At 38.6% G+C, this 118,204-nt stretch overlaps 6 protein-coding genes across 13 annotated transcripts; all 6 read left to right on the top strand.

The window, feature by feature from the left end:
- Positions 1–13,029: 13,029 nt before the first annotated feature.
- On the top strand, positions 13,030–50,264 carry LOC108696890 (IgGFc-binding protein). The gene is made up of 23 exons (XM_041569098.1): positions 13,030–13,096; positions 20,376–20,516; positions 23,566–23,619; positions 24,212–24,546; positions 27,631–28,519; positions 29,625–29,965; positions 31,474–32,047; positions 32,885–33,483; positions 34,510–35,074; positions 35,885–36,483; positions 36,617–37,172; positions 37,310–37,509; positions 38,730–38,871; positions 39,584–39,912; positions 40,291–40,864; positions 41,832–42,430; positions 44,243–44,804; positions 44,919–45,514; positions 46,037–46,607; positions 46,795–46,994; positions 47,642–48,022; positions 48,291–48,577; positions 49,938–50,264. Exons 1-23 carry the CDS (start codon positions 13,030–13,032, stop codon positions 49,945–49,947), a joined length of 9,171 nt encoding a protein of 3,056 aa, XP_041425032.1. The 3' UTR covers positions 49,948–50,264.
- A 1,102-nt stretch (positions 50,265–51,366) lies between these two features.
- On the top strand, positions 51,367–67,733 carry LOC108718503 (protein spinster homolog 1-like). Of its 3 annotated transcripts, none has more exons than XM_041569791.1 (13): positions 51,367–51,621; positions 53,040–53,224; positions 53,327–53,392; positions 53,523–53,659; positions 53,778–53,929; positions 54,027–54,096; positions 54,299–54,474; positions 54,561–54,713; positions 55,304–55,493; positions 55,808–55,873; positions 56,083–56,181; positions 56,357–56,541; positions 56,973–57,621. In XM_041569791.1, exons 1-13 carry the CDS (start codon positions 51,593–51,595, stop codon positions 57,082–57,084), a joined length of 1,620 nt encoding a protein of 539 aa, XP_041425725.1. In that variant the 5' UTR covers positions 51,367–51,592; the 3' UTR covers positions 57,085–57,621. The 3 variants fall into 3 exon arrangements, 2 of the variants coding, with proteins under 2 accessions (XP_041425725.1, XP_041425724.1); XR_005962618.1 differs by lacking the exon at positions 51,367–51,621 and adding an exon at positions 67,675–67,733 and having other exon boundaries at positions 52,687–53,224; positions 56,973–57,266; XM_041569790.1 differs by lacking the exon at positions 51,367–51,621 and having other exon boundaries at positions 52,687–53,224.
- Positions 62,022–67,711, top strand: LOC121395677 (protein spinster homolog 1-like). Of its 3 annotated transcripts, none has more exons than XM_041569789.1 (13): positions 62,022–62,110; positions 63,447–63,631; positions 63,735–63,800; positions 63,931–64,067; positions 64,186–64,337; positions 64,435–64,504; positions 64,707–64,882; positions 64,969–65,121; positions 65,712–65,901; positions 66,216–66,281; positions 66,491–66,589; positions 66,765–66,949; positions 67,381–67,711. In XM_041569789.1, the coding sequence occupies exons 1-13, from the start codon at positions 62,082–62,084 to the stop codon at positions 67,709–67,711; spliced, it is 1,839 nt and encodes a 612-aa protein (XP_041425723.1). In that variant the 5' UTR covers positions 62,022–62,081. The 3 variants fall into 3 exon arrangements, with proteins under 3 accessions (XP_041425723.1, XP_041425722.1, XP_041425721.1); XM_041569788.1 differs by lacking the exon at positions 62,022–62,110 and adding an exon at positions 62,895–62,938; XM_041569787.1 differs by lacking the exon at positions 62,022–62,110 and having other exon boundaries at positions 63,092–63,631.
- Positions 67,734–73,326: 5,593 nt separating the features above from the next.
- LOC121395676 (protein spinster homolog 1-like) lies at positions 73,327–78,485 on the top strand. 2 transcript variants are annotated; one of them, XM_041569786.1, is made up of 13 exons: positions 73,327–73,370; positions 73,879–74,063; positions 74,167–74,232; positions 74,363–74,499; positions 74,618–74,769; positions 74,867–74,936; positions 75,139–75,314; positions 75,401–75,553; positions 76,144–76,333; positions 76,648–76,713; positions 76,923–77,021; positions 77,197–77,381; positions 77,813–78,485. In XM_041569786.1, exons 1-13 carry the CDS (start codon positions 73,342–73,344, stop codon positions 78,141–78,143), a joined length of 1,839 nt encoding a protein of 612 aa, XP_041425720.1. In that variant the 5' UTR covers positions 73,327–73,341; the 3' UTR covers positions 78,144–78,485. The 2 variants fall into 2 exon arrangements, with proteins under 2 accessions (XP_041425720.1, XP_041425719.1); XM_041569785.1 differs by lacking the exon at positions 73,327–73,370 and having other exon boundaries at positions 73,524–74,063.
- Positions 78,486–83,760: 5,275 nt separating this feature from the next.
- LOC121395675 (protein spinster homolog 1-like) lies at positions 83,761–88,919 on the top strand. 2 transcript variants are annotated; one of them, XM_041569784.1, is made up of 13 exons: positions 83,761–83,804; positions 84,313–84,497; positions 84,601–84,666; positions 84,797–84,933; positions 85,052–85,203; positions 85,301–85,370; positions 85,573–85,748; positions 85,835–85,987; positions 86,578–86,767; positions 87,082–87,147; positions 87,357–87,455; positions 87,631–87,815; positions 88,247–88,919. In XM_041569784.1, exons 1-13 carry the CDS (start codon positions 83,776–83,778, stop codon positions 88,575–88,577), a joined length of 1,839 nt encoding a protein of 612 aa, XP_041425718.1. In that variant the 5' UTR covers positions 83,761–83,775; the 3' UTR covers positions 88,578–88,919. The 2 variants fall into 2 exon arrangements, with proteins under 2 accessions (XP_041425718.1, XP_041425717.1); XM_041569783.1 differs by lacking the exon at positions 83,761–83,804 and having other exon boundaries at positions 83,958–84,497.
- A 5,273-nt stretch (positions 88,920–94,192) lies between these two features.
- Positions 94,193–99,351, top strand: LOC121395674 (protein spinster homolog 1-like). Of its 2 annotated transcripts, XM_041569782.1 has the most exons (13): positions 94,193–94,236; positions 94,745–94,929; positions 95,033–95,098; positions 95,229–95,365; positions 95,484–95,635; positions 95,733–95,802; positions 96,005–96,180; positions 96,267–96,419; positions 97,010–97,199; positions 97,514–97,579; positions 97,789–97,887; positions 98,063–98,247; positions 98,679–99,351. In XM_041569782.1, exons 1-13 carry the CDS (start codon positions 94,208–94,210, stop codon positions 99,007–99,009), a joined length of 1,839 nt encoding a protein of 612 aa, XP_041425716.1. In that variant the 5' UTR covers positions 94,193–94,207; the 3' UTR covers positions 99,010–99,351. The 2 variants fall into 2 exon arrangements, with proteins under 2 accessions (XP_041425716.1, XP_041425715.1); XM_041569781.1 differs by lacking the exon at positions 94,193–94,236 and having other exon boundaries at positions 94,390–94,929.
- Positions 99,352–118,204: the final 18,853 nt, after the last annotated feature.

The following is a 118,204-nucleotide window of genomic DNA, read 5'->3' as shown; positions in this document are numbered from 1 at the left end:
ACCAATCAGCAATTATATTTATCTCCAATGTTAGTAAACACGCTCCTTAGTATGGACGAATGGTCAAAAATACTGAAATCCAGAATCCAGACACTCATCAAAGGCTATAGTAGAGGCTCAGTTTGTCTTTTTTTTTTTGACCTGGTTACCAGTGAAACACAAAATTCTATTTTTGTGTCCAATGATTTCACCAACCAACCATTCAGCCTTTCTCTCCTAAGCTATAATTATATTTTTTTAAGAGTCAGACTCCTGAGCTGAAGATTCCACTTGTGCTTCACCAGAATTGCAAATTAAACATTTGGCATTGATGATTTTCTTGGCTTGACTCTAGATTTGGCATTGATGATTTTATTGGCTTGGCTCTAGGTTGGGCATTTGGCATTAATGATTTTATTGACTTGGTTCTAGTTTGGGCATTTGACATTAAGGATTTTATTGACTTGGCTCTAGTTTGGGCATTGGACATTAAGGATTTTATTGGCTCAGATCTAGGTTGGACATTTGGCATTAATTGTTTTATTGGCTTGGCTCTAGGTTGGCCATTTGTATTGATGATTTTATTGGCTTGGGTATTGGTTCTTCATGAATGGGGATTTGTGCAACATTTATCATTTATGGACATATGGAATAGAGATCCTGCAGTATTCCTGCCATATTCTGAGTATTACAACCCCCAGCTCAACTGCCCTGATAAGAAATTATCACCATGTGTCAGTTTGCATTTAGGGTTTTTTCAGCATAAATAAGCTCAAGGAATCTGCCAGCTATAGGGAAGCATTTATTTGACCTGTGTGAGTTGGAGTATTCCAGTTTGTAGTAATTTCAACCCTGTTTTCCCAGGTCAAAGGGCTCATACCAATATACAACCCTCAAGGGAAAAAGTGAATTCCATTAACCAAGAACTATTTTAGTGATGTTGTTATGACGCCTGCCTTATATTTTAAGTCCCTGACCTTCTCAGTCTTATATTCTTAAGTAAAACCTGTTTGCCGTTTATTTTATCTCTGTATTTCTATGTGCTAAATTGTTATGCAAGGAGGCCTCATGTTATGGGTATTTTTTTGGGTGGGAGATGCCACATTTGCTCTGCTGAGCTAATCTTATCCATACATTCTAATGAAACGCTGCCACCCAGTGATCAAAATCTATGTGTACCATATTAGGGATTCTGCCATAAGAGCAATGTCCAGGGCAATAGTCAGACAAAATTTGTGGTTTTTTTACCCACAATATAGTGTTTCTGCAACAATTCCATCATCATTGCAACCAAGTGGTGAGTTAAAACTGCCATAATTGTCCCTGTTGTGTGAGAATGAAAACAAGGCGTTTCCCTTGGGTTAAGCCTGGTGTGCCTTTTAGTGAATGGCATTAATTGCTGATAGAGCCTCTAGCATTAGTCAGTGGTGTCAGTGACAAGGCATGTTGATATTGAGTACACATGGTCATATTAACTGTTATGGGATCCGGAAACCCTTTATCTAGATGGCTTGGAGTTGCGGGAAGGCCATCTGCCATAGACTCCATTTTAATCAAATAATTCAAATTTTTAAAGATTGTTTTTTTTCTGTGTAATAATACATTACCAATGAACATTATCAATGGGTAACCCCAACTTTCCAAAATCACTCCAAAACCATTACAATATAATAAGTGGTTGGTATGAAAAAATTCAAATTCGAGTTTTTGCAGCGATTCACAAAAATAATGCATTCAAATATATTTCAGTTTTAGGGGGTTATTTACTAAATTCCGATCAGGCTTTTAGGGGCAAAACTCAAATTTTTTAGGTTGTTTTTTAAAACTCAATTTTTAGAGATTTTTTTAAAGCCTGTTGCAGCAAAAAGCTAGAATCCGAAAATCCGCCATCTCAGACCTGCCAAAGTTTTGTATAAGTCACTGGCCAAGGCAGGGCCACTAACGGGCTGTACATTTGTACCGGGCCTAAAGGGGGGGGGGTCTGGCTGTGCTGCCCTTTTCGAATTAGCCAGTCCCCTCTTGACAGCACCAAACCACTGAAGTCCCGAAGCCGCGAAAGGAGCTGAAGCTGCAAAAGACCTGAAGTGCCGAAGACACAAAGCTGCAAACTAAGCTGAAGTCACAAAAAGACCCAAAGCCACAAAAAGACCAAAAATTTAAGTTGTGAAGCCGCAAAAAGACCTGAAGCCATGAAAGGAGCCTAAGGCAATTTCCACTGAACACCAATGTTTTTTTTTAATTTAAACCACTGGCCACCAATGTAATATTTTCATACTCCTATATAGGACCTTGGCCACCAATGTTTTTGTAAAATATTCTATGGCACCCCTGGCCGCCAATGTTTTTTTTTTAAACTTTTATGTGGGACCCTGGCTGCCAATGTTTTTTTTTTTTTTTTACTTATAATGGGGTCCTGCACACCAGTGGCCACAAAGAAAAAAAAAGTTAAAAGGTTGAACTTGATGGATGTGTCTTTGTTAAACCTAACTTAGTTTTTACTGTGCTGTGGGGTGGGCAGCATCTGGGGTGGGGTATGGGGACTGGGAGGGGACCAGGAGGCCCACAAAATTTTGTTGTATGGGGCCCCATGATTTCTTATGGTAGCCCTGGGCAGAGGTCCTTATCCTATTTTGATGTTTCTGTGATCTGCGCTGGAATTAGCACAAAAATCATTTCTGTTTTTACGGGCAAAAATCTGAAAAATTCTGGCTTTTTGGGAAAAGGCCTGAAAAAAACCAAACAATTCGGGGGAAAACCCATGAAAAATTGTATGATTCAGGTTTTCTTGTGTCTCATGATTTTATCGTGTTTTTAACCGAACCAATTAAATCAAGCTTTTTAATAATAAATAAGGTCAAATAAAAATAAAAGGTCAAATCAGGTATGCGAGTTTGGTCATGGGTTTTTTATTTAAAAATTAGATAAATTCAGATATTAGTAATTAGTATTCAGCGTTTTTGAAACTCAGATCTATGAAATGCAAAAAGCATTGACATTTAGAATTAAAAACCTTGACTGCGAACCATTTCAAATTCAATTGCAATCAGATTTTTCCAACATCTTGATGTAGATGAACACATTAAAGTATTCTTTTAAATATGCAATGCTTGAGTTTTATGCATTGTATTTGAATTACATTTTTAAAAAACCTGACCTGTGACAGTTATTCCTGTGATTTCAGGGAATCAAAACAAATCATGCAGCACCAGTGATTTTCTTCCGCATTCTGTTCCAATATCTCTGCCGCTTGCTAGAAACACATTCATAAAATATTCCCTTTCCTTCTGTAACAAGATCAGCTCTTTGGGTATCTTTGCCTGAAATGATAGAATGTTTAGCTGAATATAAGTAAAAGCTCATGTTCCTGCGTGCCACCGACATGACAGAGAACCTGAATGCCATTTGAATGGAACAAGAACCTGTTTCAAGATAATTCCAGTTTATTGAATGTTTGTGGCATTTTTTTCATCTGTATTAAATTTTATAATATCCTATTCAAAAAAGGGAGAAATTATAGATGAAGAAAGAGAAAACAAAAAAAGGAAAAGAAACAATAGAAGAGAGGGATAGGAACATTAGTCAGCTAAATATTTTTGGTACATATTGGGGCAGATTCACTAAGCTCGAGTGAAGGATTCGAATGAAAAATACTTCGAATTTCGAAGTATTTTTTTGGTACTTCGACCATCGAATTGGTTAAATTCGTTCGAATTCGAACGAAATCGAACGAATCGAACGAAAAATCGTTCGACTATTCGACCATTCGACCATTCGATAGTCGAAGTACTTGCCCTTTAAAAAAAACTTCGACCCCATACTTCGGCAGGTAAAAGCTACCGAAGTCAATGTTAGCCTATGGGGAAGGTCCCCATAGGCTTGCTAACCTTTTTTTGATCGAAGGATTTTCCTTCGATCGTTGGATTCAAATCCTTCGAATCGTTCGATTCGAAGGATTTAATCGTTCGATCGAACGAAAAATCCTTCGATCGATCGATCGATCGCAGGATTTGCGCAAAATCGTTCGACTTCGATATTCGAAGTCGAACGATTTTAGTTCGAGGGTCGAATTTCGAAGTATTTTTTACTTAGTGAATCTGCCCCATTGTGTATGAATTGTGAAATACAAACACATGGGGAATGAGTATAACCTGGATTGGAGATATTATAGTAGACTCACCACATTGAACGTTGGGCTCAGTTGCGATTACCCCAGACCTTTAGCTAGATGTGAAGTTCCTTAAAATGATTTATTGTACAAATATTATATCTGCCAAAAAAAAACCTACTCATTTTGTGCCATTCTGGGGCACATATTCATAGATCAGAGTTCAATTCCATCCAAAGCACTATCTGAAAAGCGTTTGAATAGAAATGTTTTACATACCAGTAAATAAAACAAATAAAAACATTTATATTGTGGAAATTCCATTTCATTTTTTTGTACCAAAAATCACGAAACTTGAATTACATTTTCCAGAAACTTGACCAACAAAAACACAAGCATGTAAAAGCTGGCAAATTCATGTAGAAGTCAACGAGAGGTTTTTTTCAAAAAACAAGCTATTTTTCCAATTTCGTTTTGGAGAATAATTTGAAATTTGACTGGAAATTTCATTGTGATCAAGTTGCTTTTTCACAGTTTTTCAGTGATAATGTTCATGTGTTTTGGAGCAATAAGAGAATCATAGATAAAAGTTTTAAGATGATGGGGCAGATTTACATATGGTCGAATATCGAGGGTTAATTAACCCTCGATATTCGACTTCCGAATGTAAATCCTTCGAATATCGAAGTCGAAGGATTTAACGCAAATAGTTAGATCAAACGATCGTTAAAAAAATCGTTAGATCGAACGATTAAATCCTTCGATTCGAAGGATTTTAATCCATTGATCGAACGATTTTTCTTCGACCAAAAATTGTTAGAAAGCCTATGGGGACTTTCACCATAGGCTTACATTGCACCTCGGTAGGTTTTAGGTGGCGAAGAATTTTTTTTTAAAGAGACAGTACTTCGACTATCGAATGGTCAAATATTCGAATGATTTTTAGTTCAAATCGTTTGATTCGAAGGTCGAAGTAGCCAATTCAATGGTCGAAGTAGCCAAAAAAAACATTAGAAATTCGAAGTTTTTTTTATTCTATTCCTTCACTCGAGCAAAGTAAATGGGCCCTGATATGTCTTACATAATATAAGTTTTCGAGAATAATTTTAAATCTTTTTACTGATTGGAAATGAAGGGTAGAATCTGATTTCTTGGTGTTCAAGTTGTTTTTTCAGATTTATAAGTGATAATGTTCATGGGTTTTGGAGCAATAAGAGAATCATAGATAAACATTTTGAGATGGTAGGACTTATGTAAACCCATAGTAAATGCCAGAGCTAAAAAGTTACCCTTGCAGCCCAAATTATTCTTTGTGCGTGTTTCCATCATATGCGGCACCAGTTTAGCTTTTTTTTTAGTGTTTCTTTAGTGATCTTATGCCAAGCTTTCTTGTCTGTAGTGGTCTTGTGTTTGCAGGACTCAGTAATGCCGTGGATTCTAACATTGTTTCTGCAGCTCTGTCTTCTAAGTTCATGATATTTTGTATATCATATATTATTGTATACATTACCAAGGTTATTATGTGCACTACTTTATATATGCTATAATGCATTATTAAAGGTTGGGCCATGCCGTGACCTGTAGCCCAGCATCATCACAAAAGCACAAGAGGGTTGTTATGTTGCCAACATGGAATTTTACAACTTAGTAACCAAGAAGTACAAGGTATTGATATGCGGGGCGACCCAATACCTGCAGGACTCGCAGGTTAGGCAGGTCCGGTCTGACCTCAGCACACACTTTGCAGGGCGGTTTCTTCTTGTTTTCCCCACCTGCGACCATTCATTGCTGGCTCCCTTCTTTCTGCACTCTTTTTTTATACCCTCGAGCTTGGCCCGCCCTATTTATAGAGAAGGTTCAGGTCAGATGCGGGTCGAGAAAATAGTATAAACCAGACTAAATGTAAAACGGAATTTCTGTGGTACAAATCTGCATAATGGGTTTACAGACAGTAGACCCCATAAATGTGTAGCTTAAAATACATACCATACTTTTAGGGGCACATTTATCAAGGGTCGAATTTCGAAGTTCAAAAAAACTTTGTTTTTTCAACAAATTTGGCAATCCTGCGGTCGAATAAAAATCATTCGATTCGAGCGATTTTAGCGATCGATGGAAGGATTTTTATTGGATGTGTAAAGACTTGTTGTAGAAGGTCCCCATAGGCTAACATAGCACTTCGGCAGGTTTAAGTTGGCGAAGTATTGAAATTGAAGTTTTTTTTAAAGAGACAGTACTTCGATTATCAAATGGTCGGATATTCTAACGATTTTTACTTAGAATCAAAGTCAATTCGAAGTCGTAGTATTCTATTCGATGGTCGAAGTATCCAAAAAAAATACTTTGAATTTCGAATTTTTTTACTTTGAAAATTCCCTCGAATTCACTTCGACCCTTAGTAAATCTGCCCCTTAAAGTGGACCGGTCACCCAGACACAAAAATCTGTATAATAAAAGTCCTTTTCAAACTAAACATGAAATCCAATTTCTATTTTTTATTAAAGCATTCATAGCTGTTGTAAGCTCATTTAAAAATCTCAGCTGTCAATCAAATATTGTCTGCCCCTCCTCTATGCCAGTGGCATAGAGGTGGGGCAGACAATTACTTTCACTTTCCATTCAGTACTTCCTACATGTCACTGCTCTCCCCACATTCCCCCGTTCTCTTCACCATTTAATTGTGTAGCCAGGACATGGGGATGGACATCGGGTCCCCTATTCTGGTGCACAAATAAGATTCTGAGATGATACAAGTCTTGTCTTAATAACAGTGTCCACAAAATGGCTGCTGCCTGCTTGTTATAATTATGAATTCCCAGACTGAAGGAAGCAAGATTCAAATAATTTATACAGTGTAATTAAAGTTCATTTTGCTTGACTAATGTGATAAAATAGGATTTTGAATAATTTTTTTGGGTGACAGGTCCCCTTTAATCTCAAAAATACCCTGGCAGACAACATGGGTAGGAACATAGAATCTTTAACTAAAGCAGTTGACTGGACTAGAACATTCCGATGGTAACTTATAGGAGGAATGTCAGGGATTTCTTTAATTAATGAAGGAAAGCTGAAGTCATTCCCTAACTCAGGAAATTCCCATGTAGAGTGAATTGTAGCTATTGCCTGGGCCTGTTAGGGAATCTGGAGGTGAGGGCATGCCCCATGTACTGGTCAGGCATGTCTAGGGGGTAAGCTGGGAATTTTGTATTGGTCAGCAGTACTAGGTAGATTTCTTTATTTATACAAGGGAGAGGATCCTAGGCGTTAACTGCTTTGGACTCCAAAGGACGAGGTCTAGAACCCCAACCAAACAGCAAGTAGCATTTACTGGTCAGCAGTTTGAAAACAAACATCTGTTGGGTTGCTATTGGTTATTAGTTGTGGGCAAACTAAGAGCTCTTTATTACATTACCCCATTTTATTTTTATTCCACACCTGTAAGGTTGCAGGGGTCAGGGGGTGTAGCCATATAGATTGCTTAATGTTTTCTTTTCCATGTTTTCTGACCATAGTAGATTTCCTAGTGGTATAGAAGTGGCGATTTGTTCTAATTCTCACCATGTTTTCCTTACTCCCCTAGAGAACCAGGAGAGAATATGGAGCGAGCCAATTGAGACATGGTATAGGTAAATATCCAGCCAGAAGAGCAACGTCTTCCCATATAGATCTCTTAAGGATTGATTTAAAAGGTATAAACTTTAGTTATGAACATCATTTTATAGCTTGTAGCTTGCCAAACCATGATACATGTAGTTTGCCCCAAATTGCATTAAGTAGAGGAACGTAGTTGTCATTTCTTGAGGTCAGTTATGATTTTTACACCTAGATACTGTACTTTATATATGTGGTTGCCCACTTAAAGGGGATTCTGTCCTCTAATTAAGTTTTTGTTCTCTGGGGTTTGTTATATTTAATATTCAGACTTGCTGTAGTTCACTTTGTGCCAGCATGGTTTTTTTATGCGTAATAGATCTTGCCAGACTAACTTAATTTCTTTTTATGAGAATGTAAGTAGAGACCTCGATTCTGGGATGGCAGTGGATGTGATTTACTTAGACTTTGCTAAAGCATTTGATACAGTGCCACACAAAAGGTTACTGGTTAAATGAAGGAATGTTGGCCTGGAACATAGTATTTGTACCTGGATAGAGAACTGGCTAAAAGATAGACTACAAAGAGTGCTGGTAAATGGAACATTTTCTAATTGGACCAGTGTTGTTAGTGGAGTACCGCAGGGCTTTGTACTAGGTCCCTTGCTTTTCAACTTGTTTATTAATGACCTGGAGGTGGCCATTGAAAGTAATGTTTCTATTTGTGCAGATGATACTAAATTGTGCAGAACTATAGGTTTCATGCAGGATGCTGCCACTTTGCACAGTGATTTGTCTTAACTGGAAAACTGGGCAGCAAACTGGAAAATGAGGTTCAATGTTGATAAATGCACTTTTGCAAAAAATAATATAAATGCAAGTTATACACTAAATGGCAGTGTGTTGGGAGTTTCCTTAAATGAAAAGGATCTTGGGGTCTTTGTAGATAACACGTTGTCTAATTCTGGGCAGTGTCATTCTGTGGCTACTAAAGCAAATAAAGTTCTGTCTTGTATAAAAAAGGGCATTAACTCAAGGGATGAAACATAATTCTGCCTCTTTATAGGTCCCTGGTGAGGCCTCATCTGGAGTATGGGGGCAGTTTTGGACTCCAGTCCTTAAGAGGGATATAAATGAGCTGGAGAGAGTGCAGAGACTAAGTGCAACTAAACTGGTTAGAGGGAGGGAAGACTTAAATTATGAGGGTAGACTGTCAAGGTTGGGGTTGTTTTCTCTGGAAAAAGGCGCTTGCGAGGGGACACTTTACAAGTACATTAGAGGACATTATAGACAAATGGCAGGGGACCTTTTTACCCATAAAGTGGATCACCGTACCAGAGGCCTCCCCTTTAGACTAGAAGAAAAGAACTTTCATTTGAAGCAACGTAGGGGGTTCTTCACAGTCAGGACAGTGAGGTTGTGGAATGCACTGCGGGTGATGTTGTGATGCTGACTCAGTTAATGCCTTTAAGAATGGCTTGGATGATTTTTTGGACAGACATAATATCAAAGGCTATTGTGATACTAAACTCTATACTTGGTATAGATATGGGTATATAGAATTTAATTAAAAGTAGGGAGGGGTGTGTATGGGGCTGGGTTTTCATTTGGAGGCGTTGAACTTGATGGACTTTGTCTTTTTTCAACCCAATTTAACTATGTAACTAACTATGTAACTATGTAACTTTGAAGATGGATAATTATCAAAAAGTATTCAGGAGAGACAGGTCCACCATTAGAAATCAAGGGGCCCTTGCACAACAAATTTATCTGGGCCCTACCCCAGATCCCGCCCTCCCTATCCCACAGTTAAAAGACCACACAGACATCTGCGCTTAAACTGTAACACCCCCCAACACACAAGTTATTAAAAGACATTGATGGTCAGACCCCCCCATAAGTTGAAAAAAATAAGTTGGCGCCAGGGCCCTCCATAAAAGTTTTTTTTAAAAATCTATTGGCGCCAGGGCCTCCCCTTAGCCCCAGAGAATATATATATTTTTTTTTAAAAAATGGTGGCAGGGGTCTTTACAGTATTAAAATAATACATTGGTGCTTAGGGGTTTAATAAAATAAAAAAACAACACATTAGTGTTTAGTAGAACTGAACTCGTGGCTTTAGGACTTCAACTTTGGCTCCTTTTGCGGTTTCAGGACTTCAAATCTGGCTCCTTTTGTGGCTTCGGGTCTTTTCATGGCTTCGGGACTTCAACTTCGGGTCACTTCTGCTCTTCTGGACTTCTGCTACTCAGAACTTCGGCATTTCGGGACTTCAGCTATAAACAACAAATTGTCCATAATTGAGGCATTTTATGTTCTTTAGCTATGATACCCAAAATATTCTGATTGTGTATGTGGGTAAGTAAGGTTTACATTACCATTATGAACAAATGTGGAGAAAAGGGAAAACCTTGATGGGTGCCGTTAAATATCTAAAAGTGGACCTGTCACCCAGACACAAAAATCTGTATAATAAAAGTCCTTTTCAAATTAAACATGAAATCCAATTTCTGTTTTTTATTAAAGCATTCATAGCTGTTGTAAACTCATTTAAAAATCTCAGCTGTCAATCAAATATTGTCTGCCCCTCCTCTATGCCTAGGCAATTACTTTCACTTTCCATTCAGCACTTCCTACATGTCACTGTGTAGCCAGTACATGGGGATAGACATGATTCCCCCATTCTTGTGCACAAACAAGATTCTGATATGATACAAGACTTGATTCAAATAATTTATATAGTGTAATTAAATTCATTTTGCTTGGCTAATGTGATAAAATAGGATTTTGAAAAAACGGTAAAGTCCCAAGAGATGGTATTACACGCCTATTCAGCACGAGTGCTGGTATTTGTTTTGATTTAGCCTAATATATTGTGGAAATAACATTGTGATGGGTCATTAGGTCTATATTTATTAAATAAATGTTGTCTGTAGTTTTTTTGTGTGTGTGCTGCTAAGCACTAGTGATGGGCGAATTTATTCGCCAGGCGCGAATTCGCGGCGAATTTGCGCGTTTCGCCGCCAGCGAATAAATTCGCGAAGCGCCCGCGAAAATTCGCGGCAAAAACGGGCGCCGGCGTCAAAAACGAGACGCTGGCGCCGTTTCGCGAATTTTTCGCGAATTTTGCGCATTTTTCGGCGAAGCGAAACGGCGCAAATTCGCCCATCACTACTAAGCACCATCAATACAAATTGAAACATCAATTGAAACAAATACTTCTGTGCTTCTAATAATGTAGCACAAACTATTTCTGGAATGGTTTAATCATCTCCCTAACTTGTTCTTTTGTTTTTGTTTTGTGAAATAACAGCTCATTTAACTTACCTTGACCTAGGGAACCTCGAAGCAGCTCATACTGATGTTTGGTCTGACAGGACAATAAGTCTGATTTTTGCCTGTACAAATAGTTTTAACCAGAACTGTGAAACAAATGCTGTCCTGGAAAAACGTGTGTAGTTTCTTGTCTTTGGGTTTTAGGATTTCTACATTTCTACTAAATCCATATCAGAAAGTATTTTCTAATAGATTTAAGTCCCTTATCAAAAACTATCTGAAGAATTTCACTTAGCTTTGATTAGGAGTAAATATTGGTAATCGTACATGTAAGATGAGCAATTTTAATTAACAAATCTTTATTTCATATCAGAAAACTTAAATGACAGCTCTTTATGGATTATGGTAAGAAGACTTAAAGTAAATGTTCCAAGTTGACCAATAGGTCTCTTTAAAATGCGATTCCTGAATCAATACTATTTTTGCTTTAGCCTTCTTGCACTCATTGAAGACTTTAGCTCTCTTTACTGGCTCATTCAAACCATTGACTTTATAGCTAAATACGGCACAATCTCGCAGAGGCTTATCAGCCATTGTAATGAAACAAAGAGGCCTACTTATCAAAATTCTAATTTGTGTAATTTTTTTTGACTTCAAAGAAAATAACATCTCTTTCATCGTCTGCTTCCTTTCTGTGTCCGAGTTATCTCTCTATGATTCAGTGTTGTCATCTTTCATCGTGGATTTAGCTTGATGAGATAAAGGCAGTTGCATAATTAAGTGCAATACAGGTATGGGACCTGCTATCAAGAATGCTAGGGAGCTGGGGCTTTACATTTAACAAATATTTCTCTAATTTGGATCTTCATACCTTAAGTCTACTATAAAATCATATAAACATTAATAAACCCAATAGGCTGGTTTTGCTTCCAATAAGGATTCATTATATCTCAGTTGGGATCAAGTACAAGCGACTGTTTTATTATTACACAGAAAAAGGAAATCATTTTTAAAAGTTTGGATTATGTGGACAAAATGGAGTCTATGGGAGACGGCCTTTCCATATTCAAGCAAACCGAAGTTACGCTAGCGATGCCTAATTTGCATACGGCGCCAAGTTAAAGTACAATGGACGTATATGTAGCAGCAAATACATTACAATACACAAGCCTGGGAAAGCTTCATAAAATAAAATAGAGTTGTTATTTCGTCCTATACACGTGCCCACTGTATAGTTTAGGTGCCATATGTTAGGAAATGTAGGGGGGAAAGAGGGTACCCCCAAAAAAATTACCAATCTTTTTCAGCCTATCACCCTTAAAAAAGGAAAAGACGCCAGCGTTTTTTGGGACTTAGAAAAAATCTCGAATTTTTTTGAAGCAAGCGATATCTACTCTATTGCACTTCGCCTGGTCTGAGGTGGCGAAGGCAAGTCTGGCGCAGGAGGTAACATTCAGTAAAATGCGCAAGTTAGTGAATTAGCGTAGTTACGTCCCATTGGCCATAGCGCAACTTCGCCTGGCGTAAGGGTGCGAAGTAGCGCTAGAGTAGGTCCACTTTGCTAGCGAATTTACGCCACGTGAGTGAATTGGCAAAGTTACGAAATGACGTCACGCTGGTGAATTTGCGCCAGCGTTAGTCACTTCGCCCTTTAGTGAATCTGCCCCTTTGCCTTTCAGTCAAAAAATAACAAGTTATGGTTCAGTTTTCCATTGAATTCTCCTTCCTTGTGTGTATAGTTAATGGTTCTCTTGTAGACAATAACAAATCCCACTCATGTTATTGCAGTTGTTTATTCTTTCATTGTGTTCCTTTATAAAGACATTTGTCAGAAAGAATGGAGTTGACCTTTTTTTTATTTCCTGGATTTGAATTGTTTCCTGGTGGAACCAGATCATTGGCAAGAAGGATTGTATTGTGTTTTCTTAGTGAGCCAGCCACAGGTACCACATTGCACAAGTCTTAGAAGAAAGAGATTTACAGAAGCAAGAGAAGAACGTTTACAAACGGCCTATTTTTGTCAGATTTTAATAGAATTGATAAAAGTTAATACTCGGTAATTCTCTGTACTTTACATGAATGGTTTCAATATGTCCAACAGTTGCCACACCCAAAGAGTCTCAAGGGTGGTCATTGGTTCTTAAAGGTAAGCAAGCTTGGTTTTATACAGCAGGCCAAGAGCTGCTCATTGGCTGTTGTGCTACAGTTTACATCAAACTTTGCACTAGTGATTGGGTCAGGCGGGTTCGGGCTGACTCCTACACAAAATCTTCGGGTCAAGGGCAAGTCCAGATCCAGCTCTTCTCCTGCTCTCCACATCCATGACCTAGCACTTCCGGTGCCGAAATTTATAGACTTGCGCCCGCCCCTGCCCCATTTGTGACGTCACTGTGGGGCAGGTCGGGAGCGGGTCTATAAATAGAGGGGCAGGGCCTGGTGTGGATCGGGAGGGACGAGCTAATCAGCCAATCAGTAATACTGGCCACAAGATTCCAACACTGTTATTTGTAGCAATAAATTCATGTCTGTTTTCCTTTGAGAGAACTTATTTTCTGAGTCAGTTTCAGAATTCCATTGGAGTTGGTTTATAGATGAAACAATGACTTGTGGTGCCTAGATGAGGGAGAACCGTGGTCAGAAAGACCTGCAGTCCCTTCCCAGTCAGTTGTATGTGAAAAATTGTGGTGGGGGATGGTGACGGTGTTAACCAAAATTGGGAAATGCAAAGACAGCATAAGAATGGCCTTCGGTTTTAATTCAGATTTGTATGCAACTACTGAGCCAAACAGTAGGCAAAGACAATTTCAATGGTTCCCCAGGGATCCAACACTCACAAAGGCTTTTTCTAACCTTTAACCTGCCCAATAGGTCCAAGACTTGTATCCTGGCTGGTGGCTTCTCTGATAAACTCCCACCCATTTAAAAAAAGATAAGCCAGAGAGACAAGGCCATATTTACCATGTAAATATGTCGGCTGGTGACCAGATTGGAGACATCAGAGGGGGAAACCTGCAAACACTCACCTCTCTCTGCTGCTGGAGACTTAAAGTGAGTGCCTTGTGATTAGTGATGGGCAAATAAATTCCTGCGTCAATTTCCATTTTCAAGATTTTTTCGTGAAAATGTTCGAATTGCTCAATTTTTTCGTGAACACGTTCAAATTGCTTGATTTTTTTGTGAAAACGTTCAAATTGCTAGATTGTTTTGTGAAAAAATTATTGAAGACGTTCAAATTGCTCCATTTTTTCGTGAAAACTTTCAAATTGCTCCATTTTTTTCGTGAAAACGTTCAAATTGCTCAATTTTTTTGTGAAAATGTTCGAATTGCTCGATTTTTTTTGTGAAAACGTTCAAATTGCTAGATTGTTTTGTGAAAAAATTATTGAAGACGTTCAAATTGCTCCATTTTTTCGTGAAAACTTTCAAATTGCTCCATTTTTTTCGTGAAAACGTTCAAATTGCTCCATTTTTTTGTGAAAATGTTCGAATTGCTAGATTTTTTTTTAGTGAAAACGTTCAAATTTCACAATTTTTTCGTGAAAACGTTTGAATTTCCGGATTTTTGCATGAACTCTGCGATTTCGCGATTTTCCACTGTTTCGCGAATTTTGTGGGAAATTCGAAAAATTTTCGGCGAAACAGGAGAAATTTGATGTGTGGGTTGACCCGAAACCCGCTGTAACCCAAAGGTTGAGTAGTTTTGGGTTGAAATTCGGCCAACCATTGCTGGTTAGGGTTGGGTTCAGGTGAGACTGGGGACATATTATCTTCCACTGCTCCTAAAAATTCCCTGTCTTGGAACTAGATGTGAGTACAGAAGTATGGTACAGAGCAAGAAGACGTGGGTACAGGTAGGTGCAGGTCCTACATTGGCAACAGTTTGTGGGTTACGGTTGGGGGCAGGTTAGGGTTGGGGTTGGTTGACGGTTGAGTTTTTCCTGACCCCCACATGACTAATTGTAACATTTCTCCCACTGGCTTGGCATGTGCAGCAGTGAAGTAGTAGAAGTGAAAAGGTCTCCTTCCTAGGGTGGTGCCACATTTCTGCAAATACAGTATCTATGTTTAGGCACACACAGTACCAGAAGCAGCCCCACCAGCTGGATTTCATTGCTAAGGATTATCGTCATTCAACATTACAGATGATAAATGCACCGTAGCCACCAATCCTCATTCATCGTTTACAGAGCTCAGAACTCTTACTACACCCAACCCAACCCAACCCAACACACAATAGTCATAAGTGACATATTACATATGAACCCTAACCCATGTTACATGTGACCACAGGTACATTGATGATTCATATATTATAGAGCAGAACAGCAAATCCAAACTACAGTTATGGGATCTATTATCCGAAATGCTTGGGACCTGGGGTTTTCTGTTTAAGGGATCTTTCTGTAAAGGCTGCTAACAATCATTGGACCCAGTAAAACCAATTGAATTATTTTGCCCCAATATGGATTCATGCAGCTTAGTCACCATCAAGTACAAGCTACTGTTTTATTATTACAGAGAAAAAGAAAATCATTTTTAAAATTGTGAATTATTTGATTAAAATGGAGTCTATGGGAGACTGCCTTCCCGTAATTCAGAACTTTCTGGATAATGGGTTTCCAGATAACAGATCCCATACCTGTTCAAATGTATCTGTATCAACCAGTGTTATGTGCCAGATCACATTATACAGGTATGGGACCTGTTATCCAAAAAGCTCGGGACCTGAGGTTTTCCAGATTTGGATCTACTAAAAAATAATTTAAACATGAAATACACCCAATAGTCTGGTTTTGCTTCCAATAAGGATTAATTATATCTTAGTTGGGATCAATTACAAGCTACTGTTTTATTATTACAGAATAAAAGGAAATCGTTTTTAAAAATTTGGATTATTTGGATAAAATGGAGTCTATGGGAGACGGCCTTCCTGTAATTCAGAGCTTTCTGGATAATGGGTCGCTAGATATCAGATCCCATACCTGTAATAAATAAGAATACAAGACAACAAATACAGTTTAACAAAAAATATTTTATGAATACTCTGAATACCACACTTTACCTGTAGGTCCCTATCTACTGCTACCAATCCCTATTTCTGTAGAGAAATGAGAGCAGAGCAGACAGTAACCCTTCCAACAGTTTCCTCGTCTACTGTGTTTGAGGCCAACACAGCAGTAATTAACACCCTGTAGCCACCTAATGCCCTCCAAGGTGAGACTTTGAGCCAACCAAATTATGCTTTTACATATCTGCTCTCAGGGTCAATAACATGTCAGTCAGTGTTTCAAGTCAGTTGAACTACTTTTCATTTGAAAAAATTTGAACCATTTAGTTTCCCCATGCCCAGTGACTGTTAATAAGTGTTATAGTTTAAGCTCTATGGGGCTTTTTTTTTTACAAGAGGTCCCCTAAATTTGCTCATAGTCTGTACAGAGAGATCCCATAAAACTATGGCAGCATAGGTATTCCCTGTACTAAGCACAATTCAGCAGGAACAGTCCCTAAATTTGCTCATAGTCTGTACAGAGAGATCCCAAAAACTATGGCAGCATAGGTATTCCCTGTACTGAGCACAATTCAGCAGGAACAGTCCCTAAGTTTGGTCATAGTCTGTACAGAGAGATCCCATAAAACTATGGCAGCATAGGTATTCCCTGTACTAAGCACAATTCAGCAGGAACAGTCCACTAAGTTTGCTCATAGTCTGTACAGAGAGATCCCATTAAACTATGGCAGCATAGGTATTCCCTGTACTAAGCACAATTCAGCAGGAACAGTCCCTAAGTTTGCTCATAGTCTGTACAGAGAGATCCCATAAAACTATGGCAGCATAGGTATTCCCCTGTACTAAGCACAATTCAGCAGGAACAGTCCCCTAAATTTGCTCATAGTCTGTACAGAGAGATCCCATAAAAGTATGACAGCATAGGTATTCCCTGTACTAAGCACAATTCAGCAGGAACAGTCCCTAAGTTTGCTCATAGACTGTACAGAGAGATCCCATAAAACTATGGCAGCATAGGTATTCCCCTGTACTAAGCACAATTCAGCAGGAACAGTCCCCTAAATTTGCTCATAGTCTGTACAGAGAGATCCCATAAAAGTATGACAGCATAGGTATTCCCTGTACTAAGCACAATTCAGCAGGAACAGCCCCTAAGTTTGCTCATAGTCTGTACAGAGAGATCCCATTAAACTATGGCAGCATAGGTATTCCCTGTACTAAGCACAATTCAGCAGGAACAGTCCCTAAGTTTGCTCATAGTCTGTACAGAGAGATCCCATAAAACTATGGCAGCATAGGTATCCCCTGTACTAAGCACAATTCAGCAGGAACAGTCCCCTAAATTTGCTCATAGTCTGCACAGAGAGATCCCATAAAAGTATGACAGCATAGGTATTCCTCTGTACTAAGCACAATTCAGCAGGAACAGTTCCTAAGTTTGCTTATAGTCTGTACAGAGAGATCCCATAAAACTATGGCAGCATAGGTATTCCCCTGTACTAAGCACAATTGAATGTATCTTTTATATTTAAATATATATACAATAAATGCAGTTGTACAGCAATGATAATAATCAGTAGCCCGGAGTAGCAGGTTTCAGCGAGAAGCACCTGACAAACGGGTCGCCTGGGAGCCGGTTGGGTGAGGATTATAGTTACTTCAGAACTACAAAAGCAGAAGTGTGGAATGTGGCATTTCAGGATTACAGAATGTCATGCTGAGATTGTTGTGTGTTTGGGTTGTGCACTAAGCCTCCCAGAACAAAAGGATTAATTTGCAATATAATCTTAATAGCCTGAGGGTCTCCGGCCCCTTCTCATGTACATGCGCAGTTATTTTCTGTACAGAGATCAGCAAGATTTCCCTTTCTCTCATTTAACATTACAAACTTACACTGTCCATCAAATGCAACCCTATAGCCCCCCCTCCCCCCCGAAAAAAAAAAATTACTGGTCCATAGTAGATAATGGACACCAGACCCTCAGCTAGGTGGGCACTCAAGGAATCCTAAAAGGCCACTTTCAATAAATTTTATAAGGAATTATCATTAAAAGAGCATCCTTAAATCTTACGCATTTTGTGCGACTGGGCAATTATTCATAGTCAATTGCAAACGAGGGGGAAAAACACAATGGTGAAAAAGAAGTTGATCGCTTTCTTGTACCCCATTCTCTACATCATTCATTAATAAAATAGCCATAAAGTATTTTCATTTGAAGTGGTTTCCACTATCTTGTGCCTTAATACTCCTTGCAAAAATTTGGATATGACAGATGTCAGGCTAACAGGCCTGTGACTGTCAGGCTGAGAGCGGGATCGATTTTTAAATGAGGGCAGTTCACAAATCTCTCTGCATTGCGCTTTTAATGTCCTGGGGCGTAAAATTCCATCAGATCCTGGGTCCTTTGTTTGCTAAAGTGTCCAGGTGTCTATTGAATATGCAAAAATGATTTATTAAACCACTACTAAACATGTATGATCTGAGTACATTTGCTTAGGAAATACCATGAATAGTCAAGAAGGTACCTGCGTGTAGGGTTTTGGTAGAATAAACTCAGAAAAATGCGCCACCTTGATTTTATATGAGAATTGTGAATAGTAAAAATAATCCCCAATTGCATATTCTGCCCTTCTTTTTACTATTATCATTAGAAGTGTTGGTGTTGAAGTACATTCTAGTTTATACACGCTGGGCTTCAGCCTTTTCTGTTAATATAGAATTATATGTTTATCCCCAAATATTACTAATACTATTAATCATCACTGTTACAACTACAGGTATTATATTACTACTAATATCACTATTACTTTCTGTTGCTAAGTCCACTAGTATTACCACAGCTACTGCTTCTACTGCTGCAATGATTAGAGCTCCTGTTATCACTTTTACCTCTACTGCTATTATTACTGCTACTATTAGTTTTTCTGCTATTAATGTTGGTTCATCTTCTACCCCTGTCAATACCTCTTCTATTATTATTACTACTACTACTAATATCAGAAATAGCAAATGGTTGGAACACTGTGCAGTTAAGCCCATTTAACATAGGCCACTGGTACTACTACTTCTTGTATTCTTTATATGACTAATACCACTACTACTTCTACTCCTATCACTATTACTTCTATTACTACTACTACTAATATTCCTACTACCACTGTTACTTCTATTACTACTAACCTTACTATTAAGACTACTTCCAGTGCTACTACCGCCACTATACTGTAACTTCAAACCATTACTTCTGCTACTACTACGAGTACTTCTATTATTTTTACTGTTACCATTACTTCTGCTGCTACTACTTCCACCAGTATTTCTAATACTATTGTTGCGATTATTACTTAGGGGGCTATTTACTAAAATATGAATTTATCTCATATTTTATAAAAAAAAAAACGCCGGCGTCTCATTTTTGAGAATATGCGAATTCGCGCCTGGCGAATAAATTCGCCCATCACTAATGATATATAAATAGACAGACGATTGATTGATTGATCAATAGATAGATGATAAATACATAGAGATAGATAGATAGATAGAGATAGATAGATAGATAGATAGATAGATAGATGATAGATAGATAGATAGATGATAGATAGATAGATAGATAGATAGATAGTGAGATAGATAGATGATAGATAGATAGATAGATAGATAGATAGATAGATAGATAGATAGATAGATAGATAGATAGATAGATAGATAGAGAGAGAGAGAGAGAGATAGATGATAGATAGATAGATAGATAGATAGATAGATAGATAGATAGATAGAGAGATAGATAGATAGATGATAGATAGATAGATAGATAGATAGATAGATGATAGATAGATAGATAGATAGATAGAGAGAGAGAGAGAGAGAGAGAGAGATAGATGATAGATAGATAGATAGATAGATAGATAGATAGATAGATAGATGATAGATAGATAGATAGATAGATAGATAGATAGATAGATAGATAGAGAGAGATAGATGATAAATACATAGAGATAGATAGATAGATAGATAATAGATAGATAGATGATAGTAATGCCAATTTCTGCATCTCTGGGCTCACAATGGGTTGCCATCTGATGTTCACTCAACTGATACTGGAACATCCCTTTAGTTGTATTTCTCTGTACGACTTTTTTAAGTGTAAATATTTCCCTCAGTTATTTGTGTTTGTGATTATTTCTATGATAGTCCTGCCGCTCATCTCAGACATTGGGGCAACCGATTGCAGTTTGGGGCCATTTGCACTTGGGAGTAACAATATGAGCAGTTCCTTGGGCAGAAAAACAAAAAGTTGCGCCCACGATAGTCATTTATTGATTTTGTAATGACCTCCCCCCCATCTTGTAGCAGCGACTGGAGGGCAGCCATGAGATACTTGTATAACTGGATATTAGATTGCCCACACATTCCCAGACCCTCCTTACTCTGATCTTACTTATTTCTTGCTGGACAGACTGGTGGTGCAGGTTTCATGTGTCGTGCAACCAAGCTTTGTGCTTACAAAACCGTATGGAACTCAGGTGAGAGAAGCAGAGCAGGAGAAGTCACCAGCAGGTAAGGAGTCTCCTACTCTCCTCCCTGGGAATGAAGGGGTTGCACTGGTTACACTCATTCCACTGGGATCAATTCTATTTAATAACGACCTATTTATTCCTATTATTCATTGTATTTGGGGCAGATTCTTCTTATTCCTGTACAGAACAGAGATTTTATTTGGGCTCTCTATTATTTTACTTCTGTATGAATTAGTCATAGGTACAGTTATGGGATCCGTTATCCAGAAAGCATCAAATCACAGGATGGCCGTCTCCCATAGATTCCATTTTATCCAAATATTTATCAATATTTAAAATTGATCATTTAAAACAGTAACTTGTACAGGTATGGGATCCGTTATCCGGAAACCCATTATCCAGAACACTCCAAATTACGGAAAGGCTGTCTCCCATATGCTCCATTATTATCAAATAATCCACATTTATGAAAATGATTTCATTTTTCTGTGTAAAAATAAAACAGTCGCTTGTACTTGATCCCAACTAAGATATAATTAATCCTTATTGGAAACAAAATCAGCCTATTGGGTTAATTTAATGTTTATATGATTTTCTAATAGAGTTAAGGTATCAAGATCCAAATTACAGAAAGATCCCTGATCCGGCATTCTGGATATTCGGTCTCACACCGGTATATATTTTTTTTTATAGAAATTCTTGTGCGAAGGTTACAACAAAAGGTGACAACACAAATAGGTTACCAGTAATACTTAGGTTTATTTATAGATTTTTATTGCTCTTGCTTTTATTATTATTATTATCAGTGACGTAACTAGATATTACTGGGCCCCATAGCAAAATTATTTTTCATGCCCCCAAAATGTCAAGAAGTTGACCTGTTTTACTAATACAGGTATGGGATCTGTTATCCGGAAACCCATTATCCAGAAAGTTCCCAATTACGGAAAGGCCGTCTCCCATAAACTCCATTTTATCCAAATAATCCTAATTTGTAAAAATGATTTCCTTTTTCTGTGTAATAATAAAACAGTAGCTTGTACTTAATCCCAAATAAGATATAATTAATCCTTATTGGAGGCAAAACCAGCCTATTGGGTAAACATTAAATAAAGCCAATAGGCTGGTTTTGCCTCCAATAAGGATTAATTATATCTTATTTGGGATCAAGTACAAGCTGCTGTTTTATTATTACAGAGAAAAAGGAAATCATTCTTAAATGGGAACTATCGCAAAATTCTTAAGCTTCAACATACTGAAATAAGACGTTTTTTAAATATAATCTATTAAATATTCTGCATCCTTTCGGAAATAATCAAGTTTATCTTCACTATCCCTCTCTCAGCATCTGTTGCTCTTCATTCTGTCTTCATGCAGCAGTTGGGTGTCAGATATTCACTGACAGTTAGATCCAATATATCTTATAGGGGGGCTCCTTTTGCCTAGAAGATGTATTAGAGCTCACTCTATTAAATCACCAGACATCATGTCTCTCTACATGCAGAATTTGTGCAAAAGGCAGTTATTTTGTTAGATTATGTTTGTACTGGAATCAGTTATTTGAGTGTATAGTATAAATTGTATAGTATAAATTGTATAGTATAAATTGTAAAGTATAAATTGTATAGTATAAATTATATAGTATAAATTGTATAGTATAAAGTATAAATTGACTTTCCTTCTCCTTTAAGAATATATCTGTATTTACTGATATATGTAGATGCATACATAAAGATTAGGTGACTTTCTAGCAAAAAAGGCTATTCCTGAAGTTAAATATTGTTACAATGATTCATCAAAGGAACAAAGGATTGTTAGCTTTTGGTCTCAATGTTGTTTTTTTCATACAAAGTTAAACTATCCTGTGAGGGTGGAGTTTATTTGCGTTTCTCCTGTTCTATGAAAGCGCAGTTTGATGGATTCTGTGGGTTTTATATTAGCAATATTATTATTAAGTTAGTTGTGTTGGTGTGAATAGAGCTCTCACCTCTTCTTCCTTCAAAAGAAAGTTTATTATAAGAAATGTGGGGAGTTTGGCAGGATTTTCTGGCAGAAATAACACATAAAGTAGAACCCCCATCTTACGTTTTTCAAGGGACCAGAAAAAAATGGTGTATATTCCAAGAAAATATAAAATCAGGGAAATGTATTAATAATATTTAATAATATAATTTAAATTCAAAAAGACCAACCAAAATTTATTTAAAATTTTTTGTCCAAATAGGTTAGTTATGTATGCATCTAAATATATATGTAAATACAGAAATATTCTTAAAGGAGAAGGAAAGTCAATTTATACTTTATAATTTATACTATACAATTTATACTATACAATTTATACTATACAATTTATACTATACACTCAAATAACTGATTCCAGTACAGGGGCAGCTGGGAAATTGACAAAATGTCTAGCCCAATGTCAGATTTCAAAATTGAATATAAAAAAATCTGTTTGCTCTTTTGAGAAATGGATTTCAGTGCAGAATTCTGCTGGAGCAGCACTATTAACTGATTCATTTTGAAAAAAAATGTTTTCCCATGACAGTATCCCTTTAATATTTGTTTCTTACCATGACCAAGTAGTATGGCAGTACATACTAATATCCTTATAATAATATTCTTGTACTTTACAGTAGTATCATAATGCATTAGTGAAACTCAGATTTCCCTGTATAACTCAGTCTGCAGCCTTGTGTCTTTATATAGTCACAGAACAACCCCTCAGTGACTTCTAATATCCTTATCATTTACAGTAGAGTGTACATTATCCCTTATAATACATGAGTGATACTCAGAGTTCCCTGTATAACTCAGCCTGTAGCCTTGTGCCTTTATATGGTCACAGAACAACCCCTCAGTGACTTCTAATATCGTTATCATTTACAGTAGGGGGTACATTATCCCTTATAATACATGAGTAATACTCAGAGTTCCCTGTATAACTCAGCCTGCAGACTTGTGCCTTTATATGGTCACAGAACAAACCCCTCAGTGACTTCTAATATCCTTATCATTTACAGTAGGGGGTACATTATACCTTATAATACATGAGTATTATAATAACTTTTGTTTTCTGTTTATTTCAGCAATGGGGGTGAAGACCTGTCTCCGCTCCTTCTTCCTGCTGAGCCTCGGATACAGTAAGTATCAGATATGTTCTGTATAAACCTGCTATGTTAGGATCAACGTATATGATCATTAATTTACTGAACAATCTGTGGGTTAACCGGTTTCACGATAGCGATTTGGGTTTTCATGACGACACTTGCTCTCACAAATACCAGTACAGGTATGGGATCTGTTATCCAGAAAGCCCCAAATTACGGGCAGGCCATCTCCCATAGATTCCTTTTTGATCAAATAATTAAAAATTTTAAAAATGATTTATTTTTTCTCTGTAATAATAAAACAGTAACTTGTACTTGATCCCAACTAAGATATAATTAATCCTTATTGGAAGCAAAACGCTGAGTTTTGCGATTTTAAAGTTTCATTTGTCCAACAAATTTTTTACATTTTTATTTTATGTTACTGGTCCTTTAAGGTATGAAGATCCAAATTACAGAAAGACTCCTTATCTAGAAAATCCCAGGTCCCAAGCATTCTGGATACCAGGTCCCATAGCTGTACCAGAGTATAGGGGATATTGATGACATCACAATGGGCACAATACTTTACTGTCATATTTTTTGTACCTTTTGTTTGTTGAATGGCTACTGTTCTCTGTTACAGGCCTTTGCATGGCTGGTGTCCCAGGAACAGAATTTGTCACTGTCTTTATCCAGAACACCAACTACCAGACTGGGTACCCAGATCTCCAGCTGATTATCACTGCCCATTCCCCCTCTACCACTGTTACTGTTAGAGTCAATAAATACAACTTTAAAAAAGTAGTCAAGCTGGATAAAGGGGAAGAGACCACAGTGGCACTGCCAAACAAAATACAGGCGCAACCAGGCATCTCTTTTCCCTATTCCGTTATTGTGATGTCAGACAATCCCGTATCCGTCGTCTCTCGGAACACGAAGAGAGGAACCTCCGACACGGCATCTCTCTATCCAGTTGAGGTAATGGTCTTGGGTTTTTTTTTTTTTGCTTTCTAATGATATCCAGTTTCTTTTCCAGAAACTGTTGGTTCCCACTAATATTTCAGGATTATTTTTGTGGCATCAAGGCCTAGAAAAAATCAATTGCAAAAGGAATTCCGTGTGCTTTTTGCAAAGTATAATGGGAAGTTTTGGGCACTTAAACAGTAGAAACTTAAAGGAGAACTAAAACCCACCAATTAGAAATGCCTCTACCTACTACCCAAGATAGTCTGCTTACTCTGCATAGTTAATTACCCCTGTGTTCTGTATACATTGCTTACATATCGATGCAGAGTAAGTGCAGAAGAGCTCATGGGCACCATCTTCCGGATCTTCAGTCTTCATCTGTATGGGATTGCCGTATTGGTGCATGCGTAGTTGGAGCAGCCTTCCAGTTCAAGCAACTACGCATGAGCCGTGAATTACTGAAAGGAAGATTACCCGGAAAAGATCCGGAACATGGCGCCCAAGAACTTCTATGCGTTTACTCTGCAACGATACACAAGCAATGTATTTGGGAAACTTTCAGGGGTAATGAACTATAGGGGAAACAGTGAGGGGGACTATCTAGGATTGTAGGTGGGGCTTTTCTTACTGAGGGGTTAAGTTCTCCTTTAATAATTTGATCTTTCTCAGGCAGTTAGAGCATGGACTTCCATATGAGCCTGCAACCATAGATATATAAAAACAGGAAAAGGTCCTGATACAAATGCGGCTCAAGCATTATATAATAATTGCCTGGGCCATTGTGTCAATTCATTAAATTTCTAATTAATACTCAATTAATCAGTGCCTTTGACTAATTCTGTTGTCAAATTAATTGGTAGCTATGTAAAGTGCTAATATGAATTAATTTAGTTTATTCATCTATTGATATATTTTAAAGTAAAATATTTTAAAGTGCAGTGCCAATAAATAGACTCATACCTATTCTTTCTTCCAATTATTTAGTAACTATATAAAGTGCTTGTATGTATTGATTTCAATTAATCCAATGTTTTTTGGGATTTTTTTTTTTTTACCAAAAAGGCATTGGATCAATTGAAATCAATACATACAAGCACTTTATATAGTTACTAATTAATTGGGAGATTCAATTTAACTCTATTTATTGTCACTGCACTTTAAAAATATATCAATTGATTATTAAAAAGTCATTGGATTAATTGAAATGAATTGATATTGGCACTTTACATATCTACCAAGTAATTTGTCTACAGAATTATTCGAAGGCACCAATTAATTGAGTTTTAATTAGAAATGTAATGAATTGGCACAATGACACAGGCACTTGGAATTAGGAATTGTGTAATTAATTGAAGGTTGATTGCAGATTGGTGTTATTTCATAGTTGGTAATTTATTGATTTTTTAACTACGGGGGTTGTAGGTTTTGTAATTATACAGAGAATTGATTTTGTGAGACCATCTTTAGTAGAGGTATAGGATCCCTTATCCGGACACCCGATATCCAGAAAGCTCCGAATTACGTAATGGCTGTCTCCCATTGACTCCATTTTATCCAAATAATCCACATTTTTAAAAATGATTTCCTTTTTCTATGTACAATAAAACAGTAGCTTGTACTTGATCCCAACTAAGATATAATTAATCCTTATTGGAAGCAAAACCAGCCTATTGGATTTATTTAATGTTTAATGAATTTCTAGTAGACTTAAGGCATGAAGACCCAAATTACGGAAAGATCCGTTATCCGGAAAACCCCAGGTCCCGAGCATTCTGGATAACAGGTCCCATACGTTACTTGATAGAAGAGGGGTTCTTTTCTTTCTCTTATTAAAGTCATTTATTAAGCTATACTGATCAAATCGGACCTCAGCTCTAATCAAGTGGATACATTGGAAGTTAATAATCAAGGGTATCATCGATTACCTTAAATATATTATATAATACTGGGAATAATCCTGAATATTTTTATGGGAGTTAGGAAATGGGCTACTGAGTTGAGGCAGTGACCATTGAAACACATAGGCTACTGTAAAAGTCTTGATAAAGTTTTCACCAGGTCTAGTAACCCATAGCAACCAATCATCATGCAGCATGTACCGCCCACCCGTTGAAAGCCGTCTAATGGATTGCTACAGATTCCCAGACCTAGTCCCAGACTCTAAGCTAGAGTCAGGGTTCCGAGTAGCATCAGGAAAGATGTGGGGTAATAGTATAACATTTCTCAGGCAGTTATAGAATGGGCATACAATGGAAGGCAATAACCTAGTAGTGAAGAAAGCCTGGAATAGACATAAGACTATCTTAAAGGAGAAGGAATAGCATTTTACACTTGGGGGTTCCAAAATTTAGGCACCCCCAAGTGACTACTTTTACTTACCTGACAGCTTGGGCCTGTGTTCCTATCAACAGAAAAGCGCACAGGCTAGGGGGTTCTTCTAGCGACCGCCATGGAGAGATCCTCTTCCTGCTTCTTCGGGTCTTCTCGCAGTTGCACGAAAAGCCGGCTATGTTGCTCTACTGCGCATGCGTCTGCCCCATTTAATTTTAAAACCAATGAAGCAGGAAGAGGATATCTCCGTGGTGCTCGCTAGAAATACCCTGGGACGTTGCGGTTTTCTGCTGATAGGAGCGCCAGCCCGGGGTGTCAGGTAAGTAAAAATAGTCACTTGGGGGTGCTTAACTTTTGGCACCCCAATTGTAAAATGACATTCCTTCTCCTTTAAACATGAAGTAAGATATATCATCATTGGTCTGGTCTCAGGCAGTTAGGGTATAGGCAGAGCAGTTGAGCTAGTAACCAAAGAAACCTAGGACCCAGTAAGGGAAAATGGAGCATTACTAATCTAATCTATCTCATCTCATGAGTGTAAAGTAAGGCGAGAAATTAAAATGTATATCTCAGGCAGTATAACAATAGGGAACCCAATTTGGATATTAAATATACATAACAGAAACCAGTAGAAGAATGCTTAGGATAGGCCCAGAGCCCCCCAGCACTGGAGTGCTTAAATAGCAATGCAAAATAATGCCTGTGATACCCCAACCTCTCTGTTAATTTCATTATTTTGAATTATCTTTCTTTTTCTAATCCTAGGAACTTGGTACTGAGTATTATGTATTTACGCCACCAAGAGGTCCAACGGGTTCCTACAAAGAGTTTGCTGTAGTAACAAAAGAGCCAACCACCGTAACTATATCCCTTACTGGATCGGTTACCTTCCAAAATCGACGTTATAGTAAAGGGAGCAAACTTACCCTGACCCTTGAACCTTTTGAATCTGTGGCACTTCAGAGTGAAGATGACCTAACTGGCACCAAAGTTGTCTCAATTAAGCCAGTGGCTGTCCTCAGTGGTCACTCGTGTGCCACCCTGCAGACTAGGTGCAGCCACGTCTACGAGCAACTCCAGCCTGTGCCTATGTGGGGAAGCACTTACCTTATTGCACCTATTGCTTTTAAGACCTCATATGATCTGGTTTATGTGACGGCTGCAGAAAAAACACATTTGACATATCAGATTGAGGATGAGAAGGAAACCTATAAACTGCTTGAAGGAGAGTCCCTTGAAATTGAGCTCAAGCCAAATGCACCAATTTTTTTAAGCTCATCAGAGGGCATTCAGGTCTTTTTATTCTCAGCAGGGGGTAGACAAGACACAAGAGTATTCGACACCTTTCTACTGGGTGTCCCAGATGTATCATCATTTTGTACTTCCTACCAAGCTGTAGGCAAAGACACACCCAACAATCTAGCCTTCGCTGTAGCAAAAACATCATCGTTGCAAGGAATAACTGTGGATAAACAACCTCTGAAGGAACCCAATTGGCAGAAAATCGATGGAACTGAGTACTCATGGGGAAGTCTCCAGTTGGACTCCAATGATAGAAATTATATGGTTGAAAGCAAAAACAACACCTTTGGACTCATCGTGGTTGGCGTTTCTCAAACAAATGTCTATGGAGAGGTTGCTACATGTGTTGGTGGTAAGTGTAGTTGTTCTACAAAAGAACAATTTGCAGTAAATATTAACAACTCCAGCCATGACTATATTTTTCGTCCTTTTGTGCTCTTGCACCCAGGGTATCAGTAAATAACGTGATGGCCAGAATTTAAGGAAACTGAGACCCAGGCAATGCAGCAATAATGGGACCTCCAGCTTAGATAGATGTGAAGGCCTCCTGCTGTTGTTAATAGGGATGCACCGGATTTGGCCAGGATTAGGCCTTTTTCAGCATGATTCGGATTCAGATTCAATTTAGGGCCCCAAAATATTTATAAGTTGGCCTATTTTACCAAGATATATTAAAATTGCTAATTAATTAGGGTCTCACTGGGCCCCCTACACTCCTGGGCCCCCCTGCAACCGCAGGGTCTGCTTCCTCTATAGTTACGCCCCTGCCCAAGGCCCAACCCTTCCCCATATGCTTGGTTTGCAAGCCACTTGCCACACTACCATACACCCCCCCATAGCTTTTGATGCCCCTTACACCTTCCTGGCGATCAGTTCCCTCAGATCTCCTCCCCAAACTTTATAAAATAGAAAGTGACAAATATATGTATCTTTGAATGAGATTAAACTCATTGGAGCTGACTGAAACTGTCCTTTCTCCAGTATCTCCATTTCAAGGAGCCAAAAAGTGGCTTCAATGTCACACCCAGAAATCAAATAAAACCACAACATATCAAGCTGTATAAATAAGGGTTGGTGGTTTTTTACATATTATATAATGTAAACTCTATTTAAAATTATATAATACAGCGTAACTATCATAGATCAGTCTGGGAAAGTTGTATCAGTTTACATGGAAACTGCACTTACTTCACCCCAGGTCTGAGACTTTATTTTGATGGATGTAATTCCCTTAGAGAAGTTTTTCAAGTCTGACTAGTAGCATAGTTCACCTTGTAGTAAATCAACTGTAGATGTTATCGAGGGCAAACGTGCAACGTGAATGATGCACATTTAAAAGAACCTACAAACGGATCGTTCCTTCTAAATTGCGCTCTTATGACATTAGCTCCGCAGTATATGGGGTGCTCTTCCCATTTTCATTGAATTTATTTTGCCTCTATTATTGTTTTTTATAGGATCCACCAGGCAATCGTGCAGTCTCCTTAAATGTAGAAAATTCGAGACCTGCAAAATCGTTCATGGCCGAGCCTTATGTATTGCAAATGGTGAAGCTGTGTGTTGGGCATGGGGCGACCCACATTACCACACTTTCGATTCAAAAAACTACGACTTTCAAGGAACGTGTTCCTACACAATGGCCACAACCTGCGGAACAGACCCAGACTTAGCTCCTTTCAACATAGAGACGACCAATGAGAACAGAGGCTCTTCTCTTGTGTCCTACATTAGCAATGCTCTTATCCAGGTCTATGGATACAATATTTCCAGCTACAGGTCAGAAATTGGCGTAGTAAGGGTGAGTATGATCAAAGTAAATATGTAAATGTTGTATAGATCAAAAAAACTAGAAAGATGTGATGAAATCCATATGAGGGAACTGCATGTTGTAGGTTATGTACATATATAAAAGCTGAAAATATGCTTGATAAATGTGCACACACAATACACTAATGTCTACTTTTGTCAGTATGCAAACATTAAGCCCAAAATAGTTTCAGGACCTGTAACAGGTTCATTCATATCTAGTTATTTTATACAGGTCAATTCAAGTACAGGTATGCAATCTGTTATCCGGAAACCCATTATCCAGAAAGTTCCGAATTACAGAACGGTTGACTCCATTATAGTCAAATCAATACTTATTTGAAACAAAACCAGCCTAGTGGCCTTATTTAATTCTTACATGATTTTCTAGTAGACGTAAGACATGAAGATCCAAATTACAGAAAGATCCATCATCTGGAAACCCCCAGATCCCGAGCATTCTGGATAACGGATCTCATACCTGTACACAAATTGGGCAGTAGGGAACTAGGAACATTCCACAGAGAGACATTATTGCTAATAGAGAGTATGGAAGATCCCACTTAATCTTGACCTATGGTCATTTGGAGAGGTTGCCAAATGAGCGGATGTTTGCACGATCTGGCCCACCATCATGCTTAGCCAAATGAGGATAATGTGTTCATTTGGCCCCAAAGTTTATAGAAGGTCTCGGCTAAGCTGACAGATATTTAAAGATCTACTTATTTGGAGAGACCACCAAAGGACTGGATATATGCCTAATTTGTCCCCAGCTCTTCCTCAGATAGGACTGCTCTCCTGATGGATGTCCCAATAAATAGCTATTGACATTTGGAGAGGTTGCTAAATGAGTGGATGTTTGCTCAATCTGGCCATCAACATGCTTAGCCAAATGAGAATAGGGTGATCATTTGACCCACAAAATTTATAGAAGGTCTATACATATCTATACATATATGTAAAGATCTGCTCATTTGGAGAGACCACCTAAAGAGCACACCAAAAGAGTGGATTTATGCTTAGTTCTCCTGATTGATGTCCCAATAGATATCTAGCCAGTTCTTATCTTTACTAGGCTGGTCCATACATGGCCTAATACGATGCAAATGTCTGAATTTTATATCACCATGTGTACTGTCAAGAAAAAGGTGATTATAAGTTTAAGAATTTTGTCACCATAGGATACATGAAACCTTAACAGTAAACTATTTGGTTCAAGCACATGTTTCCAGTGGGTTTAAGAGCATCTCAAGGCTAGTAAAAAATGTGGTTTAGTGTGAGGACTGTGAATTTATGGAAGTAGAAGTAGCTGTACTGGTAGATACAGTGACTAATTTTGAAAATAGCAATAGAGCAAACTTGCTTACTGATAGTAATACATGCAGAACAGCACCGATCCAGGTTTCGATTAGAGGTCATAACATTTTTTCCCAGTCCAAGTCTCTACTAAACTGATTATACAGGGGCATTACACAGTCTGATACTCCTCATCTATTGTAGGTGAATAACCAAAGGTTCCAGCTTCCAGTCACACTGCAGGATGGAAATCTGATGATGTTCCAGAGCGGATCCTTACTTGTTCTTGTTACTGATTTTGGACTAAGAGTATTCTACGACTGGAACATGCTCTTCAAAATTTACCTCCCAAGCAGCTACTCTGAGAAAGTGTGTGGCTTATGTGGCAATTTCAATGATATCCCTGGAGATGACCTCTTCTCCCAAGACCATGTCTCTCTAGATCCTATTGAGTATGGGAAACTGTGGAAGGTGCAAAGCAGCAGTCCCAGTACATGCTGGGATGACTGTCATGGGCCATGCAAAAAATGTTCTCCTTCAGAAAAGCAGAAATATGGTGACGTGTCCTTATGTGGTATAATTGTTTTAAGGGAAAATGGGCCCTTTAGATTATGCCATGAAACTATTGACCCAAAAATTTACTTGGACAACTGTATCTATGACCTCTGCCTAAATGACGGCTTCCAACAGATCTTGTGTCAAACCCTAAAGACTTACAGTGATTCCTGCCGAAGGGAGAATGTCCCAGTGTTTGAATGGAGAAATGCTACAGGATGCAGTAAGTAAATAAACAAAACTTCCCACCTCCCATGTCATATTCTTGGACATTAATAGAGATGTAAGGTCCTCATCCCAAGACATGTCAATGATTAATTACAATAAACCCTTTTTGCTCAGTCTCTGATCCTAGCCCTCAACTTAACTTTATGGGGTTCCTTCTGTACCCACAGGATATTAACCAGGACAGCTTTATTTGAGAATTACATTATAGGTGAACATACAAAGACTCCTTTAATTTATTTGCACTTTTCTCTTGCACCCTTTAGAGCTCTTGCATATGCACCCCTTGGATTTTACATGACCCCTAACGTGTTTTACACATACATTTAATTAATGCTAGTGAAAAGGTATTTATGGGCGCACAGAATAGACAATTTCACTCTGGTGTCACTAACTTAACACACATGAGCACAAGTAACACTGTTTTCTTCAGTATTGGCAACATGGTGGTATCCACTGAATTATCTTCCCCTCTAGTAAGGACTTTTGCTGCCTTTCCAAGAGTTTGGTTCCTTGGAGCTTGCAGACTAATTAGTAATCCATAAGATAAAAATTGTTCTAGATCTACATTCAGAACATGGAGTTGGGGGTTATAACCTAGAACAACCAATCAGAAAGCAAACATAAGTTGGTATAGGTTATTAGCCAAACATCACTCTTTATGCCCCCTATAATTCTCTTACAATCTATTAACACATATAAAGGATTAGCAATATATAACTAATGGAATATTTATCTGCAGAGTGTGTAGACACTAGTCTAACAGAAAGCCATCCCTGAAAATGTTGTCAGCTGTTGATTTCAATGATACATATCCATTTTTGAATGTTTTTAGATTTGGAATGCCAGCCCAACAGTGTTTATAAGTTCTGTGGGAGCGCATGCCCGGCCACCTGTGAGGATCCAGATGCCCCATCAAAATGCACTGAGCCCTGTATCGAGACTTGCGAGTGTGATGCAGGGTTTGTTATGATTGAAGGAAAGTGCACGCCGAAAGAAAATTGCGGCTGCTTTTATCAAGGACATTTCGTTGCCCCTAACCAGACGTTCTGGGCTGATACTGGATGCAAGCAGCGCTGTACCTGTGATGCAAAGAGCCGCACTGTGACCTGTAAAAAGAATGGATGTAGAAGTGGAGAGGAGTGCACGGTAAAAAATGGCATTCAAGACTGCTACGCAATCACTTACGGCCAGTGCTCTGCATCCGGTGACCCTCACTATATCACATATGATGGCCTGCACTATAACTTCCAGGGGACCTGCCAGTACAAGCTTTCAGGACTTTGTAACAAGAACAAGGGGCTGACTGATTTCCAGGTTAACGTGCGCAACCAAAATCGGGGAAGCCGGGCTGTCTCCTACATCACAGCTGTTAATCTGACCATTTATTCCATGGAAATCCAAATGCGCAGGGACTTTCCTGATCAAGTACTGGTAAGGTCAAAGTCATCTAGTGTAACAAAATACAAAATATACCACCTTCCTGACCCGTATCATCAATACTCAATACTGTATATATTGCACCTGACCTGCCCATCTCTGACATCACCAGGAACAGGTGGGACAGTTGAAGGTACATAAATAAATGGACTTGAAACAAGCAGACGGCACTTCTGGAATAGGATTTATTGGGGTTACTGCTGTAGAACCTTACGCGTTTCGGGAATGAATCCCTTAATCGTAGGTAACAATACATTCTCAACAGCTGAGTTTTATACAAAGTAGAACAGTGCCCCCTAGTGGGGTCTCGTTAAAACGGGGGCACTGTTCCACTTGGTATAAAACTCAGCTGTTGAGAATGTATTGTTACCTATGATTAAGGGATTCATTCCCGAAACGCGTAAGGTTCTACAGCAGTAACCCCAATAAATCCTATTCCAGAAGTGCCGTCTGCTTGTTTCAAGTTCACTGGATGTATGCAGTTGGGACACTGTTCGACAGAGCACCTGGCTAGGAGCAGCGGTGAGCAGTTGCGGTCCCTTTCTTTGCTTTCTATCTACATAAATAAATGACCACCTGCGTGAAACCTGCTTAAAAAGCATATTACTGTCCAAAACCTGTTTTTACCTTTTCAGCAGAAAAGATCCATTTTCTTATTGGCTTTTATATTAGGCTATCTTAATTTCACTGGTGAGCTTGACTTTTTGTAGGGTGTGAATGAGCAAACAACCCCCCGATATCTGCTGCTATGTAAGTGCTAATGGAAATCTTATTAAATAAGGAAATCTCGATAAATACCTTCTCCACCTTCCACCATTACTGCAGAACCTCAGGGATGTTCCAGGGCCATGGTCAACAGTATTAGGCTCAACCCATATGCCTCTTATTGGTCCTGTTCCATGAGCACTATTATCCTGTTCTCAATCGATTACCAAAAACTGATCTTTCAATCTATTCTCTTGGTTTATTAGACATTGCAAACTACCAATTGACATAGTCAACTTTTTACTTTTTTTGCAGGTCGATGGTATATTGTCAAATCTTCCTCTGACTCTGAGCTCTGGCCGTATCACTGTGTTCCGTTCTGGACAACACTGTATCATTCAGTCACAGCTTGGACTTCGTGTTGCTTTTGACTGGGATGCACGTGTTGCCGTCACGGTTCCATCATCTTACGCTGGGTCTGTTTGTGGCCTTTGCGGAAATTACAACAACCAGCCTGATGATGACTTGATGACCCAGGGTGGAACAATTACAACTGACTCAATTGAATTTGGAAATAGCTGGAAAGTAGCTGACTTACCAGGTTGTTCTGGAGGTGCCCCTGAAAACTGTAACCTAACTGCTCTGGTAAAAGAACAAAGGAAAACCAAAAAAGATTGTGGAATGATTTTGGATAAGAATGGCCCTTTCAGAGATTGTCATGCAGTCATCCCACCTGAAGATTATTTCCTGGACTGTGTCTTTGATATGTGTTCTTATGGAAAACGAGAAGATATCAGCTGTCGCCTTATCACTGGATACACCTCTGTATGTCAAGAAGCTGGAGCCACAGTCTATCCATGGAGATCGGAAGAGTTCTGCAGTGAGTATCAATTAGTACTTCTAAAGATGTATTATTCCTGATTTTACAGGGGTAGCTCTCTTTCACTTTTATGAAATGATGCAATAAATTGCCTTATAGTTTTTGGTTTCACTGACCTGAAAGGGCAGAGGGACCCTTTGGTAAGGGTAACATAGATACAGATATAGTATAAAGGACATATATTCTGTAGCAAATGTTGCACATTTTCATCAGGTCCAACTTGAAGACCTTCAGCGGCAGTTTTTATCATTACTTCCAGAATTCTATCTGTGCCCCTCAGGCAGTGGTTTGAGGACAGACAGAAACATGGACAGGAAAGGATATTCATGGAATGATTTGGAAGAAAATAAATCATCAAGAGATAATATTATTATTACCATTATGATAGCTATAAAGATCATCAACTCAATAATCTACCCTTAAATCATTTTAATGTTCCTGGTAACATAACTGAAAATTCCAGTTTAGAATGCGTCAGAACTTCAGTCTTCAGCATAATAAATTAATTTGTAGTTAAACTTGAATTATCTATCTAGTCTGAGCATTAATTGGTTGGTGGTTTCTGATTTACTTTGTGGTTTCTGATTTATTTGGTTTAAGTCCCAAAATTCCACCGAAATGATGAACAAGCTAAGCACCTACCAGCAGCTGTTGGGTAGCTAAACACTATAATTTGGGAACCACTACTTTAGGGTGTCAAAAATAAAGAGCAAAATCAGTGATGTCCACATTGATTACTTTGCCCTCCCCAAGTTCTTCTTTTGTGGGCTTTAACATTGATGCAAGATATGAAATTTGTTTATATTGCAGAGCTTCCATGTAACGACAACAGTCACTACAACGTTTGCACAAATGGGTGTCCATCCACCTGTCTTTCTCTGATGTCATCTACAAACTGCGACATTAAGTGCCAGGAAGGCTGCGCCTGTAATGTTGGTTATGTGCTGAGCGGTGGCTATTGTGTTCCTTTGTCTGACTGCGGCTGTACTTATAGTGGAAAGTACTATAAACCTGACGAGGTCTTCTTCCCAGAAGACAATTGTGACAAAAAGTGCACTTGCGCATTTGGCGGCGTAGTGACTTGTTCATCCTTTTCTTGTGATCCATATGAAGAGTGCCGTGTAGAAAAAGGAGTTCAAAGCTGTCAACCAATTGGATCATCCACGTGCTCTGTTGTAGGGGAAGGCAGCTACTGGACTTTTGATAATCAGAAATTTGAGTTCTACGGAAATTGTTCCTATATTTTATCAAAGTCCTGTCTACCTGATGGATCTAAGCTTACTCCATATGTCATCCATTTGCAAAATCAAGAACTGGTTACCGGTGGTGTGAGCAAGAGACAGGTCCTAACGTTGGAGGCCTATGGGTATAACGTCACTATTTATGTTAAGTCTGAAATCAAAATGCTGGTAGGTACATCAATAAACATTTCATAAATTGCAATTATTAAAGGGGTGTTTCACCTTTGAATTAACTTTTAGTATTATATACTGTAGAATGAGCAATTCTTAGCAACTATTTAATTGGTCTCTATTTTTTTAGGTAAATGGGATTCTTCAAAATCTTCCCTTTGATCTTGACTCTGGGAAGCTGAAAGGAGACCATCAAGGCTTAGGGGTAGTCCTTCGTGCTGACTTTGGCTTGGTGATAACTTCTGACTTCTCAATTCATGTAACAGTGCCTGGAAACTATCATAACTATACGTGCGGTCTATGTGGTGATTACAATGAGAACCCTCAAGATGATATCAGCCCAGCTGATGATGTTGTCACTTTTGCTGATTCTTGGAAGGACTCAGATTCCGACAATTTCTGCGGTACCAGTGAGTTATGTACTGGAGAGAATCAAACCTGCCCTATTTGCCCCTCGAAAAAAGCAAAGATCTTGAAAGGAGAAAACTACTGTGGTATTCTTGTGAAATCGGATGGCCCATTTGCAGCCTGCCATGGAACAATCGATCCTAAGATGTATCGTGCCAGCTGTGTGAATTCCCTTTGTGATGGAACTGGAGACCTTTGCTTGATCCTTCAGAACTATGTAGCATTGTGTCAGGCCTCTGGGGTTCAAATCAATTCATGGAGAACTCCAAGTTTTTGTCGTGAGTATCTTTTGCAGAAGATATGCAAGTAGAGTGTCCAGTAGTTCTCCTCCTACTAATTTCTGAGGAAACCATTTGCTTTCACATTACTTCCAATATACTTTGTCACTAATATGTTTCCCCTTATGTTTTTATAGCACTCACCTGCCCAGTGAACAGCCATTTTGAATCCTGCGTTGATCTCTGTACAACCAGTTGCTCGTCGCTCTACGACACCTCAATCTGCCCAACATCCTGCTCAGAGGGTTGTGAATGTGATGATGGATATTTATTCCAGGGTGGACAGTGTGTACCCCCAAAACAATGCGGCTGCTACATGAGTAATTCTTACTACAAGGTAAAAGATGATTGACACATTCTTTTTGTGCTGAAGATGCAGCCATGAATCAGCTGCACTTGCATTTCATGTGTACTAATGGTGTCACAAAAGAGAGGATCGTCATCCTAATATTAGTGTAATGAATGGTGATCTATAGCAACATGCTGTAGCCCCAAATCTTGGAGTATATAAACAGTTCTGCACTGTGGAGTTGGAGCAGCTAAGATTTGTACACTACTAGAACTAACATCTCCTGTGCATGCTGCTTAAGCCAAATACACAAATTACAGATGTTTTCATATTGAAACTGCTCATCAGGCCATGGCTTGGTACTTCTCATTGCCCCCCAATAGCACTTGATGTACTGTATTTATCATTTCACTCCTCCTTTAGAAAGAATGGGAAGGTTGTGTTTGGAAAGATCCTTTAAAGAGCTCATAGGACCTTATAAAGTGAGTCAGACTAATAACTACTAGCTCCTGGAGAGTTCTTCCTAGCTGACGCAATTCTGCACTCCAATTTGAAATGAAATGATAATCCCTTATATATCGTATTATATATTCTCCCTTCGTTCTAGCATCTACCTCATTAAAACTGATTATATTTTTACCACACTCTAAAGCACAAGGAATTGTGTATGAATGAACAAAACAAGGTTTTGTTTTTTTAAAGGGCAACTTTACCTTTCTTTACACCTCTTGTGGGTCACTAACCTTAATAATGACAGATCAGAAATAGCAATGATTAAAAAACATGCAAAAAAATCCTTTTTCTATTTAGCAGTCCCCTTTACTCATAATAATCATGTAGTCCCTGAATGCTCAGGACCTGGGGTTTTGTGGGTAAGGGGTGTTTCCATAATTTGGATCTCCATCCCTGAAGTCTACTAAAAGATCATTCAAACATTAAATAAGCCCAATGTGATTGTTCCTTAATAAGGATCAATTCTATCTTAGTTGGGATCAAGTACAAGCTACTGTTTTATTATTGCAGAGAAAAAAAGTATATGTTTAAATTCGGAATTACAGTACTTAAAATGGGAGCCGTAATTCTGAGCTTTCTGGATAACGTGTTTCCAGATAACGGATTCCATCCCCGTATATCTTCATTACTGAGATCACTCTAATTAAAATCTACTGGAAATGCATGGAAATATTTGATGATGGGAAATGTGTGACTTTCCAATGGTTTCATTGCCCAAAATATTCCAAAATAATTTGAATTTATTTGTGTTTCAGGCAAATCAAACTATTATTTCACAAGACTGCACTCAGACGTGCACTTGCTATTCCAACAGAGGCATGATCTGTGACCCCTACAGCTGTGGCCCCAAGGAAGTATGCACCATCATAGATGGAGTTGTTGGATGCATTAATGTGGGTACGTGTGCACTTTGCTCTGAAGATGATTTTGAGGAGTGTTCTTTGGGTACACTGAACTCTCTACATGGGGGGCAGATTTGTTCATTTTGTTTAAAAAAAATTCAATTTGATTGTAAAAAAACAAACTTGACACGGACATGGTATTGAAAAATCTTAAATGGTAAAAATTCAGTTGTTAGTTTGTGGGACAAAATTTTATTGCATTATTCCATTCAAATGACAAAACAGTAAAAAAGTATGACTAATAAAATAGCTTGAGTTTTGGAAGTTGTACCAAATTTGTCATTCAAATTTTCAGATTTTTTTTTTGATTGATGATCAAATCGAGTTTGGAAAACTTGACAAAGAAAGGCAGTTGGTTGAAATAATGAACTGAGAAATGTTGGTTAGATATACACACAAATGAGTAGAATTTGTATAGACATTGCTGTTATCCTGTAAGTGTATCCTGTAGGAGAGGGGAAGAGGCAACAAGTACAAATGTTTATTAAAGGACTTAATGCAGCCTTCGAGCTCCCTAATAGGCAACATTTTTCAAAAACATACTCTCAAATTTGAAATGATTAATGGGGTCCCTTTATATTCAATTAATGGGATTCACAATAATTTAATAAAATTGAAATATATACTGTAATTTAAATATACAATGGGTTTTTTTTACATAGAAAAATTCCCTTCCTTAAATAACCTGATTGCATCTCTAATTCCAGATCCATGCAAGTCTGTTACATGCAGAACTAAAGAAACATGCAAAGTTCAAGATGGAAATCCAGTGTGTGTCCCTGATTATAAAGGTGTGTGCTTGGCTTGGGGTGCACCACACTATCAAACCTATGACAACTTCAACTTTCAGTTTGAGGGTACCTGCACATATGTCCTGACCGAGTACATTGGTGAAGATGCAACCTTAGTCCCTTTCCGGATAGAGGAACAGAAGGAGAACCGGGGGAGTCCAATAATCTCCTTTATCAGGCAGATTGATGTCTTTGTGTATGACTACAAGATTTCTATTGTGAAAGGCGAATTTGGCAAAGTCAGGGTAAGTCATTGAGAAACTTTGGTGGACTGTTGGTTATTTCTGGCCACATTTGGCAAATGCCCTCATTCTTTATTCGCATTGCTGATTGATTCTTTTAAGATTTCTTTGAAGTTTTAATTAATTAAAGTGATTCATTTTTAGAAGATAAAATGAAGGGGAAATGCAGTCTAAACAGTAATATGTAGAATAAGGTTTTATCATTGTAGAGCAAGGTTGGTATTAGGGTTAAACACAGAGGACATCTGCTTTGGACACACAGTCAAACCTTATGGGGAGAAGAACATAAATAGAGGTACAAAGGACATACCATGTTGTGTCACAACTGCTGTTCTTGGCAACTGACAGCCAAATTCTACCTTTTCTTATCTCTAACTCTAGGTAAATAATGAAATTGCCAACACCCCAGTGACTTTGCTGGATGGAAAGGTTTCAATAACATTCAGTGGATCTGACGCTATATTGAACACAGATTTTAGCCTTCAGATGACCTATGATTATAACACCAAAGTGGTGGTCTCAATCCCCAGCAGTTACCATGCAAGCACTGGAGGTCTCTGTGGAAACTTCAACCAAGACCCTGATGATGAAAAAATCACCTCAGATAATGAACCAGTAGTATCTGTAACAGAGTGGGCCAAGAGCTGGAAAGTGAATAAAAATGATTCATTCTGTTGGGACACCTGTGAAGGGAACTGCACCACCTGTGATGACAATATGATTAGTCGGTATTCACAGGAAGACTCATGTGGTCTCCTCAACAATACTATCAATGGGCCTTTCAGAGAATGCCACTCCATAATTAACCCAGAGAAGTTCTTCAGTAACTGCTTATATGATCTTTGCAATAATGGTCAAGCTCTGAACCTTCACTGTACCACCATTCAGTCCTATGCTGACGTGTGTAGATGGCAAGGAGTCACCATTTATGATTGGAGAACTTCCTCTGGATGCCGTAAGTAAAGGCTTGGCTTTTTAGATCTGTGAATGCCTATATGTTAGATAAGCAAACATAGAATTGAGACATTACGATTGATATATGTAATTCAAGTATGTGGAGCAGGAGAAGTGATATTGTGTGCTCATGATCTTCTTATGAACCCTCTCCCTGCCAGTGGTCTGCATGGCCATTTTTGAGCTGTACATTGCTAGGCAGAGGAACGTTCCATTTGATGTAAAAGAACCCATAAATGTAGAATCTACTCTGCAACTTCCCTGCTAGTAACATATGTTTTTTTTAATTGATGAAAGCTTAATTGTTGGCCTTACCCCAGCAGCAGTGATAGCCTAAAGTATATGCAGATAAAGCCCCTCTACTCCATCTATAGTACTTTTCTCTGCAGGCAACTGCTGATCTACTAATAGAGACTATGGGGTATATTTATCAAAGAGTGAAGTTAATAGTGAAATTCCGCCACTAGAGTGAAATTCCACCACTCTCCATTCATTTCTATGGGATTTTTATAGGCGTATTTATCAAAGGGTGAACGTTCACTTTCACCCATTGATAAATACGCCTTTCAAAATCCCATAGAAATTAATGGAGAGTGGCAGAATTTCACTCTAGTGGTGGAACTTCACTCTTTGATAAATTTACCCCTTAGATCAATATAATAACATGGATTTTTTACTTTGGCATAAAAGTGGGTGCATATATATATATATATATATATATATATATATATATATATATATATATATATATATATATATATATATATATATACTAAGAAATGCATATTTTTGTCCTTTTCACTAAATTGTTTTTATTTATTATACTTTTTATACTTTTTCCAACATTTTCCACCTAATTTTATTATATAGTCAGAAGTGTAATTTAAACAAGATTTTTAAAATATTTAACACTATATTATGGTAAAGCATTATGGCTTGCATTTATTTTTTATTTGATTTTTGTTCAGTCTTCCCATGTCCTGAGAACAGTCACTATGAAGTCTGTGGCACTGCTTGTCCAGCCAGTTGCTTTGACAGAAATGCTCCAGACAGATGTACAGAAGCTTGCGCGGAGACCTGCCAGTGCAATGACGGATTCATCCTCAGCGCTGGCAAATGTGTGCCCTTAACAAGCTGTGGGTGCAGCCAAAATGGATTTTATTACCAACCCAACCAGGAGTTTTGGAATGATGACAAATGTAGTGTTCACTGTAAATGTAACTCTCTTCTGGGATTGGTGGACTGCAAAGAGTCCAGCTGCAAATCTGGTGAAAGATGTATGCTGGTTGATGGTGTCCAAGGATGTTATCCTGAAAACTACACAACCTGTGTATCATCTGGTGACCCCCATTACACAACGTTTGATGGAAGGAAATATGACTTCATGGGAACCTGCATATACCAGCTTGCCGGAGTCTGCTCCAATGACCCAACTCTCACACCGTTCCAGGTTAATGTTCAGAATGAGGCAAGAGGCAGGAAAAGTGTGTCCTACACAAAAGCCCTGACTCTGCAGGTTTACGGCCAGAACATCACTTTAACTAGAAATTATCCTCTTCAGATCCAGGTACGAATTCTCTTTTTATTACTGCAGAAAAAAAAAATATAGGTCCAAATATACTCAAATTGCCATATTTATAAAGCATCAAAATATAATTGAATTATATTATTTTATACATAAAGGAATTATTTATCAAAGGTTGAATTTTATGTGAATTTTTTTTAACTCTAATAAATTTGAATGTACTTGCAACACGAATGGGAGGTAATTTATGAAAAAACTTAAACAATATTTGATCCAAAAATTTGAATTTGAATCGAGTTTTCCTCCGAATAAAAGCTGGAATGTCAGAAGGCAATTAACATCTTCAAATGGTTCAACAGACCTCTGCCATTGACTTGTAAATGAACTCAGCAGGTTTTAGGTGGTGAATATTCGAATTAGAACTGTTTCCATGGTCGAGGTGTGATAAATCTCACATTCAAATTCAAGTTGGTGATTTAAAATTAGAATTTTTGATTTTTGACGAAAGTTTTGTTTTTTTTTTTTTTTAGAAAATTCGAATTCCAATTTCAAACCTTAATAAATCTGCCCCTTAATTTTTTTTTAAGAAACAGAACTTTTATAAAGCATCAAAATGTATTAATACCAGTAGAAATATCACCAGAATTTATGCTATTCATAGAATATAACATAGAAACTGCATTCATAATTTGTTAAATCTTATTACTTATTATAACATTTCAATTTTTACCAAAATAAATTGTTTAATACCCTATGGGAAATTGGAGAATAAAAACCTAAAATTTTTATTTTTACAGTTTGCTAAAATTATTTTTAAATGTATTTGTTTAAAAATTATGCATTTTCAGCCCAATTAATATTTATAAATAGGCATAATAAAGCTATGGGACCTATTAGCTAAAAAAACCATCAAGGCAGAAAGCTTAAAAACCCAGAAAGGCCTTTTTCCATAGGGTTTTTTTTAAAGCAAACAATTCTTCATTTTTTAATTCATTTTCTATTTTTGTAACAAGAAGACAGTACCCTTTACTTGATGGTAAATAACACCTTACCTGTAATTTAATAACTCTGGTCCATCTATACCCTCACTGTATATCGATTAATTGAACAAAGATAAATGTTATTGTCATTTTGGCATAACACAGTAAGGGGCCGATTCACAAAGGGTCAAATATCGAGGGTTAATTAACCCTCGATATTCTACTGGGAATTAAAATCCTTCCACTTCGAATATCGAAGTCGAAGGATTTTAGCGCAAATAGTTCGATCGAAGGATTATTCCTTCGATCGAACGATTAAATCCTTCGAATTGAAGGATTTAAATCCAAAGATCGAAGGAATATCCTTCGATCCAAAAAACTTAGGAAAGCCTATGGGGACCTTCCCCATAGGCTAACATTGAGTTCGGTAGCTTGTAGATGGCGAACTAGGGGGTCGAAGTTTTTTCTTAAAGAGACAGTACTTCGACTATCGAATAGTCGAATGATTTTTAGTTCGAATCCTTTGATTGGAAGTCGAAGGTCGAAGTAGCCCATTCGATGGTCGAAGTAGCCAAAAAAACACTTCAAAATTCGAAGTTTTTTTTACTTCGAATCCTTCACTCAAAGTTAGTGAATCGGCCCCAAAATGTAAGAAAATTGTGGTGTGAAATATCTCCAAGCATTTCTCTTTTTTTTAAAAAAAAATTTTTGAATTACTACAGGGATGCACTAAGCATTTTGTTTAAAAAAAAAAAACATATTTTTTTTCTAAACGAACATGCAGTTCTTAACATAGTTCTTTGTTTAATATTGTTCACACAAGCCTTATGGGAAGAGGATCGTTATCTTATTTTTTAAATTTATTTTCTTTTAGGTCAATGGTGTTGTCAAGTCTTTGCCTTTTGCCTACAAAACAAATAAAATTAAGGCATTTATGAGGGGTGAGCATTGTTTTGTCAGAACTGATTTTGATGTCACTGTCAATTTCAACTGGGATAATTATGCTCGAGTCATGCTGCCCAGTCGCTATATTGGCGCTGTGTGTGGTTTGTGTGGGAACAACAATAATGATCCAAAGGATGATATCCCTGTGACCGATGATGATCAGGTACCTGACAGTTTTGGAAATATGTGGAAAGTGGGAGAAGTTCCAGAATGCACCTCTGGGTGCCATGAGAAGTGCCCTAAGTGTAGTGAAAAAGATGCCATTAAGTACAAGGATGAAAAGTATTGTGGGATCCTCAACAAAGTCGATGGACCTTTCAAGGAATGCTATGAGGTCATTGATCCAACATCCTACCTAACTGAATGTGTGTATGACAGCTGTCAGTACAAAGGTTTTTATTCAGCCGTGTGTAATGCCATTGCTCTCTATGCCTCTCACTGTCAAGAAAAAGGAGTCAAGATTGAACAATGGAGAACACCTACATTTTGCAGTAAGTGACTATAACAGTTACCCTTCCAATTTTTTACTTAATTCTAGACAGAATTCTAAAACAGCCTATAGAATCATCTCAAATATCTTAAAATTCTATCCACCTTTGCCCTAGGTCCCACCTGTCCTCCAAACAGCCACTATGAGATGTGTGGCAGTGGATGCCAGGCTACATGCGCTAGTCTTTTTACTTCTGAGGACTGTGAAAAATCCTGCACTGAAGGATGTTATTGTGACAGTGGTTTCATAATGAGCGGAGGTCAGTGTGTTCCCTTTAGCGAATGTGGCTGCGTTTTCAGAGAAGTTTATTATAAGAAAGGGGAAGAATTTTACCCTGATGGAGATTGCAAACAGTACTGCCGCTGTTTGGAGAATGGAGAAGTCCAATGCCAGGAGAAAAAGTGTGGCGCCAATGAAGAATGCACAGTGGTCAATGGAGTCCAAGCTTGCTATTCCACCTTCAAAGGAACCTGTGTAGTGTCGGGCAGCACTCACTACAGCTCTTTTGATGGTCTTTCTTACAACTTCCAAGGGTCATGTTCCTACACCCTTACTGAGGTCTGCAGAGGTGACTTGGCCCTAGCGAACTTTTCCATTACTGTAGAGAATGAAAAAAACAAGCAAAGTAACCAAGCTGTTATAAGGTCTGTTAGTGTCAACATTTATGGAACTGAGATCGTCTTAATGAAGGACACACCATGGACAGTACAGGTAAGTCATGTTACTGACACAAGATTCTATAGAAAAAAAATCTAAAAATGGTCAAATTTGGAAGAGGTCTTGCATAAGAAATACAGTGCAGAGGTTGTTTGTCTGCTAGTGTCCCTCATTGATGTTTCTGAAGAGTAAGTAGACACTGTGCAACTTGCCTTTCTTCTACAGGAGATTTGGAGTATAATAAGGAGAGGAAACACGAGTATATTGCTCACTTGTAAATATGATAAATATGATGCTCAGTGTCTGCTTACTGCTCTGAAGCACAACTGAGTGGCAGAACAGAGGAGATCACACTTGTAACAAGGCGTATGATTTGTTGAGCCTAAATAAATGTCTAATAGGAAAATTCTGTTATATGCACGAACCTCTAGACTTTGCCTGTCTTAGCCTTCCTCCAAAATTACAACTGCATGTGTATATAACATTTCTGAATGTATTTATAGGACCATCCATGAAACAAAATGTACTTACAATAGCATGTAGGTTTATACTAAAATCTATTTTTTTACTCCACAGATCAATGATGAAGCTAATATCTTGCCCCTTACTCTTGAGAATGAAAAGATACATATTAATCCCGAGGGCTCTAACATACTGATTCAGACTGACTTTGACCTAACAGTTTTATACAATACCCTGGGTTCTGTTCAAATAACGCTTCCAGGTGATTACCAGGACACCCTGTGTGGACTTTGTGGTGATTTTAATGGCCAGTCAAATGATGATTTCCGTTTGCCTTCTGGGCAGCTAACTGACAGTTTGGAGGAATTTGGAAAAGCCTGGAAAACAAATCTGGAAAAATCAGATTGTGATAATATCTGCAAAGAAAAGTGCAATGGTTGTGACCCATTGAGGGCTGCCATATTTGGAAGGGATGAGGCATGCGGGCAGATACTCCTTGAAACTGGGCCATTTGCTGATTGCAAGGAACTAGTGAACATAACGGAATACTTTGACCATTGTCTGTTTGATATGTGCACTAGTGATGGTCAAAACCAGATTCTGTGTGACAGCCTCCAGGCTTTTGCCACAGCATGCCAGGCAGCTGGAGCCAAGATTAGACCTTGGAGAACATCTACTTTCTGTCGTAAGTTGCCCTTATTTCATTACAAGTCCCTAACAATTATATGAGTGAATAATATATAGTACCAATCTATACACAATATCAATAATTTGCAGACTGGCCCCATAGTCCTGGATAATTATATTTGTGGGGTTGTCACCTCTAATCTTCTGATATATTAAGCATTAACACTATTTTGCTTCTGTTGCAGCTCTTTCCTGTCCACAGCAAAGTCACTATGAGGTTTGCACCCACACTTGTGATGGCTCCTGTTCTGCAATTACTGTATCAGGATCATGTTCAGAGAGATGCTTTGAGGGATGTGAATGTGACAAAGAATATATGTTTGATGGTGGAAAATGTGTCCCAATGGAAAAATGCGGCTGTGTTTACAATGGAAGATACTTAAGTGTGAGTTGTGTTGTACTCATTAATCTAATGGATAATAATATGTTCTGATAATGTTACACATTATAATACAGTATATAGCAAATGGTCCAATGTTATTAACCATGTTATTAATGTTATTAATGTCAACATTTGCACAATCACTCATTAAGGGGCAGATTTACTAAAGTCTGGTAATGGTAAATTAAAATGTTTGATTTTTTTTTGGCAAAACATTCAAATTTAAGACCACCAACTCGAATTGAAGTTCGAATGTGAGATTTAGCATCTCAACCCTGAAAAGAGTTCTAATTCGACTATTCTCCACCTAAAACCTGCCGAGTTCATTCCATCGCGTTGGTGGATTAAGAGAAAGAGAGTTTATTCATGGTTTCTAAAACCACTAAAATGAGCATGTTGATGAGTCTTCCTCTAACGTTCCTGTAGCAAAATGGTTCCCTTTATGCCAATATCAATTTAGGTTATAGGTATTTACTATTGACTAAAATATCACTTTGGAATTGTCCAATCTTTTCTCCAAATACACAGTAGTACTCAGAGCACCACATTGTAGAATGGACACTTAGGAAATGGGTTATGCCCAGAATTAATCCACTAATGAGTTGTTTTTTTACTAATGTGTATTTTATTCCTTTTATGGTTTCCTGTAGGCTGGAGATGCTGTACTTTCCCCTGACTGTCTTCAAAGATGCACTTGTGAAAATGGTGGCGTTGTCGTGTGCACAAACTTCTCCTGTTCCGACACACAGTACTGTGAGCTACAGAATGGAGAGCGAGCCTGCTATGAAAAACACGGCACTTGTTCCATCGACGTTGAGGGTGGCATGATCACATTTGACAAGTTCTCTGGCCAAGTTCCTCCTAACCATATCTTTGACTTTGCTTCAGTGTGTAACGTTGATCTCGATGCCTGGTTCAGAGTGGTGGTGATTACCCAAAGCTGCAGTGGAAATGGAGGTTTTGATGTATCAGCAGTTCATGCTTATTTCCAAAGTGTATCAATTGCAATAACGCCTAATGGAGAAGCCTGGGTAAGAGCTATAAAAAGTACTGTTTGTACATATATTTATTGTGTGTTTTTTTTTTATAAGGACCCACAGATGGAACACAATTAGTTTTATTATAAGGTCTTTGTACTGTATATGCCTTTGAAGAAAATGTTTACATGGCTGTGTTCTAACTCTTTGGAATAATTACATTCAGTTCCTAGCTGTTCAACAAGTTGGATCATTGATTGTATAATTAATAGAATGATATTGCATGAGCCCAAGAGACTACAAAGCCATTCTTGTTTTACAGGTGAATGGACGAAAAGTTGCCGTACCCACTCACTTACCTGGATCTCTGTCAGTTGACTTGGTGGAGGAATCTACAGTAATAAAGAATGGAGAAGACATGGAACTTGTTATGGATAAAAATGGAGGTCTGACCCTGAATGTGAGCCCAGAACTTTCTGGTTCAATGTGTGGCGCTTGTGGAAACTTCAACAAAAAAAGATCGGATGATCTGCAGGGACCAGACGCTAAACTTACTGTTAACTTTGTGGAGCTTATTGAATCTTGGAGATCTCATGACTTCTACAAATGGTGAGTGATGAGTTGTCTTGGCTTTTTCTGACTGAATGAAAAAGGAATTATCTAATTATTTTTTTCACAAATATCTTGTAAAAATGACATTATTTATTAAATTATGGGTACCTGGCTATACCATTCTTGTTTTGGTGGTTTTAAGGGGTTATTTAAAGGTCTAGTTATGTTTTTCGAGGGTAGTTTCAGTAAAAACTAGATTTTTTGGGAATAAAAAAAATAGAATTTCTTGAGATTTATTATGCCCCAAAGCTGCAAAAAGCCAGAATGCGTAAAAACTCCAGCTAAAACCTGTAGAGGTCATGTAGACGTCAATGGCGGTGGTTTGTGCTCAAAAACTGATTCAATTCAAGCTTTTTCCCCCCCGATTGCATTTATTCGAGTTTTTTACATTCGAGTATTTTCATAAATTAGCAAACATTTGAGTTGTAAGTTTAATCAAGGTAGAAAAAAAACCTCACAAACTCGACCTTTGATAAATAACCTTCTTAGAGTTCTTAAAATTAAGGGGGTTATTTATCAAAGGTCGAGTTTGTGAGGTTTTTTTCTACCTTTAATAAAATCACAACTCAAATGTTTGCTTATTTATGAAAATACTCAAATGTTTGCTTATTTATGAAAATACTCAAATGTAAAAAACTCTAAAGAGTGCAATAAGGTGGAAAACAAATACTCTAATTGATTGCGCTATCGGCTAAAAAACCTTGAATTGAACGCATTTTCGAGCACAAATGCCTTGTAATATGTTATAAGATTGAAAAATATGAAAACCTTTAAAATTTTAGTTTTTTGGACAATTACTAGTGAAAAAAAGTCTCAATGGTTAAAAAAAGGTCCAACAGGATCAGTGCAGCTCCTATAGGACCTTGACTGCTTTTGCTTGCCTAAATTTTGTGTTTGAGTTTATGACTTTTATACTTTATAAAGTTTAAATATTTTAGAGAAATAAAAAAAATAGAAATTCTAAGTTAGTTAACAGGCCTCATAGAAGCCCATTTACAGGTTTTTAAAACCACAGATACTAATTTTCTCATGCAACAACAAAAAACCCACACATTTTTTTTGGTTTTTAAATTTGATAAATCTTGAATTTTTAGTTTTCTAGAAATACAAAAAAACATGAGTTTTTAGAGAGAAAAAAATTTGATTTGTGAAAAAAAAATTGAAATTTGAATGTTAGTAAATTGGCCCCTAAATATCAGTTCTGAGTTCCTTCATAAGGAACTTCCATATCTCAATATTTATCAGTGAGGCAAAGGAATATGGCTGCTGAATAAAGTGGATGAGTAATTCACAAACCTAAACAATTGAGTTATTACAACTTTGACCTTTTCTAATGATGTTCTTTTTATCTCCCCAGTGAGCTGTGAAACTTGTATCTCTTCACTCTTGAAGAAAGGACCAATGGCAAAGTTTAATCTTGATCCAATAAAAGTGCATTGAATATATTAAGCATGTCTTTGTGTTTTTACTTTAATGGGGTGGGGAAAGCCAAAGGTAAAATGAAAAAAACTATTTTTTATCCTTTTACTTTGCAAGCAAATGTCTGACCGGAACCAATGACTAACAGTTTGAGTTTTTTGCAAATTGAAATAAAATTGGGGTTTAACTAGAATGCACAGTACAGTCAACTGTTTTTATTGTCTTCTTTTTATTTCATTAAATGTTTTGTTAAAACAACAGAAAAGTGCTTTTGTGTTTCAGATTCTTTCAGACTCTTTTGAGTAAACTAAAGCATCCCAGTATGGTTTTTACATGTTTCTACTTTTGTACAGTTTTTTCATATTATGAAAATGGTTTGGACAGAGGCAAAGAGGAATTAATCTGGGACAATCAGTTATGTAAAATGTTCATTAATATAAAGCTCTCTTGGATTTTGTTTGTAAAGTTTTGGTCATTTTTTATGGCTAGGGGGAGAAATAATTTGTTTTGAAAATCAATCCCTAATAATTTTATTATTCAGGACATTTCTCAGGATCATTTTTTAATATGTACATACATCATCATTATTATTATTAACATGTATTTTTAGAACGCAATCATATTGCGCAGTGCTGTCAAATAAATGTGCTTATACAAAGAAATCACATGAATTACATAGATATAACAGAAGGAAGTATAGAGCACAAATAATGAGGGGCCCAGGACAGAGCCTTGAGAAACCACAACAGAAAGAGGTAGGGGAGAAGATGCTACTCCATAGTAGGAGACACTAAAGGAATGATTAGTGAGGTAAGAAGAGAACCAGGACAGGGCTGTGTCACGAATACCAAGTGAATGGAGGGACTGGAGGAGGAGAGGATGATCCACAGAGTCAAATGCAGTCGAGAAATTCTAATTAAAAAAGACCAACCAAAATTAAGTCAAAGTATATTTTTGGTCGAATAGGTCAGTTTTCAGTCGAATAGGTCCATATTTGGTCGAATTTCCCCAAAAAAACTTGGATTTTTCAAAGTCCACCAATTAGTTAAATTGGGTTGAAAAAAGACAAAGTCCATCAAGTTCAACCCCCCCAAATGAAAACCCAGCCCCATACACACACCCCTCTCTACTTTTAATTAAATTCTATATACCCATACCTATATTAACTATAGAGTTTAGTATCACAATAGCCTTTGATATTATGTCTGTCCAAGAAATTATCCAAGTCCCTCTTATAGTCATTAACTGAATCAGCATCACAACATCACCCGGCAGTGCATTCCACAACCTCACTGTCCTGACTGTGATGAACCCCCTACTCTGTTCCTTTAAATGAAACTTCTTTTCTTCTAGTCTGAAGGGGAGGCCTCTGGTACGTGATTCTCTTTATGGGTAAAAAGGTCCCCTGCTATTTGTCTATAATGTCCTCTAATGTACTTGTAAAGTCTAATCATGTCCCCTCGCAAGAGCCTTTTTTCCAGAGAAAACAGAAGACAGGGGCTGGAACCAATTCTAGGTCACTCCGTCAGCTGGGCCTTTTAATGGATTGGCACGAGATTCACCCTTTTTTTTAATAACATCTTTTATATTAGAATGGCTTTTCGCTCATTTGCCAACAAAGGGTAAGACTATTCAACTTCTCACATAAAGTATTTATGCATTATAACTAGACTTGTGCTTTATGTGTTAGAATTATTATTGGCAAAGTGCTAACTCAGCAACTAGTTGCTATGGTAGTGTTACATTGTGATGTCATAATGTCAGTGACCTACTTATTACAATAATTATTGGTAAAGTGCCAACTCAGCAATTGGTTGCTATGGCAGCATTACATTGTGATGTCATTTCAGTTGGTGATGTCATAATGTCAGTGACCTACTTTAGTCAGTGCCAACAAGACTACTGGTCATTTCAGGATTTTTACTGCTGGACGAAACACCAGCAGTGAATTTTCTGAAATTATTTTTTTCTTAATAACATCTTTTATATTAGAATGCCGTTTCGCTCATTTTCCAACAAAGGGTAAGAATATTCAACTTCTCATATATAGGGGTATATTTATCAAAGAGTGAAGTTAAAGTTCGCCACAGTCTGCTAGAGTGAAATTCTGCCACTCTCCATTCATTTCTATGGGATTTTTAAAGGCGTATTAAAGGGTGAAAGTAAAAGTTCACCCTTTAATGAATAAGCTTTTAAAAAATCCCATAGAAATGAATAGAGAGAGGCGGTATTTCATAAATATACCACATAGAGTATTTATGCACTATAACTAAGCCTGTGTTTTATGTATTATTATTGGCAAAGTGCCAAGGCAGCAAATAGTTGCTATGGCAACATTGCATCATATGATGTCATATGAGTCGGTGATGTCATAATGTCAGTGACCTACTTTAGTCAGTGCCAACAAGACTACTGGTCATTTCAGGATTTTTACTGCTGGACGAAACACCAGCAGGGAATTTTCTGAAATTATTTTTTTCTTAATAACATCTTTTATATCAGAATGGCTTTTGGCTCATTTGCCAACAAAGGGTAAGACTATTCAACTTCTCATATAAAGTATTTATGCATTATAACTAGACTTGTGCTTTATGTGTTAGAATTATTATTGGCAAAGTGCCAACTCAGCAGCTGGTTGCTATGGTAGCGTTACATTGTGATGTCATTTCAGTTGGTGATGTCATAATGTCAGTGACCTACTTAAGTCAGTGCCAACAAGACAACTGGTCATTTCAGGATTTTCACTAGTGGACTAAACACCAGCAGTGAATTTTCTGAAATTATTTATTTTTTAATAACATCTTTTTTATTAGAATGGCGTTTCACTCATTTGCCAACAAAGGGTAAGAATCTTTAACTTGTGGGTAGTATTTCAAGAAGGTGCATCTGTTGGTATAATGTGGCTGCTCTCTGACATCACGTTCATACAAAATCATTTTGTGAGAGCGCATCTACATTGTATTCTGATTTATCTGTTGAGACTCACCAAATGCAAAATTAAACAATTAAATTGTCATTTCTCTTGTGATTTTAATTGTAGAAATATCAACTTCTTCAGAAAACTTTGCATTAGATCAAAACAGGCATGTGATCCTGTCCCGGTCGACATAGAGAAAGGGGAAAAAGAGAGAAGGGCACCGTGTACACTCCTCTGTGCGAAGGCTACGCTGGCCATCCTTCTCCTGATCAAATTCGTCCATTACGTGGACACATATCTAGCTGAAGGTAAGACAGGGGCTGGAAGGAAGAAATACATTTTCTGAAGGTAACAGAACCACTTCACTACCTGTACTAACGTGTCCATATGGTACTTTGTTCCTCTTACAGGTGTTATGCCGTTGATTGAAGCAGAATATGAACTCTCCATTGACAAAGTTGCGAGAGTAGAAACAGGTACGGTCACATTCCTTGGACTTTCTCTCTTATGGATATACTTATCATTCCCTCTTTCTATCTGTCTCTTTTAGCCAGTCGTGGGCTTGGTCCATGTCTGAAGCTCACAATATTCTCCCTCTTCCTTCAGGTTTTGCTATTGTTTTTGCCTTGGTCAATCCATTCTTTGGACATCTATCAGATCAGATCAGCCGGTGGACCCTCATGTGTCTGGGAGTAACGTTTTGGACTCTGTTTGTCGCGAGCTGTTCCGTAATTCCCCAGGAGGTAAGAGTCGATGTATCGGATGGTCAATGAGATTTCACTCAGCGTATAACCTGTACTCAGTAGTATTAATTCTTCATGAATCCTAACTTATAAAAATTTGTACCCTCTTATCCTTTAGTGGGGTTGGACCATCCCTTTTATACGGTGTGCTGTGGCCGCAATAGAAAGTTTTTTTGCAGGCATTTCCCTGACCCTGATTGATGACCTGTTCCCACCTGAAAAGCGACGAGGGACTTTATTCAAGTTTAACAATTTCAGCTATATAATGGGGTAAGCTGCAAGTTGTACCTGGATTCCTGCTACATTCCTGTTGGTTTGTGTGTGGATTCTGTTATATTAACCCTGAATCTCCTCGGTTCTGTTACAGTGCCTTAGGGATCGTTGTGGGAGCAATTGTGCCAAGCTACTTAGGCTCAAACTGGCGTTTTGCACTGCAGGTAAGGAAAATTCAACCGGGTACCATTAATTATATTGGGGTGACGGGAAGATACAATTGAATATTGGCTAAACATTAAGAGACAAATAAAACAGTGGTTGTTGTGAGATATTAGCCTTTTATTATCAGTTTAGTTGATTGGATACTGTACATGAAAAGAGATACATGGCTGGCTACTTAACTGCTGTTTTCTTTGGACACAGCTAGTTGCAGTCGCTGGATTAGCGTGCCTAGTGCTGCTAATCTGTGTGAAGAAGGAACCACCTAGATACTATACCGAGGACCACAGTGATGACCCTCAGATGCAGATCCTCAGTTTCCAATATATTTGGAAGTTGACCTCCTCCTTCTTCAAAAATCTGAGGATTTTATCTAAAACGTGAGTATTATTTATGATAAATAACAATCAAATGGAAAATTGCAGAAGATGTATAAATATTACTAATCCCTCTCCTCCACTTTCAGACGGAGCTTTGTTTTTCTCACCTTGGCTTCATGGTCCGTGAATTTCATTAATGAAGCCATGTTTGCCGTTGTTCCTGATTTCCTGAACCGAACCAGGGCCGTGACAAGCAGTTCGTTTCCCTGTCTGTTGCCAGATTGTTACTACAGCGACTTGTGAGTCTCCAGAACTTGTGCATATTTAGGGGCAGGTTTATCGAGGGTCGAATTTAGAGTTCATGGGAGTTTTATTAAACTCCCATAAACTCCCAAGAACTCAAAATTCGACCCGCAAACTCAAATTGAATTCAAATCGAATCGTTTTGAATCGAATCTAATTCGATTCACGTTTTTTCTCCAAAAGCAACTCCATTTTCAGGAAGGCTGCAAACAACTCCAAATTTATCCCAGGACCTTCCCCATAGGTTAAAACAGCAATTCAGCAGGTTTAAGGTGGCAAATAGTCGAATTCAAAGTATTAAAGGGCCAGTACATAATGCATTTCTATAATCAAATTCGAATTTTTAACTATTCCCTAGTCAAATTTCACTTCGACCCTTGATAAATCTGCCCCTAAATGTGTGTTTACCAGTCCCATTATGAACAAGCCTTGCTATGGTTTAGCAGATAGCCTTTAGCAGGTGCACTGTATTGTTTAGGATGTATATTAAATTGTTTCAGTTCAGGATCTGAGAAGTTATTATTAGAGGTACATTATACAGTTTGAACAATATAATAAACATTCTTGTCTCTTTGTCTCCTTCTAGTATGTTCTATGGTTTGATTAAATACGCGGCTGACATCGTGGGGATACAAATAGGAATGGTGATCATCACTCGGTGGTTCAAGATGTATCCATCCGCTGATCGACTGGTATCCGGTTTAGGACTTATGGCCTCTGGATGTTTCATTTGCATCTTCTTTTTCACTGTACAAAGCAGCTTTACCCTTGCCTATGTGAGTTATATCCATTGGATTTAAGACACAATAATGTTTTTACTCCCAACATCGAGGGATGTTGAGATTGAGAGAAGGTGATGTCATGAAGCTAATTAACCTAAATTAGAAATAGATTATTTTTATGGCCCCAGTTCTACATGAATGGTTTAAAATATTACTAACGCTCAAGGATAAGTTAACAAAAGTGATTTAAGAGCCAACCTTAGAGATAACATCAACATTGGCGCCAATAATTGTATTAAATGATTATTCCATTTAGATGTGGGTTCATTTTATTTTTTTATCTCACCACCCTATACTCTCTCCTACAGGGGTCCGTCTTTGTAGGTGGCGTTCTACTGAATATAAACCAGGCTGTAGCTACTGACATGATACTGGTAAATATATCTCTTGAACAACTTTTTCCTTTCATACCCACAGACAGAATCATATGAACTAGTGTTTGGGTCCTAAACATCGGGTTTATATGCTTTTTTATTGATAACATAACCCCATGTTGGACACCAATAAGCGCAAGATATGATATCAAATAATAATAATGGCAGTGACCTCTTCCCTGATAAACCCTTCTTTTCTCTCTTGCCAGTCGGTAGTAATGCCAAATTCCCGTGGCACAGCAATAGCCTTGCAGTCTATTATAGCACAGTTAGGAGGAGGGGTATTTGCCCCATTTATCATTCAGAAGGTAAGTGCATTTGATTCCCCTTAAGATTTTAAACTCTAGCAAACCCAACCTTTTAGCTTTATATCTGAGCCACTGTAAATGGTTTGTTATCATGGTGTCTCTCTGCTGTGCAGTCCTGTGTAATATGTTACCACTTTGTAAACATGCAACAATTAACTTCTATGTCTTTTATCAGATTTCTGATGCGATCCAGATGTGGCAACCAGAAACCAGCCCAATGCACTGCTTGCAATATGCCTTGATAATATTGACAATTCTGGCATTGATTGGAGGATGCTTCTTCCTCTGTACAAACTTTTGTATTGAAGAGGATCGGAAAGTAGTTGAACAGGCCCGCGCCCCAAGCCCACCACCTGAATTGTGAGTACACAGTATAGGTTAATTAATGCACAATGGATTATAGGAAATAGGAATGAGATTTGTATGACGTATAGATGACAATGTAGAGACTGGAAGGCAGTGTTTGGCAGTATAAGTTCCATGAAGGATACCATGAAGGTAGCAGAGGGTGATTGGTAGTAAAAAGGGTTGTTTAAGTTGGGGTCTGTGTGGAGCTATTCCTGTCAACTACCTCAAATTTCCCAATCAAAAAGTTGTCTATCACTATAAAAAAATAGAGGAGCTTATTGAGGATAAGCAGAAGAATGGGAATATTGGGTTATGCCAACACCAGCAAAAATGCATGACTTGGAGTGTTTGTAGCTAAATATACAGAGGTAGAGGTACAGGATGGCAGTATAAATCTCAAAGATTTTACTTTTCGCTTCTTTATTTTTCCACTGACAACTCAGGAACCTACAGGACATACTGGTGTACGACTCTGAAGATCCTGGATATGCTGCTCAGCCTTCTCTAGAATTGGCTCCTGAGTCTCCAGATCCTGCTCCAGAACTACCTGCTTAGCCTGCAGATCTTGATACATGCCGGTTCTGCTGCTTTCCGTTTCTAGGACTGGCTCCTAAGCTTTCAAATCCTTCTCCAGAGATACCTGCTCAGCCTCCAGATCCTTCTGTAGGACTGGCTCCTGAGGCTCCAGATCCTGCTCCAGAACTACCTGCTGAGCCTCCAGATCCTGATACATGCAGGTCCTGCTCCTGAGTTTCCAGATCCTGCTTCGGAGATGCCTGCTCATCCTCCAGGAGGAGAAAACTATAGACAGGGAGAATACCTGAACATATAGCATAGGAACCAGGACTGTAACTGGAGTTAACCACACACTAGGAAGTGGGCATGGTGGAAGCCCAGGGGGATACCCATACACAACTGGAGATGACATAGTGATATTGCAGGTTTAATGGCAACAGAAGATGATAACAGGAACAGTCAAAAATCGAAAACAAGGTCAAGCCAAGGTCGTTATCAGGAAATCCAGGAGGGCAAGGAATGCTGGAACAAGAACACTGGATAAATAAATAAAGCATTCATTGCACAGATACGTCATTTATGTTTTTTGTCAATCATTTTAAGGAACAGCAACACCAAAAAATGAAAGTGTTTTAAAGGAATGTCAATATAGTATACTGTTGCCCTGCACTGGTAAAACTGGTGTGTTTGCTTCAGAAACACCACTATAGTTGATATAAACAAGCTGCTGTGTAGCCATGGGGGCAGCCATTCAAGCACAGGATACACAGTAGATAATAGATAAGTACTACTATAGTTGATATAAAGAAGCTGCTGTGTAGCCATGGGGACAGCCATTCAGACACAGGATATACAGTAGATAACAGATAAGTACTACTATAATTTATATAAACAAGCTGCTGTGTAGCTATGGGGGCAGCCATTAAAGCACAGGATACACAGTAGATAACAGACTAAAGATTCTGAAGAATCCTATTGCATACTACAGGGCTTATCTGCTATCTGTTGTGCACCTTCTGCCTTTTCTCCTTTTTCAGCTTTGAATGGCTGACCTCATGGCTACATATCAGCTTGTTTGTATAAAGTATAGTTGTGTTTCTGAAGCACCTGTCCTTAGCCCTTAGATTGATACTTAGTGGAGCTATTGGGGGACGAGGGCTGTATGGAAATATGGAGACTGTATAAAGGTATTGGGAGGCTGAATAAATCTGGGCAGTGGTACGGAGCCTGTAAGGACGTAGGGTAGAATTGTGCATTGGTGGGGGGTGTAGAGTAACATAAATGTAGTTGCACAGGGGTTTTGGAGAAATAGAAGGGGTAAAACAAAGTATAGTAGCAGGCTCAGACTGGCAATCTGTAGAAAGTCACTATTTAGTGGGCTGGTGTTTGGGCCTTTATGTACTTGTAAAGCCAATTTTGACTCCAAGTCCAGACCTATATAGTTGGTTCATTCAGGTACATGGAGGGTTGTCTATTAGTAAAAGATGGGAAGTATTGATGTATGGGGAGAGGGAAACAAGGAAGTATGTTGCTTGTGTAGTAGTATAATAGAAGGGTGAAAGAGTGAAGTGTGGGACATGCAGTCATACAGAATGGGAAATATGGGTTAATGGCGGCTGTGTAAAAGTACAGGATGGGAAAAGCAAATGTATGGGGGTTTTTTGTAGCTACAGAAGGAGCAATGTCGTGTTGTTGAGGTAAAGGAGTGTGTAAATATAAAGACACTGGGGTAACAATGGACACAAGAATTATGTCCTATAATGAGTACAGCGTTTACTAACAAGATACCATTTTATATAACAATATTCCATCTGTGCCATGCTAGAATAAAAGGCAGAAAAGCACATTCATAAATAAACTAAAGAAAAAAAATGCAATTCTTTTATTGATTTCAGGAGCTCAAAAATCATACAACCAGTTCTTAAACTGAACATGTCTAAAATTCCCTTTAATTTGTTCTGCATCTTATGTTCAAGTACCACTTCCCATTCTCCTGCATTCAGCCTTTGCTGAACCATTTCAGGCATCTTTTTATGTAGCCACCCTGTCATCACTCCTTCACTCCGTCAGCTTGGCCTTCTAATGGATTGGCACGAGATTCACCCTTTTAGTGTAAATTAGGCTACTAGCCCTAAACAGCTACTTGCATGCAGTACATCCACTCTAAGAGTCAATGTCCATAGGGGCATTTATTAGGGCACATCTATTACCCCTGTTGCCAAGCTGCATGTGGCTCATTTCAAGCTGAAGAGCTATTAAAGGAAAACTAAACCCATTTTGCAAACATAGGGTCTGTGGCACAGGAACCCCTCCAGAATTGTTGCAACCTCAATCCCTTAAACAGCCCTGCCCCATACAAGTCTATACACCAGGTAGAGTTGAGCAGTGGGTTTAAAGACCCCATGTTCAGCCACTTCACCTCCCTGACAGTATCACTAAAAAGTATGTACTTTATAAGCTGATCTAGTCCTGACTTCTAGTGCCCATGCTCCTGCTTGTTGATCATGCAAAGGAGCAGCAGTGCTGGTAAATAGTGATGGGCGAAATGTTTCACCAGGATTTGCCATGAAAAACACCCATAGACTGTAATGTATAGTAAAAAAAGGCATGTGGTTTGGAAAATGTTATGCCAAAAAAGGCCTATTGATTTTTCACGTATTTTCTGTAAAGCGAAATGGTTCTCCCATCACTAGTGGTGAGTCTTAGCAGGGGGACACAATGCCAACAGAGAGCTTAAAGAGATTCTGTCATGGGGGGAAAAAAATTCAAAACATATCAGTTAATAGTTCTTCTCCAGCAGAATTCTGCACTGAAATCCATACAGATTTTTTTATTTAATTTTGAAATCTGACATGGGGCTAGACATATTGTCAGTTTCCCAGCTGCCCCCAGTCATGTGACTTGTGCTCCGATAAACTTCAGTCACTCTTTACTGCTGTACTGCAAGTTAGAGTGATATCACCCCTCCCCCCCCCAGCTGCCTAACAACAGAACAATGGGAAGGTAACCAGATAGCAGCTCCCTAACACAAGATAACAGCTGCCTGATAGATATAAGAACAGCACTCAATAGTAAAATCCAGGTCCCACTGAGACACATTCAGTTATATTGAGTAGGAGAAACAACAGCCTGCCAGAAAGCAGTTCCATCTTAAAGTGCTGTCTCTTTCTGAAAGCACATGACCAGGCAAAATGACCTGAGATGCACCTACACACCAATATTACAACTAAATACACTTGCTGGTTCAGGAATGACATTTTATATTGTAGAGTGAATTATTTGCAGTGTAAACTGTGTCATTTAGAAATAAAAATCACACCCTAAAATCATGTCAGAATCCGTATAAAAAAGCAAACACCTTGTGCTGCTTATAACGGGGCCACTCATATTGCAGTCTCCATAAACTACATTGTGACCAGGAGTTTCAATAAAATGTTTTTTGTTCAGTTCATGGTCTTGTTTCTTCCTTTATATGTGATGTTCATATTTAGGGATGCCGTAGGCTCTGTATATGTCTCATACAACAAATAGAGTAAGAGACAATGCAGTTAGGGTTAGAATGGAGACCAACTGCAAAGTGGCTCTACCCTCCTGTAATAGAGTAAAGTTGTATTTAGAGCAGCGATGCAATGGCTAGAAACACAAATGGGTTCCCTGATAAAAGATTATGTTCCCCCAAAAAATACGGGTGCTTGTGTGTATATTCTGTCACTTTTTTATATTTACTGAAACTGTAATTTCTTTAAAGCTTTTAAAGTTATTTATCAAATGTAAATAGTCCTATAGTCCAACCTTGGGTGCGGGTCACAGTTTGTCATGTACAAAACTACATACGACACACAGGGGCCCATTTACTAAAGGTCGAAGTGAATTTTCGAATTCAAAAACTTCAAATTTCGAAGTAATTTTTGGGTACTTCGACCATCGAATAGGCCAAAATTAGATACGAATTGAAAATACTTCACAAATTCAACCATTCGAAAATCAAAGTAATTTCTCTTTAAAAAAACGTTGACACTTCACCACCTTAAACCTGCCGAATTTCTGTTTAGCCTATGGGGGACCTGCTAGAACCTCTCTGAGTATTTGGCTACGTTTTTAGTCGAAGATTTTTTTTCTGCGATCCTTCGAATCCTTCGATTTTTACTTTGCTCGAAAACGCCTGTTTTCGATCGAAAAAATACTTTGACTATGGAAGTATCAAATTCGATGGTCGAATTTCGAAGTTTTTTAACTTCGAAATTCGACCCTTAGTAAATGTGCCCTATATTATCCAAGCATGTTAATTGCTAACTCTGAATACATATATTTATATATTTATCAACGTTTGCCCCATTTGTCCTCTTTCAGGTTTATTAGGAATAATTTGGGGAAGTGCTAGTGTATCTGATGAGAATGACCAAACACAGCATTGTGTATCAAGAATCATCACCTTAACTCGTAGCCGAAATAAAAAAAAAATATAAACATACAAAACAGAATTGACAAAACTGCTATCAGATTTTTTTAACCATATCCCAATTTCATTTTACATTTTTCTGAAAAACGAGTGTCATTTTTAAACTTTAGACTTGGATAGTTGCGGGAGATACCTTTGTGTAGAAGAAGTTGTATATGTCATGTGACCATATATGGCCATAAATAGATTTTCACTACTGGACTAAACACCAGCAGTGAATTTTCTGAAATTATTTTTTTCTTAATAACATCTTTTATATTAGAATGGCGTTTCGCTCATTTTCCAGCAAAGGGTAAGAATATTCAACTTCTTCTCATGTAGAGTATTTATGCATTATAACTAGGCTTGTGCCTTATGTGTTATAATTATTATTGGCAAAGTGCCAAGGCAGCAATTGGTTGCTATGGCAGCATTTCATTGTGATGTCATTTCAGTTGGTGATGTCATAATGTCAGTGACCTACTTTAGTCAGTGCCAACAAGACTACTGGTCATTTCAGGATTTTCACTACTGGACGAAACACCAGCAGTGAATTTTCTGAAATTATTTATTTTTTTATAACATCTTTTTTATTAGAATGACATTTCGCTCTTTTAACAACAAAGGGTAAGAATCTTTAACTTCTTCTCATATAGAGTATTTATGCATTATAACTAGGCTTGTGCTTTATGTGTTATAATTATTATTGGCAAAGTGCCAAGGCAGCAATTGGTTGCTATGGCAGCATTACATTGTGATGTCATTTCAGTTGGTGATGTCATAATGTCAGTGACCTACTTTAGTCAGTGCCAACAAGACTACTGGTCATTTCAGGATTTTTACTGCTGGACGAAACACCAGCAGTGAATTTTCTGAAATTATTGTTTTCTTAATAACATCTTTTATATCAGAATGGTGTTTCACTCGTTTTCCAACAAAGGGTAAGAATATTCAACTTCTCATATATAGGGGTATATTTATCAAAGAGTGAAGTTAAAGTTCGCCACAGTCTGCTAGAGTGAAATTCTGCCACTCTCCATTCATTTCTATGGGTTTTTTAAAGGCGTATTAAACAAAGGGTGAAAGTAAAAGTTCACCCTTGAATGAATAAGCTTTTAAAAAATCCCATAGAAATGAATAGAGAGAGGCGGTATTTCATAAATATACCACATAGAGTATTTATGCACTATAACTAAGCCTGTGTTTTATGTATTATTATTGGCAAAGTGCCAAGGCAGCAAATAGTTGCTATGGCAACATTGCATCATATGATGTCATATGAGTCGGTGATGTCCTAATGTCAGTGACCTACTTTAGTCAGTGCCAACAAGACTACTGGTCATTTCAGGATTTTTACTGCTGGACGAAACACCAGCAGTGAATTTTCTGAAATTATTTTTTTCTTAATAACATCTTTTATATCAGAATGGCTTTTCGCTCATTTGCCAACAAAGGGTAAGACTATTCAACTTCTCATATAAAGTATTTATGCATTATAACTAGACTTGTGCTTTATGTGTTAGAATTATTATTGGCAAAGTGCCAACTCAGCAACTGGTTGCTATGGTAGCGTTACATTGTGATGTCATTTCAGTTGGTGATGTCATAATGTCAGTGACCTACTTAAGTCAGTGCCAACAAGACAACTGGTCATTTCAGGATTTTCACTAGTGGACTAAACACCAGCAGTGAATTTTCTGAAATTATTTATTTTTTAATAACATCTTTTTTATTAGAATGGCGTTTCACTCATTTGCCAACAAAGGGTAAGAATCTTTAACTTGTGGGTAGTATTTCAAGAAGGTGCATCTGTTGGTATAATGTGGCTGCTCTCTGACATCACGTTCATACAAAATCATTTTGTGAGAGCGCATCTACATTGTATTCTGATTTATCTGTTGAGACTCACCAAATGCAAAATTAAACAATTAAATTGTCATTTCTCTTGTGATTTTAATTGTAGAAATATCAACTTCTTCAGAAAACTTTGCATTAGATCAAAACAGGCATGTGATCCTGTCCCGGTCGACATAGAGAAAGGGGAAAAAGAGAGAAGGGCACCGTGTACACTCCTCTGTGCGAAGGCTACGCTGGCCATCCTTCTCCTGATCAAATTCGTCCATTACGTGGACACATATCTAGCTGAAGGTAAGACAGGGGCTGGAAGGAAGAAATACATTTTCTGAAGGTAACAGAACCACTTCACTACCTGTACTAACGTGTCCATATGGTACTTTTGTTCCTCTTACAGGTGTTATGCCGTTGATTGAAGCAGAATATGAACTCTCCATTGACAAAGTTGCGAGAGTAGAAACAGGTAAGGTCACATTCCTTGGACTTTCTCTCTTATGGATATACTTATCATTCCCTCTTTCTATCTGTCTCTTTTAGCCAGTTGTGGGCTTGGTCCATGTCTGAAGCTCACAATATTCTCCCTCTTCCTTCAGGTTTTGCTATTGTTTTTGCCTTGGTCAATCCATTCTTTGGACATCTATCAGATCAGATCAGCCGGTGGACCCTCATGTGTCTGGGAGTAACGTATTGGACTCTGTTTGTCGCGAGCTGTTCCGTAATTCCCCAGGAGGTAAGAGTCGATGTATCGGATGGTCAATGAGATTTCACTCAGCGTATAACCTGTACTCAGTAGTATTAATTCTTCATGAATCCTAACTTATAAAAATTTGTACCCTCTTATCCTTTAGTGGGGTTGGACCATCCCTTTTATACGGTGTGCTGTGGCCGCAATAGAAAGTTTTTTTGCAGGCATTTCCCTGACCCTGATTGATGACCTGTTCCCACCTGAAAAGCGACGAGGGACTTTAATCAAGTTTAACAATTTCAGCTATATAATGGGGTAAGCTGCAAGTTGTACCTGGATTCCTGCTACATTCCTGTTGGTTTGTGTGTGGATTCTGTTATATTAACCCTGAATCTCCTTGGTTCTGTTACAGTGCCTTAGGGATCGTTGTGGGAGCAATTGTGCCAAGCTACTTAGGCTCAAACTGGCGTTTTGCACTGCAGGTAAGGAAAATTCAACCGGGTACCATTAATTATATTGGGGTGACGGGAAGATACAATTGAATATAGGCTAAACATGAAGAGACAAATAAAACAGTGGTTGTTGTGAGATATTAGCCTTTTATTATCAGTTTAGTTGATTGGATACTGTACATGAAAAGAGATACATGGCTGGCTAATTAACTGCTGTTTTCTTTGGACACAGCTAGTTGCAGTCGCTGGATTAGCGTGCCTAGTGCTGCTAATCTGTGTGAAGAAGGAACCACCTAGATACTATACCGAGGACCACAGTGATGACCCTCAGATGCAGATCCTCAGTTTCCAATATATTTGGAAGTTGACCTCCTCCTTCTTCAAAAATCTGAGGATTTTATCTAAAACGTGAGTATTATTTATGATAAATAACAATCAAATGGAAAATTGCAGAAGATGTATAAATATTACTAATCCCTCTCCTCCACTTTCAGACGGAGCTTTGTTTTTCTCACCTTGGCTTCATGGTCCGTGAATTTCATTAATGAAGCCATGTTTGCCGTTGTTCCTGATTTCCTGAACCGAACCAGGGCCGTGACAAGCAGTTCGTTTCCCTGTCTGTTGCCAGATTGTTACTACAGCGACTTGTGAGTCTCCAGAACTTGTGCATATTTAGGGGCAGGTTTATCAAGGGTCGAATTTAGAGTTCATGGGAGTTTTATTAAACTCCCATAAACTCCCAAGAACTCAAAATTCGACCCGCAAACTCAAATTGAATTCAAATCGAATCGTTTTGAATCGAATCTAATTCGATTCACGTTTTTTCTCCAAAAGCAACTCCATTTTCAGGAAGGCTGCAAACAACTCCAAATTTATCCCAGGACCTTCCCCATAGGTTAAAACAGCAATTCAGCAGGTTTAAGGTGGCAAATAGTCGAATTCAAAGTATTAAAGGGCCAGTACATGATACATTTCTATAATCAAATTCGAATTTTTAACTATTCCCTAGTCAAATTTCACTTCGACCCTTGATAAATCTGCCCCTAAATGTGTGTTTACCAGTCCCATTATGAACAAGCCTTGCTATGGTTTAGCAGATAGCCTTTAGCAGGTGCACTGTATTGTTTAGGATGTATATTAAATTGTTTCAGTTCAGGATCTGAGAAGTTATTATTAGGGGTACATTATACAGTTTGAACAATATAATAAACATTCTTGTCTCTTTGTCTCCTTCTAGTATGTTCTATGGTTTGATTAAATACGCGGCTGACATCGTGGGGATACAAATAGGAATGGTGATCATCACTCGGTGGTTCAAGATGTATCCATCCGCTGATCGACTGGTATCCGGTTTAGGACTTATGGCCTCTGGATGTTTCATTTGCATCTTCTTTTTCACTGTACAAAGCAGCTTTACCCTTGCCTATGTGAGTTATATCCATTGGATTTAAGACACAATAATGTTTTTACTCCCAACATCGAGGGATGTTGAGATTGAGAGAAGGTGATAGCATGAAGCTAATTAACCTAGATTAGAAATAGATTATTTTTATCGCCCCAGTTCTACATGAATGGTTTAAAATATTACTAACGCTCAAGGATAAGTTAACAAAAGTGATTTAAGAGCCAACCTTAGAGATAACGTCAACATTGGCGCCAATAATTGTATTAAATGATAATTCCATTTAGATGTGGGTTCATTTTATTTTTTTATCTCACCACCCTATACTCTCTCCTACAGGGGTCCGTCTTTGTAGGTGGCGTTCTACTGAATATAAACCAGGCTGTAGCTACTGACATGATACTGGTAAATATATCTCTTGAAGAACTTTTTCCTTTCATACCCACAGACAGAATCATATGAACTAGTGTTTGGGTCCTAAACATCGGGTTTATATGCTTTTTTATTGATAACATAACCCCATGTTGGACACCAATAAGCGCAAGATATGATATCAAATAATAATAATGGCAGTGACCTCTTCCCTGATAAACCCTTCTTTTCTCTCTTGCCAGTCGGTAGTAATGCCAAATTCCCGTGGCACAGCAATAGCCTTGCAGTCTATTATAGCACAGTTAGCAGGAGGGGTATGTGCCCCATTTATCATTCAGAAGGTAAGTGCATTTGATTCCCCTTAAGATTTTAAACTCTAGCAAACCCAACCTTTTAGCTTTATATCTGAGCCACTGTAAATGGTTTGTTATCATGGTGTCTCTCTGCTGTGCAGTCCTGTGTAATATGTTACGACTTTATAAACATGCAACAATTAACTTCTATGTCTTTTATCAGATTTCTGATGCGATCCAGATGTGGCAACCAGAAACCAGCCCAATGCACTGCTTGCAATATGCCTTGATAATATTGGCAATTCTGGCATTGATTGGAGGATGCTTCTTCCTCTGTACAAACTTTTGTATTGAAGAGGATCGGAAAGTAGTTGAACAGGCCCGCGCCCCAAGCCCACCACCTGAATTGTGAGTACACAGTATAGGTTAATTAATGCACAATGGATTATAGGAAATAGGAATGAGATTTGTATGACGTATAGATGACAATGTAGAGACTGGAAGGCAGTGTTTGGCAGTATAAGTTCCATGAAGGATACCATGAAGGTAGCAGAGGGTGATTGGTAGTAAAAAGGGTTGTTTAAGTTGGGGTCTGTGTGGAGCTATTCCTGTCAACTACCTCAAATTTCCCAATCAAAAAGTTGTCTATCACTATAAAAAAATAGAGGAGCTTATTGAGGATAAGCAGAAGAATGGGAATATTGGGTTATGCCAACACCAGCAAAAATGCATGACTTGGAGTGTTTGTAGCTAAATATACAGAGGTAGAGGTACAGGATGGAAGTATAAATCTCAAAGATTTTACTTTTCGCTTCTTTATTTTTCCACTGACAACTCAGGAACCTACAGGACATACTGGTGTACGACTCTGAAGATCCTGGATATGCTGCTCAGCCTTCTCTAGAATTGGCTCCTGAGTCTCCAGATCCTGCTCCAGAACTACCTGCTCAGCCTGCAGATCTTGATACATGCCGGTTCTGCTGCTTTCCGTTTCTAGGACTGGCTCCTAAGCTTTCAAATCCTTCTCCAGAGATACCTGCTCAGCCTCCAGATCCTTCTGTAGGACTGGCTCCCGAGGCTCCAGATCCTGCTCCAGAACTACCTGCTGAGCCTCCAGATCCTGATACATGCAGGTCCTGCTGCTTTCCCTTTCCTAGGACTGGCTCCTGAGTTTCCAGATCCTGCTTCGGAGATGCCTGCTCATCCTCCAGGAGGAGAAAACTATAGACAGGGAGAATACCTGAACATATAGCATAGGAACCAGGACTGTAACTGGAGTTAACCACACACTAGGAAGTGGGCATGGTGGAAGCCCAGGGGGATACCCATACACAACTGGAGATGACATAGTGATATTGCAGGTTTAATGGCAACAGAAGATAATAACAGGAACAGGCAAAAATCGAAAACAAGGTCAAGCCAAGGTCGTTACCATTAAATCCAGGAGGGCAAGGAATGCTGGAACAAGAACACTGGATAAATAAATAAAGCATTCATTGCACAGATACGTCATTTATGTTTTTTGTCAATCATTTTAAGGAACAGCAACACCAAAAAATGAAAGTGTTTTAAAGGAATGTCAATATAGTATACTGTTGCCCTGCACTGGTAAAACTGGTGTGTTTGCTTCAGAAACACCACTATAGTTGATATAAACAAGCTGCTGTGTAGCCATGGGGGCAGCCATTCAAGGACAGGATACACAGTAGATAATAGATAAGTACTACTATAGTTGATATAAAGAAGCTGCTGTGTAGCCATGGGGACAGCCATTCAGACACAGGATATACAGTAGATAACAGATAAGTACTACTATAATTTATATAAACAAGCTGCTGTGTAGCTATGGGGGCAGCCATTAAAGCACAGGATACACAGTAGATAACAGACTAAAGATTCTGAAGAATCCTATTGCATACTACAGGGCTTATCTGCTATCTGTTGTGCACCTTCTGCCTTTTCTCCTTTTTCAGCTTTGAATGGCTGACCTCATGGCTACATATCAGCTTGTTTGTATAAAGTATAGTTGTGTTTCTGAAGCACCTGTCCTTAGCCCTTAGATTGATACTTAGTGGAGCTATTGGGGGACGAGGGCTGTATGGAAATATGGAGACTGTATAAAGGTATTGGGAGGCTGAATAAATCTGGGCAGTGGTACGGAGCCTGTAAGGACGTAGGGTAGAATTGTGCATTGGTGGGGGGTGTAGAGTAACATAAATGTAGTTGCACAGGGGTTTTGGAGAAATAGAAGGGGTAAAACAAAGTATAGTAGCAGGCTCAGACTGGCAATCTGTAGAAAGTCACTATTTAGTGGGCTGGTGTTTGGGCCTTTATGTACTTGTAAAGCCAATGTTGACTCCAAGTCCAGACCTATATAGTTGGTTCATTCAGGTACATGGAGGGTTGTCTATTAGTAAAAGATGGGAAGTATTGATGTATGGGGAGAGGGAAACAAGGAAGTATGTTGCTTGTGTAGTAGTATAATAGAAGGGTGAAAGAGTGAAGTGTGGGACATGCAGTCATACAGAATGGGAAATATGGGTTAATGGCGGCTGTGTAAAAGTACAGGATGGGAAAAGCAAATGTATGGGGGTTTTTTGTAGCTACAGAAGGAGCAATGTCGTGTTGTTGAGGTAAAGGAGTGTGTAAATATAAAGACACTGGGGTAACAATGGACACAAGAATTATGTCCTATAATGAGTACAGCGTTTACTAACAAGATACCATTTTATATAACAATATTCCATCTGTGCCATGCTAGAATAAAAGGCAGAAAAGCACATTCATAAATAAACTAAAGAAAAAAAATGCAATTCTTTTATTGATTTCAGGAGCTCAAAAATCATACAACCAGTTCTTAAACTGAACATGTCTAAAATTCCCTTTAATTTGTTCTGCATCTTATGTTCAAGTACCACTTCCCATTCTCCTGCATTCAGCCTTTGCTGAACCATTTCAGGCATCTTTTTATGTAGCCACCCTGTCATCACTCCTTCACTCCGTCAGCTTGGCCTTCTAATGGATTGGCACGAGATTCACCCTTTTAGTGTAAATTAGGCTACTAGCCCTAAACAGCTACTTGCATGCAGTACATCCACTCTAAGAGTCAATGTCCATAGGGGCATTTATTAGGGCACATCTATTACCCCTGTTGCCAAGCTGCATGTGGCTCATTTCAAGCTGAAGAGCTATTAAAGGAAAACTAAACCCATTTTGCAAACATAGGGTCTGTGGCACAGGAACCCCTCCAGAATTGTTGCAACCTCAATCCCTTAAACAGCCCTGCCCCATACAAGTCTATACACCAGGTAGAGTTGAGCAGTGGGTTTAAAGACCCCATGTTCAGCCACTTCACCTCCCTGACAGTATCACTAAAAAGTATGTACTTTATAAGCTGATCTAGTCCTGACTTCTAGTGCCCATGCTCCTGCTTGTTGATCATGCAAAGGAGCAGCAGTGCTGGTAAATAGTGATGGGCGAAATGTTTCACCAGGATTTGCCATGAAAAACACCCATAGACTGTAATGTATAGTAAAAAAAGGCATGTGGTTTGGAAAATGTTATGCCAAAAAAGGCCTATTGATTTTTCACGTATTTTCTGTAAAGCGAAATGGTTCTCCCATCACTAGTGGTGAGTCTTAGCAGGGGGACACAATGCCAACAGAGAGCTTAAAGAGATTCTGTCATGGGGGGAAAAAAATTCAAAACATATCAGTTAATAGTTCTTCTCCAGCAGAATTCTGCACTGAAATCCATACAGATTTTTTTTATTTAATTTTGAAATCTGACATGGGGCTAGACATATTGTCAGTTTCCCAGCTGCCCCCAGTCATGTGACTTGTGCTCCGATAAACTTCAGTCACTCTTTACTGCTGTACTGCAAGTTAGAGTGATATCACCCCTCCCCCCCCCAGCTGCCTAACAACAGAACAATGGGAAGGTAACCAGATAGCAGCTCCCTAACACAAGATAACAGCTGCCTGATAGATATAAGAACAGCACTCAATAGTAAAATCCAGGTCCCACTGAGACACATTCAGTTATATTGAGTAGGAGAAACAACAGCCTGCCAGAAAGCAGTTCCATCTTAAAGTGCTGTCTCTTTCTGAAAGCACATGACCAGGCAAAATGACCTGAGATGCACCTACACACCAATATTACAACTAAATACACTTGCTGGTTCAGGAATGACATTTTATATTGTAGAGTGAATTATTTGCAGTGTAAACTGTGTCATTTAGAAATAAAAATCACACCCTAAAATCATGTCAGAATCCGTATAAAAAAGCAAACACCTTGTGCTGCTTATAACGGGGCCACTCATATTGCAGTCTCCATAAACTACATTGTGACCAGGAGTTTCAATAAAATGTTTTTTGTTCAGTTCATGGTCTTGTTTCTTCCTTTATATGTGATGTTCATATTTAGGGATGCCGTAGGCTCTGTATATGTCTCATACAACAAATAGAGTAAGAGACAATGCAGTTAGGGTTAGAATGGAGACCAACTGCAAAGTGGCTCTACCCTCCTGTAATAGAGTAAAGTTGTATTTAGAGCAGCGATGCAATGGCTAGAAACACAAATGGGTTCCCTGATAAAAGATTATGTTCCCCCAAAAAATACGGGTGCTTGTGTGTATATTCTGTCACTTTTTTATATTTACTGAAACTGTAATTTCTTTAAAGCTTTTAAAGTTATTTATCAAATGTAAATAGTCCTATAGTCCAACCTTGGGTGCGGGTCACAGTTTGTCATGTACAAAACTACATACGACACACAGGGGCCCATTTACTAAAGGTCGAAGTGAATTTTCGAATTCAAAAACTTCAAATTTCGAAGTAATTTTTGGGTACTTCGACCATCGAATAGGCCAAAATTAGATACGAATTGAAAATACTTCACAAATTCAACCATTCGAAAATCAAAGTAATTTCTCTTTAAAAAAACGTTGACACTTCACCACCTTAAACCTGCCGAATTTCTGTTTAGCCTATGGGGGACCTGCTAGAACCTCTCTGAGTATTTGGCTACGTTTTTAGTCGAAGATTTTTTTTCTGCGATCCTTCGAATCCTTCGATTTTTACTTTGCTCGAAAACGCCTGTTTTCGATCGAAAAAATACTTTGACTATGGAAGTATCAAATTCGATGGTCGAATTTCGAAGTTTTTTAACTTCGAAATTCGACCCTTAGTAAATGTGCCCTATATTATCCAAGCATGTTAATTGCTAACTCTGAATACATATATTTATATATTTATCAACGTTTGCCCCATTTGTCCTCTTTCAGGTTTATTAGGAATAATTTGGGGAAGTGCTAGTGTATCTGATGAGAATGACCAAACACAGCATTGTGTATCAAGAATCATCACCTTAACTCGTAGCCGAAATAAAAAAAAAATATAAACATACAAAACAGAATTGACAAAACTGCTATCAGATTTTTTTAACCATATCCCAATTTCATTTTACATTTTTCTGAAAAACGAGTGTCATTTTTAAACTTTAGACTTGGATAGTTGCGGGAGATACCTTTGTGTAGAAGAAGTTGTATATGTCATGTGACCATATATGGCCATAAATAGATTTTCACTACTGGACTAAACACCAGCAGTGAATTTTCTGAAATTATTTTTTTCTTAATAACATCTTTTATATTAGAATGGCGTTTCGCTCATTTTCCAGCAAAGGGTAAGAATATTCAACTTCTTCTCATGTAGAGTATTTATGCATTATAACTAGGCTTGTGCCTTATGTGTTATAATTATTATTGGCAAAGTGCCAAGGCAGCAATTGGTTGCTATGGCAGCATTTCATTGTGATGTCATTTCAGTTGGTGATGTCATAATGTCAGTGACCTACTTTAGTCAGTGCCAACAAGACTACTGGTCATTTCAGGATTTTCACTACTGGACGAAACACCAGCAGTGAATTTTCTGAAATTATTTATTTTTTATAACATCTTTTTTATTAGAATGACATTTCGCTCTTTTAACAACAAAGGGTAAGAATCTTTAACTTCTTCTCATATAGAGTATTTATGCATTATAACTAGGCTTGTGCTTTATGTGTTATAATTATTATTGGCAAAGTGCCAAGGCAGCAATTGGTTGCTATGGCAGCATTACATTGTGATGTCATTTCAGTTGGTGATGTCATAATGTCAGTGACCTACTTTAGTCAGTGCCAACAAGACTACTGGTCATTTCAGGATTTTTACTGCTGGACGAAACACCAGCAGTGAATTTTCTGAAATTATTGTTTTCTTAATAACATCTTTTATATCAGAATGGTGTTTCACTCGTTTTCCAACAAAGGGTAAGAATATTCAACTTCTCATATATAGGGGTATATTTATCAAAGAGTGAAGTTAAAGTTCGCCACAGTCTGCTAGAGTGAAATTCTGCCACTCTCCATTCATTTCTATGGGTTTTTTAAAGGCGTATTAAACAAAGGGTGAAAGTAAAAGTTCACCCTTTAATGAATAAGCTTTTAAAAAATCCCATAGAAATGAATAGAGAGAGGCGGTATTTCATAAATATACCACATAGAGTATTTATGCACTATAACTAAGCCTGTGTTTTATGTATTATTATTGGCAAAGTGCCAAGGCAGCAAATAGTTGCTATGGCAACATTGCATCATATGATGTCATATGAGTCGGTGATGTCCTAATGTCAGTGACCTACTTTAGTCAGTGCCAACAAGACTACTGGTCATTTCAGGATTTTTACTGCTGGACGAAACACCAGCAGTGAATTTTCTGAAATTATTTTTTTCTTAATAACATCTTTTATATCAGAATGGCTTTTCGCTCATTTGCCAACAAAGGGTAAGACTATTCAACTTCTCATATAAAGTATTTATGCATTATAACTAGACTTGTGCTTTATGTGTTAGAATTATTATTGGCAAAGTGCCAACTCAGCAACTGGTTGCTATGGTAGCGTTACATTGTGATGTCATTTCAGTTGGTGATGTCATAATGTCAGTGACCTACTTAAGTCAGTGCCAACAAGACAACTGGTCATTTCAGGATTTTCACTAGTGGACTAAACACCAGCAGTGAATTTTCTGAAATTATTTATTTTTTAATAACATCTTTTTTATTAGAATGGCGTTTCACTCATTTGCCAACAAAGGGTAAGAATCTTTAACTTGTGGGTAGTATTTCAAGAAGGTGCATCTGTTGGTATAATGTGGCTGCTCTCTGACATCACGTTCATACAAAATCATTTTGTGAGAGCGCATCTACATTGTATTCTGATTTATCTGTTGAGACTCACCAAATGCAAAATTAAACAATTAAATTGTCATTTCTCTTGTGATTTTAATTGTAGAAATATCAACTTCTTCAGAAAACTTTGCATTAGATCAAAACAGGCATGTGATCCTGTCCCGGTCGACATAGAGAAAGGGGAAAAAGAGAGAAGGGCACCGTGTACACTCCTCTGTGCGAAGGCTACGCTGGCCATCCTTCTCCTGATCAAATTCGTCCATTACGTGGACACATATCTAGCTGAAGGTAAGACAGGGGCTGGAAGGAAGAAATACATTTTCTGAAGGTAACAGAACCACTTCACTACCTGTACTAACGTGTCCATATGGTACTTTTGTTCCTCTTACAGGTGTTATGCCGTTGATTGAAGCAGAATATGAACTCTCCATTGACAAAGTTGCGAGAGTAGAAACAGGTAAGGTCACATTCCTTGGACTTTCTCTCTTATGGATATACTTATCATTCCCTCTTTCTATCTGTCTCTTTTAGCCAGTTGTGGGCTTGGTCCATGTCTGAAGCTCACAATATTCTCCCTCTTCCTTCAGGTTTTGCTATTGTTTTTGCCTTGGTCAATCCATTCTTTGGACATCTATCAGATCAGATCAGCCGGTGGACCCTCATGTGTCTGGGAGTAACGTATTGGACTCTGTTTGTCGCGAGCTGTTCCGTAATTCCCCAGGAGGTAAGAGTCGATGTATCGGATGGTCAATGAGATTTCACTCAGCGTATAACCTGTACTCAGTAGTATTAATTCTTCATGAATCCTAACTTATAAAAATTTGTACCCTCTTATCCTTTAGTGGGGTTGGACCATCCCTTTTATACGGTGTGCTGTGGCCGCAATAGAAAGTTTTTTTGCAGGCATTTCCCTGACCCTGATTGATGACCTGTTCCCACCTGAAAAGCGACGAGGGACTTTAATCAAGTTTAACAATTTCAGCTATATAATGGGGTAAGCTGCAAGTTGTACCTGGATTCCTGCTACATTCCTGTTGGTTTGTGTGTGGATTCTGTTATATTAACCCTGAATCTCCTTGGTTCTGTTACAGTGCCTTAGGGATCGTTGTGGGAGCAATTGTGCCAAGCTACTTAGGCTCAAACTGGCGTTTTGCACTGCAGGTAAGGAAAATTCAACCGGGTACCATTAATTATATTGGGGTGACGGGAAGATACAATTGAATATAGGCTAAACATGAAGAGACAAATAAAACAGTGGTTGTTGTGAGATATTAGCCTTTTATTATCAGTTTAGTTGATTGGATACTGTACATGAAAAGAGATACATGGCTGGCTACTTAACTGCTGTTTTCTTTGGACACAGCTAGTTGCAGTCGCTGGATTAGCGTGCCTAGTGCTGCTAATCTGTGTGAAGAAGGAACCACCTAGATACTATACCGAGGACCACAGTGATGACCCTCAGATGCAGATCCTCAGTTTCCAATATATTTGGAAGTTGACCTCCTCCTTCTTCAAAAATCTGAGGATTTTATCTAAAACGTGAGTATTATTTATGATAAATAACAATCAAATGGAAAATTGCAGAAGATGTATAAATATTACTAATCCCTCTCCTCCACTTTCAGACGGAGCTTTGTTTTTCTCACCTTGGCTTCATGGTCCGTGAATTTCATTAATGAAGCCATGTTTGCCGTTGTTCCTGATTTCCTGAACCGAACCAGGGCCGTGACAAGCAGTTCGTTTCCCTGTCTGTTGCCAGATTGTTACTACAGCGACTTGTGAGTCTCCAGAACTTGTGCATATTTAGGGGCAGGTTTATCAAGGGTCGAATTTAGAGTTCATGGGAGTTTTATTAAACTCCCATAAACTCCCAAGAACTCAAAATTCGACCCGCAAACTCAAATTGAATTCAAATCGAATCGTTTTGAATCGAATCTAATTCGATTCACGTTTTTTCTCCAAAAGCAACTCCATTTTCAGGAAGGCTGCAAACAACTCCAAATTTATCCCAGGACCTTCCCCATAGGTTAAAACAGCAATTCAGCAGGTTTAAGGTGGCAAATAGTCGAATTCAAAGTATTAAAGGGCCAGTACATGATACATTTCTATAATCAAATTCGAATTTTTAACTATTCCCTAGTCAAATTTCACTTCGACCCTTGATAAATCTGCCCCTAAATGTGTGTTTACCAGTCCCATTATGAACAAGCCTTGCTATGGTTTAGCAGATAGCCTTTAGCAGGTGCACTGTATTGTTTAGGATGTATATTAAATTGTTTCAGTTCAGGATCTGAGAAGTTATTATTAGGGGTACATTATACAGTTTGAACAATATAATAAACATTCTTGTCTCTTTGTCTCCTTCTAGTATGTTCTATGGTTTGATTAAATACGCGGCTGACATCGTGGGGATACAAATAGGAATGGTGATCATCACTCGGTGGTTCAAGATGTATCCATCCGCTGATCGACTGGTATCCGGTTTAGGACTTATGGCCTCTGGATGTTTCATTTGCATCTTCTTTTTCACTGTACAAAGCAGCTTTACCCTTGCCTATGTGAGTTATATCCATTGGATTTAAGACACAATAATGTTTTTACTCCCAACATCGAGGGATGTTGAGATTGAGAGAAGGTGATAGCATGAAGCTAATTAACCTAGATTAGAAATAGATTATTTTTATGGCCCCAGTTCTACATGAATGGTTTAAAATATTACTAACGCTCAAGGATAAGTTAACAAAAGTGATTTAAGAGCCAACCTTAGAGATAACGTCAACATTGGCGCCAATAATTGTATTAAATGATAATTCCATTTAGATGTGGGTTCATTTTATTTTTTTATCTCACCACCCTATACTCTCTCCTACAGGGGTCCGTCTTTGTAGGTGGCGTTCTACTGAATATAAACCAGGCTGTAGCTACTGACATGATACTGGTAAATATATCTCTTGAAGAACTTTTTCCTTTCATACCCACAGACAGAATCATATGAACTAGTGTTTGGGTCCTAAACATCGGGTTTATATGCTTTTTTATTGATAACATAACCCCATGTTGGACACCAATAAGCGCAAGATATGATATCAAATAATAATAATGGCAGTGACCTCTTCCCTGATAAACCCTTCTTTTCTCTCTTGCCAGTCGGTAGTAATGCCAAATTCCCGTGGCACAGCAATAGCCTTGCAGTCTATTATAGCACAGTTAGCAGGAGGGGTATGTGCCCCATTTATCATTCAGAAGGTAAGTGCATTTGATTCCCCTTAAGATTTTAAACTCTAGCAAACCCAACCTTTTAGCTTTATATCTGAGCCACTGTAAATGGTTTGTTATCATGGTGTCTCTCTGCTGTGCAGTCCTGTGTAATATGTTACGACTTTATAAACATGCAACAATTAACTTCTATGTCTTTTATCAGATTTCTGATGCGATCCAGATGTGGCAACCAGAAACCAGCCCAATGCACTGCTTGCAATATGCCTTGATAATATTGGCAATTCTGGCATTGATTGGAGGATGCTTCTTCCTCTGTACAAACTTTTGTATTGAAGAGGATCGGAAAGTAGTTGAACAGGCCCGCGCCCCAAGCCCACCACCTGAATTGTGAGTACACAGTATAGGTTAATTAATGCACAATGGATTATAGGAAATAGGAATGAGATTTGTATGACGTATAGATGACAATGTAGAGACTGGAAGGCAGTGTTTGGCAGTATAAGTTCCATGAAGGATACCATGAAGGTAGCAGAGGGTGATTGGTAGTAAAAAGGGTTGTTTAAGTTGGGGTCTGTGTGGAGCTATTCCTGTCAACTACCTCAAATTTCCCAATCAAAAAGTTGTCTATCACTATAAAAAAATAGAGGAGCTTATTGAGGATAAGCAGAAGAATGGGAATATTGGGTTATGCCAACACCAGCAAAAATGCATGACTTGGAGTGTTTGTAGCTAAATATACAGAGGTAGAGGTACAGGATGGAAGTATAAATCTCAAAGATTTTACTTTTCGCTTCTTTATTTTTCCACTGACAACTCAGGAACCTACAGGACATACTGGTGTACGACTCTGAAGATCCTGGATATGCTGCTCAGCCTTCTCTAGAATTGGCTCCTGAGTCTCCAGATCCTGCTCCAGAACTACCTGCTCAGCCTGCAGATCTTGATACATGCCGGTTCTGCTGCTTTCCGTTTCTAGGACTGGCTCCTAAGCTTTCAAATCCTTCTCCAGAGATACCTGCTCAGCCTCCAGATCCTTCTGTAGGACTGGCTCCCGAGGCTCCAGATCCTGCTCCAGAACTACCTGCTGAGCCTCCAGATCCTGATACATGCAGGTCCTGCTGCTTTCCCTTTCCTAGGACTGGCTCCTGAGTTTCCAGATCCTGCTTCGGAGATGCCTGCTCATCCTCCAGGAGGAGAAAACTATAGACAGGGAGAATACCTGAACATATAGCATAGGAACCAGGACTGTAACTGGAGTTAACCACACACTAGGAAGTGGGCATGGTGGAAGCCCAGGGGGATACCCATACACAACTGGAGATGACATAGTGATATTGCAGGTTTAATGGCAACAGAAGATAATAACAGGAACAGTCAAAAATCGAAAACAAGGTCAAGCCAAGGTCGTTATCAGGAAATCCAGGAGGGCAAGGAATGCTGGAACAAGAACACTGGATAAATAAATAAAGCATTCATTGCACAGATACGTCATTTATGTTTTTTGTCAATCATTTTAAGGAACAGCAACACCAAAAAATGAAAGTGTTTTAAAGGAATGTCAATATAGTATACTGTTGCCCTGCACTGGTAAAACTGGTGTGTTTGCTTCAGAAACACCACTATAGTTGATATAAACAAGCTGCTGTGTAGCCATGGGGGCAGCCATTCAAGCACAGGATACACAGTAGATAATAGATAAGTACTACTATAGTTGATATAAAGAAGCTGCTGTGTAGCCATGGGGACAGCCATTCAGACACAGGATATACAGTAGATAACAGATAAGTACTACTATAATTTATATAAACAAGCTGCTGTGTAGCTATGGGGGCAGCCATTAAAGCACAGGATACACAGTAGATAACAGACTAAAGATTCTGAAGAATCCTATTGCATACTACAGGGCTTATCTGCTATCTGTTGTGCACCTTCTGCCTTTTCTCCTTTTTCAGCTTTGAATGGCTGACCTCATGGCTACATATCAGCTTGTTTGTATAAAGTATAGTTGTGTTTCTGAAGCACCTGTCCTTAGCCCTTAGATTGATACTTAGTGGAGCTATTGGGGGACGAGGGCTGTATGGAAATATGGAGACTGTATAAAGGTATTGGGAGGCTGAATAAATCTGGGCAGTGGTACGGAGCCTGTAAGGACGTAGGGTAGAATTGTGCATTGGTGGGGGGTGTAGAGTAACATAAATGTAGTTGCACAGGGGTTTTGGAGAAATAGAAGGGGTAAAACAAAGTATAGTAGCAGGCTCAGACTGGCAATCTGTAGAAAGTCACTATTTAGTGGGCTGGTGTTTGGGCCTTTATGTACTTGTAAAGCCAATTTTGACTCCAAGTCCAGACCTATATAGTTGGTTCATTCAGGTACATGGAGGGTTGTCTATTAGTAAAAGATGGGAAGTATTGATGTATGGGGAGAGGGAAACAAGGAAGTATGTTGCTTGTGTAGTAGTATAATAGAAGGGTGAAAGAGTGAAGTGTGGGACATGCAGTCATACAGAATGGGAAATATGGGTTAATGGCGGCTGTGTAAAAGTACAGGATGGGAAAAGCAAATGTATGGGGGTTTTTTGTAGCTACAGAAGGAGCAATGTCGTGTTGTTGAGGTAAAGGAGTGTGTAAATATAAAGACACTGGGGTAACAATGGACACAAGAATTATGTCCTATAATGAGTACAGCGTTTACTAACAAGATACCATTTTATATAACAATATTCCATCTGTGCCATGCTAGAATAAAAGGCAGAAAAGCACATTCATAAATAAACTAAATAAAAAAAATGCAATTCTTTTATTGATTTCAGGAGCTCAAAAATCATACAACCAGTTCTTAAACTGAACATGTCTAAAATTCCCTTTAATTTGTTCTGCATCTTATGTTCAAGTACCACTTCCCATTCTCCTGCATTCAGCCTTTGCTGAACCATTTCAGGCATCTTTTTATGTAGCCACCCTGTCATCACTCCTTCACTCCGTCAGCTTGGCCTTCTAATGGATTGGCACGAGATTCACCCTTTTAGTGTAAATTAGGCTACTAGCCCTAAACAGCTACTTGCATGCAGTACATCCACTCTAAGAGTCAATGTCCATAGGGGCATTTATTAGGGCACATCTATTACCCCTGTTGCCAAGCTGCATGTGGCTCATTTCAAGCTGAAGAGCTATTAAAGGAAAACTAAACCCATTTTGCAAACATAGGGTCTGTGGCACAGGAACCCCTCCAGAATTGTTGCAACCTCAATCCCTTAAACAGCCCTGCCCCATACAAGTCTATACACCAGGTAGAGTTGAGCAGTGGGTTTAAAGACCCCATGTTCAGCCACTTCACCTCCCTGACAGTATCACTAAAAAGTATGTACTTTATAAGCTGATCTAGTCCTGACTTCTAGTGCCCATGCTCCTGCTTGTTGATCATGCAAAGGAGCAGCAGTGCTGGTAAATAGTGATGGGCGAAATGTTTCACCAGGATTTGCCATGAAAAACACCCATAGACTGTAATGTATAGTAAAAAAAGGCATGTGGTTTGGAAAATGTTATGCCAAAAAAGGCCTATTGATTTTTCACGTATTTTCTGTAAAGCGAAATGGTTCTCCCATCACTAGTGGTGAGTCTTAGCAGGGGGACACAATGCCAACAGAGAGCTTAAAGAGATTCTGTCATGGGGGGAAAAAAATTCAAAACATATCAGTTAATAGTTCTTCTCCAGCAGAATTCTGCACTGAAATCCATACAGATTTTTTTTATTTAATTTTGAAATCTGACATGGGGCTAGACATATTGTCAGTTTCCCAGCTGCCCCCAGTCATGTGACTTGTGCTCCGATAAACTTCAGTCACTCTTTACTGCTGTACTGCAAGTTAGAGTGATATCACCCCTCCCCCCCCCAGCTGCCTAACAACAGAACAATGGGAAGGTAACCAGATAGCAGCTCCCTAACACAAGATAACAGCTGCCTGATAGATATAAGAACAGCACTCAATAGTAAAATCCAGGTCCCACTGAGACACATTCAGTTACATTGAGTAGGAGAAACAACAGCCTGCCAGAAAGCAGTTCCATCTTAAAGTGCTGTCTCTTTCTGAAAGCACATGACCAGGCAAAATGACCTGAGATGCACCTACACACCAATATTACAACTAAATACACTTGCTGGTTCAGGAATGACATTTTATATTGTAGAGTGAATTATTTGCAGTGTAAACTGTGTCATTTAGAAATAAAAATCACACCCTAAAATCATGTCAGAATCCGTATAAAAAAGCAAACACCTTGTGCTGCTTATAACGGGGCCACTCATATTGCAGTCTCCATAAACTACATTGTGACCAGGAGTTTCAATAAAATGTTTTTTGTTCAGTTCATGGTCTTGTTTCTTCCTTTATATGTGATGTTCATATTTAGGGATGCCGTAGGCTCTGTATATGTCTCATACAACAAATAGAGTAAGAGACAATGCAGTTAGGGTTAGAATGGAGACCAACTGCAAAGTGGCTCTACCCTCCTGTAATAGAGTAAAGTTGTATTTAGAGCAGCGATGCAATGGCTAGAAACACAAATGGGTTCCCTGATAAAAGATTATGTTCCCCCAAAAAATACGGGTGCTTGTGTGTATATTCTGTCACTTTTTTATATTTACTGAAACTGTAATTTCTTTAAAGCTTTTAAAGTTATTTATCAAATGTAAATAGTCCTATAGTCCAACCTTGGGTGCGGGTCACAGTTTGTCATGTACAAAACTACATACGACACACAGGGGCCCATTTACTAAAGGTCGAAGTGAATTTTCGAATTCAAAAACTTCAAATTTCGAAGTAATTTTTGGGTACTTCGACCATCGAATAGGCCAAAATTAGATACGAATTGAAAATACTTCACAAATTCAACCATTCGAAAATCAAAGTAATTTCTCTTTAAAAAAACGTTGACACTTCACCACCTTAAACCTGCCGAATTTCTGTTTAGCCTATGGGGGACCTGCTAGAACCTCTCTGAGTATTTGGCTACGTTTTTAGTCGAAGATTTTTTTTCTGCGATCCTTCGAATCCTTCGATTTTTACTTTGCTCGAAAACGCCTGTTTTCGATCGAAAAAATACTTTGACTATGGAAGTATCAAATTCGATGGTCGAATTTCGAAGTTTTTTAACTTCGAAATTCGACCCTTAGTAAATGTGCCCTATATTATCCAAGCATGTTAATTGCTAACTCTGAATACATATATTTATATATTTATCAACGTTTGCCCCATTTGTCCTCTTTCAGGTTTATTAGGAATAATTTGGGGAAGTGCTAGTGTATCTGATGAGAATGACCAAACACAGCATTGTGTATCAAGAATCATCACCTTAACTCGTAGCCGAAATAAAAAAAAAATATAAACATACAAAACAGAATTGACAAAACTGCTATCAGATTTTTTTAACCATATCCCAATTTCATTTTACATTTTTCTGAAAAACGAGTGTCATTTTTAAACTTTAGACTTGGATAGTTGCGGGAGATACCTTTGTGTAGAAGAAGTTGTATATGTCATGTGACCATATATGGCCATAAATAGATTTTCACTACTGGACTAAACACCAGCAGTGAATTTTCTGAAATTATTTTTTTCTTAATAACATCTTTTATATTAGAATGGCGTTTCGCTCATTTTCCAGCAAAGGGTAAGAATATTCAACTTCTTCTCATGTAGAGTATTTATGCATTATAACTAGGCTTGTGCCTTTATGTGTTATAATTATTATTGGCAAAGTGCCAAGGCAGCAATTGGTTGCTATGGCAGCATTTCATTGTGATGTCATTTCAGTTGGTGATGTCATAATGTCAGTGACCTACTTTAGTCAGTGCCAACAAGACTACTGGTCATTTCAGGATTTTCACTACTGGACGAAACACCAGCAGTGAATTTTCTGAAATTATTTATTTTTTAATAACATCTTTTTTATTAGAATGACATTTCGCTCTTTTAACAACAAAGGGTAAGAATCTTTAACTTCTTCTCATATAGAGTATTTATGCATTATAACTAGGCTTGTGCTTTATGTGTTATAATTATTATTGGCAAAGTGCCAAGGCAGCAATTGGTTGCTATGGCAGCATTACATTGTGATGTCATTTCAGTTGGTGATGTCATAATGTCAGTGACCTACTTTAGTCAGTGCCAACAAGACTACTGGTCATTTCAGGATTTTTACTGCTGGACGAAACACCAGCAGTGAATTTTCTGAAATTATTGTTTTCTTAATAACATCTTTTATATCAGAATGGTGTTTCACTCGTTTTCCAACAAAGGGTAAGAATATTCAACTTCTCATATATAGGGGTATATTTATCAAAGAGTGAAGTTAAAGTTCGCCACAGTCTGCTAGAGTGAAATTCTGCCACTCTCCATTCATTTCTATGGGTTTTTTAAAGGCGTATTAAACAAAGGGTGAAAGTAAAAGTTCACCCTTTAATGAATAAGCTTTTAAAAAATCCCATAGAAATGAATAGAGAGAGGCGGTATTTCATAAATATACCACATAGAGTATTTATGCACTATAACTAAGCCTGTGTTTTATGTATTATTATTGGCAAAGTGCCAAGGCAGCAAATAGTTGCTATGGCAACATTGCATCATATGATGTCATATGAGTCGGTGATGTCATAATGTCAGTGACCTACTTTAGTCAGTGCCAACAAGACTACTGGTCATTTCAGGATTTTTACTGCTGGACGAAACACCAGCAGTGAATTTTCTGAAATTATTTTTTTCTTAATAACATCTTTTATATCAGAATGGCTTTTCGCTCATTTGCCAACAAAGGGTAAGACTATTCAACTTCTCATATAAAGTATTTATGCATTATAACTAGACTTGTGCTTTATGTGTTAGAATTATTATTGGCAAAGTGCCAACTCAGCAACTGGTTGCTATGGTAGCGTTACATTGTGATGTCATTTCAGTTGGTGATGTCATAATGTCAGTGACCTACTTAAGTCAGTGCCAACAAGACAACTGGTCATTTCAGGATTTTCACTAGTGGACTAAACACCAGCAGTGAATTTTCTGAAATTATTTATTTTTTAATAACATCTTTTTTATTAGAATGGCGTTTCACTCATTTGCCAACAAAGGGTAAGAATCTTTAACTTGTGGGTAGTATTTCAAGAAGGTGCATCTGTTGGTATAATGTGGCTGCTCTCTGACATCACGTTCATACAAAATCATTTTGTGAGAGCGCATCTACATTGTATTCTGATTTATCTGTTGAGACTCACCAAATGCAAAATTAAACAATTAAATTGTCATTTCTCTTGTGATTTTAATTGTAGAAATATCAACTTCTTCAGAAAACTTTGCATTAGATCAAAACAGGCATGTGATCCTGTCCCGGTCGACATAGAGAAAGGGGAAAAAGAGAGAAGGGCACCGTGTACACTCCTCTGTGCGAAGGCTACGCTGGCCATCCTTCTCCTGATCAAATTCGTCCATTACGTGGACACATATCTAGCTGAAGGTAAGACAGGGGCTGGAAGGAAGAAATACATTTTCTGAAGGTAACAGAACCACTTCACTACCTGTACTAACGTGTCCATATGGTACTTTTGTTCCTCTTACAGGTGTTATGCCGTTGATTGAAGCAGAATATGAACTCTCCATTGACAAAGTTGCGAGAGTAGAAACAGGTAAGGTCACATTCCTTGGACTTTCTCTCTTATGGATATACTTATCATTCCCTCTTTCTATCTGTCTCTTTTAGCCAGTTGTGGGCTTGGTCCATGTCTGAAGCTCACAATATTCTCCCTCTTCCTTCAGGTTTTGCTATTGTTTTTGCCTTGGTCAATCCATTCTTTGGACATCTATCAGATCAGATCAGCCGGTGGACCCTCATGTGTCTGGGAGTAACGTATTGGACTCTGTTTGTCGCGAGCTGTTCCGTAATTCCCCAGGAGGTAAGAGTCGATGTATCGGATGGTCAATGAGATTTCACTCAGCGTATAACCTGTACTCAGTAGTATTAATTCTTCATGAATCCTAACTTATAAAAATTTGTACCCTCTTATCCTTTAGTGGGGTTGGACCATCCCTTTTATACGGTGTGCTGTGGCCGCAATAGAAAGTTTTTTTGCAGGCATTTCCCTGACCCTGATTGATGACCTGTTCCCACCTGAAAAGCGACGAGGGACTTTAATCAAGTTTAACAATTTCAGCTATATAATGGGGTAAGCTGCAAGTTGTACCTGGATTCCTGCTACATTCCTGTTGGTTTGTGTGTGGATTCTGTTATATTAACCCTGAATCTCCTTGGTTCTGTTACAGTGCCTTAGGGATCGTTGTGGGAGCAATTGTGCCAAGCTACTTAGGCTCAAACTGGCGTTTTGCACTGCAGGTAAGGAAAATTCAACCGGGTACCATTAATTATATTGGGGTGACGGGAAGATACAATTGAATATAGGCTAAACATGAAGAGACAAATAAAACAGTGGTTGTTGTGAGATATTAGCCTTTTATTATCAGTTTAGTTGATTGGATACTGTACATGAAAAGAGATACATGGCTGGCTACTTAACTGCTGTTTTCTTTGGACACAGCTAGTTGCAGTCGCTGGATTAGCGTGCCTAGTGCTGCTAATCTGTGTGAAGAAGGAACCACCTAGATACTATACCGAGGACCACAGTGATGACCCTCAGATGCAGATCCTCAGTTTCCAATATATTTGGAAGTTGACCTCCTCCTTCTTCAAAAATCTGAGGATTTTATCTAAAACGTGAGTATTATTTATGATAAATAACAATCAAATGGAAAATTGCAGAAGATGTATAAATATTACTAATCCCTCTCCTCCACTTTCAGACGGAGCTTTGTTTTTCTCACCTTGGCTTCATGGTCCGTGAATTTCATTAATGAAGCCATGTTTGCCGTTGTTCCTGATTTCCTGAACCGAACCAGGGCCGTGACAAGCAGTTCGTTTCCCTGTCTGTTGCCAGATTGTTACTACAGCGACTTGTGAGTCTCCAGAACTTGTGCATATTTAGGGGCAGGTTTATCAAGGGTCGAATTTAGAGTTCATGGGAGTTTTATTAAACTCCCATAAACTCCCAAGAACTCAAAATTCGACCCGCAAACTCAAATTGAATTCAAATCGAATCGTTTTGAATCGAATCTAATTCGATTCACGTTTTTTCTCCAAAAGCAACTCCATTTTCAGGAAGGCTGCAAACAACTCCAAATTTATCCCAGGACCTTCCCCATAGGTTAAAACAGCAATTCAGCAGGTTTAAGGTGGCAAATAGTCGAATTCAAAGTATTAAAGGGCCAGTACATGATACATTTCTATAATCAAATTCGAATTTTTAACTATTCCCTAGTCAAATTTCACTTCGACCCTTGATAAATCTGCCCCTAAATGTGTGTTTACCAGTCCCATTATGAACAAGCCTTGCTATGGTTTAGCAGATAGCCTTTAGCAGGTGCACTGTATTGTTTAGGATGTATATTAAATTGTTTCAGTTCAGGATCTGAGAAGTTATTATTAGAGGTACATTATACAGTTTGAACAATATAATAAACATTCTTGTCTCTTTGTCTCCTTCTAGTATGTTCTATGGTTTGATTAAATACGCGGCTGACATCGTGGGGATACAAATAGGAATGGTGATCATCACTCGGTGGTTCAAGATGTATCCATCCGCTGATCGACTGGTATCCGGTTTAGGACTTATGGCCTCTGGATGTTTCATTTGCATCTTCTTTTTCACTGTACAAAGCAGCTTTACCCTTGCCTATGTGAGTTATATCCATTGGATTTAAGACACAATAATGTTTTTACTCCCAACATCGAGGGATGTTGAGATTGAGAGAAGGTGATAGCATGAAGCTAATTAACCTAGATTAGAAATAGATTATTTTTATGGCCCCAGTTCTACATGAATGGTTTAAAATATTACTAACGCTCAAGGATAAGTTAACAAAAGTGATTTAAGAGCCAACCTTAGAGATAACATCAACATTGGCGCCAATAATTGTATTAAATGATTATTCCATTTAGATGTGGGTTCATTTTATTTTTTTATCTCACCACCCTATACTCTCTCCTACAGGGGTCCGTCTTTGTAGGTGGCGTTCTACTGAATATAAACCAGGCTGTAGCTACTGACATGATACTGGTAAATATATCTCTTGAACAACTTTTTCCTTTCATACCCACAGACAGAATCATATGAACTAGTGTTTGGGTCCTAAACATCGGGTTTATATGCTTTTTTATTGATAACATAACCCCATGTTGGACACCAATAAGCGCAAGATATGATATCAAATAATAATAATGGCAGTGACCTCTTCCCTGATAAACCCTTCTTTTCTCTCTTGCCAGTCGGTAGTAATGCCAAATTCCCGTGGCACAGCAATAGCCTTGCAGTCTATTATAGCACAGTTAGCAGGAGGGGTATGTGCCCCATTTATCATTCAGAAGGTAAGTGCATTTGATTCCCCTTAAGATTTTAAACTCTAGCAAACCCAACCTTTTAGCTTTATATCTGAGCCACTGTAAATGGTTTGTTATCATGGTGTCTCTCTGCTGTGCAGTCCTGTGTAATATGTTACCACTTTATAAACATGCAACAATTAACTTCTATGTCTTTTATCAGATTTCTGATGCGATCCAGATGTGGCAACCAGAAACCAGCCCAATGCGCTGCTTGCAATATGCCTTGATAATATTGGCAATTCTGGCATTGATTGGAGGATGCTTCTTCCTCTGTACAAACTTTTGTATTGAAGAGGATCGGAAAGTAGTTGAACAGGCCCGCGCCCCAAGCCCACCACCTGAATTGTGAGTACACAGTATAGGTTAATTAATGCACAATGGATTATAGGAAATAGGAATGAGATTTGTATGACGTATAGATGACAATGTAGAGACTGGAAGGCAGTGTTTGGCAGTATAAGTTCCATGAAGGATACCATGAAGGTAGCAGAGGGTGATTGGTAGTAAAAAGGGTTGTTTAAGTTGGGGTCTGTGTGGAGCTATTCCTGTCAACTACCTCAAATTTCCCAATCAAAAAGTTGTCTATCACTATAAAAAAATAGAGGAGCTTATTGAGGATAAGCAGAAGAATGGGAATATTGGGTTATGCCAACACCAGCAAAAATGCATGACTTGGAGTGTTTGTAGCTAAATATACAGAGGTAGAGGTACAGGATGGAAGTATAAATCTCAAAGATTTTACTTTTCGCTTCTTTATTTTTCCACTGACAACTCAGGAACCTACAGGACATACTGGTGTACGACTCTGAAGATCCTGGATATGCTGCTCAGCCTTCTCTAGAATTGGCTCCTGAGTCTCCAGATCCTGCTCCAGAACTACCTGCTCAGCCTGCAGATCTTGATACATGCCGGTTCTGCTGCTTTCCGTTTCTAGGACTGGCTCCTAAGCTTTCAAATCCTTCTCCAGAGATACCTGCTCAGCCTCCAGATCCTTCTGTAGGACTGGCTCCCGAGGCTCCAGATCCTGCTCCAGAACTACCTGCTGAGCCTCCAGATCCTGATACATGCAGGTCCTGCTGCTTTCCCTTTCCTAGGACTGGCTCCTGAGTTTCCAGATCCTGCTTCGGAGATGCCTGCTCATCCTCCAGGAGGAGAAAACTATAGACAGGGAGAATACCTGAACATATAGCATAGGAACCAGGACTGTAACTGGAGTTAACCACACACTAGGAAGTGGGCATGGTGGAAGCCCAGGGGGATACCCATACACAACTGGAGATGACATAGTGATATTGCAGGTTTAATGGCAACAGAAGATAATAACAGGAACAGTCAAAAATCGAAAACAAGGTCAAGCCAAGGTCGTTATCAGGAAATCCAGGAGGGCAAGGAATGCTGGAACAAGAACACTGGATAAATAAATAAAGCATTCATTGCACAGATACGTCATTTATGTTTTTTGTCAATCATTTTAAGGAACAGCAACACCAAAAAATGAAAGTGTTTTAAAGGAATGTCAATATAGTATACTGTTGCCCTGCACTGGTAAAACTGGTGTGTTTGCTTCAGAAACACCACTATAGTTGATATAAACAAGCTGCTGTGTAGCCATGGGGGCAGCCATTCAAGCACAGGATACACAGTAGATAATAGATAAGTACTACTATAGTTGATATAAAGAAGCTGCTGTGTAGCCATGGGGACAGCCATTCAGACACAGGATATACAGTAGATAACAGATAAGTACTACTATAATTTATATAAACAAGCTGCTGTGTAGCTATGGGGGCAGCCATTAAAGCACAGGATACACAGTAGATAACAGACTAAAGATTCTGAAGAATCCTATTGCATACTACAGGGCTTATCTGCTATCTGTTGTGCACCTTCTGCCTTTTCTCCTTTTTCAGCTTTGAATGGCTGACCTCATGGCTACATATCAGCTTGTTTGTATAAAGTATAGTTGTGTTTCTGAAGCACCTGTCCTTAGCCCTTAGATTGATACTTAGTGGAGCTATTGGGGGACGAGGGCTGTATGGAAATATGGAGACTGTATAAAGGTATTGGGAGGCTGAATAAATCTGGGCAGTGGTACGGAGCCTGTAAGGACGTAGGGTAGAATTGTGCATTGGTGGGGGGTGTAGAGTAACATAAATGTAGTTGCACAGGGGTTTTGGAGAAATAGAAGGGGTAAAACAAAGTATAGTAGCAGGCTCAGACTGGCAATCTGTAGAAAGTCACTATTTAGTGGGCTGGTGTTTGGGCCTTTATGTACTTGTAAAGCCAATTTTGACTCCAAGTCCAGACCTATATAGTTGGTTCATTCAGGTACATGGAGGGTTGTCTATTAGTAAAAGATGGGAAGTATTGATGTATGGGGAGAGGGAAACAAGGAAGTATGTTGCTTGTGTAGTAGTATAATAGAAGGGTGAAAGAGTGAAGTGTGGGACATGCAGTCATACAGAATGGGAAATATGGGTTAATGGCGGCTGTGTAAAAGTACAGGATGGGAAAAGCAAATGTATGGGGGTTTTTTGTAGCTACAGAAGGAGCAATGTCGTGTTGTTGAGGTAAAGGAGTGTGTAAATATAAAGACACTGGGGTAACAATGGACACAAGAATTATGTCCTATAATGAGTACAGCGTTTACTAACAAGATACCATTTTATATAACAATATTCCATCTGTGCCATGCTAGAATAAAAGGCAGAAAAGCACATTCATAAATAAACTAAATAAAAAAAATGCAATTCTTTTATTGATTTCAGGAGCTCAAAAATCATACAACCAGTTCTTAAACTGAACATGTCTAAAATTCCCTTTAATTTGTTCTGCATCTTATGTTCAAGTACCACTTCCCATTCTCCTGCATTCAGCCTTTGCTGAACCATTTCAGGCATCTTTTTATGTAGCCACCCTGTCATCACTCCTTCACTCCGTCAGCTTGGCCTTCTAATGGATTGGCACGAGATTCACCCTTTTAGTGTAAATTAGGCTACTAGCCCTAAACAGCTACTTGCATGCAGTACATCCACTCTAAGAGTCAATGTCCATAGGGGCATTTATTAGGGCACATCTATTACCCCTGTTGCCAAGCTGCATGTGGCTCATTTCAAGCTGAAGAGCTATTAAAGGAAAACTAAACCCATTTTGCAAACATAGGGTCTGTGGCACAGGAACCCCTCCAGAATTGTTGCAACCTCAATCCCTTAAACAGCCCTGCCCCATACAAGTCTATACACCAGGTAGAGTTGAGCAGTGGGTTTAAAGACCCCATGTTCAGCCACTTCACCTCCCTGACAGTATCACTAAAAAGTATGTACTTTATAAGCTGATCTAGTCCTGACTTCTAGTGCCCATGCTCCTGCTTGTTGATCATGCAAAGGAGCAGCAGTGCTGGTAAATAGTGATGGGCGAAATGTTTCACCAGGATTTGCCATGAAAAACACCCATAGACTGTAATGTATAGTAAAAAAAGGCATGTGGTTTGGAAAATGTTATGCCAAAAAAGGCCTATTGATTTTTCACGTATTTTCTGTAAAGCGAAATGGTTCTCCCATCACTAGTGGTGAGTCTTAGCAGGGGGACACAATGCCAACAGAGAGCTTAAAGAGATTCTGTCATGGGGGAAAAAAAATTCAAAACATATCAGTTAATAGTTCTTCTCCAGCAGAATTCTGCACTGAAATCCATACAGATTTTTTTTATTTAATTTTGAAATCTGACATGGGGCTAGACATATTGTCAGTTTCCCAGCTGCCCCCAGTCATGTGACTTGTGCTCCGATAAACTTCAGTCACTCTTTACTGCTGTACTGCAAGTTAGAGTGATATCACCCCTCCCCCCCCAGCTGCCTAACAACAGAACAATGGGAAGGTAACCAGATAGCAGCTCCCTAACACAAGATAACAGCTGCCTGATAGATATAAGAACAGCACTCAATAGTAAAATCCAGGTCCCACTGAGACACATTCAGTTACATTGAGTAGGAGAAACAACAGCCTGCCAGAAAGCAGTTCCATCTTAAAGTGCTGTCTCTTTCTGAAAGCACATGACCAGGCAAAATGACCTGAGATGCACCTACACACCAATATTACAACTAAATACACTTGCTGGTTCAGGAATGACATTTTATATTGTAGAGTGAATTATTTGCAGTGTAAACTGTGTCATTTAGAAATAAAAATCACACCCTAAAATCATGTCAGAATCCGTATAAAAAAGCAAACACCTTGTGCTGCTTATAACGGGGCCACTCATATTGCAGTCTCCATAAACTACATTGTGACCAGGAGTTTCAATAAAATGTTTTTTGTTCAGTTCATGGTCTTGTTTCTTCCTTTATATGTGATGTTCATATTTAGGGATGCCGTAGGCTCTGTATATGTCTCATACAACAAATAGAGTAAGAGACAATGCAGTTAGGGTTAGAATGGAGACCAACTGCAAAGTGGCTGTACCCTCCTGTAATAGAGTAAAGTTGTATTTAGAGCAGCGATGCAATGGCTAGAAACACAAATGGGTTCCCTGATAAAAGATTATGTTCCCCCAAAAAATACGGGTGCTTGTGTGTATATTCTGTCACTTTTTTATATTTACTGAAACTGTAATTTCTTTAAAGCTTTTAAAGTTATTTATCAAATGTAAATAGTCCTATAGTCCAACCTTGGGTGCGGGTCACAGTTTGTCATGTACAAAACTACATACGACACACAGGGGCCCATTTACTAAAGGTCGAAGTGAATTTTCGAATTCAAAAACTTCAAATTTCGAAGTAATTTTTGGGTACTTCGACCATCGAATAGGCCAAAATTAGATACGAATTGAAAATACTTCACAAATTCAACCATTCGAAAATCAAAGTAATTTCTCTTTAAAAAAACGTTGACACTTCACCACCTTAAACCTGCCGAATTTCTGTTTAGCCTATGGGGGACCTGCTAGAACCTCTCTGAGTATTTGGCTACGTTTTTAGTCGAAGATTTTTTTTCTGCGATCCTTCGAATCCTTCGATTTTTACTTTGCTCGAAAACGCCTGTTTTCGATCGAAAAAATACTTTGACTATGGAAGTATCAAATTCGATGGTCGAATTTCGAAGTTTTTTAACTTCGAAATTCGACCCTTAGTAAATGTGCCCTATATTATCCAAGCATGTTAATTGCTAACTCTGAATACATATATTTATATATTTATCAACGTTTGCCCCATTTGTCCTCTTTCAGGTTTATTAGGAATAATTTGGGGAAGTGCTAGTGTATCTGATGAGAATGACCAAACACAGCATTGTGTATCAAGAATCATCACCTTAACTCGTAGCCGAAATAAAAAAAAAATATAAACATACAAAACAGAATTGACAAAACTGCTATCAGATTTTTTTAACCATATCCCAATTTCATTTTACATTTTTCTGAAAAACGAGTGTCATTTTTAAACTTTAGACTTGGATAGTTGCGGGAGATACCTTTGTGTAGAAGAAGTTGTATATGTCATGTGACCATATATGGCCATAAATAGATTTTCACTACTGGACTAAACACCAGCAGTGAATTTTCTGAAATTATTTTTTTCTTAATAACATCTTTTATATTAGAATGGCGTTTCGCTCATTTTCCAGCAAAGGGTAAGAATATTCAACTTCTTCTCATGTAGAGTATTTATGCATTATAACTAGGCTTGTGCTTTATGTGTTATAATTATTATTGGCAAAGTGCCAAGGCAGCAATTGGTTGCTATGGCAGCATTTCATTGTGATGTCATTTCAGTTGGTGATGTCATAATGTCAGTGACCTACTTTAGTCAGTGCCAACAAGACTACTGGTCATTTCAGGATTTTCACTACTGGACGAAACACCAGCAGTGAATTTTCTGAAATTATTTATTTTTTAATAACATCTTTTTTATTAGAATGACATTTCGCTCTTTTAACAACAAAGGGTAAGAATCTTTAACTTCTTCTCATATAGAGTATTTATGCATTATAACTAGGCTTGTGCTTTATGTGTTATAATTATTATTGGCAAAGTGCCAAGGCAGCAATTGGTTGCTATGGCAGCATTACATTGTGATGTCATTTCAGTTGGTGATGTCATAATGTCAGTGACCTACTTTAGTCAGTGCCAACAAGACTACTGGTCATTTCAGGATTTTTACTGCTGGACGAAACACCAGCAGTGAATTTTCTGAAATTATTGTTTTCTTAATAACATCTTTTATATCAGAATGGTGTTTCACTCGTTTTCCAACAAAGGGTAAGAATATTCAACTTCTCATATATAGGGGTATATTTATCAAAGAGTGAAGTTAAAGTTCGCCACAGTCTGCTAGAGTGAAATTCTGCCACTCTCCATTCATTTCTATGGGTTTTTTAAAGGCGTATTAAACAAAGGGTGAAAGTAAAAGTTCACCCTTTAATGAATAAGCTTTTAAAAAATCCCATAGAAATGAATAGAGAGAGGCGGTATTTCATAAATATACCACATAGAGTATTTATGCACTATAACTAAGCCTGTGTTTTATGTATTATTATTGGCAAAGTGCCAAGGCAGCAAATAGTTGCTATGGCAACATTGCATCATATGATGTCATATGAGTCGGTGATGTCATAATGTCAGTGACCTACTTTAGTCAGTGCCAACAAGACTACTGGTCATTTCAGGATTTTTACTGCTGGACGAAACACCAGCAGTGAATTTTCTGAAATTATTTTTTTCTTAATAACATCTTTTATATCAGAATGGCTTTTCGCTCATTTGCCAACAAAGGGTAAGACTATTCAACTTCTCATATAAAGTATTTATGCATTATAACTAGACTTGTGCTTTATGTGTTAGAATTATTATTGGCAAAGTGCCAACTCAGCAACTGGTTGCTATGGTAGCGTTACATTGTGATGTCATTTCAGTTGGTGATGTCATAATGTCAGTGACCTACTTAAGTCAGTGCCAACAAGACAACTGGTCATTTCAGGATTTTCACTAGTGGACTAAACACCAGCAGTGAATTTTCTGAAATTATTTATTTTTTAATAACATCTTTTTTATTAGAATGGCGTTTCACTCATTTGCCAACAAAGGGTAAGAATCTTTAACTTGTGGGTAGTATTTCAAGAAGGTGCATCTGTTGGTATAATGTGGCTGCTCTCTGACATCACGTTCATACAAAATCATTTTGTGAGAGCGCATCTACATTGTATTCTGATTTATCTGTTGAGACTCACCAAATGCAAAATTAAACAATTAAATTGTCATTTCTCTTGTGATTTTAATTGTAGAAATATCAACTTCTTCAGAAAACTTTGCATTAGATCAAAACAGGCATGTGATCCTGTCCCGGTCGACATAGAGAAAGGGGAAAAAGAGAGAAGGGCACCGTGTACACTCCTCTGTGCGAAGGCTACGCTGGCCATCCTTCTCCTGATCAAATTCGTCCATTACGTGGACACATATCTAGCTGAAGGTAAGACAGGGGCTGGAAGGAAGAAATACATTTTCTGAAGGTAACAGAACCACTTCACTACCTGTACTAACGTGTCCATATGGTACTTTTGTTCCTCTTACAGGTGTTATGCCGTTGATTGAAGCAGAATATGAACTCTCCATTGACAAAGTTGCGAGAGTAGAAACAGGTAAGGTCACATTCCTTGGACTTTCTCTCTTATGGATATACTTATCATTCCCTCTTTCTATCTGTCTCTTTTAGCCAGTTGTGGGCTTGGTCCATGTCTGAAGCTCACAATATTCTCCCTCTTCCTTCAGGTTTTGCTATTGTTTTTGCCTTGGTCAATCCATTCTTTGGACATCTATCAGATCAGATCAGCCGGTGGACCCTCATGTGTCTGGGAGTAACGTATTGGACTCTGTTTGTCGCGAGCTGTTCCGTAATTCCCCAGGAGGTAAGAGTCGATGTATCGGATGGTCAATGAGATTTCACTCAGCGTATAACCTGTACTCAGTAGTATTAATTCTTCATGAATCCTAACTTATAAAAATTTGTACCCTCTTATCCTTTAGTGGGGTTGGACCATCCCTTTTATACGGTGTGCTGTGGCCGCAATAGAAAGTTTTTTTGCAGGCATTTCCCTGACCCTGATTGATGACCTGTTCCCACCTGAAAAGCGACGAGGGACTTTAATCAAGTTTAACAATTTCAGCTATATAATGGGGTAAGCTGCAAGTTGTACCTGGATTCCTGCTACATTCCTGTTGGTTTGTGTGTGGATTCTGTTATATTAACCCTGAATCTCCTTGGTTCTGTTACAGTGCCTTAGGGATCGTTGTGGGAGCAATTGTGCCAAGCTACTTAGGCTCAAACTGGCGTTTTGCACTGCAGGTAAGGAAAATTCAACCGGGTACCATTAATTATATTGGGGTGACGGGAAGATACAATTGAATATAGGCTAAACATGAAGAGACAAATAAAACAGTGGTTGTTGTGAGATATTAGCCTTTTATTATCAGTTTAGTTGATTGGATACTGTACATGAAAAGAGATACATGGCTGGCTACTTAACTGCTGTTTTCTTTGGACACAGCTAGTTGCAGTCGCTGGATTAGCGTGCCTAGTGCTGCTAATCTGTGTGAAGAAGGAACCACCTAGATACTATACCGAGGACCACAGTGATGACCCTCAGATGCAGATCCTCAGTTTCCAATATATTTGGAAGTTGACCTCCTCCTTCTTCAAAAATCTGAGGATTTTATCTAAAACGTGAGTATTATTTATGATAAATAACAATCAAATGGAAAATTGCAGAAGATGTATAAATATTACTAATCCCTCTCCTCCACTTTCAGACGGAGCTTTGTTTTTCTCACCTTGGCTTCATGGTCCGTGAATTTCATTAATGAAGCCATGTTTGCCGTTGTTCCTGATTTCCTGAACCGAACCAGGGCCGTGACAAGCAGTTCGTTTCCCTGTCTGTTGCCAGATTGTTACTACAGCGACTTGTGAGTCTCCAGAACTTGTGCATATTTAGGGGCAGGTTTATCAAGGGTCGAATTTAGAGTTCATGGGAGTTTTATTAAACTCCCATAAACTCCCAAGAACTCAAAATTCGACCCGCAAACTCAAATTGAATTCAAATCGAATCGTTTTGAATCGAATCTAATTCGATTCACGTTTTTTCTCCAAAAGCAACTCCATTTTCAGGAAGGCTGCAAACAACTCCAAATTTATCCCAGGACCTTCCCCATAGGTTAAAACAGCAATTCAGCAGGTTTAAGGTGGCAAATAGTCGAATTCAAAGTATTAAAGGGCCAGTACATGATACATTTCTATAATCAAATTCGAATTTTTAACTATTCCCTAGTCAAATTTCACTTCGACCCTTGATAAATCTGCCCCTAAATGTGTGTTTACCAGTCCCATTATGAACAAGCCTTGCTATGGTTTAGCAGATAGCCTTTAGCAGGTGCACTGTATTGTTTAGGATGTATATTAAATTGTTTCAGTTCAGGATCTGAGAAGTTATTATTAGAGGTACATTATACAGTTTGAACAATATAATAAACATTCTTGTCTCTTTGTCTCCTTCTAGTATGTTCTATGGTTTGATTAAATACGCGGCTGACATCGTGGGGATACAAATAGGAATGGTGATCATCACTCGGTGGTTCAAGATGTATCCATCCGCTGATCGACTGGTATCCGGTTTAGGACTTATGGCCTCTGGATGTTTCATTTGCATCTTCTTTTTCACTGTACAAAGCAGCTTTACCCTTGCCTATGTGAGTTATATCCATTGGATTTAAGACACAATAATGTTTTTACTCCCAACATCGAGGGATGTTGAGATTGAGAGAAGGTGATAGCATGAAGCTAATTAACCTAGATTAGAAATAGATTATTTTTATGGCCCCAGTTCTACATGAATGGTTTAAAATATTACTAACGCTCAAGGATAAGTTAACAAAAGTGATTTAAGAGCCAACCTTAGAGATAACATCAACATTGGCGCCAATAATTGTATTAAATGATTATTCCATTTAGATGTGGGTTCATTTTATTTTTTTATCTCACCACCCTATACTCTCTCCTACAGGGGTCCGTCTTTGTAGGTGGCGTTCTACTGAATATAAACCAGGCTGTAGCTACTGACATGATACTGGTAAATATATCTCTTGAAGAACTTTTTCCTTTCATACCCACAGACAGAATCATATGAACTAGTGTTTGGGTCCTAAACATCGGGTTTATATGCTTTTTTATTGATAACATAACCCCATGTTGGACACCAATAAGCGCAAGATATGATATCAAATAATAATAATGGCAGTGACCTCTTCCCTGATAAACCCTTCTTTTCTCTCTTGCCAGTCGGTAGTAATGCCAAATTCCCGTGGCACAGCAATAGCCTTGCAGTCTATTATAGCACAGTTAGCAGGAGGGGTATGTGCCCCATTTATCATTCAGAAGGTAAGTGCATTTGATTCCCCTTAAGATTTTAAACTCTAGCAAACCCAACCTTTTAGCTTTATATCTGAGCCACTGTAAATGGTTTGTTATCATGGTGTCTCTCTGCTGTGCAGTCCTGTGTAATATGTTACCACTTTATAAACATGCAACAATTAACTTCTATGTCTTTTATCAGATTTCTGATGCGATCCAGATGTGGCAACCAGAAACCAGCCCAATGCGCTGCTTGCAATATGCCTTGATAATATTGGCAATTCTGGCATTGATTGGAGGATGCTTCTTCCTCTGTACAAACTTTTGTATTGAAGAGGATCGGAAAGTAGTTGAACAGGCCCGCGCCCCAAGCCCACCACCTGAATTGTGAGTACACAGTATAGGTTAATTAATGCACAATGGATTATAGGAAATAGGAATGAGATTTGTATGACGTATAGATGACAATGTAGAGACTGGAAGGCAGTGTTTGGCAGTATAAGTTCCATGAAGGATACCATGAAGGTAGCAGAGGGTGATTGGTAGTAAAAAGGGTTGTTTAAGTTGGGGTCTGTGTGGAGCTATTCCTGTCAACTACCTCAAATTTCCCAATCAAAAAGTTGTCTATCACTATAAAAAAATAGAGGAGCTTATTGAGGATAAGCAGAAGAATGGGAATATTGGGTTATGCCAACACCAGCAAAAATGCATGACTTGGAGTGTTTGTAGCTAAATATACAGAGGTAGAGGTACAGGATGGAAGTATAAATCTCAAAGATTTTACTTTTCGCTTCTTTATTTTTCCACTGACAACTCAGGAACCTACAGGACATACTGGTGTACGACTCTGAAGATCCTGGATATGCTGCTCAGCCTTCTCTAGAATTGGCTCCTGAGTCTCCAGATCCTGCTCCAGAACTACCTGCTCAGCCTGCAGATCTTGATACATGCCGGTTCTGCTGCTTTCCGTTTCTAGGACTGGCTCCTAAGCTTTCAAATCCTTCTCCAGAGATACCTGCTCAGCCTCCAGATCCTTCTGTAGGACTGGCTCCCGAGGCTCCAGATCCTGCTCCAGAACTACCTGCTGAGCCTCCAGATCCTGATACATGCAGGTCCTGCTGCTTTCCCTTTCCTAGGACTGGCTCCTGAGTTTCCAGATCCTGCTTCGGAGATGCCTGCTCATCCTCCAGGAGGAGAAAACTATAGACAGGGAGAATACCTGAACATATAGCATAGGAACCAGGACTGTAACTGGAGTTAACCACACACTAGGAAGTGGGCATGGTGGAAGCCCAGGGGGATACCCATACACAACTGGAGATGACATAGTGATATTGCAGGTTTAATGGCAACAGAAGATAATAACAGGAACAGTCAAAAATCGAAAACAAGGTCAAGCCAAGGTCGTTATCAGGAAATCCAGGAGGGCAAGGAATGCTGGAACAAGAACACTGGATAAATAAATAAAGCATTCATTGCACAGATACGTCATTTATGTTTTTTGTCAATCATTTTAAGGAACAGCAACACCAAAAAATGAAAGTGTTTTAAAGGAATGTCAATATAGTATACTGTTGCCCTGCACTGGTAAAACTGGTGTGTTTGCTTCAGAAACACCACTATAGTTGATATAAACAAGCTGCTGTGTAGCCATGGGGGCAGCCATTCAAGCACAGGATACACAGTAGATAATAGATAAGTACTACTATAGTTGATATAAAGAAGCTGCTGTGTAGCCATGGGGACAGCCATTCAGACACAGGATATACAGTAGATAACAGATAAGTACTACTATAATTTATATAAACAAGCTGCTGTGTAGCTATGGGGGCAGCCATTAAAGCACAGGATACACAGTAGATAACAGACTAAAGATTCTGAAGAATCCTATTGCATACTACAGGGCTTATCTGCTATCTGTTGTGCACCTTCTGCCTTTTCTCCTTTTTCAGCTTTGAATGGCTGACCTCATGGCTACATATCAGCTTGTTTGTATAAAGTATAGTTGTGTTTCTGAAGCACCTGTCCTTAGCCCTTAGATTGATACTTAGTGGAGCTATTGGGGGACGAGGGCTGTATGGAAATATGGAGACTGTATAAAGGTATTGGGAGGCTGAATAAATCTGGGCAGTGGTACGGAGCCTGTAAGGACGTAGGGTAGAATTGTGCATTGGTGGGGGGTGTAGAGTAACATAAATGTAGTTGCACAGGGGTTTTGGAGAAATAGAAGGGGTAAAACAAAGTATAGTAGCAGGCTCAGACTGGCAATCTGTAGAAAGTCACTATTTAGTGGGCTGGTGTTTGGGCCTTTATGTACTTGTAAAGCCAATTTTGACTCCAAGTCCAGACCTATATAGTTGGTTCATTCAGGTACATGGAGGGTTGTCTATTAGTAAAAGATGGGAAGTATTGATGTATGGGGAGAGGGAAACAAGGAAGTATGTTGCTTGTGTAGTAGTATAATAGAAGGGTGAAAGAGTGAAGTGTGGGACATGCAGTCATACAGAATGGGAAATATGGGTTAATGGCGGCTGTGTAAAAGTACAGGATGGGAAAAGCAAATGTATGGGGGTTTTTGTAGCTACAGAAGGAGCAATGTCGTGTTGTTGAGGTAAAGGAGTGTGTAAATATAAAGACACTGGGGTAACAATGGACACAAGAATTATGTCCTATAATGAGTACAGCGTTTACTAACAAGATACCATTTTATATAACAATATTCCATCTGTGCCATGCTAGAATAAAAGGCAGAAAAGCACATTCATAAATAAACTAAATAAAAAAAATGCAATTCTTTTATTGATTTCAGGAGCTCAAAAATCATACAACCAGTTCTTAAACTGAACATGTCTAAAATTCCCTTTAATTTGTTCTGCATCTTATGTTCAAGTACCACTTCCCATTCTCCTGCATTCAGCCTTTGCTGAACCATTTCAGGCATCTTTTTATGTAGCCACCCTGTCATCACTCCTTCACTCCGTCAGCTTGGCCTTCTAATGGATTGGCACGAGATTCACCCTTTTAGTGTAAATTAGGCTACTAGCCCTAAACAGCTACTTGCATGCAGTACATCCACTCTAAGAGTCAATGTCCATAGGGGCATTTATTAGGGCACATCTATTACCCCTGTTGCCAAGCTGCATGTGGCTCATTTCAAGCTGAAGAGCTATTAAAGGAAAACTAAACCCATTTTGCAAACATAGGGTCTGTGGCACAGGAACCCCTCCAGAATTGTTGCAACCTCAATCCCTTAAACAGCCCTGCCCCATACAAGTCTATACACCAGGTAGAGTTGAGCAGTGGGTTTAAAGACCCCATGTTCAGCCACTTCACCTCCCTGACAGTATCACTAAAAAGTATGTACTTTATAAGCTGATCTAGTCCTGACTTCTAGTGCCCATGCTCCTGCTTGTTGATCATGCAAAGGAGCAGCAGTGCTGGTAAATAGTGATGGGCGAAATGTTTCACCAGGATTTGCCATGAAAAACACCCATAGACTGTAATGTATAGTAAAAAAAGGCATGTGGTTTGGAAAATGTTATGCCAAAAAAGGCCTATTGATTTTTCACGTATTTTCTGTAAAGCGAAATGGTTCTCCCATCACTAGTGGTGAGTCTTAGCAGGGGGAACACAATGCCAACAGAGAGCTTAAAGAGATTCTGTCATGGGGGAAAAAAATTCAAAACATATCAGTTAATAGTTCTTCTCCAGCAGAATTCTGCACTGAAATCCATACAGATTTTTTTTATTTTAATTTTGAAATCTGACATGGGGCTAGACATATTGTCAGTTTCCCAGCTTGCCCCCAGTCATGTGACTTGTGCTCCGATAAACATGTTCAGTGCACTCTTTACTGCTGTACTAGCAAGTTAGATGATATCACCCCTCCCCCCCCCCAAGCTGCCTAACACAAAACAATGGGAAAGGTAACCAAGATGAGCTCCCTAACACAAGATAACAGCTTGCCTGATAGATATAAGAACAGCACTCAATAGTAAAAATCCAAGTCCCACTGAAACACATTATTACATTGAGTAGGAAGAAACAACGAGCCCTGGCCAGAAAGCAGTTTCCATCTTAAAGTGCCCTGTCTCTTTCTGAAAGCCACATGACCAGGCAAAATGACCTGAGATGCACCTACACACCAATATTACAACTAAATACACTTGCTGGTTCAGGAATGACATTTTATATTGTAGAGTGAATTATTTGCAGTGTAAACTGTGTCATTTAAAATAAAAATCACACCCTAAAATCATGTCAGATCCGTATAAAAAAGCAAACACCTTGTGCTGCTTATAACGGGGCAGCCATTCAGCACAGGATACTACAGTGATAACAGATAAGTACTACTATAGTTTATATAAACAAAGCTGCTGTGTAGCCATGGGGGCAGCCATTCAAGCACAGGATATGCAGTAGATAACAGATAAGTACTACTATAGTTGATATAAATAAGCTGCTGTGTAGCCATGGGGACAGCCATTCAGACACCAGGATATACAGTTGATAACAGATAAGAAGTACTACTATAGTTTATATTAAACAAGCCTGCTGAGTAGCAATGGTGGAAATGAAAAAAGTCTATTATGGCACAGGTTAAATAGTGGATAACAGATAACACCATTATGTTCTACAGAGCTTATCTGCTGTGTAACCTGAGCCTTATCTCCTTTGAATGGCTTGTCCCCATAGCTACTTAATTTTTTGATGTTACTGCTCCTTTAAGGGACACAGAAGTGAAATGTATTCATGGATAAAACGTCAGCAGAACATAAAACATTCCATTGTGCTCTTGAAACCATAATATTGACTTGCAATAACAAGTTCCACGTTCGTTCGTTATAACGCAGCTATGTTTTCCTTCTGCTTATCATTCTGTCTTTTATATTTAGAACAAATCAAGAAAGCAAGACTTCTTGCAAAAAGAAACCGAACACAACCAAGTGAGGATTTCTGCTATAGACCTCACAAAAGCCTCAGCAGAAGCCCAGCAGAAGCCTCAGCAGAAGCCTCAGCAGAAGTGGCTGAAGTGGTACAGGTGATAGAAGGCTTTCTGGGTGGAAATCAGGAGGATATGACGGAGCAGACCCACAGCTCCTCGCAATGCCAATTTCAGTTTGTACACAGTGTAGTAATGTTTTTTTTTTTCAATAACTAATTTCAATAATTAATTATTTTTATCTTTTATTGTAGATGTGGAAGTGGCAGTTTGTACACCTGATAAAACAAATTGTGTAAAAAAGAATCCATTACCAGACCAAACTAAGGAGGCTGCATTGAGAGCTGACAGTGGGGAAGCCATACTATTACTTCAAGAACAAATCACTGGTCTGATAGGAGAAATGGAGAATGACACAGAATCATTTTTTTTTTCTTTATTCTTTAAATGTTTTCAGAAAAACGGTTGAAAAGTTTTGTTTTTTCAAAATACTTGTTTATTATGTAGACTAGAGCAAAATGTTTTATAATATTTGTCCCAGTTGCTCATGCAGAGCCTGCAGCGTTTGGGTCCACGGCCCACAGTGGACACAGCACCCAGCTTTTTTTCTAATATCGTCACAATGCTATCAATATTTTGAATATATTGTGATATATTTATGAAACAAAAACCGAGAGTATGAGAAATAAAACATTTTATTGTTCAAATTTGTTGAGTTTCAAGTATGTTTCAGCATTTCATAACCAGCTATAGAGTTAAGTTATGTAGTAACATATTTGGAAAAAGGGGTTTGTGCCATAATATGTGGCCGGGAACGTTCGTTGTGAACGTTTCCATACGTTCAACCTACGACTGGTCCTACGTACTTCCGTCAGCAGCCAGGATTATTGTCGTGTACTTTCCGTCAGAGGTTTCATGGATATCATCAGATCATCAATACACGCAGAGATACGATCGGCAGCCGGCAGAAAATTTTCAAACCTGTCCGAACGACATGAACGACCGATCGGCATGGTACGACAAAATGTCGGAAGCACTCCACATACGGTCCGAAAGCGTAAGAGAGTCGTACGAATCCTCCATTTGTACGATGTGATCTTTGCGTCTATGGCCAGCTTAAGTATAATGATCATCACTTTACATAAATGTCACCTGGTTTCAGCAGTTGTATCATCTTCATAAGCAAATAATTTTTGTATAGAGAATGTGATGCGGAACCTTGGTCTCTCTCAGCTCCTTCACTGAACCCTTGTTACTCCTCTTTTTTTTTTTGCTTTGGCTTCTTTATTGCTTTTCCAAGTCATGGTTTGTGTTTGTTTCTGGTGAAGATAAATAGAGATCCCATCCTTTGACCCATTACTTTCTCCTGGGCCTCAACTGCATTTCCATTGGCTGCTGTCTCCTCAACATCCTCTGTAGGATCTCTTGATGGTCTTACCTTGCCATGATCACATTCCCTAGGTACAATGCAAAATCACAATGTAATGAATACAAAAATTGCTGGAAATAGGTAGACTTGTCCGTAATGTCCAAATGAGATTGTGTTTATATTTATCATGTTGAAAAGCTTTTTTCAATATATAGATTTAGGGAATATCAAGTAGACACCCCTGAGGCATCTAGTCTTAATATGTACATTGTTAATGCCTGGAATTATAGAATGACATTGTGTAAGTGTGGGTAAGATGGCTAATATAACTGGGGGATAAAAGGTCTTGTAGGTGGTTGCAATGCTTTTTACTGGGTATCATAGGTTTATGTTAGTATTTATAAATGGAAGGTGGAGGTTGATTTATTTCTATTGGATTTCCAAGACGGTAGATGTGATTCCATAGGCTTGGGTGGAGAAAGGGTCTCAACGAGGATTGATCCGTGGGCCAAGAGAAGAGCTCAGTGGAAATCAGAGGAACAGGTACAAGGATTAGCTAGAGGAGGGCTAGATTCTAAGTAGAGTCATTCAGTGGATATGATGGGAGTGAGGAGAAATGAGTAAGCAGGTAGAGCTGCTGTGAATGATGTAGTGAATTGCAGCATTAGTGGTAGTGCCAACAGAGGGGCTCAGCTATGTAGATCCAGGGACAATCCCCTTGTAGATCCACCAGTTGCTGAAGACAAAGTTACAGGATGTGTGAGCTCAACAAGTTCCCATAACCAAAAGTATTCTTTTAGGGGAGACTAAAAAAAGCTGTGCAAAGTGCTAAGTGTCATTTTTGTAAGTCAACCGTCATGTTTTCAGCATCATTTTTCCAGTGGAACTTGCACAAGATGCACCAATTTACAGTAGTATTGTGCTATTTGTGAATGATTGCTAGTGTGTAATTCAGTTTTATAGGTCAGATGGGCATCACTTGTGCTGTGGCAATGTGCCTGGAGTCCAATAACGGCATTAGAATTGCTGATTCGCTCAGCACAAGGCATGGAAATTCCCAACCTACTAGGGGAAGTAACCCCAGGAATTTGCCCAAAAGAGCTTACAGTCTATCATTTTCTTATAGAGTGGCAGCTCCTATTTGAAACTTGATTTCTTTAAACATGAGGAGACAGAATCAATTCAGAAGATTGAATGGAAACACATTCCACAAGTGACAAGACAGGGGAGATGGAAATTATTTCCTTTACTGGACTGACACACAGCTCAAACAACTAAATACATCTAGTGATGAGAGAGAGAATCTGTCCCATTTTGCTTTGCAAAAAAAATGTACAAAACTGCGGACAAAATTGCCAAAACGGAGAATAATTCAATGGGCTTCAAAAATTTTCTCGCTCCAAATGTATTAAAGTCAATGGACGTTTTTTCTTATGGCGACTTTTTTGTCCAAATGCATTAAAGTCAATGGGCGTTTTTCTTATGGCAACTTTTTTGTCTTGGCGACTTCCTCGCCCTTAATTTTGCTGCGGCAAATTTTCATCGCAGTTTTGCAAAAAAAGAAATTTGCAGATGGCATAATGCAGAATTTCATTGCAAATTCATGGCTGGTGAAAAATTCACTCATCACTACTCCCTGCCCTTGAAACTGTTGTATGTCCATACTTTCATCTTTAACTAGAATCTGTTCCCACTCCTACTGCTCTCCGGGATGCTGAGAGGAACATCTGCTCTGTAAAGGCAAAATAACTATTTTATTTGGTATTTATTAAACGGTTGAGTTTTTAAATGGGAAAAACATTTTTTTAGAGAAAAAAGAAAAACTTGAATTTTTAGAGAAAAAGAAAAACTTGAATTTTTTAGAGGAAAAACTTGAGACTTATTATACCCCCAAAGCTGCTAACAATTCAAATCTGAAAACCCAGCATCTAAAACCTGTCGAGGTGACGTACAAGTAAATGGCAGATGTTCCTTTTTACAATTTGAGGATGTTCTTGCATCATCAACTGTGCTGGGTTGTACAATAATCCAAAAAAGTATCCGAAAAAGGTTTCTGGGCAACAACTCAAAAAAATTCAAGGCATCAAATTTAAAAAAAAGTCATATTGATTACCTGATTTTTGATAAATGAGGTAAATTCGTGGATGGTACGTAGGTTGACTTTGTTTTTAATAAAAAAAATAGACAGATTTAAGTTTTAGTAAATAACCCTCCAACTTGAACAAAAATAAAAGTTCACGGGATAGAAGCAGAATGTACATTGAATATGAGAGTCATGCCGAATTTCATGAATTACACAGGGCACCTTCAAGAGAGAGAGACACAAACTGCTTGTGATGCATTTGTAGAAACATTTATGATACAATGAGGAATTTTTTTTTTCCTTTAAGCGGAATTGGATTGTCAAGCCAAACTTTATGTAAAGGCTGGCACCCTAAATCTAGAACCGATGGCAAGCACCCTGGTCTCGGCTCGTGCTTCCGCCTGTAGCAGCCGCCTTTGGCTTCGGGAGGAGCCCTCAGCTACTCAGATGCCACCAGGTCTTAAACGAGAGGTTGCAAGGCGAGGTTCTAGACAAGCAGAGGGCACAACTAAGGCAAGAGTCTTTGAGCTGAAGGTCACAGTACAAAAGTGTGAGGACAAATCGTAATCAGAAAAGGCCGGTCGGGCAGGCAGAGAACAAACATAGTCAGGCAGGCAAGGGTTCAACCAGGAAGTCAATCAGAGGGATAAGGCAAAATCGCGTCGGATATCAGGCAAGGGGTCAGGATACAGAAAGGTAGAATCATCAAGAACAGGCAGGGGTCACAACAGGTAGTCAATAAACAGGTTTTCTGAATCAGAATAGCAACAGCTAAGCACCAGGAACAAATCCTATCACGGGCACTGACAAATACCAATCTTGCCACTTTTCTGCGCGCCGGCGTCATCACGCCAGCGCTAGTGCGCCTACAACCCCGAAGAAGCGTTGCCGCGCGCGGCCCTAGCAAAGATCAGGCACTGAGGAGGATTGCTAACGCTGCGGGTGTCCCTGCTGAGGAGCCGGCCAGGCATCACCGCTGTCCCCGCCGACCCCCTTGACCCACTGGACCACCAGGGAGGTGAGACCTCACACTTTTGAACTGACTCTATTGTTAGTTTACAAGTCATCAGTTGAATTCCCTGGCTACATGGGTTCTAGTGTAGCTTTAGTGTTTTCACAAGCACATCGCCACATTTTTTAAGAGCCATATCCACAAATTGTTTTTGATGCAAATTGAAGCTGGATGTGTTTCATGGTCAGTGATCTTATGTGTGTGAAGGCAGCAGCTTTGCAGAACCAGCAGATTTTTCACTGCAACTCTTACATTGCATCAAAACCCCCAATGACTCGTGTACAGGCAAGAGGCACGACACAATCTTTGTGAATCTGCACTAGAGGACGGGAAGTTTGTGTGACAAGATTTAGTTAGTGACTAGTGATGGGCAAATTTATACAGCAGGCCTGGATTCGCGCAAAAATTTTCAGATCCCACCATCGGCGTAGGCTTTCACGAAACTGCTTGCGACAAACTCGCTACGGGAAAATTCACTGCCGACAAACAAAATTGTTGATTTTAAAATTATTTGGACAACGATCGACTTTAATGCATTTGGACAAAACAATAAAAATTGTTGCTCCGGTCAAAATTGTCGTGCCGGCAAAAAAATTGACGCCCGTTGACTTTCAATCCTTTTCGCATATTTTTCGCTGTTTTGTGAATTTTTTCCAGAGTTTCGCAAAATTTCTCTGGGACAGATTCGCCCATCACTAGTAGTGACAGTCTCCAACTAATATCATCTGATCAGCAATACATGTAGAGATATTATCATTAGGATCGACACTAAGATGAACTACAACTCCCATCTTGGACACTCTGGGCCTACTTGGCATCTATGTAACTATATCAAATATACCAAACACACTGAAAAATGACTGTATTCTGGTAGGTCCAGAGTATCTCAGCCACGTGATTAACTATGTGCAAAAAGAACCCATAAAATAATTATAGAAAATTTTATTTACACTCCACTTAGGTTAAAATATCAAATCCCAACAAACAAACATAGCACAGCGCTTGGAGAGGGCCCCTCGTGTGAATAAATACAGTATATCATTTAGTTCCCAATGGGGAAAACTACCATATAAAGTACAGGCATGGGATCCGTTATCTGGAACACTGTTATCCAGAAAGCTCCATTATAATCTCCAATCAAATAATTAACATTTTTTAAATGATTTCATTTTTATCAGTTATATTAAAACAGCAGCTTGTACCTGACTAACTAAGATATAATTAAAGTATCATTTAAATGAACTTAAAGTATGATGTAGAGAGTTTTATTTGACTTATTTAGCTTTTTATTCAGCAGCTCTCCAGTTTGCAGTTTTAGCCATCTGGTTGCTAGGGTCCAATTACCCCAGCAACCATGCACTGATTTGCATAAAGAGACTGGAATATGAATAGGAGAGCCTGAATAGAAAGATGCGAAAGACATGAATTGTAAAACTGCTTGAAAGTTAAAGCTTTAATTGTATTTAGTGTACATCTCCATACAAACTGATTATCAGGAGTAATACAAGGAAGCAGCTGGGAATATGAACCACCTCTATCAGTTATTCAGGATTTTCTCCTCTCATTCCTTCCCTAAGGGAGATTAGTCACCCACAATAAATCTGCTGTACCCCAAGTGGCTGCTGCAAATGCTTTTTCCACTGGCAATAGTGTAACCTCGGGTGGTACAGGGCCGTATCTCCCATAAGCACTTGAGGGCCTGTGATTAGGACGGCAGGGTCCAGGGGCGGCACATTCAATTTGTAGAGATTAAAAACAGACCAGGAATCAGCAGTACTTAGTCTGCAGTCACCTTTATTGGTGTATTCTCACTCACGACATGTTTCAGTAGCCAGTCCCTTTTATCTTTTATTATCTTCTTATCTGAGCCCTGTTATCTCTGTTGACACAGGCAACCATTGTAATCGAATCAGTTTCTCTGTTATCTGCTGTTCATCTCTGTTTATCCTACAGACAATAAGCCTTTTTATAACCTAATGTTTATGTTTTTTTGTCTAAAACAAAACTCGACAAAATCGAGCGAAAAGTCAAATCGCACAACTTTTTTCAGATTGTCGTCTGATTGGTTTGATTTGTTGAGTTATCGCCCGAAAAACCCTGATTTTTTTTGGATTATCAGACCAAACTCAGCGCAGATCACAATATCTTCAAATTGTACAAGGGACTAGTGATGGGCCGCCGGCATAAAAAAATGGCCGCCGGTGTAAAAAAACGGCCGCCGGCGTCAAAAACAAGACGCCGGCGCCGTTTTCGCTAAATTTTCCCTGTTTCGCAAAATTCGCAAATTTTTCGGGAAAACGCTGAAAATTTTGCCCATCACTACAAGGGACTTCTACCATTGACTTCTACATGACCGTGACAGGTTTTGTTATAGAGTATTTTCGATTGCTAGCAGCTTCAGGATATAATAAATCTCAAAAAAATTTGAGTTTTTTTCCCTCTAAAAATTAGTTTTCCCCCCTAAAAAAGCATGACCATAAAAAATCGAGGTTTCCTAAATAGATTCCCCTTGTGAGGTAACTACAACCTTTCTGCCTCAGTGTAACCTGCCGGCTGATCTAGAGGAAGGTGAAATCTCCTTGTGTAGCCTCTCCTGTTTCTCTTGGTGCCTTTCTACTCCTCAGACTCATGTTCTCTCCTTGTACCAATAAATAAGGGATAAGATACATCATCACTTCTCTGATCTGGCGGGGCTGCACCAGGCTATGCCAGGTCTTGGGCACCAACTGGGCACTTTCACAATGCTCCTTTCTAGCTGAAAACATTTTACAGATCATTTTCAGAATTTCTGTTAGAATAATCCTGCCCTTCTACTCCTGGGCATTAAATGAGCTGCTGGTTACAGACTCTAATCTGTCTGCGTACTGGTTTAGCACCGGCTGCAGGTAAAACTTTAGTCCCTGTGTAAAATGTATAATGAAGCAATAGAATTCTTAATGAATCAGATAAAAATTGAGCGTAGGACTGGCCAGATATGGGATGACTGTGACGTAGTTGTTCAGCTAAATATATTGTAATATATGGACAAACAATCCCTGTGTTGTTTAAAGGGTAAGGCATTTTCAGTAGCAGTAGCACAAAATGTCTCTGTCTTAAATATATGATAATGGGTTGAGTGCAGAGGGACTCTTGTATTTGTCTATATATATATATATATATATATTATATAGACAATATATATTAATTAACCCTCGATTTCGACTAGGAATTGGAAATCCTTCGACTTCGAATATAGAAGTCGAAGGATTAGCGCAGATAGTTCGATCGAACGATTCGAAGGATTTAAAACCAACGATCGAAGGAATATCCTTTGATCAAAAAAAATTAGCCAAGCCTATGGGACCTTCCCCATAGGCTAACATTGACTTCGGTAGCTTTTAGATGGCGAACTAGGGGTCGAAGTATTTTTTAAAGAGACAGTACTTCGACTATCGAATAGTCGAACGATTTTTACTTCGAATCCTTCGATTCGAAAGTCGTAGTCGAGGTCGAAGTAGCCCATTCGATGGTTTGAAGTAGCCCAAAAAATACTTCGAAATCGAAGTTTTTAAAACTTCGAATCCTTCACTCGAAGTTAGTGAATTGGCCCTTTAATGTATAAAAATCCACATAACAAAGGCTGGGAGTTGCCATGTTTGCTCTGTTGAGTAATCCCTGTTATAGACACTGATGGGAATGGCTTGAATATAACAAAAAAATATATATATTGACATTTAGGTTATTGTTTAGAGATAATGTCACAATCACTATTCTTGTTGTCAAATTGTATAATATATATCTATTTAGTCACAAGCAGCTGCGCTCTGATACAATTGTGGTGCAGGGTCAAAATACCCATTTATATCTTCACATAGACCCGCATTCCAATTCATAGGGATTCAATTTTTTTTTTGTAATCAGTTTTATTGACAAATATGCATATATACATACATTTCATATGCACCATACATCACGAGTTATTGAACAATTACCGTGCAAGACTTGCATTCAAATTATACATAATTTCCAAACAAAAAAAAACAGTTCAATCAGTCATATTTGCCTATCTATATATCACACAAAACAAAACAAAACTGATGCTGCTTTGACAAAACATCTTGTTAAGGTCGCTGCCAGTACAGTAATAATTTTTCCCTATACCATTATCAGCGAAACAGGTGTTATCTCTACCCGTCTCGATTTGGTAAGTATCCTCTGAAATGTCTATAAATTGTTAAAAACCCCGATCTACACAGTCTTCAGAAAAAATATTAAGCTAATGATCAACTGTCGTTATGTATTCTCTCCACGGCAACCACGTAGCAATGTAATTCGCATATTTATTATTTAGGAGGCTGTTAGTTCCTCCATCACACATATCTCAGTCACTAACTGAAACCACTTGTCCTTACTAAGGGAGAGCGTAGGTCTCCATAACAAGGAATTTGTGCTTTAGCTGCTATAAAGAAGGTGTCTTAGCAAGTCTCTTCTTATTGAACCGTCAGGAGCAAAATCGTGAAATAACAATATAGCAGGTGCCATTTCTCTTTAACTGGCTCCCCAACAATCAAAGAGCATATATCTAATATCTCCCTCCAATATATCTGGATCCTTGGGCAATTGAACCAAATATGATCTAATGTTCCCGGATTGCTGTTACATCTCCAGCAGAGATCAGTAGGCAACCAACCCATTTTCCTAAAGAACCACCGGAGTCCTGTACCAACGAGATAACAACTTGTATGAGGATTCCTGTAGCCTATTACTAATAGAGCATTTACTTATTGTTTGGAACACCTATCCCATTCACAATTAGATAACGTAATGTTCAGAATCTTTTTCCCATTGCTTGGTAAAGGACGGATATGCAGGGGTATTTTCCTATCTATAATATACCATATAACAGTGATAAAGTATGCTTAACGGGGCGTCTAATGCACAAAGTTGTTCAAATGCTGTAAGGGGGTCTCGCTACTGTCGTTGCACACCTGATATCACCAATGATCCTTGTTAAGACCATCTCTCTTTCGTCTGCTACAGCTTTTGGAACTGGGTCTATCTGCGAGCCCATAAAGTGTCGTAATTAATGGGTTAATACAAGCAAACGCCGTATCAAATCCAGTGTCAAACTGCCCAGGCAAAAATTCCAAATTATTTCTAATGGGAACAAAGATGAGGGGGTAAGGAGCTAACCCAGTTTAGCATTCACTTTAAACCATATCGCCAAGCAATTATCTAACAGAGCATGGCCCTTAAACTGTTGAGGAATACTACCTTTCTGTACCCACGGCAAGCTATGAAGCATATTCCCAATCCACAAGTCAGTTATTGTACGCCATTGACAAAGTGAATCCAATTTATTATAGTCTAATAAAGTAGAGAGCACCGCAGCCTGATAATACATTCAAAATCGGGCGATTCAAATTTCTTTTATCACTTGCATTTGTGCATCCAACGTTTTGAAATGTTGCGGCTAAAACATTGACTGCACAGATGCAAGTAATTAAAGAAATTCAATCACTATGAATTGGAGTGATTATATATATATATATCTTTATATGGCCAAACGATTGTACAGAATATTAATTATCCAAAAAGCTCTAAAATACAGCAATGACAATCCCTCGTTGTTTGACTGATCTGCTTTTTCTCCCTCTGTAATCAAAACATGATGATGTTTCTCAAGGATGAAAAAACGAACAGACAGTTGCGACCCCAAAGAGGCTTAAGGAAAAACTGAACTGTTTGGGTCAACACCTGTTGGTGGCAATCCTAATAAGGTGGTTCATTTCTATTTTACTTTATAAAAATATTTGTGAAATGAACGAGAAAATGTGACTCATTTGTTAATATGCTTTATTTGATTAAATGATGTGCGCTTGGGATATATATTCACTGGGACCTGTTATCCAGAATGCTCGGGACCTGGGGCTTTCTGGATAAGGGTCTTTCTGTAATTGTCCTTACATGAGGAGGCACATTTATCAAGTCTTAGGTCGAGAGTTTTTTTAAAAAACTCCCATGGAACTCAAAATTTGACAATCGAAATTTATTTGAAAAATCTAATTGAAAATTCGAATCAAATCGAATTCTATTCAATTTGAAATAGTCAATGTCAAAGCTGCAAACAACTCAAAATGATCCCTGGACCTCTCCCATTGACAAACAGCAATTCGCAGGTTTTAGGTGGCAAAAAGTCAAACTCGAATCGAGTTTGAATAACTCCCTAGTCGAATTTAACAGTTTTGACCATAAAATTTTAAATTTGAATTTCGAATTTGAATTTTCAATTCAACCCTTCATAAATCTGCCCCTGAATCACTAAAACATTTAAATATTATTCAAACCCAATAGGCTGGTTTTGCTTCCAATAAGGATTAATTATATCTTATTTGGATCAAGTACAAGCTACTGTTTTATATTACACAGAAAAAGCTAAAATTTTAATTATTTGATAAAAATGGACTCTATTAGGAACTGACCTTCCTGAAATTTGGAACTGTCTGAATAACGGATCCCATACCTGTATAGTATAATGCTTATAAAGTAAATTCCATAGGTATAAAGAAACGGTAAAATACACAGGCTTAGATTTTTTTGAGGGTCAGACATTATACAAATACATAGGGAAAAATCTTTCTATTGTGAACTATAAAGACACAGAAATGCGTGAGGCCCAGTCATAGTTTTCCATTATTTCGTAAATAAGTCAGTTGTGATTCAAAAAGCAAACCGCCGTTGATTTATTTTACAGGATGTTCAGGGTTTTTATTCTTCCTCCAGTTCTTGTAGTAAGAGAATGGGGAAAATGATGAACTTATATAAAGGATGGTGAGCAGATAAGTCACTCCACTCCGTATCCAAAATATATTTCTCCCAGGTAAATACAGAATTGTTTGTTAGCCCTGGTTTGAGATTTGGTTCTAAACAAAATACATGTTAACATGTTTCCTGTGATTATCCCTCTGTTCTCCATTAAAAATATGTAATAGCTCAACAGTAAAATAATATAAGGCATAATAATAATAATAATCAGTATTTATATGAAGTAAGAACCCACAGGGCAGCAAAACAGCTAAACATTTACCCACAGAAAGAAAGTGGCACATTTATAAATGAGGCACAGGCCAAATGAGGCACATTATGTTATTTAAACAGAATACAATTTGTATACAGGATTAGGTAATGCTCACGAATTACCCTGGAAATAAAAAGTAACATACAGATTCACCATTACTGGGCTAAACTGTGACTTGAGATGGAACACAGGCCATTAAAAGACCTTGAGGAAAGGAGGTTTCACAACAGCAAAGGAAGACTGCCTGCTGCTAGTTTCAGCCCTGGTCATACATCATTATAGTAATTAAAGAGGAGAAGTAGGTAGAAATGTTGTACATGATGTTTTGTGCTTCTGTACCAGCCCAAGGCAATCACAGCCCTTTAGCAGTAAAGATCTGTGTCTCCAAAGATGCCCCAGTAGCTCCCCATCTTCTTTTCTGCTGATTCACTGCACATGCTCTTGCTGCTGTCACTTACTGAGCTTAGGGAGCCACTCACAATATACAGTACACATAGAATAGAAATGTCACAATATAAGGCTGATTAGTAATTAATACAGATAATTACTACATGGCAGCACAGAAACCAGTGCAATTAGCATCAGAATTTAATAATTCTACTGTCTGGGCCATGTCTTCTCCATCTTCTTCTCCTTAGCCTCCCATTTCAATGTCCTCAGTGGGTACGTGTCCATTTCTCTCATTCTCAGAGCGTTCCACACTAAACACATAATAGAGAGGACTTGTTATATAGATATATAGATTAAATATATTGCTGTTTCCTTTATCTGTAGTAAAACATAATGATTTGTAGCAATATCTGGTTGCTGGAATACAGGCAATGGTACATGTGATGAGCTAATAGGGCAGCTTTTGTGGATTTCACCAGCTTTAGCTTGGAAAACGAATGTAACTAAAAATTTTGGAATATTGTGGTAAATGGGGTAATATGAATCAAAGGGAATAAAGAGAATTATCAGCGATGCTCTCCCAAGAAAAACCCAAAAGCTTGGAGTTTTGTGAAGTTTTCCTTTGGCAGAATATGGGCCTGAATTCTCATTATACAAATATAATACTATATGTATACTGCACTGGTTAAATTGTATAGTATGAGAACAGATAGTCATGGGAATAGTTCATGGGAATGTGCAAGGACCATTTAATTGAATCCCCATACTCACGCTTAGAGGAGCCTCGTGATTGGTTCCTGTTGGACAGAGAAAGTACTCATGAATCCTGGGTAAAAACAAATTGGGTCAAGGCAGAGAAGAAAGTGCTGAAAATACCTTTTAATGTATTTCTTATATCCAAAGTATAAGTATAACACTACCATCAAGGTGCCTCCAACAACTCCATTGGTGATGGGCGAACCAACCCACTGGCATCAGGTCATATCTCCCAACATCGCACAACCTGAAATGAACAAGAATTAGGGGACAGTTTAATGACATAACACAGTCCCATGTTTATTGGTTAATTGGGAAGTGACTTTTGCTTTAGATGTTTTCTGGAGAAAGCTCAGTTGGCCACAATATTCTCAGTAGGGTTGTAACCTGGACATCCCTAAACTGCCTGCCCTGTTTTCTAAATTAACCAAGCAAGGTTCTCGGAGATTGACCAATCGCTGATCGCCACATCATAGCCCCCCTCACATCATCGGTCCGCCCCATTGCATCATGGACCCCGCTACCCAGAGTTACCCACAGGTAAAACTGGCAACCCTAATTCTCAGCCCCAGAGGAGCTTACAATTAAATTCAGTCGCATACCAATACAATATATATACAGTATGGACTTGTTATTCAGAATGCTAGAGACAGGGGGTTTTCCAGATAAGGGATCTTCATACCTTAAGTCTATTACAAAAAATTTCAACATAAATTAACCCCCATGGATTCTTGCCTACCAAATAAGAATGAAGAATCCTACTGACCAATACAGATTATAGATCCCTATCCAAAACCGAACCAGAAAGGCCAATTTACGAATCTCTCCCATAACTCCATTTATCCAAAAATCCACATTTTTAAAATATTTCCTTTTTCTCCTGTAATAAAACAGTGCTTTACTTATCCCAACTAAATATAATTAATTCCTTATTGAAGCAAATTGCCATTGCTAATTAATGTTTAAGAATTCATAACTTAACCATGAAAACCCAACCACCCGAAAATCCCATTAACGCGAAAACCCATCCCAAGCATTCTGGCGAAAATCCCATACCCTTACAACTATGGTCTTATGATACAGAGAAAAAAGAAAAATCATTTTAAAAATTTAATTTGGATAAAATGTACCTCTGTAACCCAAGCTCGGATAACGTTCCCAGATAAACATCCCATAAGCAGTGAGTAATATTATACTGCTCCAAGAAACTTAATAAATGCTTAATGAAATATATCCAATTTATAAGATGCTTAAATGATGAATTCCCAGATCATAATTAAACCTTACCCCAACAGCACATAAAAAAATTACGCCTACAAGTCACACCGGTGCTGTACTTACTAGGAGTCTGGATGTCCGCGACTGTCTCGCCAGAAACTAAATTCCTAAAAATACAGCCCCACTTGCGAATCTACTTAACGCAACATCATCTACTAACTTTCCTATCTTTATCATTACCTCACATGGTCGCAACCCGATCTACCTCAGGTTCCTATATTAGTTCGCTCTATACACTGGCGCTTATTTTGACCCTCCACCCCATACCCAGGCAAGTACATGCAGCCAATCAGAACCTCTCCCCCTGGACCACCCCCCACACCCCCTGGAACCACTCCCCCTTCCATCCACTAAAAAACGTACTTTAATACCTCCCAAAGCCCCATTGCGCAAGCGATTTTCATTCGCCTGTGCTAAAGCCCTAGCTTAGGAAACTAGTATATTGAGAGACATTATTAAATACCTTTGTCATAGGACCATATACTAGCTCTGAATCTAATCTTATTGTAGGACAGAACTCTGGCAGATTTGAACATTTAGTAGGAGCTTTGCTGCTATAATCTACCTTTACGCCCACATCTCATGTATGTACTGGCTGTGCACTGTCTTCCGCTCTATCCCTCATCGCTCTTCTCAAACAACTGCCACCTAACTGGTCTAAAAACAATAATAAATACCCGTTCCCAAGAAACACCCCACCCAGTACTTTTCAACAGCAATAATATATTCCTATCCAAACGGCTGTATGTAAACGTTGCCCTTGACGCCATTATTTTCCCCATCTTTAACCCAATGCACCTACTGTACATCTTCAACCATTCCGTTCCCAAAACCCATCACCTGACACAGGGTTTATTTCTCCCACCCCCGTACAGCACACATAACGCCCCACGCTTGTTTCAACAATGCGATTTTTCAGATACATTTTGCCCTTCGATCCCCCTCTATGCATGCCACTTCCAGGTCGGTTGCACCCTTTAAACAAACCTTTAAAATCATTTTTATCTGGCCAGAAATGGTCTTTTCAGCATTTTAAAAATTCCCTTCCCCATTTTGAAGTCTATGGCGGCCAGATCCCTCTCTTTACTCTCTCTTTACTATACATTGCTTCATTGTTTGTCGCCACCATACACGTTCACACTCGCTATATCTATATCCGCCTCTGTTCTCCACAATCCTTTATATCAATCTTCATATCATCTTATCGACAGAACTATATTATGTCCCGAAAATACTTATTCAAACAAAAATGCATGCAAAATGAATGCAGCTTATATGATATTAGCATTCAAATGTTGCCATCTCTATACTCTCTATTCTTTCCAGTACCAAATTCCGCCTGATCCCGCCCCTAAGCTTTGCTCATCGCCCACCAGTTTTTCTCATATATTCAAGGTAACAACAACTGCAATTTGCTGTATCTAAAAGTAGTTGTGCATTCACAACCCAACTGTTAC

The sequence above is a fragment of the Xenopus laevis genome, chromosome 7L (genome assembly GCF_017654675.1).
Source record: "Xenopus laevis strain J_2021 chromosome 7L, Xenopus_laevis_v10.1, whole genome shotgun sequence".
NCBI classification, from domain to species: domain Eukaryota; kingdom Metazoa; phylum Chordata; class Amphibia; order Anura; family Pipidae; genus Xenopus; species Xenopus laevis.
This window is presented reverse-complemented; position numbering and strand designations above follow the sequence as displayed.

Excerpts from the sequence above, each read along its gene's own strand:
- LOC108696890 (XM_041569098.1), top strand. The coding sequence starts at position 13,030 with ATGGTTTCAATATGTCCAACAGTTGCCACACCCAAAGAGTCTCAAGGG. Across the intron at positions 42,431-44,242 it reads ATTATCCTCTTCAGATCCAG|GTCAATGGTGTTGTCAAGTC; the intron begins GTACGAATTCTC and ends ATTTTCTTTTAG. Across the intron at positions 44,805-44,918 it reads GAGAACACCTACATTTTGCA|GTCCCACCTGTCCTCCAAAC; the intron begins GTAAGTGACTAT and ends CCTTTGCCCTAG.
- LOC108718503 (XM_041569790.1), top strand. The coding sequence starts at position 52,897 with ATGTGGCTGCTCTCTGACATCACGTTCATACAAAATCATTTTGTGAGA. Across the intron at positions 54,475-54,560 it reads CTGAGGATTTTATCTAAAAC|ACGGAGCTTTGTTTTTCTCA; the intron begins GTGAGTATTATT and ends CTCCACTTTCAG. Across the intron at positions 56,182-56,356 it reads CCCCATTTATCATTCAGAAG|ATTTCTGATGCGATCCAGAT; the intron begins GTAAGTGCATTT and ends GTCTTTTATCAG.
- LOC121395677 (XM_041569787.1), top strand. The coding sequence starts at position 63,304 with ATGTGGCTGCTCTCTGACATCACGTTCATACAAAATCATTTTGTGAGA. Across the intron at positions 64,338-64,434 it reads AATTTCAGCTATATAATGGG|TGCCTTAGGGATCGTTGTGG; the intron begins GTAAGCTGCAAG and ends GTTCTGTTACAG. Across the intron at positions 65,122-65,711 it reads GATTGTTACTACAGCGACTT|TATGTTCTATGGTTTGATTA; the intron begins GTGAGTCTCCAG and ends GTCTCCTTCTAG.
- LOC121395676 (XM_041569785.1), top strand. The coding sequence starts at position 73,736 with ATGTGGCTGCTCTCTGACATCACGTTCATACAAAATCATTTTGTGAGA. Across the intron at positions 76,334-76,647 it reads GCAGCTTTACCCTTGCCTAT|GGGTCCGTCTTTGTAGGTGG; the intron begins GTGAGTTATATC and ends TCTCTCCTACAG. Across the intron at positions 76,714-76,922 it reads TAGCTACTGACATGATACTG|TCGGTAGTAATGCCAAATTC; the intron begins GTAAATATATCT and ends CTCTCTTGCCAG.
- LOC121395675 (XM_041569783.1), top strand. The coding sequence starts at position 84,170 with ATGTGGCTGCTCTCTGACATCACGTTCATACAAAATCATTTTGTGAGA. Across the intron at positions 84,934-85,051 it reads GTTCCGTAATTCCCCAGGAG|TGGGGTTGGACCATCCCTTT; the intron begins GTAAGAGTCGAT and ends CTTATCCTTTAG. Across the intron at positions 87,456-87,630 it reads CCCCATTTATCATTCAGAAG|ATTTCTGATGCGATCCAGAT; the intron begins GTAAGTGCATTT and ends GTCTTTTATCAG.
- LOC121395674 (XM_041569781.1), top strand. The coding sequence starts at position 94,602 with ATGTGGCTGCTCTCTGACATCACGTTCATACAAAATCATTTTGTGAGA. Across the intron at positions 95,803-96,004 it reads ACTGGCGTTTTGCACTGCAG|CTAGTTGCAGTCGCTGGATT; the intron begins GTAAGGAAAATT and ends CTTTGGACACAG. Across the intron at positions 98,248-98,678 it reads CCAAGCCCACCACCTGAATT|GAACCTACAGGACATACTGG; the intron begins GTGAGTACACAG and ends CTGACAACTCAG.